General features: G+C 36.9%; 13 protein-coding genes and 1 pseudogene across 25 annotated transcripts in view; 6 read left to right on the plus strand and 8 right to left on the minus strand.

Annotated features, from left to right (window-relative positions):
* Nucleotides 1-3,703: 3,703 nt before the first annotated feature.
* Nucleotides 3,704-4,492, minus strand: LOC139191873 (uncharacterized). The gene has a single exon (XM_070812902.1). It carries the CDS (start codon nt 4,490-4,492, stop codon nt 3,704-3,706), a length of 789 nt encoding a protein of 262 aa, XP_070669003.1.
* Nucleotides 4,493-6,039: 1,547 nt separating this feature from the next.
* On the plus strand, nt 6,040-14,154 carry LOC103418536 (uncharacterized). The gene is made up of 8 exons (XM_029095108.2): nt 6,040-6,858; nt 6,953-7,105; nt 7,216-7,347; nt 7,474-7,584; nt 8,602-8,733; nt 9,448-9,585; nt 10,992-11,225; nt 13,458-14,154. Exons 1-8 carry the CDS (start codon nt 6,361-6,363, stop codon nt 13,863-13,865), a joined length of 1,806 nt encoding a protein of 601 aa, XP_028950941.1. The 5' UTR covers nt 6,040-6,360; the 3' UTR covers nt 13,866-14,154.
* A 1,783-nt stretch (nt 14,155-15,937) lies between these two features.
* LOC103418537 (ethylene-responsive transcription factor WRI1-like) lies at nt 15,938-21,419 on the plus strand. The gene is made up of 8 exons (XM_029095109.2): nt 15,938-16,203; nt 16,281-16,519; nt 16,654-16,736; nt 16,896-16,904; nt 17,498-17,586; nt 17,786-17,910; nt 18,009-18,085; nt 20,434-21,419. The coding sequence occupies exons 1-8, from the start codon at nt 16,168-16,170 to the stop codon at nt 21,078-21,080; spliced, it is 1,305 nt and encodes a 434-aa protein (XP_028950942.1). The 5' UTR covers nt 15,938-16,167; the 3' UTR covers nt 21,081-21,419.
* Nucleotides 21,420-25,161: 3,742 nt separating this feature from the next.
* LOC139191875 (protein FAR1-RELATED SEQUENCE 3-like) lies at nt 25,162-36,175 on the plus strand (annotated as a pseudogene).
* A 5,329-nt stretch (nt 36,176-41,504) lies between these two features.
* Nucleotides 41,505-44,775, plus strand: LOC108173539 (uncharacterized). 3 transcript variants are annotated; one of them, XM_008348349.4, is made up of 3 exons: nt 41,505-41,670; nt 43,161-43,540; nt 44,141-44,775. In XM_008348349.4, the coding sequence occupies exons 2-3, from the start codon at nt 43,220-43,222 to the stop codon at nt 44,612-44,614; spliced, it is 795 nt and encodes a 264-aa protein (XP_008346571.2). In that variant the 5' UTR covers nt 41,505-41,670; nt 43,161-43,219; the 3' UTR covers nt 44,615-44,775. The 3 variants fall into 3 exon arrangements, with proteins under 3 accessions (XP_008346571.2, XP_008346570.2, XP_008346572.2); XM_008348348.4 differs by having other exon boundaries at nt 41,522-41,670; nt 43,137-43,540; XM_008348350.4 differs by having other exon boundaries at nt 41,532-41,670; nt 43,149-43,540.
* Nucleotides 44,776-45,443: 668 nt separating this feature from the next.
* On the minus strand, nt 45,444-49,855 carry LOC103428212 (probable inactive histone-lysine N-methyltransferase SUVR2). Its single transcript, XM_008366309.4, has 8 exons — nt 49,698-49,855; nt 49,094-49,353; nt 48,835-48,879; nt 47,239-48,681; nt 46,896-47,161; nt 46,049-46,115; nt 45,874-45,924; nt 45,444-45,774 (listed from the first exon to the last, which is right to left on the minus strand). The coding sequence occupies exons 2-8, from the start codon at nt 49,325-49,327 to the stop codon at nt 45,628-45,630; spliced, it is 2,253 nt and encodes a 750-aa protein (XP_008364531.3). The 5' UTR covers nt 49,328-49,353; nt 49,698-49,855; the 3' UTR covers nt 45,444-45,627.
* Nucleotides 49,856-54,790: 4,935 nt separating this feature from the next.
* On the plus strand, nt 54,791-64,598 carry LOC103437106 (uncharacterized). Of its 5 annotated transcripts, none has more exons than XM_070809895.1 (9): nt 54,815-55,123; nt 55,681-55,734; nt 56,715-56,791; nt 57,042-58,779; nt 58,861-59,065; nt 60,287-60,522; nt 61,230-62,027; nt 63,477-63,653; nt 63,744-64,598. In XM_070809895.1, exons 3-7 carry the CDS (start codon nt 56,771-56,773, stop codon nt 61,289-61,291), a joined length of 2,262 nt encoding a protein of 753 aa, XP_070665996.1. In that variant the 5' UTR covers nt 54,815-55,123; nt 55,681-55,734; nt 56,715-56,770; the 3' UTR covers nt 61,292-62,027; nt 63,477-63,653; nt 63,744-64,598. The 5 variants fall into 5 exon arrangements, with proteins under 5 accessions (XP_028950974.1, XP_070665996.1, XP_070665988.1 ...); XM_070809887.1 differs by having other exon boundaries at nt 56,747-56,791; XM_070809892.1 differs by having other exon boundaries at nt 61,230-63,653.
* LOC108171647 (calcium/calmodulin-dependent serine/threonine-protein kinase-like) lies at nt 61,066-64,459 on the minus strand. 3 transcript variants are annotated; one of them, XR_011574113.1, is made up of 4 exons: nt 63,772-64,459; nt 63,607-63,661; nt 63,393-63,502; nt 61,066-62,723 (listed from the first exon to the last, which is right to left on the minus strand). XR_011574113.1 is itself a non-coding variant. In XM_029095144.2 (3 exons), exons 1-2 carry the CDS (start codon nt 64,457-64,459, stop codon nt 63,615-63,617), a joined length of 735 nt encoding a protein of 244 aa, XP_028950977.1. In that variant the 3' UTR covers nt 63,361-63,502; nt 63,607-63,614. The 3 variants fall into 3 exon arrangements, 2 of the variants coding, with proteins under 2 accessions (XP_028950977.1, XP_070666003.1); XM_029095144.2 differs by lacking the exon at nt 61,066-62,723 and having other exon boundaries at nt 63,361-63,502; XM_070809902.1 differs by lacking the exons at nt 61,066-62,723; nt 63,393-63,502 and having other exon boundaries at nt 63,518-63,661.
* Nucleotides 64,599-91,857: 27,259 nt separating the features above from the next.
* Nucleotides 91,858-95,829, minus strand: LOC103409091 (ETHYLENE INSENSITIVE 3-like 1 protein). Of its 2 annotated transcripts, none has more exons than XM_008347911.4 (2): nt 95,526-95,829; nt 91,858-94,307 (listed from the first exon to the last, which is right to left on the minus strand). In XM_008347911.4, exon 2 carries the CDS (start codon nt 94,114-94,116, stop codon nt 92,296-92,298), a length of 1,821 nt encoding a protein of 606 aa, XP_008346133.2. In that variant the 5' UTR covers nt 94,117-94,307; nt 95,526-95,829; the 3' UTR covers nt 91,858-92,295. The 2 variants fall into 2 exon arrangements, with proteins under 2 accessions (XP_008346133.2, XP_008346139.2); XM_008347917.4 differs by having other exon boundaries at nt 91,858-94,301; nt 95,526-95,800.
* A 12,885-nt stretch (nt 95,830-108,714) lies between these two features.
* On the minus strand, nt 108,715-112,338 carry LOC103418493 (protein ETHYLENE INSENSITIVE 3-like). The gene is made up of 2 exons (XM_008356616.4): nt 112,188-112,338; nt 108,715-111,042 (listed from the first exon to the last, which is right to left on the minus strand). Exon 2 carries the CDS (start codon nt 110,906-110,908, stop codon nt 109,076-109,078), a length of 1,833 nt encoding a protein of 610 aa, XP_008354838.2. The 5' UTR covers nt 110,909-111,042; nt 112,188-112,338; the 3' UTR covers nt 108,715-109,075.
* A 3,111-nt stretch (nt 112,339-115,449) lies between these two features.
* LOC103409102 (putative pectinesterase/pectinesterase inhibitor 24) lies at nt 115,450-117,484 on the plus strand. The gene is made up of 2 exons (XM_008347924.4): nt 115,450-116,513; nt 116,698-117,484. The coding sequence occupies exons 1-2, from the start codon at nt 115,472-115,474 to the stop codon at nt 117,372-117,374; spliced, it is 1,719 nt and encodes a 572-aa protein (XP_008346146.2). The 5' UTR covers nt 115,450-115,471; the 3' UTR covers nt 117,375-117,484.
* A 266-nt stretch (nt 117,485-117,750) lies between these two features.
* On the minus strand, nt 117,751-123,410 carry LOC103409110 (probable pectinesterase/pectinesterase inhibitor 47). The gene is made up of 3 exons (XM_008347930.3): nt 122,568-123,410; nt 119,030-119,381; nt 117,751-118,559 (listed from the first exon to the last, which is right to left on the minus strand). The coding sequence occupies exons 1-3, from the start codon at nt 123,243-123,245 to the stop codon at nt 117,865-117,867; spliced, it is 1,725 nt and encodes a 574-aa protein (XP_008346152.2). The 5' UTR covers nt 123,246-123,410; the 3' UTR covers nt 117,751-117,864.
* A 6,469-nt stretch (nt 123,411-129,879) lies between these two features.
* Nucleotides 129,880-134,262, minus strand: LOC103407314 (type I inositol polyphosphate 5-phosphatase 10-like). 4 transcript variants are annotated; one of them, XM_008346245.4, is made up of 11 exons: nt 134,128-134,262; nt 133,437-133,519; nt 133,229-133,292; nt 132,556-132,646; nt 132,341-132,445; nt 131,470-131,986; nt 131,183-131,376; nt 130,959-131,067; nt 130,672-130,820; nt 130,381-130,590; nt 129,880-130,298 (listed from the first exon to the last, which is right to left on the minus strand). In XM_008346245.4, the coding sequence occupies exons 2-11, from the start codon at nt 133,467-133,469 to the stop codon at nt 130,292-130,294; spliced, it is 1,479 nt and encodes a 492-aa protein (XP_008344467.2). In that variant the 5' UTR covers nt 133,470-133,519; nt 134,128-134,262; the 3' UTR covers nt 129,880-130,291. The 4 variants fall into 4 exon arrangements, with proteins under 4 accessions (XP_008344467.2, XP_017180180.2, XP_017180181.2 ...); XM_017324691.3 differs by having other exon boundaries at nt 133,945-134,133; XM_017324692.3 differs by lacking the exon at nt 134,128-134,262 and adding an exon at nt 133,825-134,094.
* A 6,928-nt stretch (nt 134,263-141,190) lies between these two features.
* LOC103407313 (SUN domain-containing protein 1) overlaps nt 141,191-142,841 on the minus strand; it is a 4,502-nt gene continuing 2,851 nt past the window's right edge. The window contains exon 2 of the mRNA XM_008346243.4: nt 141,191-141,769. Within this exon, the coding sequence (XP_008344465.2) occupies nt 141,470-141,769 (300 nt within the window). The 3' untranslated portion in view covers nt 141,191-141,469. The remainder of the gene's footprint in view (nt 141,770-142,841) is intronic.

The following is a 142,841-nucleotide window of genomic DNA, read 5'->3' on the forward strand; positions in this document are numbered from 1 at the left end:
TTTTCGAGTGATTGGAAGATGTAACAACTAATGTTTGCTTTGTTGAGCGCCATGAGATTGTTGTATCTCCATTAGTGAACACATATCCAGTTTATGAGTGGGCTTTATGCGGATTAGAGAGGAAACCAGCATCTGCATATCCAGCAAGGATCTGGTCATTTGTGGATTTCTCTAACTAAAAGAGACCCATGTCTGTGGTATCGCAAAACATCTTTGAGTCGTTTCCAATGACAAATTGTTGGAGCAGAGCTATACCTTGCTAACAAGTTAACTGAAAAAATTATATATGGTCTAGTACATTGTGCTAAATACAATAAAGCACATATTGCACTCAGATATGGTACTTCTGGACCAAGGACCATTTCATCATCTTCTTTTGGACGAAAGGGATATTTCTTAATGTCCAAAGAACAAACAACCATTGGCGCGCTGAGTGGATAAGCCTTGTCCATGCCAAATTGCTTCAGGATTTTTTCAATGTAAGTTGATTGGTGGATAAAAAAATTCCACTAGCACAATGCTCGATCTGCAGGCTGAAACAATATTTTGTTTTCCCAAGGTCTTTCATTTCAAATTCGCTTTTCAGATATTCAGCAGTTTTATTAAGCTCTTCAGGAGTTCCAACTAAGTTCATATCATCGATATATACTGCCACTATAGCAAATCCATAATTGGATTTCTTAATAAACACACAAGGGCAAATGACATTGTTGATATATCCTTCTTTGATCAAATACTCACTGAGACAATTATACCACATTTGTCCATATTGTTTTAGCCCATACAATGATCGCCTTAATTTAATTGAGAGCATACCTCGTGGCTTGTTAGTTGCTTCAGGCAACTTAAGTCCTTCTGGGACCTTTATGTATATGTCAGTATCTAATTCTCCATATAGATATGCAGTGATGACATCCATAAGTTGCATGTCAACTTTTTCTGAAATCACTAAACTTATTAAGTAACGAAACGTAATTGCGTCTATTACAGAAGAGTATGTCTCTTCATAATCAATTCCAGGTCTTTGTGAAAAGCCTTGTGCAACGAGTCGTGCTTTGTATATTGCAATCTTGTTTTTCTCATTGCGCTTTCTTGTGAATACCCATTTGTAACCCATGGGATTTACATCAAGCGGAGTTTGGACTACTGGTCCAAAAACACTTCGTATTTCCAAGAAATTTAATTCAGCCTGGATTGCATCTTTCCACTTAGGCCAATCTTGTCTCTGTTTGCATTCATTAACAAAGCAGGGCTCAATATCATCACTTAATATGATTTTAGTGCCTACTACGAATGTGAACAAATCGTCGATGATTATTTCATTCTGATCCCACAGTTTATTAGTACATGCATAATTTATGGAGATTTTTTTGCTTTCATGTACTTCTGTCTCTTCAGGGACATATGTCTCATCAAGGACATTTTCTTTTTCTGGAAGTCCAGAATCATGAATTGTGGATTTGTCATTCATTATTTCTTCCTGAATGATTTCATTTGGATTCAGTTGTGCATTCGTCTTTCTCTTTCGAGGGGCTGAATCTTTTGAACCTGGGGGTCTACCACGCTTCAGGCGTGTACTAGATGATTCATTCGCTACCACTTTATTTTGTCCAAAAGGGACATCAATTATTGCAGGTGCATTTGCAGCTAGTATATGTGATTTTGTCACTTTCATAGCATCATTAAATGCATATGGCATTTGATTGGTAATACTTTGAAGATAAACGATCATTTTCACTTCATTTTCACATTGAGTGCTACGTTAATCAAAATGAGATAAGGTGGGTACAACACATGTCAACTCTTGCCGTTCTTTTGGAACTGTCTTTTCTCCCCTAATGACGGGAAAAATGTCTCATCAAAGTGACAATCAACAAAACGAGCTGTAAACATATCACTTGTCAAAGCTTCCAAATATCTAATGATATATGGTGAATTAAAACCCACATAAATTTCCAGTCTACGCTGAGGTCCCATTTTAGTGTGTTGCGGCGGTGTAATAGGCACATAAACAGCACAACAAAAAACTCATAAATGTGAAATGTTTGGCTGATGCCTAAACACGAGTTGTACGGAGAAGTATTGGTGGTTGGCTATAGGTCTCAATCGAACCAATGATGCAGCATGTAAGATGACATGTCCCCATGCAGAAACTAGCAATCTTATTTTCATGAGCAGAGTGCGAGCTATTAACTGAAGCCGTTTGATCAATGTTTTTGCTAAACCATTTTGAGTATGGACATGAGAAACATGGTGTTCAACATCAATGCCCAATGTCATGCAGTAATCATCAAAGGTTTGGGACGTAAATTCATCAGCGTTATCAAGTCTAATTAACTTAATGGGGTAATCTGAAAAATATGCTCGCAATTTAATTATCTGAGCAAGAAGTCTCACAAAAGCTACATTTTGAGTAGACAATAGACAAACATGTGACCATCGGGTAGATGCATAAACCAAAACCATAAAATATCGAAATGGTCCACAAGATGGTTGAATAGGCCCACAAATATCCCCTTAAATTATTTGCAAAAATGACAGGGATTCAGCATCAACCTTTAGTTATGATGGTCTGATTACCAACTTCCCTTGAGAACAAGCATTGCAAATGTTATCATTTGAGATAACAATGTGTCTGCTCAATAATGGATATCCATTAGAGTTGGTAATGATCCTACACATCATGGTGGATCCTGGATGACCCAGACGATCATGCCAAAACATGTAAACCTTTGCATCAATGAACTTTTAGTTCATGATAGTATGTGATTCAACTGTCTTTATGTATGTATAATATAATCCAATCGACAAACCACGCAACTTCTCCAATATACGTTTCTAGGTATCATTTGAGGTAATGCATAGATACTCCACATTTTCTACACTTTTCGTTTCAATGTGGTATCCATTTAAACGTATGTCTTTGAAACTCAACAAATTTCGAGTAGATCGAGTAGCATACAACACATTTTGTATGGACAATATTGTTCAATTTGGTAACATAATCTGAGCTTTCCCTGAGCCTTCAATTACATCTGATTGGCCTAATATTGTTGTTACTCTTACTTTTGTAAGCATTAAGCTTGAGAAATACTTTAGATCACGAAGTATTGTATGTGTGGTTGCACTGTCTGCAAGACAAATATCTTCGTTATTTCTCATGTTTTGAGAATAACCACATTTTTTATCCATGTTTTCTGAGTAAAGGGGAAGCTTGAGAAATACTTTCGATCGTGAAGTATTGTATGCGTGGTTGCGCTGTCTGTAAGACAAATATCTCTGCCATTTCTCATGTTTTGAGAATAACTACAGTTTTTATCCATACTTTCTGAGTAAAGGGGATCACGGTTAAAAACAATTTATAACAGGAAATTTAAATGCCACTTTTATTTAATTGAAATGCTAGTTTTAAACTACAAGTTCAAAATAATAAAAGTACATCAAACATAAATGATTCCGTCGGACCGATATACTTCATTCCTCATTTCCACAATGAAGTCTTAGGCATTTAGGTGGGTTGTGTTCAACTACCCTGATAAGTTGAGCACTAGATTAGGTATATCCATTGGTCTGACCTGGTTAAGGAAATTGGTCTCGATACCCTTTTCCTTGAGGGAGGGTTGATATAGATCCACCAGATGTTTTGGGGTACGACAGGTACGCACCCAATGCCTATTGCCACCACACATCTGACAGGCTCATTCTAGTTTCTAAGAGCAATGTTCACATGAGCTTTGCCTTTGTGGCGATTTACATTTGTAAAGCTTAGGCCTGAATTTTGCCTTGGAATCTGGTTGCAAAATTGGACACCATGATTTTTGCCTTTCCCGTTCCACCGACCTCGCTTGTGGCCACGTCCTCGTTTATGATTATTGCCACCAAAGGATGTAGCGTTCACTTCTGGGAATGGTGTAGATCTAGTAGATCGGGACTGATGATTTTTCATCAGGAGCTCATTATTTTGTTCAGCTACCAGGAGCACAGATATCAGCTGATTATATTTAGTGAATCCTCGTTCTCTATATTGTTGCTGCAAGAGCAAGTTTGAGGCATGAAAGGTGTTGAAAGTTTTTTCCAGCATATTGTCCTTAGTGATGGTTTCCCCACAAAGCTTCATCTGGAAGTTAATTTTTAACATCTCAGAATTGTACTCAACCACTGACTTGAAATTCTGGATCCTTAGGTAAGTCCACTTATAACGAGCCATTGGAAGAATCATTGGTTTATGGTGATTATATTTGTTTCTTAATGCCTTCCAGAGAGCTAATGGATCTTCAACCGTTAGGTACTCGCTATTTAGTCCTTCATCAAGATGGCGACGAATAAAGATCATGGTCTTCGCCCGATCTTGAGATGATGCGTTGTTTTCCTCCTTAATGGTTTCTCCAAGATTCCCTGCCTCCAGATGGATCTTGATATCCACTACCCAGGTAAGGTAGTTCTTCCCAGTAATGTCCAGGATAACAAAATCAAGTTTTGCCAAGTTTGCCATTTTCTTTTCTAAAAGAAAGATGAGATGTGTAAGAACTTGCAATAATATGTATTTATGGAGGAATATAGTGTTAGAACTTCTAGTTATTACAAATTTTTTATTTTGGTCTTCAAGCCAAAATGATAAGTACTTGAAACTTCAGGCTCAAGATTTACATGATTAATGAGAAAGACGATTGTATCGCACCATTCTCATTGAAGTAAGCATAGGATGGGCGATTATTCTACACCACTTTAAACAGCAGGAAAATTTAAATATGCAATGCAGGGTAGGCGATTATACCGCACCATTTAAAATTACAATAAAATTTAAATATTCAAAACGGGGTAGGTGATTATACCGCACCACCTAAAATTACGATAAAATTTAAATATGCAGCTCAAGATGAGCGATTGCACCGCACCATCTTTGATCGCAGTAAAATTAAATTTGTAATTCAAGATGAGCGATTATATAGCACCATCTTTGATTACAGTAAAATTAACATAAATAAATACTAAGTCAATAATCAGGAACTACACCAAACAAGAAATTAAAGATATAAGTAATTGTTAAATTGAGAACGAGAAGCAGGCATGGTGGTACAGTTCATCGCGAGGGTACACTATGCATGTGAGGCAAAGGAAAAAGAAGAACAGGAAAATCCTTGGAGGGAGCATTTTTTTTGTGTGTGAAGGGAGATGAGAATTGGTTAGGGTTAGAGAGTCGTGTTGATAACGTGTTATAAATAGACAAAAGTTAGAGAGATAACATTTGCTAAAGACATGAGCGAAGCAGGTGCAAAATATCACACTATTACTAAACAAAAATATTGCAGGGGAGGTGAGAGATACTGATATTATTTATCTTGCTTTCTTTCGCAGTGTGTCTCAATAGCATACAGAGTGCTTTATTTATATAGTCACTCCCGTGAAACCTTACTAATGAGGAATGATTACATTTTGAAAGTTTCAAACAAATACTATTCCCAAGTCTCATTTCTTTTGAGTGGGCATTCATTCACCCATTATATCTACAACAATATGCGAATTTTATAAAAATATTACTAACCATCTATTTATTTAATTTTAATTAGTTTTTTTTTTATGAATATGATCGTGGTGTCCTGTCGATGTTAACAACCTCCACACTCTTGAAGATCCATTCATCCATCAACCTTCAAGATTAAGCCCCTTGAAGAAACTTCCAACCGTTCATCCAAGATCAAGCTTCGACGGCCCTTGGATCAACAAAATATCCACAAGTCTACATCTTACGGAGATCAAATCAGAGGATCAAACTATAAAGAGATTGTAACCCCAAAATCATTAGTACAAATATTATTTTGTACACGTGTTCTTGTCTCGTTTCATCGCAGGAAAATTCGTGTTTTACTATAACCTTTGCTAAGGACAGGAGCAAATCAGGTGCAAAATATCACACCATTACTATAACACAAAAGTATTGTAGGGGAGATGAGAGATACTGATATTATTTATCTTACTTTCTTTCTCAGTGTATCTCAATAGCATAGCTCTATTTATAGAGTCATTTCCGTGAAACCTTACAAATGAGAAATGATTACATTTTGAAAGATTCAAACAAACACTATTCCCAAGTATCATTTCTTTGAGTGGGCAATCATTCACCCATTATCTTTACAACAATATGCGAATTTTATAAAAATATTACTAACCCTCTATTTATTTAATTTTAATTAATTTTTTTTATGAATATGATCGTGGTGTCCTGTCGATGTTAACAGCCTCCACACTCCTGAAGTATCAAATCCTTCTGAATTGGACTCCTCCTTTCAAGATTATGTAAATCGGATAACATTCCTCCCTTGATAAGGACAAGAACAGAACGCAGAAGCAGCAGATAGAATTATGGCAGTCTCAGCCTTCAAATCCTCAACCAAAAGAAGCACCACCACCACCACCACCACCTCCAACTTCTCAGCACCGTCGTCATCGTCGTCATCTGCCGGGAGACAAATCACCGACAAAGATAATCCACCGCCAAAGAAAGCCCCAATCAGACGGTCAAGAAGCGTCAGCGCTTTCTCAAGGACCAGCCTTGACGCCTCCGCTGAAAGTTTCTTGAACAAAAGAGACAACCCTCTTTTCTGGTCTACTGACTCCCAAGCCGTTGACTCTCAGAACCTAGTCAAACCCGTCAAATTCGACTCTGTAACTTCGAAAGATTCGAGACCCGCCACTTCCAGTGGCGCTGATACTAGAAGGGGCCGATCCGCTGCGCGGAATGCCGACGCTTTGGGGACCCGGAAGGAGGTGGGTCGGAGCTTATCGAGGGTTGACCCAGGACGCCGGAACCGCTCGGTTTCGCGTGGTCCGGATTCCAGAGGGCGTTTCGTCAATCCCAAGGTTTTGTATTATCTTGATTTCTATTCAATTTATAGTAATTCGGATTTGGGAAACCGAAAAAGATAATGGATTTGCGTTTTTTGTGTATGTATAGAGTGAGGATGAACAAGAATGCGGTTCATTGAGTAAATTGGGCAATGATAGGAAAAAGGGTGGTTTAGTTAGAAGTAGTTCTGCTGTGTTGGATCAGGTGAAAGGCCTGCGGAGGTGGTCGAGTCTGCATTTGCAGGAATCGGATGCAAATTTGGTAAAACTTAAGCTGACCCTTTTTCTGAATTTGTATGATATGACTTGTAGTGTTATTATTAGCATCTTGATTGATGACTTTGGCTCTTGTTGTTTGTGATTGTCTTTCAGTCTTCGTCTCAGTCTCTAAATTGGGAAGATGGAGTTTCGGTTGCAAGTTCTTTGTCTGGAGCTGAAGAGAAGACTGTTAAAGCAGTTTGTGAACAGTTGAATGTGAACTGCAGGCATCCTTTAAATGATTTGGTTTGTATATTTCTTTTGTTTTTGTGAAATGCTTGTCTGCAAGCTAGTTAGGATATAAGTTCGAATGCTGCCTTTGAATATAGGTAGTTGGTTATGATAATAAGATAAGTTGCCTTCTAATTTCAGTCAGTTCAAGAGAATCATTTGGAAGGGGATACCACAGCCAGTAGTATATATGAAACAGTTCGTTCTGAAGTGCGAAGAGCTATATCTGAGATTCAAAACGACCTTGCAAGTGTAAGTTCTTGTGGATTTTATTCAAGGATTCTTATAGGTGTCTAATGTATTATTACCTTGTATTCAACTTAAACATGATCGTTTTGGTTGAATAGCTTTACCTTTTCGTTTTGGTATCTACTCTTAATTTCTTAAACCATACTAATAGGAATTCTTGCTAGCTAAAGTGAGGGGGCCTTTTCAAATTGAGTAGGATGAATTAAAATTTCACATGAATTCCTTAAGAATTAGTTTGTCTCAATTTGCCAAAGATTCAATTTTATTTCTCAAAGTAACAATTAATTTCCCTTATTTGACGAGAAAAATGTTATAGTTGGTTATGCATTTTCAATGGAAAAATATGCCCAGCATCTTAAACTTACAATTTGATGTACTAAATTATATAGACAGTCATAAGCAGTGCATATTTAAATAACCTATATCTATAAACACTATGATATTGGCACCTCTTCAAATGTGAAACTGGAATTTGCAATTCTATGGACTTGGATACGTCAATAGAGATCTCAAGCCATCACAATTTTGGATTAAATTAATTTGATGTGTACGTTTACAATTTGGTGAATGTTTTGGAGGTGTTAAGGTGCTCAATCAAGAGATCTGAATGAATCTATTACGTCTTGAACGGACAGATAACCTCCAGATTTTAGATTGGTAGATTGAGAATTCATCTTTTGGGTTTTGGCATTTGTGGAATATGGATTGTGGCATTATCAACACTACAAGTGACAACTATGTGACAGCCACTTTCTTCAGTTGACTTGTAATTTAAAGTTTTTTTTGGTTGAGTATACGTAATTTAAAGTTTTTTTGGTCAAGTATACCGAAGAATGTATCCATACCATACGTACATAGGTTCCCTAGTTTCTGTAATACTTATTAAATTAGTTTTTGTGCTCTAATGATGGCAAATAGGCAATGCTGAGATGCTGGCATGTGTTTATAATTCTTGCTTATTTGCTTGCAAAATGCTGTCACAGTTATTTGATATTTTCTCTTTCCTTCCTATAATCACAGGCTATGCAAAGAAGTAACACTCCAGCACTTGCAAATACTGACATTTCTGATATCCCTCCTGACCTGGTAAATCCAAGTGCAGTTGAATTAGTTTTGGACATCAGAAGAGAATATGCCAGAAAGCTGGAGCGGGTAATTTTCCATTTCTGTAAACTGACTAGAATTTTGTCACGCTGAGCAATCTATTGTGGGTTAATTGAAAATGCCATTGTTGTAGAACTTACTATATGTTAGCATTTGAGCAGACATATTCATGCCTTGATTTAACTAATAGGAGTAAGTGCAAACAATTTCTTCAAGGTTTAGAGTTTACTTTAGCCATACAGTAGAGTATGTCTCATTGTGTTACCATTGGCATCTTCTTGTGGGTGTGGTTAATGCAGAATGTCCATTCATTGTTGGCCGGCGTACTGTGTGGAAGTACTTATGTAATCTATTTATTTTATGATGATGTTTATTGATGTGCTTTAACAGAAGTGTTTAAATTACTTTTAAATTCTTATAGTATCTCCATATTGCAAGTGCGTAGGTTGAAATCTTTGAAGTGGTTGCTTCATGTTTTCATCATATTTAGTTTCCCCGTTTGGACAGGTCTTTGGGTGATGGTCTTTTCAGTGAATTGCAGTGACTTCTGTTTATCAGCATGATCTGAAACTTTTTATGTTGACATGTTTTACAAGAGAGGTTATTCTACTAGGCATGCTACATCAGATGTGACATTAAGGAAACAATATTGTACTAGGCATGCTAAGATTCCATACTCTTTTTTCTTTTCTGTTGTTACCTCTTCTCCTATTTGTTTCTGGGGAATTAAACTCATAAAGGACCCATGCCTTAAGCTTGCAGTCACAGGAACGCGCTAGAAAACTTCAATCAGATCTGGCTGTTGAGGAGCACCGTGCACAAGAGCTCAGCAGAATTCTGAAGGAAGTTCTTCCAGATCCCAAGACCCCTAGTGTGCCAAAGTCTCGCCCAGGAAGAAAAGTAAGATATTTTTTTTCTTCCCCTGTCTTCCCTCTAAATTTTTACGTGAAGTTCTATGCATATACTTTGATTTATTTTCTTGGGACCATGGTAAGCATGTTTGCTTTTCTTGTGTATGATCTTCATTGCATTTGTACCACTTACTAAATTTGCACATGGTGCTTCTTGAGTTTTAAGTCAACATTTTCTAAAACCAAAATGTATTTGAATGTTCAAGCAATAATTCTCAATGAAAAATAACAGAGTTCACAAAATCTGAGATATAATAAGTGCATTTCTGAATTTATATTCCACGATCTTCATGAAGCTTAAATCTCAATAAGAAAAGATAAACCACACAACTCAACACAAGAATTGTTTGACGTGGAAATCCCAGAAAGGAAAAAACTGCGAGAACTTTGCCAGTTAGAAATCCACTATGAACTCAGTCAATTACATGGTCAATCAGGGGTAATTAAGCTCAATCCTATCTAACCTAGGTAATAGGGCATTAGCATTACCACTGTGTAGCACCAATTCATCATAGGACTCATATGCTTCAGATCTCGATCTATGCAGCCTCTTGAGGTCACATGTATTAATATAAACTCTAGCAGTTTCTTAGTCCAAAGCTGTAAACTAATTAATGATACAGGATTTTGAAATTGATGCTTATTATAAGAGAGCTTATTTAAAATTCAGGGAGAAAAATTAAGAGCAAGCTCAGCAAAACAAGGTATCTGGTTTTCTCATTAAAATGAATATCGATAATCTTAAATCTAGAGAGAAGAAAACCTTCTGTTAAGTATGAAGAAACACGTGTCCACTGCAGGTTTATGATTCACTGGGTAACATGGAAGGTAAGAAAAGAATATTAAGAAAATGATGTGATACATACAGCCTTATTGAGCCAACGTTCATATATGAGTTCTTAATATCCCAAGCACTCATGAGTTAAGTTGTGGAATGAGTCAACATAGAGGCTTCAATCTTGATCATCCTAGAAATTTAGTGTTATCCTGAAATCCTAAAGCCTTAAGCAAGCTTTAAGTGTTTTGCAAGGTCTAGGAAAATGCCAATCACAAAGGTTCACATTTACAATTTCACTTAAAGGTGTGATTCTTTTGCATAATGTCATCCGTTTGTACACAAATGCTTTATATAAGTGAAATGTTTTTCACCCCTTGACCTTCGTCTCTGTTATATTTGTTCATGGATAAATTGTGGAATGTTTTTTACCCCTTGTTCTGCATCTCTGTTATATTTTGGTTATGGATAAATTTGCATTCGTATAAATAAATTATTGGAGAGCAATTCCTTGCATCCATAAATAGTTGAAATTCTTACAACTAGCATCTAAGTAAAGAGCTTAACACTGTTGTTTTTTTAACTTTCCTTCATTTTATTTTATTAAATTGCGAGTACAGGCTAGCATTGAAAGAAGAAAGATGTCCAAACGTCTAACGGATGAAGCCATGGCTTATTTTGATGAGTGTGTATCCCTATCAACTTTTGACAGTTCCGACTTCTCATCCCCAGAGGACCCACCATTCAACTTAACTGGCTTTACTACCCCAGCCGGAAAAGGCTCATCTTTACTCCAAGCAAATTCAGTTGCTTCAGTCACCAATAGCTCAAACTTTTGCCTCAATGATATAAAGGTCCATCTCATACCTTGGTGCTTATTATTCCATTTCCAGACTACTTTTTTGTATGCCTTTTTTCCCCTAAATAGCACAGTTATCAACGAAAAAATTGACTACTTAATATTGGTTACTAACTTGCACGTGTGTCATTATATGGGTACAACTTTTTGCATAATTCTAAAACCATACTGGATATCGATTCAGACAGCTGCTCATTTACATTTTTATGGTCCAACTACTGAAACAAACACCAGTCAAATTGTTTGTTTGTAAATGTAATACAACAACAACAAAGCCTTATCCCACTATGTGGTTAAATTTTGAAAAGTAAATTGTTTGTTTGTAAATGTAATAATTTATAAATATTTTAGATTTGAATCATAAGACTATTGAAAAGTAAATGTCAAATATGTTTTTGTTGCTAGATGTCATATAGTGATAAAAGTATATGGTCTTAATGCATGAATTATGTAGGAAATATGTAGGGCTGCAGATAGGATTTTCTAGGCTTATGGCCTGGTTTGGAAATCTAAAGTTCTTACTAAAGTGAAGGTTTTTACTTGGTAAATGGCTCATGGGAAAGTTAACACTTGTGACCTGCTCCATTCATGCCTACAACCTGATTGGTGCATTTTATGCAACAAAAGTTCAGTCTGTTGATCATTTGTTTCTTCACTGTCCGGTGGCTTTAAATCTATGGTTGATTGTTTAGGGTGTTTGGTATGAGTTGGGTTTTACCTAGGGATTGTTATTATGGTGGAGAAACATAAATTACCAGGAAAGGGGAAGAAAGCCAAGGTCTTATGGGGTTGTTTAGTTTCAGCTATCTTTTGGGCCATTTGGATGGAAAGAAACAGGCTGAATTTTTAGAATTACGCGGTCCATAGAAGGGAGGATCTATGGGATAAAGTTCGGTTATGGTCATCTCTACGGGCATAGGTTACTACAGAATTTAGAGATTTTTCTTTTTCAGAAATTTTGTGTAATTGGAATGCTGCTATTTGTTAGTTTGTGATGTTTTCATAGTTTCTAGTGATGTTACTATTTATCCTTTTTTGTTTGTGCTTCTGTGCACTTCTTGCCCGCTCTTGTATTTTTATTGTTTCTTGCAATAAAAGTTGTTTTCTTCTTCAAAAAATTATGGTGGCTGAGAATAAGTGGCAAGTTTGATTCTAATTACTGGCATATTAGGAGAAACAGAACTCATCAAAGTGAAATATTATATTGTCATAAAGTTTCTTTCTACATTGTTCTCTCTCCTCATTCTTACTAAATTATAATGTAACTCCAAAAACTGTCTGTTCCAAGGAAAAAAAGAAGCAAAAACTGGTCATTTCAACGGTTTTTTAAAACTATTTTGTGGTTGTTTGTCCCAGTCTTAATCATAGTGGTTCAAGTTAATTGTGCACTTCTAGAGTCATTTAGTTATATATGTTTGGCCAAATTGCATTTGTGCTCGATAGTTTGGGTCATTTTATACTTTGGTTTTCATAGTGCAAAGGGTTTAGGTTTAGTTCATGGAGCGCCCAATGGCATGGATGTCGAGGGTGGTATCTCTGTGATCTTGTGCTGCCCCAAAGCAACACCCATACAAGTGCATAACCAAATAACCTTGAAGTACTTTTGATAAAAATCTAATGTGACCACACTTGCAATCCGTATACCACAGGGATATGATTGAAGAAATTGAAACCTACATCAAACAGAGTGGATAAGGACCCAAGTATAAGGACCAATAACCTTTATTTTTTGTTATTAAAGGATTTCTTTACTTTTAGTTTCTCTTGTTCCGTAGTAGTTGAATAAGTACCCATGTGGTTTACATATTTGGTTCGAAGCAGAGACTGCATCTTTTCCTTCAGAATTTCTTCTCCAGTTATGAAACTGCACTATCGTGAGGTAAATAACCAAAGGGCATTATTTCTACCCTGGAAAATCTGATGTTGCCAACTTGTAGACAGTTCCATGAAAGGAATATTAACTTTTACATAGAGAGAATGGAGATAAAAAGATAGAAGAATTCATGACTTGTTTTACTAAAAAGTTGTTTATCCCTTGTTTGATTAGTCATCTTGTTCCCTTGTTTGAAAGACAGAATGCATCTCGACCATAGTCGAATGCATCTCGACGATAGTCGAATGCATCTCAACCATAGTCTTGCCTGTTTGACATTGAAAACCATGAGCTTGCAAAAGCAATTTACTGAAAATATTCTAGTTTCTGAAAACATAATGTCCATTTTTTCAGGAGTTGAACATCGAAAGTCAGTTTTCCAATGAACGGCATGCTTCAGGACTGATGGCCAGCGGTGGTCCTAGGGAGCCAGCTCTGAATCAAATTAGTCCCAACAGTGCCAAGAGAGGCCAGGATTGGAAGTTCTCGTTTGCTCATAAGCCAACAGCAGAAACCCTTGATCTTCAACAGGACATTAGGAAGTACGTCAGACATTTTGAGAAAGGAAATGAGAAAGATGACACGGAATTGCAGATTGTACGATCAAACTATTGTGATTTGGGTGAGTATAAATTGCAGGCTGCAGCACAAAGCTATCTGTTCGACAGGGTCTTGTTTAGAAACAGAATACAGACGGGTGGTATTTTACTCTGCGGTACTGGTATTTCGAACCCCTTTTCCCCTTTTGCTTCATTTGTTTGAGATTGTGGTCTGAGGCAGAGCCATAAATTGAACAATAGGCAGAAATAGAACAATGTCTTCAGAGGTGAAGTTGGGTGTAATTAGTTTTTTTTATCTTCTTTGTTAAATTTTTGTAAAAGGGTGTAATTTGTATTGGAGGCCCGGGAAGGACAAGGGCGATGGTCGGGATCTAGCGCGTGTGTGAAGGTAAAAGAAGGGGTGTAATTTGCGTCCCTGGTCGCTTTGTGGTGTTGATTGTAAACTTGTACCAAAAATGGTTTAGTGAAATGAAGTGTGTGGTTGCATCCTACCGTGGCTTAGAATTTTTATTTGTAATAAACCGTTTTGCTTGCCGGCCCTACTTAGTGGGATAAAATTTGATTGTTGTTATAAAAACCGTCGTGCTAGGGCTAGGATGAAGCCTGCCTTATCCATCATGTGTTCTCTTTTGTTTCGATGCTTGGCTAGCTGTTAGGGATTTTCACCACTCATCTCTTTTGATTAGTTGAATGTCTGCAAATGCATCTTGTGTTTAGGTTTTGCAATTATATCGCGCCAATGTAAGATTCTTGATTCATACTTTCATCACCAAAAAGTAAAGAGTAGTAGTAGTTGATCTTAATTGCATCAACTACTAGATTTAACAAGAAAACCAACAAGAGAGTTACTCTAATGTTCTTCAAGCGGATTGAGAGTAACCAATGAACAAAACCGTCCCAGTGCACCACATAAAAGTCAGTTTTGTGTGGATTATACAGTTTTTGAGTGAAATTTGATTTAAATATATTTTTTATTATTTCAGCTGTTGGATTTAGTTTTGGCCCGTTATATATATATATATATATATATATATATATATATACTGTTAGATTTGTTTGTATTTGATCTCTGTTGTTCAATTTAATGTAGCCACTAAATCAACCAATGATCCAATCATGCAGCCGTCAGATTAAAGAAATGGATACTTTGGATGCGGTCCCTAATTCTTAACATTCTTTGACTAAAACCTTAATGGTATTCAAAGTTTGATCAAAGTCCTTTGACTTTGTACAACTCATTATATTACAATTAATATTTATATTTTTATAGTTTTGTATGATATTTTATGAGATTTATAATCCTATAAATTTAAAATCCCTCATTATAATACTATTAGAAACGGTTACAATAAAAAAATTCAAACATTTTGATTGAATAAATGGATAAAAACTATGTAAAATTAAGAAATAATAAATGGCAAAAGAATGTATCCATAGTGTTAAAAAAATTGGTACATTTTACAAAAAAATTGGTACATTTCACATATAACAAAGTAGTACATTAATAAAGAAGAATGGGTACATTATAAATAAATTAGGGTATAGATAAAAGAATAAACAATTATGAGTACAAATGAATTTTTTAAAAATATAGGCGCTAAAAGAAATTAATACATGGGTACAAAATAAAACTAAAAAGAAAATACTACAAATTTAAAAAATGTTGCAAACTAAAAGTGGGTACAAACTAAAAATATAAATTTATGATACAAAGTTTAGGCATAAAACATAAATATACCATATGTAATTTTTATATCATTGATTAAATATGCAAATATACTAATTGTAACATTTTTAATACTAAAGGAATATATTTAAAAATAAAAATATTTTATTATTCAAATAATTAATGATATTATTAATATCCAATGACCTTGATCAAAAATTGAAAATGAATAGGATTTTAATCAATGAAGTAGCAAAAACAAGGATGTGAACCTAATTTCTCCTTAAAGAAAAGAATCGTTGGCCCAGAAAGGGTGATTGACAAAGTTATTAGGGGCTAACACTTTGTTGCATACGGGGTGTTGCATGCTTCAATGCATTGGTGAGAAGTGAAGTGCATCTACGGATAGTGGTTGGACCCTCGTACATCCTAGGCTTATATTTGTGGCGGAATTGCGCGGAAGACTTTTTTTTTTTCTTCCCATAGCTTATTTTAGCCCATGAAAGCAACAGACGTACACACGGCAGATCCTTCAATTTTTCAAAAGTTTTAAGGATGCACGCATACATACATAAATACACAACCGATGGTGAGAGGGAGAGAGATTGATATTTCAAAGCTTGGAGAGCAAAGTTCGGATTGGTAGCATGGCTGAGTGCAGATGCCAAGTGTAGGGTGTTTAATTAACTCTGAGTTAATTTAACCCACCCCTAACTTTGACCCCCGGTTAACCTCATCGGTCCTGCTTCTTTGCTTCTTTGCTTCTACAGTGGACTGTCTCCTCCCTTCCCCTCACCCACCCTTTCTTGGTAAACCACTTTTGGGCTTTGGCTACCAAATGCCACTCCTCCTTCCTCGTCTTATGCTTCTCCAGGTACTCCTCCTCCTCCATTCAACTATCTCGCCATAAAAGCCTCACATGCATTTATTATTTTTTTTTGGAGTCCACAGAATATCCGGATGAAGAGGTCCTCTAGTTTCTCTTGCTCTTCTCTTACTTCTTCTTCTTCTTCGTCTTCGTGCGCTGGGCCGGAGATTCCGAAACACAACGTCCAGGCAGAGATTCAGAAACCGAAACCAAAACGCGTTCGAAAGAACCGAAAAACCGCAGAAGCAGCAGCAGCAGAAGACAACACCCCAAAGTCAGGATCAGGAGGCAGAAGAAGCTCCATTTACAGAGGGGTCACCAGGTCACCCATTTTTTTTAATTCATTAATTTTACAATTTCTGCACTGAAATTGCATGCCAAATTTGGGGGGAAATTGTAATTTCATTTGCATGTATGAATTATATATCTTACTTTTTTAATTTTGGTTCAGTGCAGGCACAGATGGACCGGCCGGTTTGAAGCTCATCTGTGGGACAAGAGTTCATGGAACAACATCCAGAACAAGAAGGGACGACAAGGTAGTATTTTAATTTCCTTTTTTTTTAATCTAATATTAATATAAATATATTTTTTAATTTTTAATTTTTAATTTTTCCTGTTTCTGACTATGTTTTTGTTCCTGTAAATCCCTGTCAATGCAACGTTCATCTGCACCGCTTTTGCCGCTGCTTAATTAGTTTATTTGGGTAAGTCAGACTCCTTCTTAATTTTATGTTCAATTAGCTTATCTTTCTATTTTTTATTTTAATTTTTCTTATTTAAGAAGGAAAAATCAAAGGCTCTTCTCTTAAGTAACCCTTAATTATGTGGTCATGGTTGCTGCCGTTGGTTATTGTTTTTGACTAAAGTAATAAACTTCCTCTTCCTCTGATTTTTCAATGGGCTGGTCACGACTAACCACGGTCAGGTACATTGTGTGTAAAAGTACATTAGCTGAAAACTTAAAAAAATCTCGATCATTATATTATGACACTTAGTATACCGGATCATGCTTCTGGCACACTAAAAGATTTCTTCTCTGCGTGCCTTTGATGTATCCATTATTTTATATAATATATATTTAAAGTTAAATAGGCATTTTTAGAAATTTATTAAAGGAAAACTAATGAAAAGGATTTGAAAACTTTGAGTTTTAATGATAAGGACAAAATAAAGGGTAAAGTGAATAGTACCAGAATTGACTTTTTAGTGTAAAAATATGGTTTTTCGTTAAAGTGAACAGTACCGGGTGCTTTTCGTTAAAGTTCCCATTTATTAACGTAATTGGTGTTTCATGCAGGGGCCTATGATAGCGAAGAGGATGCTGCTCATACGTACGATCTAGCTGCCCTTAAATATTGGGGGCCTGCTACAATACTCAATTTCCCGGTACATTTATTGTTCCGCCGTCTTTTTTGTTTCCATGTAATGTAACTCTTTTTTTTACATTAACTTACATTAAACTGTTGCTCACGTGATTCGTCTGTATGTTTTTGTGACAGTTTAGTATTAAAGATTGTACTCACTACTACATGTTAACGTAACGTTACTGCACTAATTTATGATTGAATGCAAATTTATGTTGCAGCTAGAAACATACACAAAGGAAATTGAAGAAATGCAAAAGGCTACCAGGGAAGAATACCTAGCATCATTGCGCCGGCTGAGCAATGGATTTTCGAGAGGAGTTTCAAAGTACCGTGGGGTGGCGAGGTAAGTAAATTCGCACTTGCATGCCGAAAATTGGACAAAATGTGGCTACCATTGTTCAAGATCACGCTCTTACTTGCTGAAATCTATGTTTCTCACAGGCATCATCACAATGGGAGATGGGAGGCGAGAATCGGAAGAGTTTTCGGAAACAAGTATTTATACCTCGGAACTTATAGTATGTACTTTAACCCCATCTCTCAACTTTTATCATGTTTTCTCCAATTTTAGATGCATATCATGCATTTTCCAAAAGGAAAACTGACGAAAAGTCCTCAAAAACTCTAATTTTAATGAAAAATGACAAATAAATGTATAAGTGAATAGTACCAAGAAAGGTAAAAATGCCAATTTTCGTTAAAAGTGAACAATACCAGAAATGTTTTGTTAAAACTCAATTTTCTAAAAGCTTCAAATTTCTTTCACTTTCCATGCCTTAGACATTTTGTTTGTCACACACACACACACATATATATATATATGTATATGCCAATTTCATAAGCTTGTGGCTCAGTCAATTTTCACGGACGTGATACGTGGCTTCTAGGTTTTCATTCCGGTCCAAAACTTAACCAAAATTATGGCATTCATGTCAAAAATTAAATTATGATATACATGTCAAATTCATGAGGTTTTCTTTTCTGTACGAATAATAAAATAATTATTAATTAAATTATCTCCTCCTAGCAAAGCCCCACAAGTAAATTCCAGACAAGACCATCAAAAATGTAACAACTATATTTTGTACGAGTAAATGAAAATCATTTTCTCTCTATCAAAATCCCAACAACTATATCTGTGTTTATATTTTCGAAATTAGTAGGGGCATGAAGCCGCTTTCCTTTGTTCGTGCGGTTTTCTAGTTTAATCTGTATTATGGTGAGGAAAATTTGAATTTAAAGTATAGAAATACATGTTAGTAAGTAACAGATTTTAAATTTGATTTTCGCTAAATACGTATTCGAACCAAATTATTATATTTGTGGCTTAGCCCAATCACTTATTTGTGTAAAGGAAAATGTTAGGGAGATCATGTTTTTAGGCCATATATTGGAGACCACACGAAGCCGCAGTTGATGATTAGATTATTTTTTTTACCGCTGCATTATATGTGGTTTACAAAATATAATTTTAGGTAAATGGTCTCGCTAACATTACTAAATAAATATCATTGTATTCAGGAAAATAAAATTACAAAAATGCATGTTGTTTTAGCCAAATTGCGATCTGCCCCTAAATAGTAGTATTTGGTGGGGTTTTGGGTTTAGCACTGGAAAAATCTGGTACAGGCGGAAGTGGCGACACGTAAGCATTTGACTTTATCTGGGTTTAAAGCAGCAAAGAGAGTGTGAGTTTTAATTGCCAGCAGTGGGGGCACGTGACTTTCTTTTATGGGAGAGAAAAATAAATAAATAAAAGTCGGCTGTCATTCTTCTTTTCTTCAAAAGACAGGATCAGATTTTAGACTTTTATTTATTTATTTATTAGTATTTCTTTTCATATTTTATTTTTGGTTTGATCCAAAAAATGGAAATAGATCATCATCGGATTTATTTAATTAAATTCATTAAATTAGGAGATTCGGGTTCTTAAATTTTAATCTAACAATTAAAGTTATTATTATTTTTAAAATGACTTATGTTTTTTATCGTTGGATCAAATTTCAAAGGTGCAGATCTTTTAATTTGATGAATTTAGTGGAAGAAATCAGGAGAGGAGAGAGATCCCTTACCCCAAAAAACCTTTTAAAAAGCGACGGGTATGGGTGCTCGCGTGTCTTATTGCCCGGCTTGTGGCTCTCTCTTGGTGTGCCAAGTCATCCTGGCCCTGGGTTGCTTTCCTGCCAGATCCTGACCGGCCAAATCCTGGCCGTGTTGTGTGCGTCTGCTTCCGATTTCCCATCTTTATTTCTTAGAGAGAAAGAAAACTAGAAACAAGTAGAAACCTAGTGTCCTTTTCATCTGCATGTGGGCGATTTTCAACCGTTGATGGATGTTTCTATCGTTTTGTGGTTATGTCCACCGACGGTTGGCAGTTGTTCACACGCACGTGAATGATTAATACTTGGTTTATCAAAATTTAACTAGGATGGAGATTAAAATGTGGAATTGTATTTTCGTATTAATAAAATAAATAAATAAAGGAGAGGGAATTTGAGAAACGAACATGTGAAAAGGGTCCTAGTTGCTTTCACCTAATTCCTACCTTCTTTTTTGCTTTTTAATGCCTAAAAAAGTAGGCGTTGTGGGTCATTAAAATTCTGATTGATTAACCGCATGTTGCAATTGTACGGATGAATTTTCACTTTTATGTAATTTTACTTAAAATACTGTCGATAAAAAATTATAACGCTACTTGCGTATTGCATTGTATACCACATCACTAATAGAGATGGGTATGTTCCACAAATTTATGGAATTCTGAGTCTCGCCTCTATTCGAATTGCAGTCGACAATGTAGTTCACGGGAATAATCCAAATATTTTTATTAGTCGTTTATTGATCGTTAGCTGTTTGGTTTTTGAAGATACACAAGAGGAGGCAGCAGCTGCATATGATGTGGCGGCAATAGAGTACAGAGGAACAAATGCAGTGACCAATTTTGATATCAGCAACTACATTGACAGAGTCAAGAAGAAAATCCACCCTCTGGATCGTCAGGAATCAGAGGGTCAACCGCCTTCCAAGCGCTCGAACATTGGACCACCCAAACAAGAAGAAGTCGTCGAACGCAAAGTGAACCAATTGCAACCGCAGCAGCAGCAGCAACAAGAACAACAAGAACGAACGATCTCGCCGCAACTTCATTGCCCTCATCTGCTGCATTGCATCGAAAGCAGTACAATGGAGCAAGTAATGGATCCTGGTCATGCGAAGGAGCACCATTTTAGTTGGAACTTTTTGGACACCGAAATGATGACTCAGCAGCTTGCGGTTCCTGATGACATCCCTCTTGACAACAAGTCGTTGGACTTGCCGGACTCGTTCGAGGACTTGGGGTTCGAAGAGAATTTTGACCTGATATTTGGTGCAGCTGGTGATGGCAGTTTAGGTGGCTTGATGGAATCTGCGGGGTGTGGGGTGGATCAGGTGGGTGTAGACGTCCCAAGAAACTTGGAGGACAATGGGTCTACTTTTTCTTCATCATCAACAACTACCTCTCTTTCTTTTTAACTCCTTGTGTTTGAACGTTGAAGGGTGTTAGTCAATGTGGGAGGGTTGGGGGATTGTTGGGGTTGGTCTCAGTTTGTTGTGATTCCATGTTGGTGGGTGGACAGCGAAGATTATAGACCAACAAAAATTATAAAACAAGAGAATGGTTTTGGCTTTTTTGTATCTTTGGTTTTGGGTGAAAGAAAGAAATTTTACTTGCAGCCGTTTGGAAAGTCAACTAGACATTGATTACCCAAAAAAACCGTTGTATGTCGCATTAAGGTTAGCATGGTCTTGTGTTACGCACGTTGGTCACGTGGTAAACATACATGTGATTGTCTATTGAACAAGTTTACTTAACACTGACTACCCAAGAAGCTTAAACTTATGAATTCTCACATGTCAAAAGTTACAAAGCCTCGAGTGGTAGAATGCAAATAGTTCTCAGACTTGAGGCATCATAAATGTCTTATGCTTATAGTTTTATAGATATGGACTTAATGTGATATTTCATATGTATGAGTATGAAGATACATGAATGTGCAATAAGAGTATCTTGATTAGTTCCAGTATTACTTCTACTAATTTGAGTATCTAGGACATAATGTTAAGTGTCATTCATGGTTTGCAGAGTTAAATTAATTCATTATTAATTTAGCTGTCGACTTAACTTAGAACCTAAGAGGTCACACATCTATGATAAGTTATAGTAACATTATATAGACGAAGATATAATTCATTGTTAATTATATTAATTAATTATTTGAACATGTTGAACATGATTTTGATCAAAAAGGCCCTTGACCTTATTTAATTAAAAGGACCAAGTCACAAGCTAAAAATGGACAAATGATTGAGCTTAGCGCCTGGACAAAGCCCATGACGTCAAGCCTAACAAGGTGATGCAAGGGATCTAAAGCCAAATGCAAAAATTATTTAGATTTTTCTTTCCTAACCCTAATGTAAAAATTATTCAGTTTTTTCGTTAAGAGAAAAAAACACTTCATGTGCCGTTTGGAAAGTCAACTAGACATTGATTACCCAAAAAAACCGTTGTATGTCGCATTAAGGTTAGCATGGTCTTGTGTTACGCACGTTGGTCACGTGGTAAAGATACATGTGCTTGTCTATTGAACAAGTTTACTTAACACTGATTGTCCAAGAAGCTTAAACTTATGAATTCTCACATGTCAAAAGTTACAAAGCCTCAAGTGGTAGAATGCAAATAGTTCTCAGACTTGAGGCATTATAGATGTCTTATGCTTATAGTCTTACATATATGGACTTAATGTGATACTTCATATGTATGAGTATGAAGATACATGAATGTGCAATAAGAGTATCTTGATTAGTTCCAATATTACTTCTACTAATTTGAGTAGCTAGGACATGATGTTAGGTGTCTTTCATGGTTTGTCAAGTTAAATTAACCTAAGAGGTCACACATCTATGATAAGTTGTAGTAGCATTATATAGACGATGATAAGATATAATTAATTGTTAATTATATTAATTAATTATTTGAACATATTGAACATGATTTTGATTAAATAGGCCTTGACTTTATTTAATTAAAAGGGGCCAAGTCACAAGCTAAAAATGGACAAGTGATTGAGCTTAGCGCCTAGACAAAGCCCATGACGTCAAGCCTAACAAGGTGATGCAAGGGATCTAAGCCAAATGCAAAAATTATTTAGATTTTTCTTTCCTAACCCTAATGTAAAAATTATTCAGTTTTTTCGTTAAGAGAAAAGCGATAAAAACACTTCATGCGCCACCCAAAAACCGTTGATCTTAGTGATAGATATTGCTCACACATTTAAATCAACACTCCATTATCTGTTGCTAGATGATACTTTTAGAGACTCAACACTTGAAGAACTTCACGTGATCAATGATAAAGAGGTAAATTGCAAGCACAAGGAAAATGAATGAGAGGAGTTGTTAACTTATAGAAGGAACTCTCTCTTCTCTTATCAATGCACCCATCATCCTACGTACATTGTTACAAATATGCTATACAAGTTTTGAGGCTTATAAATTGGGATTTTAAGGTTATCTACGAATCTAAAATGTTAACATGAGCGGTAACATAGCCAATTTACTTAAAATGTCAAAAGTGTCCAATCCATGCACATATTGCCACTTCATATTTCTCTCCAATTTTAATGGGGGAAAGAGATCCTCTCTGAATCTCTTCCACCAAAACTCACGGATCAAGTGATCCGGGCCCTTGAAATTTGATAAAATGGCTAAAAAGAAAGACTCATTTTAAAAGTTACAATAATTTTAACCGTTGAATCAAATTTCAAAAGGAAAACTAATGAAAAGGGCTTGAAAACTTTGAGTTTTAACGATAAGGATAAAATAAAGGGTAAAATGAATAGTACCAGGATTGACTTTTTAGTGTTAAAATGTGGTTTTTCGTTAAAGTAAACAGTACCGGGAGCTTTTCGTTAAAGTTCCCAATTTCAAAAGCCCAAATCACTTGATCTGTGGGATTTGGTGGAAGAGATACAGAGAGGATATATTTCCTTTAATGAGCTTAGAGCATCTCTAATGGTATAGGCAATTAAAGTTTTTACTATAAAAGCTAACGTGATTGTTACCTACTCAATTGTCTGACAAAAAAAGTTTGTCCTCCACATAAAATATTTTACTATAAAAATGATGTGGGGCCTAATTTGCTTGCTCATCGTATTGTAGGCAACATTGCCTACTTTAAGGGAGTAGAAAAAAATTTACAAACTCAATTGTCTATACCATTGAAGCAAGTTTTTACTTACATGACTTATCAAAATGGATTTCAATACTCAATTGCCTACACCATTGGAAATGCTCTTAGAACATTATTAAAATTGCAAAGATAAACTAGTTACAATGAACAGTTCTATCGTTTTTTTTTTTGTCAAGGAAGTTCTTAGTTTGAAGAGTAATTTACAAAGAATAAATTCACTGTCACGTAATATTTCAAGTTAATAATACTTTGTCAAGTGGATAAATTGTTGGTAATAATGCACGTGCACTAAAGAAAAATTTCAGTGTTTCTGTAATTGTATAATGACATGTGTTCGGCTCTGCAGTGTACTAATAATAATTACCAAACGGTAAAAAAAAAAACATTTGGAGAGCGAAAATGTCAAAACCGAAAAAGAAAAAAAAAAAAAAAAACAGGAGGACGACGACACCCTCTTTCTTTTCTGGGTTTTTGGTTTGGGGCTTATCACTCGGCTCACTCCTTTAACACAAACAGTTGGAGCTCTACGCTCTTATACTCTTACAGTTATTTAGCCCCAAATTAACGAACCCTAATTTCCAACACTCTGTGGAAATTGAAGCAAGAATGGCACTTCAATTTCCAATCCCAAAATTGAGCCTCGAAGAAACCAGGTGAGACATTGCTTTTATTTATTTAATTGTTTTTCAGTTCTTTCTTTGCTTTTGATCCCATTTTCCGCTCACAGAAATATCCAATTGAAAACGTTTCTTGTTCCTTGTTTTTGAAATGATATATGAACTGAATGTTATTTTACTTACTGTTTTGTTTGAACTAGAAACGTAATGAATTACTATGAATGATTTGTTTTTTTTTATTGTTAAATTTATCTTTTTTTCTGTAAACACAAGAAATCACTAATCACTGTAACACCGTTACTAGTATTTTCGGTTTTGTTTCAGTTTTAATTGATTAACAAAGATTTTTGCACTTGTAAGCTCATAGAAAGATATGCAATGCTGCACCACAAATTGTTCTCGAAATTGTGTTGTGATCATATCATGGTATATATTTGCAAGAATTCTCATTAAACACGAAGAAACCTAGGACTGGAGTGGGCAACATGAAGTAATTTATCAGGATATGTCCTAAAGTTTGGTTACTTACATGTTTGTTGAGGACCACAACCATTCTATGGTAAGTCCTAGTAAGGTCCATTACCTTGTACCCCGGTGCTACGAAGAATACAACCGAGATTTTGGATGCCACTACTGGTGCATACTTTTCCATGGATGGTAATCTTGTCTCTTATGAACCAAATCGTGGAGGTGGGAGCGTCTCCCCTGCAGAATCAAATCACTCAGCAAGGAATCTTGGGCCTGTTAACTGTATAAGGCTGGGAGGAATGCTCAAAGTCTTCTAAACTATTTCAAGAAGATGCAGGCTGAAAACCCTGGCTTCTTTTATGCTATACAGCTTGATGATGAAAACCGCATGACCAATGTCTTTTGGGTTGATGCAAGATCGAGGACAGCTTATAACCACTTTGGTGATGCTGTAATTTTTGATACAATGTATCGACCCAATCATTACCAAGTCCCCTTTACTCCTTTCACTGGTGTAAATCATCATGGTCAGAAGGTCTTGTTTGGTTGTGCATTACTTCTAGATGAGTCTGAGTATTCATTTACATGGATTTTTAGGACGTGACTTTCTGCCATGAATGATCAGGCTCCTGTCTCTATAACTACAGACCAAGACAGAGCCATACAAGTAGCAGCTGCCCAGGTATTTCCAGAAACGTGGCACTGTATATGCAAGTGGCATATTTTAAGAGAAGATCAAGAAAGACTGGCTCATACATATCTTGCTCATCTTTCCTTCTACGGAGAGATATATAGTTGCATCAACTTTTCAGAGACAATTGAGGATTTCGAATCATCATGGGCATCCCTTCTTGATAGGTATGATCTACTGAGAAATGACTGGCTACAGGCAGTGTATAATGCTCGAAAGCAATGGGCCCCAGTCTATTTTCATGGAACTTTCTTTGCTGCAATTTCCTCACACCAAGGTGTTAGTTTTTTTTTTTTTTTTTTTTTTTTCCGATGTCTATCAACAGACAAGTATACCTCTGTTTTTTAAGCAGTATGAAAGGGCTCTTGAGCATTCATTAGAAAAAAAAATAGAATCAGATTATGATACAATGTGCACTGCTCCTGTACTGAAGACACCTTCACCAATGGAACAGCAGGCAGCTAACTTGTATACCAACAAAGTTTTTGCAAAGTTTCAAGAGGAATTGGTTGAAACTTTTGTTTATACTGCAAATAAGATTGAGGGTGATGGGATAGTCAGTAATTACAGGGTTGCAAAATATGAACATGATGACAAGGCGTATATAGTCATATTAAATGTCACTGAAATAAAAGCAAGCTGCAGCTATCAAATGTTTGAATATTCAGGCATCCTGTGTAGACCTATTTTAACTGTCTTCACAGTAACAAATGTTCTTACCCTTCCATCACATTACATATTGAAGCGATGGACAAGAAATGCTAAATCCTGTGTTGGACTAGAAGAAGAAGAGGGTTTAGATCTGCAAGGTATTGAGACATTGACCATGCGCTTTAACAATTTATGTCAGGAAGCCATTAAGTATGCAGAGGAAGGGGCAGTTGCTGTAGAGACTTACAATGCAGCAATGAGTGCTCTACGAGAGGGTGGGAAAAAGATTGCTGTCGTAAAGAAAAATGTTGCTAAAGTCACGCCTCCTAGCTCTTAGGGTAGTGGAAATATACAGGAAGACAGACAACCCAATTGCCAACTGGTGAAATGGCCCCCTCGTTGTGGCCTTGGCAAGAACCATATCGCTTTAATCTTAATGATGGAGGACTTCCTGTTGCTGATTTGAATCAGCCCAGCATGACTCCCATCTCCATTCACCCTGATGGTGGTAATCCTGATAGCACGGTTTTAATCTAGGAGGTTTTATTGTTATTTAGATGGTTTTCATTCATACATTTTTCTCTGGCTATGTGTTTCCTTTATAGCCGACCCCACTTAGTGGGAAAAGGCTTTGTTGTTGTTGTTGTTGTATGTGTTTCCTTTATACCGGAGGTCTGGAGTCTTATTTTGGAATATGTTCTCTGAAGATATAGGATTTTGACCCATTCGAATTTCTAAAATTGATGTAGGTGGTTGTTACTTGTTTCAACTCCATGACATGGGTCATAGAAAATAAGAATTCAACATCAGCTGGGAAAGTGGCTGTTATCAACTTGAATGTATGCATATCCCTTCTGTATATGTGAATAATGTTTCTTCAATTTCACTCAAGAAGAGTAACAATTTTCATTCTCATGATACCTTAATCGTTAGAAGTGCTCACCTAAGGGATTTTAAGTTGAGGGACAATGCACTAAAGGGCTAGATTATGTCACTTATTTAATTCAATAGTTATGTCAAATCTAACCACTAATACATTGCCCCTCATCATAAGTCATTTTAGGTGATAACTTTTTCCTTAACCAAATGCTACTTTAGTGCGGAAGTGATTTATCATCTTGTGAGAACCATTTAAATATTCATGCGATTTGCGTTGAACCCATGTAATTATTCTTTTCGCTGTATTTTCAAATAACTTATGCTTGCTGAATTTGGTCACTGACGTAGCCTATTTGTGTTGCTAGTTCCTTGTCATGTACCCTACTTGGCTTGTTGTTCTAATTTCTTTTACTTCAACTGTAGCTACAAGATTATGGGAAGAATCCTGCAGGGGAGAAAGAGGTACAATTTAGGCTAACAAGGGTTACACTAGAGCCTATGTTAAGATCGATGGCCTATATCAGTCAGCAGCTCTCTGCACCAGCCAACAGAGTTGCTGTCATCAATTTTGAAGGTATGAAAACTCATAGTTTCAGCCCCTCTCCCATCAAATTTTCTGAGGAAGTTCAGTTTGCTGAGATCTTTTAACAGTTTTATCTGTGTGTTAAGGTAATGACAATTAAATTTCTAGGCTTTCTCCCTAGTTTTACAATTGGATTGATCACAGTTAGGCATGTGACACAGTTGTCAAATGTAAGACGGCTCTGATTTCCAGAGAATTGGGCTATCTGCTGTCAGTATAGGTTGTTGAATGTGGTATAGAACTAAAGATTTCTGGATTAAGCGGCCAATATAAGGTTTATGGTGGGAAAGTATAATAGTGAGTATCCTGCAAAATAATTTGTGGGTTTAGTTCAACAAAGTTAAGTTGTAGGAATTGTGCTGTATTGTAGGTAAGATTTTCGGCTTCCAGAATAAGGATTTCCTGTCGGTAAAAGGTTTGGGAAAGACAGACTTTTGGGTGTAAAAAGATATGCCAATAGGGTGTCAAGGTAGGAAATGCTAAGCTATTTTTTGGCTGGAAGCAGCAGGAGGCGACAACAGTCATCAGGGATTTGATGGCTGAGCTTTGCTGAAGCTGAAAGGGTCATTTTTTTTGGGTCAAAAGCTGATATGTCCACCAAACGGGCCGTATATGGTCAACATTTATGATATTGGTAAGTAATCCAATTTTATACGAAATTATTCTGTTTTCCTTAAATTTGTCAGCCCAAGTGTTCAATGGACATTATTGTGGTTTCTCAGTTTTAAGATACAAAGACAACTTCTGGAGAAACGGAGGTCAAGTTTCAAGTTTCCAAAGATACACTAGGCTCCATTTTGAGATCAGTGGCTTACATCCGTGAGCAGCTATGACAAATGTAAGCATACTGTTTGCTGTACCACTTTGGTCTTAGAATATGAAATTATTGAATGAATTATTTCGATGCATTGTAGTTTCCATTTCTCTTGAAGTGTTGTTCTGTCCCTTTCCCTTTCTGCTATATTGTTACATGTTGATTGGAGAGTACTTTTTATATCTATTTCTTACATCCGTAATACCAAAATATCTAGAAAATTTGACATTTAATCCTTTTTTGTATCTATATACCTAAACCTTTCAAATAGGAGAAGCACACAATATAAGTTAACCTTACAACCGAAACCTAAACATTACAATGTTTCTTTCCAACCTTGCCTGGCCTGTGCAAATCCACAATGTCAAATAGGTTCTTGGTTCACCCAAAACCTTGCAACAAACAACTTGTGATAATCGCATTAGATAAATCTCCATTGGTCATGCATGAACTGCAGAAGTAAATAGACGACACAATACTCTACAAAACTCTACAAAACTTTAAAAAAGTTCCCCAGTATTTTATACATAGGTTCTTTTGTGAATGCCCAAAGATCAACAACAACAACAACAACAACAACAAAGCCTTTTCCCACTAAGTGGGGTCGGCTATATGAATCCTAGAACGCCATTGCGCTCGGTTTTGTGTCATGTCCTCCGTTAGATCCAAGTACTCTAAGTCTTTTCTTAGAGTCTCTTCCAAAGTTTTCCTAGGTCTTCCTCTACCCCTTCGGCCCTGAACCTCTGTCCCGTAGTCACATCTTCGAACCGGAGCGTCAGTCGGCCTTCTTTGCACATGTCCAAATCACCAGAGCCGATTTTCTCTCATCTTTCCTACAATTTCGGCTACTCCTACTTTACCTCGGATATCCTCATTCCCAATCTTATCCTTTCTCGTGTGCCCACACATCCCACAAAGCATCCTCATCTCCGCTACACCCATTTTGTGTACGTGTTGATGCTTCACCGCCCAACATTCTGTGCCATACAACATCGCTGGCCTTATTGCCGTCCTATAAAATTTTCCCTTGAGCTTCAGTGGCCTACGACGGTCACACAACACGCCGGATGCACTCTTACACTTCATCCATCCAGCTCGTATTCTATGGTTGAGATCTCCATCTAATTCTCCGTTCTCTTGCAAGATAGATCCTAGGTAGCGAAAACGGTCGCTTTTTGTGATCTTCGCTAGATTGCTCCGGTCATTAGTGTGGATAAGTATATAAATGGATAGAGATAGGAAAGCAAACATAAGATGTATGTGGTTCACCCAGATTGGCTACGTCCACGGAATAGAAGAGTTCTCATTAATTGTGAAGGGTTTACACAAGTACATAGGTTCAAGCTCTCCTTTAGTGAGTACAAGTGAATGATTTAGTACAAATGACATTAGGAAATATTGTGGGAGAATGATCTCGTAATCACGAAACTTCTAAGTATCGGAGTGTGGTGTCGTCTTGACTTGCCTTATCTGTCTCATAGGTAGATGTGGCATCTTCTCTGGAAGTACTCTTCCTCCATCCAGGGGTGGTATCTTTAACTGGTGGAGATGCACAAGGTAATGTATCAATTTCACTTGAAGCTTACTTGTAGTTTCAGGCTTGGTCAAGCGCGATACAAACCATGTAGTAGGAGTCCCCCAAGTCGCCGAGCTAGGGGGTCTGCTGAAAGAGGTGACAGACAAGGTAAGCAATCAGAGCTCCGACTGATTGTTCACCTTCTCCCCATCTTGCAGCAGCATGAAGGATAAAGAGAAGAAAAATGAGAAGAGATGATATGAGATACTTTTGCTTTTGAAGAAGTAACTTTCCACAGGCTTATTCTTGAACTGAGCTGGAGGGTTTTCTGGTTTCCTCCAGAGTATAAGGCCGACTGAAGAATTTGAGGGTCAAAACAAGTCCATCAAATCTAGAGTACGTTCCACCCTGCTGATATGGGATACTTTTGCTTTTGACAGAGTAATGGATGTATCGGCACGTGTGCTGTTACGCTTGTCTCCACATGCTTCCTTGTATCCTTCGCACTTGCCCTATCTGTTCCTCAAGCAGATGCGGAATCTTCCCTGGAAACATAAGATGTTGAAGATGAGTACCCGAGAGCAATGTCAGGTAAGTAATCAGGTAAGGGGTTTCAGGCAGTCAGTTCCTGGCTGGAAGCTTGATTCCAAGTGCTGACTGATTGCTCTCTTTCTCCTTGTCTTGCAGGTAAAAACAAGGCCAAAGGAAAAGACAGGGAAAAAGCATGATATGGGATACTCTTGCTTTTAACCCTGATGATATGAGATATTCTTGCTCTAGTATAGCTTGTTTGCAGAGGTATTATCGGGGGGAAAGAAAGCTGAATATTTCAAAAGGCTTCGTTGGGAGTGCCCTCTCAGATATGATGAAGTGTTGAGCATTTTTGCAGGTCTGCCTGTCCGTTGGGGATGGAGGTCGACATATATAGGAGTCTCCCTAACAATAAGTAGTAATGCTATTCATTTACCCTGCTTGGTCATAGCACGGTAGTGGGAGCTGCCAGTTTCACATGTTTTAACTCTGTCAGAGCACTTTGAAAAAGTGGTCTGTGGTATCTGGCTCTCGAGATTCGGAGAACGATGCCTCTTCGATTTTTGAGAAAGCAATCATGCTGGGGGTCTGTCTCTTCGATTTTTAAGGAAGTAATCATGTTGGGAGTCTGGCTCTCGAGATTCGGAGGGCGGTGCCTCTTCGATTTTGGAGCAAGCAATCCTGTTGGGAGTGTTGTCTCGAATGTGAGTAAAGGTTGGGCATGTTTGCTAGTCTACCTTGCCCCGAAGCACAAAGGTTGACACACAGGGACTTTCCAATTATCTAGCAATGGTACTGTTCCTTTACCCTCTCTTCGCTTTTGAGAAAGTAGTCATGTTGAGAGTCTGGCTCTCGAGATTCGGAGGACGGTGCCTCTTCGATTTTGGAGCAAGCAATCTTGTTGGGAGTGTTTTTTCGAATGTGAGTAAAGGTTGGGCATGTTTGCTAGTCTACCTTGCCACGAAGCACAGAGGTTGACACACAGGAACTTTCCAATTATCCAGCAATAGTACTGTTCCTTTACCCTTGTGGGAATAATATGGTAGCTAGACCTTCAAAGTTTATGTGTCTAAACTTTGTTAGTGCTGTTTCTTTGCTATTCTTTTACCTTTCTTGGTCAGAGCGATGTAGTGGGAGCTGCAAGCTTCACGTGCTCAACTTTGGCAGAGAACTTTGGCAAAGTTATCTGTGGTACCCATGAGCTATTGTTGCGTGTGGGAAGTGGGTGATTGAACAGTAAGATTCATGTGCTTTCTACTTCACCAGAAGTCTTCGACAGAATGCCCATAATTTCTGCAAAGCTGAGTGTGCGTGTGACAGGTGCTGACAAGGCTAGAATAGTAGGTGCCTCTTCGATTTCTGAGATCGGCCCTCATGGTCTCTGAGCAGCCCAGCTTTTGAGAAAGCGAGCGCCTCTTCGATTGATTTGGAGAACGATGCCTCATCGATTTTTGAGAAAACAATCATGCTGGGGGTCTGGCTCTCGAAGATTCAGGGAGCAGTGTCTCTTCGATTTTTGAGAAAGTAATCATGTTGGGAGTCTGGCTCTCGAGATTCGGAGGGCGGTGCCTCTTCGATTTTGGAGCAAGCAATCTTGTTGGGAGTGTTTTCTCGAATGTGAGTAAAGGTTGGGCATGTTTGCTAGTCTACCTTGCCACGAAGCACAGAGGTTGACACACAGGGACTTTCCAATTATCCAGCAATGGTACTGTTCCTTTACCCTCTCTTCGATTTTTAAGAAAGTAGTCATGTTGGGAGTCTGGCTCTCGAGATTCGTAGGACGGTGCCTCTTCGATTTTGGAGCAAGCAATTTTATTGGGAGTGTTTTCTCGAATGTGAGTAAAGGTTGGGCATGTTTGCTAGTCTACCTTGCCACGAAGCATAGAGGTTGACACACAGGGACTTTCCAATTATCCAGCAGTGGTACTGTTCCTTTACCCTTGTGGGTAATAATATGGTAGCTAGACTTTCAAAATTTATGGGTCTAAACTTTGTTAGTGCTGTTTCTTTGTTATTCTTTTACCCTTCTTGGTCAGAGCGATGTAGTGGGAGCTGCAAGCTTCACGTGCTCAACTTTGGCAGAGAACTTTGGCAAAGTTATCTGTGGTACCTATGAGCTATTGTTGCGTGTGGGAAGTGGGTGATTGAACAGTAAGATTAATGTGTTTTCTACTTCCCCAGAAGTCTTCGACAGAATGCCCATAATTTCCGCAAAGCTGAGTGTGCGTGTGACAGGTGCTGACAAGGCTGGAAAAGTAGGTGCCTCTTCGATTTCTGAGATCGGCCCTCGTGGTCTCTGGGGAGCCCAGCTTTTGAGAAAGCGAGCGCCTCTTCGATTTCTGAGATCGGCCTTCGTGGTCTTTGAGCAGCCCAACTTTTGAGAAAGCAAACGCCTCTTCGATTTCTGAGATCAACCCTCGTGATCTCTAAGCAGCCCAGCTTTTGAGAAAGCAAACGCCTCTTTGATTTCTGAGCAGGCGCCTCTTCGATTTCTGAAGCTCCGTCGAGTGCAGATTTTTATAGGGGCTGGCATTAAGTTCCAAAGCACACTTGAATCTCCACCAGTAGAAGCTTCATTCTTGCACTTCTAAGATCTTGATTTGTCCGACCTCTTCTCTCTTCAACACTTTTGAAAATGTCTGGCCCCTCCGACCGTCGTTTTGACTTGAACCTTGTTGAAGAGGCAGCCCCGCCTTCTCCAGACAACATATGGCGCCCATCCTTCGTCTCCCCTACTGGTCCTCTTACCGTTGGGGATTCCGTGATGAAGAATTATATGACCGCTGCGGTGGTGGCCAGGAACCTTCTCACTCCCAAAGATAACAGACTACTTTCCAAACGGTCTGATGAGTTAGCTGTTAAGGATTCGCTGGCTCTCAGTGTTCAGTGTGCAGGTTCTGTGTCTAATATGGCCCAACGCCTATTTGCTCGAACCCGCCAAGTTGAATCATTGGCGGCTGAAGTGATGAGTCTCAAACAGGAGATTAGAGGGCTCAAGCATGAGAATAAACAGTTGCACCGGCTCGCACATGACTATGCTACAAACATGAAGAGGAAGCTTGACCAGATGAAGGAAACTGATGGTCAGGTTTTACTTGATCATCAGAGATTTGTGGGTTTGTTCCAAAGGCATTTATTGCCTTCGTCTTCTGGGGCTGTACCGCGTAATGAAGCTCCGAATGATCAACCTCTGATGCCTCCTCCTTCTAGGGTTCTGTCCAGTACTGAGGCTCCAAATGATCCCCCTCCGGTGCCTTCTCTTTCTGGGGCTGTACCGACTGCTGAGACTTCTCCTAAGCAACCTTTGTGAAGGCTCCCTCTTGTGTATTTATTTTGACTCATGTATATGTACATATTTGTAGCTTATCGGGGATATCAATAAATAAGCTTTCCTTCATTTCAACGTATTGTGTTAAATACACCAAAACCTTCTTCGCTAAGTTCTTTGAATTTTCTTTTGTTGAAGCTTGTATGTTGAAGCTTTCTGAGTGGAGCATGTAGGTTGGGGTAGTGTTCCCTTAATTTCCCGAGTGAGGAAAACTTCTCGGTTGGAGACTTGGAAAATCCAAGTCACTGAGTGGGATCAGCTATATGAATCTTAGAACGCCATTGTGCTCGATCCTGAGTCATGTCCTTCGTTAGATCCAAGTACTCTAAGTCTTTTCTTAGAGTCTCTTCCAAAGTTTTCCTAGGTCTTCCTCTACCCCTTCGGCCCTGAACCTGTGTCCCATAGTCGCATCTTCTAATCGGAGCGTCAGTAGGCCTTCTTTGCACATGTCCAAACCACCGTAACCGATTTTCTCTCATCTTTCCTTCAATTTCGGCTACTCCTACTTTACCCCGGATATCCTCATTCCTAATCTTATCCTTTCTCGTGTGCCCACACATCCAACGAAGCATCCTCATCTCCGCTACACCCATTTTGTGTACGTGTTGATGTTTCACCGCCCAACATTCTGTGCCATACAGCATCGCCGGCCTTATTGCCGTCCTATAAAATTTTCCCTTGAGCTTCAGTGGCATACGGCGGTCACACAACACGCCGGATGCACTCTTCCACTTCATCCATCCAGCTTGTATTCTGTGGTTGAGATCTCCATCTAATTCTCCGTTCTTTTGCAAGATAGATCCTAGGTAACGAAAACGGTCGCTCTTTGGTATTTCTTGATCTCCGATCCTCACCCCTAACTCGTTTTGGCCTCCATTTGCACTGAACTTGCACTCCATATATTCTGTCTTTGATCGGCTTAGGCGAAGACCTTTAGATTCCAACACTTCTCTCCAAAGGTTAAGCTTTGCATTTACCCCTTCCTGAGTTTCATCTATCAACACTATATCGTCTGCGAAAAGCATACACCAAGGAATATCATCTTGAATATGTCCTGTTAACTCATCCATTACCAACGCAAAAAGGTAAGAACTTAAGGATGAGCCTTGATGTAATCCTACAGTTATGGGAAAGCTTTCGGTTTGTCCTTCAAGATCAAGGAATTCAAAATCAAACTGTCTATAGCTCCCTAGTAACACAGGGATTCCAATCCCATCTCTCGTATTTGCACTCTCTCGGAACTAAGAAGGTGGAGTATTCTGCTATGACATCTAACAGCTGTATAAACTATTATCTGCTCTCAAGCTTCCATCTCTTTCTTTGATGCTGAAATTTTCTGAAGTTTGAAGGGTAAAGATTTCTGTTGAAGCTTGAAGTTCAAAAAATAAAAAATTAAAGTAAAATAAAGGATGTGGTCAACTCTCAGTGTCGAGACCTTGATTGTTGTGGTTCACTTGCCCTTTTGGGCGGTTAACTGGGAAGGCTAAACCAGCAAGAACTTTATCTGAGAATCCAACTTCCCCACAACTTAATTCTGATTCACAACCCAATAATGTGAGAATCAAGGATGGTGGTTTGGTCTTACAACCTACCTAGGCTTAGTCTGGAGTATCATCGCTAGCTAGGTTGGTTGCCGTCATTATTAGTACCTAGGAGCCTCTATGAGTGCTCACCCCTCAACGAGTCTAACCTGAGTGTCTTCATGCTACTGCAGCTCCTCAGCATTTTTGTACCTTTCAGACCATCTTGATATCTTCAAAACCACACTAGGATACTTTAGCAACTTTAGCAACTTAGCATTTACATAATGTTTTGTACTTATTGTACTGATTCTGTATGAAGTAATTTTTGGGAGAAATGGATTTGTTCCTTTTTGGTTCAAGTGTTATAATTGGTGACCATATCATGATTCTGTGTTGAAAACAGAGAGGTTCATTCAGATGCAAAGTATATAATCGAGAGTTATTTCATCTGCTTTGAAGTCGCCTTCGCCAAAGCTTCGAAACCAATAACCGTATCAAAGTTTTCATTGTATGAAAGGTGGCACCAGAGATTGAGGAGCGATGACGTTCGATGAAGAAATTTGGTTTAGTTGTAGTTAGATATTTTATTCATAGGCCTACATCTTGTTTAGTTTTAGGTAGGGGGTATATAGATTGTTTCCATGTAACCATGTTTTGGGTGTATTTATATGTACATTGTTAGTTGTGACTGTCCAGATGCAATTGAGCCACGGCGTATATTTTGTATCTCAAGCTTCAGACTGGTGGTTCAGTTTTATAAGAGCAAATTATAGAATTAGTCTCTAGAGTTTAAACTAGTTTAGATTTTGTCCCTAAACTGAAAATTCGTTAATTTAGAGTTCGTTTGGATGTGCTTTTAAAATGATTGAAAGTGCTTTTGGTGAAAATGTTTTTGGAACCAATTTTTAGTAAAAATGCAAGTAAATTTTGAAGAAGCACTTAAAGTGCTTCCTGGAAGAAGCACATAACTGGTGCTTCTTGCAGAAAACACTTCAAGAAGTGCTTTTGGAACTCAAAAACATTTTCTTTAAAAGCGCTTTCAATTATTTTAAAAGCACATCCAAACGAGCCCTTAGATTCCTGATTTTTATCTAGAGTACAACATGAGTCTGTCTGTTAGATTTTCTGTTGAAATCTTTTTTTTATTATTATTATTATAATAAGAATTCTCCACATTTGGTGAAATTTAAGAACTTTAATTAACGAATTTTTAATTTAGGGAGAAAAATCTAAACTAATGTTAAAAGTGAGGCACTAATTCTATAATTTAGTCTCTAATTCATTGATTGGGCAACTCATTTTATTGTTGTATAAAATTCAATATCTAAGCTACTTGGTATTCCTCTTCACTTGTAAGTGAGAGGTTTTAAGTTCGATTATCGTCAAATTTGAGTTTGAATCACATTATAACTAGCTCATTGTGAGGTTAAGCCGATCTTCTCCTTGCTAGTGTAGAATATCGTTTGTTAAAAATAAAAAAAATATGTGAGAGATTGTTAGTGATATGTGAGTCAGCATTACAAGAAATATTAGATTAAGCCTCATCACTTGCTTTATGGCAAAAAGATTTTTGTCTCTTTTTGTTGCCGATCAACCAATACAATCGAATCGAATCAAATCGAATCGAAAAAAAAAAAAAAAATCAAATCAAATCGAATATGTCAAAATCTAGTTTAAATCATCAAATCAAACAGTTTCAAACTCAGCATCCATTTATTTGAAGATGTGAACGTGCGCCATCGATCGTTTTGGTCGACGCCGAAAGCCTTTCCGTCAAAAAACATGACACGAATTTCGGCATCTTTTTGGAGGTTTATAGGTCAAACAACGACTAAAGACTGAAAATTGAGGTCAGCGATTTCACACACCGTATCAACTACAAGTAGATATCGAACTCCACATAAACATTGAATTCTGCTCGTATTTTATATAAGTCAAACTTCACCCTTTCCACTTACGAGTGAAATGTGACAGATGGGAGTTCAATCCCAAATCGAAACCAAAAACCATGAAAATTTGATCGTTGAAAGGGTCGGGCCACCCCGAAACCAAAGCAACATCACAATCATTCATTACCAAATAATGATGCCGGAGCTATTTTAGTTTACTACCAAATAATGATGTCGAAGCTATTTTAGTTTACTTAGACTTTGACAATGAAGAAACTTGAGGTTCCATCTTCCCATTAAATGTGGAATTGTTCCATCTTTCCATTAATGTGGAATTCATTTTCAACATGCACCCTGACGTAAGGGTAATTCACTTTCAACACGCAACTTCATTTTCAACATGCACCCTCACGTAAGCCTAACACGTGGACAACTTGCTTTGATACCACGTGGAGCGTGTGTGGCTGTTTAGCTTTACACGTAGGACAACTTGCTTTGATACCACGAAGAAAGTTGAGGTTCTACCATAAAACCAATTATCAATTATAGGGAGTAGTCCAACTTACTTATAAGCCCGTGCACGGTCTATCCTCCCATCAATGTGGGATTTATTTTCAAGAGACAAAAAAAAAAAAAAACAATTACATAAACTTCAAAATTCAAATCCCCTGCTGTCTCTAATGTTCTGACTTCTCATTCTGAGTACTGAGAGAGCTTAGCCAGCAACCATAATAACTACAAAGCCAAGTTCCTAGCCCACTATAGCATAGTAAAAGACCATTACTAAATGATAACAGAATTCCTAATTAAAACACCACTTGGAGGAAATCAAGTTAATAGGAAGTATTATATCGAATTTTAACTAGCCACCAGACTACATTAATGGCATTGCATCAATTTTCCATTTTTTTTATGCTTTTTAGCCAAAATGGTTTATGAGGTTTGCAGAACTCATCAATTTGATATTTGAGATTTGAACTCAATAAAAGTGGTCCCTAAATTTGTCCACAATTAATCATTTGGTCCCTGAGATATTCCGTTGTACATACATAGCACAATGCTAGTGAAGTTGTACATTATTACTAATCAAAAACTTAGACTCATCCCATTATAACAATTGCCTAAGACCTCCTCGTATATATGTTCGTGTCATACGACGCTCGATTTGTATAGTTTGTACACATGTAAGAATATAGATAGGGTCAGTCAAAATTATCGACGGACGTGCCTCCCTTTGTGGATACTGTTTCGTGCCTTCTTCTGCATGCAAAGTTTGAAATTTGAGATTTGTATGGTAAGAATGTCCTACTACCAGTCTTGTTCTCTTAGATTTCATGGTCTAAAGAAATTGTGGTCATTCGCTGCTTGATCTTAATGCAATGATAAATGATCATTTAACTTTGTTACTGTACTTTTTTCTTCACCGTTTGATTAAGATTAAACGGTGAGTGATCACAGTTTCTTGGGCCATGGGGTCTAAGAGAACGGCCTCGTCCTTTTGCTGAGGCATTTTTTTCTTGGTTCGGTAATGCAGCAGCCATCCTAATCTAAATTTTCACAGCGGAAACACATGCAGCCTCGTGATATGTATACTTTTCAAAGCTCCGTAAAAAGGAAAATTACTAAACCAGATTGAAAATATTTGACTTATCACTATGGAAGCCAATTCATCTTCCGCAATTATATTAGCTTCTCGATAAATATGCCAAACGTTCGTAAGGATTCTTAATGAAATTCTTAGCATCCGTACGGATGTTCGGCATATTTATCATTATGGATGCCAAGAATTTTATTAAGAATTCTTAATGAAATTCTTAGTAACCTTACGGACGTTCGTCATATTTATTATTATGGATGCCAAGAATTTTATTAAGAATTCTTAATGAAAGTCTTAGCATCCTTGATGAAATTCTTAATGAAATATTTGACTTATGGTGTCCTGTGGAAGCCAATCCTCCAAAGCATCTTAAATGGCTTGTAAAAGTTGCTTTTACATTTCATTTTAGGGAAATTTTATTTGAATCCATATAACTTCTCTCTACATGCAACTTAAATTTTAAATGTGAATTATCTTTTTTATCCTATTATATAATTATCATCAAGTACAAGGTGAAATTAATAATGAAACTAAATTTTATTAATAAACCCATTGTCAATTCTAAGGACAACTGAGGGTCTGAGGCTCCTTCGAATTGAGGAATCTGAAATAAAGAATTGGATTTGAGAATTTGGACAAGCGTAAAACCATCTTCTCCTACTCCCCACAACCTTAAAATCATCAAGCTCTCTCTCTTCTACCCAAACAATGTCAATAAGGTTAAAATCGAGGATAGATCTCAACGGTTAGAGAAATCGTTCTTGCATGTCTTAACCCGCTTCTATCCACTTTCCAGAAGAATAAAAAATAACAATTAACATCTTCATTGAATGTAAAGACCCCGGCGGGGGGGGGGGGGGGAGGCTATCTTTCTTGACGCTCAAGTTTACTCCCTACTTTCAACCTTCCTTCCCCAGCCTAATTTCGAAATACTAAAATTGTTGCTTCCCGTTAAGGTTTAATCTTTTGAAGCAGCCACATGGTGTGTACTGCGAACGCCTACATCAACCGCTGTTTGCTGACCTCAGATTCTTCCTCTGTTGCCTAAGCAATCCCCATGGTCGACAAATAAGGATGACTGGAACAAGAGCACCTCTATAAGCAGAAGTGACGAAGGTCAATTAAATATGTCATTTCATTCGCCCAGTTTTTGCTTCTTGTTTGTGACATTTTCTTTGTTGAGAGGGTCTTTTTCTTCTAGAACCTCTATTCGATTAACTTGATGATGAGCTAATCATCTTATTAGATTAATGTATAGATTCACCAACTAGTTAAAGAGCTTGGTAAGAGGGAACAGGAATTGTGCGAGCAATCATAATGGATATATTCAAGGAAATGCCACTCAACAACAATTATTGTCCACAAGAACCCATGACACTATAGCCCTAATACTGTGGCAATGGGAGTGCGAGCGAGTTTGAATAGGTCTTGTATATGAAGCAGCAATGGGATAAGAGCAATGGAAATCCAATTTAGATAAAAGCACACTTTGAATGAATTGCAGAACAGTGATTTATAGTTTTTGTTTTCTAAATGGGTCTAAAGATAAATTTTCATATTAAATTAGGTTTATGAGGGTAGTTTAAGTATTAAATTTAGGTTTAAAGAGATATTGATAGTTTAATTAACAATTTGTAAACTCAATTGGGCAGGATGTAATTGGAAAAGGATGCGAAACTAAACCCGATCATTTATTGAGTTTGGTTTGGATAGCCACACCTCTAACCCAATCCAATATGAGTTCTAATCTCTGATACCAAACCAACACATCCTGACTCGAAATGTTCACATGAACAACTGAATTAAGAGCATTTTTGTTATGTTAGACTTATTTAATGGAAACTTTTCATGAAATGATGATTGATAATGGATAAACTTATAGGCTAATTCTATTAATTTCAAATCTTAAAGATCAAAATGAGAAATTATGCGAATTTAAAAAACTATTAGCCAAAAAGCCTTTCTTTTATTAGCCGCTCAAACTTACTGTCATGGGTCATGGGTCACGTGTCATTGTTCCTTTGTGTTCCTGGTCTCGCTCTTGGCGTTGTAACAATAGAAGTGGAATCAAATCCTGTCTCCATGTGTCATTGTTCTAAAGAGACTACACGCAGATCTCGAAAGCCACAGTTGCCTGCGTCGGGCAGACCCGCAATGTTTTAAATATTACACGTCTCAGTATTTTATCCCAACCCGAGAGATTTTTAGGTGTGATCATTACACGAAGTGATACATTATGTGTATTTATATATATAGTAGGTTATGTGTGTTAAAAGGTTAATAATTTAAAAATTAAAATTTTCCACCACTTGCATAAAAACACGTGGTGTACCATCTGTGTTTTCGTCACAACTAAAAATTTTCCTAGCGACGCCCACCATGTTGATGGAGAAAGATACGAGCTGACGATCCAGTTGTAAATGACAAATTACGAGATTTTTTTAAAATTAAAAATTGCAGGTCTTGGTTCAAAACTTATTATTGACGTAGAAATCAAACTTATAACCAGAAGAAGATTGAAATGTTTCTGTGAATTTTCTCGATCACCAAAAAAGATAAATAAATATGACTTATAACCAATTGTATCTCTTAAAAAAAAAAAAAAAAAAAAAAAAGACACGAGAGAACACAACACCACGAATCCACGATGTGTACAAAAATTAACAAAAATCATCCGTTTTATTCCAAAACGTCTTTGCCTCCCAATATAGAAACTGTTGTATTGGCGCGCTCTACCACCACCACCACCACCACCACCACAACTCAGACAGTCCTCTGTAGCCATCGGTGCGAACTTCTTCTCTCTCTCTCTCTCTCTCTCTCTCTCTCTCTCTCTCTTACTTTGTGTTTCTCAGTTTCTGAATTTCATTGTATTTATATGTTGATTTTACTGATTCCAGTTCATTGGTTAATTGGAAGGCTTTCACTCCTTTGTGCCTGAATCATTTAATTTCCATCTTCTAATATTCATTTCAAATCATCTTAATTTTCATATTTTGCTCACATCTTCTCTCCTCTCAGAAAAACCCCGCAGCCGCTGTATTGTATTTAGTTTGCAAATATTATTTTTTAGGGTTCCAGAAATTCGAAAAAATTGGTGTTGGTTTATTCTATGGCTAATGATATGCAAATTTTTGGTTTCTGTGAACTTCGGTTTTCTGCACGACTCTAGTGTAAGAGTTCAAAACTTAATTTAGATGTGAACATTACAACATGGCATACTGCGCACGGTCTTTTCGAGTTCAGTTGAGGCATTTCATCACACACTTGGTGGGCCTGTCAGACATTTTCTTAGCCATGCCCTCGATGGCTTGTTGGCACCTCCAGGTCTTTTTTTTTTTTTTTTTTTTTTTCTTAAAGACACCAGCTGTCATCTGTACATAGCTCCGTTGAGTCTCGGTAGGATCTCATAGGATTCTTGTAGGACCATAAGAACCATTTTTTCCAGCTTCCGTAGGGTTCCCGGACCCAATATGTGCATTAATGGATCCTCCGTTACATATATAGATGATTTTTTGTATGCAATGATGAACCTTGAATGAGGACCTAAAGCGTAGACGGTTTTAATTGTTGAAATTCGTTATTCAGACGGTCTTAGAATTAAGGGCATCCTTAAAGTAGAAAGACCATATATTTGCATAGATAAATCTTTTGCAAAAAGTTCAACTTTTTTAACTTTAGAGCGTCTAATTTTCATATTCAAAACGTCTCTAATTAGAAAAATGAGGGACAAGCTAAAGAGGGATGTGTGAGAGGTTAAAAATGGTGTGTGAAAATCAACTCTTTCTTCTAATACACAAAATGCTTATGGTCATTGAATTGTCCAAAAGTAGTAAATCAGGGATGACACAATTCGCATCAAGTGTGGCAGTGTGCTTGTATCTTGTTCTTATAAGGAGAAGTTTCGGTTCCTTCATCTCTTGTTCTCTGGTTATACAGTTTGATATGTTGCATTTACATGCATCCTATGGTTAGTCTATTGGGAGCATTTAGAGGAAATGTTGAATACTCAATACGAAAAGTTTATCGAGGCATAAAATCGGTGCAAAGGAGTTACATGGTAACATAAAGCATAACTATTATTATTATTTTGCAGTAATCAATCAAGTTCTGCTATGCTTTTATGGTTACCCTTCATTTCGGAGTATAGGTTTTGGCTATTGAAATGATGCAGAATAATATCTAGGATATTATTTATGTTCTTATTTATTATGGAATTAAGATTATCTACTGGTGTTGATATTTCCTTACAGCCTATATATCAGTGGTTATTGCAGAAGTCTGAGGCAGAGAGGGAAATAAAGGGAGAAGCAAAAGACTAACCACGGTGGCCACTATGTCAACGACATACATTTTCCCACAACTTTCTTCTCTTTTCGTCACATCAATGTCAGTGATTAGCTTCACAATATTAGCCGTGTATGGGTTCTTGGAGCTAAGAGAAAAGCACTTACACTATTCCAAGTTCTGGAATTCCGGTTCTAAAACCTTTGCTGTAAAGGAAATCAAACTATCTAGTAGAACAGGCATGCTGATAACTTATACTCCGGCATTTCTTGCAGCTGTGGCATCCTTTGTGATTTATCCTCAAGAGGATATCAGAATGCTGTTGTTGTCTTCGGCTCTGACAATTCACTTTTTGAAAAGGATTTTAGAGGTACTAGTACTACTCCCCCCCCCCCCTCTTCCCCTTTATTTTTCTCTTTCCATATATGGCCAAGAAATGCACAAGCTCACTTGATGATTTTTTTAGTATATAGTCTCCTCTAGCTATATTAGTAAAGGTCGTACCCAGTGCACAAGGCTCCCGCTTTACGCAGGGTCTGTATTAGTAAATTAAAAAAAAAACCCCGAGAACTAGAAGGTTTGTAGAAAAACACTTCAACAGCTCAATTGGAGAAATGAAAACCTTCATAAAAAATCACTTTGTCATGCTCTAATTGATTCTTGGTTTTGAAATTCCTTTTGTGTTCCAATGTAAGCTGGATGTAAGTTGGGGTTTTCTCTAAAGTATTGAGTTTGAAGTGTTTTTTTATTTCTAAAGTGTGATGTTATAAAGGACTTATACGTGAAAACCCTACCTAAAATGAGTCTGATATTTTATTGTTGCATGTCAACTAGTAAAACCTGGTAGCTAGGACTATTCAGCTCTATCCTCCAGGGAAGAAGTTTTAGCTTTTAAATATGGTTGGTATCATTAACAATAATTTCAACTATTAATCAAGTCACGGAAAATATGGCCTTTCGTGTTTTCTAGGTTCTTTTTGTTCACAAGTACAGCGGAGGAATGATCCTTGATAGTGCTGTTATCATCTCTCTTAGTTATGGTGTGTGTACTGCAAGCGTGACTTATGCTCAATCCTTAACGAAAGGGCTTCCAGAGCCATCAATCGATTTGAAGTACCTTGGCTGTCTGCTGTTTATACTGGGGATTTCTGGCAATTTCTACCATCACTGCCTTCTTTCGAGAATGAGGAGGTTACAGGGTGACAAGGAATATAAGATTCCCAAGGGTGGTTTGTTTGGAATCATTATATGCCCTCACTATCTCTTTGAAATCATAGGATTTGTAGGGCTTGCTCTTATTTCTCAAACTCTCTATGGATTCTCCTTCACCACAGGTTCAGCGTTATACTTGATCGCAAGGAGCTACGTGACGAGAAGATGGTATGTGTCCAAGTTTGAAGATTTTCCCAAAAATGTTAAGGCTCTCATTCCTTATGTTCTATAGATCAAATGTTTTGAATTTGATTGTAATCGTTTATTTATAAATGATCCGTTTGGCTATTTAGGCCTAGTTCGGTATTGCTGTGCTTTTAGAAAAACTGATTATACTTTGTTATGAGAATAAACAATTGTAAAATGAAGCAGTAAAGTGCTTGGTAAACTCTAGTTGTGTGTGTTAAGTATTCGGTAAATTTTTATATAAAACTGTTGTGAATGTATAAAATGACCAAAATGAGTATGGTGGTGGATGTGATCTTATCATGGTTATCTTTAGTTATTATTTTTTTTTTTCTTAATCTTTTTCTTCGTTGCCTCATTTTCTTCTTTCTTCATTACCTCCACCTTGCATCTCTCCCATTTTTCTTCGTTGCCTCCGCCCTGCTTCTCTCCCACCAATCCATGGCTTCGCCCTCACTCAATGTAACACTATTGCTAATAGGCAAATCCAGTATCTGTTTTATGTTAGCAAAGTGAAGTAACTACCAATATAGCAGTAAAAGCAAGGATTTGGATCCTCTCCTGAGCCAATGGAGAGGTCCTTCTGACCAACAATTGTAGACAGTTGGATTTTCATCCAACGGTTATAATTATTATAACTTTAAAGAGACTCATTGTTTGTAGCCATTGGATAAAAATCCAATAGCCCAAAATGTTTGGTCAGGAGAATCCTCTCCTGCCTCCAAATCCGTAAAAGTAGGACGTAAGGCGGATTGGTGAGTGACGCGTAAGAACCTGCCCCTGGTGGAGAGCCCACGGAATGGTCTCTCCCATCCTTCTCTACCAACCCCCACCCTCAAATACCCTTTTTCCAGATCAAACCAATAACACTTGGCTTTGAGAAAGTCAATTGAAGCACCAAAAAACAAGAATTCAATCTGTTGTCATGTGCGCAAAAGTTAAGACATTCTGCTTGAGGGATTTTTCCATTACAACAGCAGAATTCATTACCAAATTAGTAATTTAATCAAAAAGCATGGTAACTATTCTGTAGTATGAGATGACATATTGTGCTTGAAACTACACTCTGCATCGTCTTCGTCGAGCGTAAGTGTGTAGCTGCACGTCACCCTTGGACTCCTTACGATCACGGCAGAGTGGGCTCCCACAGAGACATTGAAACGCAGTCCTAGGATGATCACGCTCACGAAAGTCAATGCCATAGTCCTGCAACAACAGAGACATATGAAAGCTGGACCTTGATGCCAAACAAACACTAATAACATTTATGTGTATATATATCATATATTGGTGAACCCCTCCTACCCAAGTGAGCTCCTCCATAGCAGCAATGTTTCTTGTTGTGAAAAGGGCAAGCTGCAAGAAGGAAGAAAAAAATAAGCTCGTGTTTACTGTATCCGTATGAAGAAATGCATTGACTAGTTCTAGTCGTAAAAACAAGATTGAAAGGACGAGGTCATTAATTGTTTAGAAATCATACATGATAATAGTGATGATCCGGGGTCTCCACTTCAACAGGAATCTCAACCAAGGTAGCATCAGAACATCTGAACAATATATGTACTATTAATATACAATCAAGATACTGAAGAATAAAAACCGTTCAGGTATATATATACTCGACTGACACAGAGACAGCTTGAATGAGAAACATGGTGTTTCAATAAAGAAATTATAATACATTCTGAGATTGAATGATTCTTGTCCATGATCGTATTAATTACCATTCATTTAGTTTATTGAATGCCACACATTCGTCCAATATTTCAGATATTTATATTGCAGGATAAAGTTTGAATTTGTATTTGTACAACAGATTAGTCACTGGACGATAGCGGAACTTTTAAGTTTGCATGCAATCTACGACAGAATAAAGAAACTGGGCAGTCCACAGAGAAGATTTCATGTTCATGCCCAAGATATTTGTAGGGGAGTCCTGTTATGGAACCGGTTATCTTTGGCAGCGGATAAAGAAACTGAAAACCAGGTAAAGGAACAGCAGCGAGTAAAGAAACTGGAAACAACGTAAAGGAACAGCAACTATTATCATCGTTGTTGATCAAGTGCATCAGATTTTCTTCCTATAAATGTATATAAATGTGTCTATATTAAGCTAACATTACTTCGCCCGTAATAGTGCAAGTAGATATATCCAGTAAGAGGCAGAAATATTTTTACCATCAGCAGAAATAGAATATTGTTTCATCCCCTGCGGCGAAAAGCAAGAAAAGAAACACCAAACAATAATTATTATAACAAAAAAGTTCAACGTTGGCGGAAGGGGGAGGAGGAAGTGTTCTGTGTATATAGAGTATGAATGTTCACACCTGTGATTGATAAATCTTGCAACATTTCCATAAACAGTAGCGTCCAAGCAAAGTGCCTCTTCATCTTTCAAGACACCCTTCACACCCCAGCCCGCATCTAGTGGCACTGCGTAGTATGCATGCTTCTTACCAGTACTTGGCACATTTCGCTCATGTAGTTCTGTGTTGGTTAATATCTCTCCAACATACTCACAAACAAAAGCTCCTCTTGGCAAGTCCTCCAGTGTTCGAAGACCCCATCCTTTCCCTTCAGGTGTCAAAAATACCTGGAACATATAAACAACCACTCAAATGACTCTAGCATTTACAACTTACAACTGAAACTTACAGAGAATAACCTAACCTGCAACTTCCCGCTGATGCCTTGCTGAACAATCCGGTTTCCACAGTTCTTATTGCATCCACATGTATGCCAACACTCCTTAATAAATTTATGTAACAAATGGCCTTTGCATGCCACAGAACTCTTCTCGTACTTAGACTTTTCGAGAGGGCACTCTCTACAATAGAAGCAGTGGTGTTGTATAGGTTCCCGCTTCAAGGCTATACATTTTTCCAGAAACATCTCTTTGACCAATCCTCCTGGTGTGTAAGCAAACTGACCCCCAGTTTCAGAAGCACAGACACAAGGCATGGGTGATGTCAGACAATCCCCATAACAACGTGAATAGCAACCGTCATGAGACATACGACCAAGTGAAAATTTCACAGAGGCATTCTTATAAACTAAACTCTGACGGATGTAAAGAAAGTTTGGCAGATCTTCAACATTTTTTCCATCCTCCAAGGAAATTTTCACTCTCTCCTCACCTCTAGTTATGTCTTCAATATAAACACCGGATTTTATAACTCCAATGGAAGAATGGTAGTCATGAGCAGCCTCCTCCAACTTGCGTAATTTTGGAGATTTCTGGCCTTGGAAGATCACTAATCTCTTTGCCGAATCACCACAGATGCTCTCAATATCCGTACTAGAAAAACCAATTAAGCGGTGAAGATCATTAAAACAACCAAAAGCTATATGCTTGGGTATATGGGGAACGACCTTGATAAGATTCTGAAATACAAATAATTCGCTCGGGGAACTTAGAGTATTGCAATCATTGCCTTGATAATGAGATTCAAGAACATCTTGTGCATCAGAATTCTTTAACTCTGCTACATCTCTGGAAATTGTACTTTCATCAAAAGTGGAATCAAATCCTGTCTCCACCAAGCATTCTCTGACCCCGTACGATTTCATGCATGTTTCTTCCAATAATTCTAGAGCTTCATCAGAATGTGGAAGATCGAAATCAGAATGTAGAGAAGGGTGACAAATCAAAGACATTTCGAGCTCTCCCTTTGGAGGAGATGATTCAACATCAAACAGTGACAAATCTAAAACAGTTCCTCTACTGTCCACAGTGGATGATTTCACTTCCAAGAAATTCAAGCCATCGTCATCAAAGTCTGAACAACTATCTTCACACATCATACTGAGACTTTCTTCCTGCTGTGTGTTGCGATTACATACAGGACTGAAGTTATTCCCACTGTCTAAAACCTCTCCCTCTTGGAGTCTCCGGCGACTTCTTCTCACTAGTGGTTGAGAGTCTTCAGATTCCTCAGAATCCTCATTCTGATGTGCCATTTTTGATGGAGTTTCTGCAAGGCAAGGTGTGGCGCATTTCAAAGGGGACAATGCTTGTTTTGTCTGTTGCCTTGTGCAATATCTCTTGATTGGAATTTGAACATCTTCAGTTTTACCATGAGATGGAGCTGCTTTGTTCTTACGTTTCACAGCCTGGCACAAAATTATATGAAACACGAAAACACTAGAATATAAGAATGCAAGTGGGAAAAGAAAAAGAACTATAATTTCTATAAATGCCGTCTGCGTTGTCAACGAGAGCTCCATGACATGAAACTTCACAACCACCAATCAAAAAGTACTCACCTTTGATTCACATATCGAAACTCCTTTGCCCTTTTGTTCGGCTATCTAAGTAATGAAGCATGAGGACCAAGCATAAGCATAACGTACACGTAGAAATGAAGCGCGAAAAAAGAAACGATTTAGTTGAAACATTTTCATAGTTCCCTCCTATGACATATATACATGATGAGAGTAATTAAAGACGAAATCTAATAATAATAACAAGCATTCAACAAGCCAAACATCCCATGACAAAATTCAATAAGGAAAACAATGCTACCTCTTCGTCTGCCTCTGCCTCTTCCTCTTCCTTGTTGTTGTCAGTGTCACCTTCCAATAAAAACTCAAGCAGCACTCTGTGATTGTCCTCCACAATAAGCTCCCAGTTGTTCTCATACAATTTCAGAAGTTCCTTAACCCCCGCCCTCGTTCGAACTTCCGAAATGCCAAACTCCTTCATTGCACGGCAGGCATCAGCCGCCATCTTTCGATTTTTCTTCGGCATTGGCGGCATGGGTACTGAACTTCTTTAAGCTGTAACTGTCACATCCAAAAGAACCCAAATTAAAATTACTAACCCTCAATGCATTATACTGGAGTGAGTGACTGGCAAATTCAACTAAATCACCATAATTTGATCCAAAAAATGGCAAATAAATTTGTGAAAAATGACCTGAATCACTCTGTAACGCCAACAAATAGAGAGAAAGCAAAAAGATTCAAACTTTGAACCACCAAAAGAGAAACAAATTAAACGATGAAGCAGCAACTGGGAATGAAGAAAGTAGCCATTTTACAAATTAATAACCACACAAATGAATATATATATATGTATGTATGTATGTATATATAATGATGCGGGAAAGGAGAGTTTGTATGTATACCTCTGTTATATATGAAATGAAGAACTCAGTGACTCTCACTGTCAGCAGTGCTTGTAAGCTTGTCTTTCTCTCTCCTCTCTGCTCTCTCGACTATGTCTGAGGAAAGAAGGAAGAAGTTCAAGACTCCAGACTCAGAGAGAGAGAGAGAGAGGTGTTGATGAAATGTGAAATTAGAAAAAAAATTGAAAGTGAACCGATCATACTTTGTAATATATAATTTAATTATTAATAATTAATTATTACTTTAAACATTAATTAATGTATTTATTTTCTATTTACAAACTACTTACGGGTTGATTAAGATATTTACAAAAGGAACTTTAACGAAAAGTTTCCAGTACTGTTTGTTTTAACGAAAAATCACATTTTTACACTAAAAAGTCAATCTTAGTACTATTTATTTTACCCTTTATTTTGTTCTTATCATTAAAACTCAAAGTTTTCAAATCATTTTCATTAGTTTTCTTATTTACAAATGGCTTAAATCTATTCTATTAAAAGAAGAGGGCTTCAACTTTTTGTTCCATTTTCTTCTTATTTTGCCCTCACTTTTGATATGAGGAGGGCAAAATAGTAATTTTGTATCTTTTAAACTTTTCTTTTTTTTTCTTTCTATTTTACCCTCACTTTTGATACATAATATTTACATAAGGAGGACAAAATAGTTTGTATCGAAATATTTACATAAGATAAAAAATATGTACTTATTAAGAAAAATTATCCCACCATTATTTTTTCATACACGTAAGTGAAATCATGATGTTTTTTTGGTAGTTTGAATGAACTGAAGCGGTTGCGCTTGAGGAGAACATATGAGGAGGTGGACGGTTGAAGAGACTTTAATTTTGTACATTTTGATAAAATGACAATTATATTCTTATTTTTCCTATTTTACTCATATTTTTTTTTAGAAATTGATAATCATATACTTATTTTATTCACACACATAAAATGTATGCTCACTGCTAATGTGAAGTAATGGACTGATGGCTGGTGTACTTTGTCCTGCGCTGCCAGAGCCAGTTTATATTTTCTATTTGAAAGTTCATCATTAAGGTGACAGTGATTCTTTTCTATATTAACCGTTAGATGTATTTTAATCTGACGATTAAGAAAGAATTTCTGGGGATTTTAACAACAATCCCGATGGATTGTGGGTGTGGCCCGTGTGGGGTTTCATGCAAACAAACATTCTCACAATTTTAAATGAAGCTAAAGAACAATCTCTATCCTTCATCCTCTTGTCATGAAATTTAAGGTGAATTTTCCACACAATTTTTGTGTTCTTATGTTCATTTTTGTTTATTTTTATTTCTTTTTTTTTATACACAAAGAAGCAGAGAAATAAATTGGTATCGAACTTATTAATTATGAGATTCGAAATTCCAATATAAGAATCAAAGAAAGTTGTGATCTTATCGTAAAATTAATTGACAATATTGAAATATTTCAATTATTTATCAGAACATGCAAGGTCATTTTTTTCCTTGACATGACATCAAGAAACTCTAAGAATATAGGAAACCTATCTAATCCCCATATGGATCAGATTATGCGTCTCGTGGAGTAAGTATGGTCGATTTCAACAAGGTCTATAAACATTGCCTATCATTCTAGAGCTTAATAGGATGTGGTAACATTGTTGATCCGTTTGGATGGCTTAGTTCGATCGGAGCCGTTGACTCCATAACAGGACTTCTGAGATATTTATTTATCAATCTGCCTTACTTCGACCCAATAAAATTCATCATTCACGCGCCTATTAGTTGTCAACGTTTTACACACTCCTAAGACAAACCCCAAATACACAATAGATAACAAAGAATACTCAAGCTTGAACCAAAAACAAAATATGCAAAATTGTTCTTAGTATTTGGTTTTTCAATGAAAAGGGTGGAGATAGTATACTTTGTGGGAATCTTCATCTTCGTTTTCTTTGAGAATTCGTCCTCAATTTATAGATGTTTAAGTGTCTCACAAAAGACATGTCTAATCAATAGAATTTAATTTCAAACTTCTTAAACATTGTTCTAAAATCCATGACTAGAGCCATTTAGGTCTCGTCTAGGTGCTAGGTGGCTAGCTACCATTCCGATTAATCTTTAGGTGTCTAAAAATTAAGAATTCATGCATAGAGCTGCCTACGCGCTCACTTAGGTTGTGACTCTCACTTAGGCAGAAAATGGATAATTTTCATCATACATTTTACATTTAAAAAAAAAATCGTAAGATACTTGTTGAATATTTGAGTGAACACTCATTATATGATTGTTTCTCATGTTTTTATTATATTTTATAATATTTTAATACTTTGTAATTTATATATTATTCTATTTTACAATTTATGTATCCTAATACAATTTTGTATTTTTTAAGTCTTAAGTAACCTTTATTTATATGTTACTAATAATTTTTTTTTTTAAACAAACGATATTATATACATTAGGGGGAGGGGATCACTTAGCCTCACAATATGAGCTAGCAATAATGTAGAATTGAACATACGACCTCTCACTTACAAGTGAAGAGGAATACCACTAGACTGTAATACTAAATGGTGTTACTAATAAATTTAATTAAAATAAAATAAATCGCCTAAGCCCTCATTTAGGCCTGCCTAGACGCCTAGGCTAGCCCTTGCCTACTGCTCGTGTAACATCCCACATCGACCAACGGAGAGGGGGTGATGTATGTACATGCCCACCTTCTATAGCACGAGACATTTTGGGGACTCACGCCACGCCACGCCCTCACGATTTTGTTTTTGGAAACTCATAAGAGAAGTTCCCAGTGGGTCACCAATCCTGGGAATGCTCTCGCCCGAACTCGCTTAACTTCAGAGTTCCAATGGAATCCGAAGTCAGTGAGTTCCCAAAATGTCTCATGCTATAGGAGGTGGGTATGTACATATAAGGCACATCACCCCCTCTCTGTTAGTCGATGTGGGATGTTACAGCTCGACTAACACTAAGCGCCTTTAGAACTTTGCTTAAACATGTATTTATAATGATTTTAATATTACATAGAAGTATCAAAGCTTTAGCCACTCAATATTACAGTCTGGTGGTGTTCCTCTTCACTTGAAAGTAAAAGGTCTTAGGTTCGAATCTCATGGATGACAAATTCGATACCAAAGTAGGTTGCCCATTATGTGGCTTAGTCGAACTCCTCCTCTTTCTAGTGTAAAAATATCGATGTGCTTAAAAAAAAAAAATATCAAAGCTTTAAACCAAATAGACAAGACTCGTCCTCCGAAGGGATGCGACCAGTAGCCCAATTTCTCCTACCGGTAAAATCATTCTAAAAACTTTTATTTCGAAATATTTCTAACAATACTCCACCATTTTCAAAATTAATCAAAATGCTCTAAGAACCTTGAGATTTTCTTGTAAGCATTTGCCAAAGTGTCTTATTGGCTTGAAATCTCCGACCGCATATGCCAAAGTGTCGTATGACTTTGAACTTGGGACCACGTATGATTTAAGGTAAACTGCCGATTTAGTCTCTGAATTATTAATTTAGTAAAAATAAGTCTCTAAATTCATCAAAATTGTCAATTGCATCCCTAATATTATATTGAAAGCTATTTTATCAAATTTATCGTCAACTTAAGTCACATTACACATTTAGAGGGTAATGTCATCATTTTCTTGTTTATGAGACCTTAATATTGCATATATGTTGCGAATTTAGTATCTAATTTATCCTCAAAAATTAATTCCATATTATATTTCTCAGGAAAAAATAGGCCCTTAAACTATGTAAAACTACCAATTTACCTTTCAAAGTGTAGCACATGCAAGACATGTAACTTAAATTGACGAAAAATTAAATAGAATAGCTTTGAAACTGTAGTCAATTTGGATTTCAAAAGATTTTAAAACACTTTTTTAAGTGACAGATTTCAAAGGATTATAGAATCTTTACAACTTTGAAATGGATTTTTAAGGATTCTTATGGACTTTGATTAAAGATTTGAAAGGATTCTTATGGACTTTGATTTATGATTTGAATGGATTTTGAGAGACTCTCTTGTCATTTTAAAATTAATTTTAAATAAAAAATAAGATTAAAATTTGAAAAAATAACGAAGAGTTGTGCTCAATTCTCCCAAGCAACCCCACCCCAATCCTCCATGATCCTCCACCAGCAGGAAAGTTCAAATACAAATTAAGCTTCCCCAAGTCTACCTTCCACCATAATCATTCATGAAAGCCGGATTCAGAAGGATTCCAAGGGTAGATAAAATGGTTGGGTTGAGGGCTTCCCGTGTATATTCAAATCAACATAATGCTCTCGATATACTTGGAATTAAGACCATGATATATCATATAATAATAGTAGAAAGAAGACAAGAGGTCAATTAAATAGTTAAGAAATTGTATAATTGAATCGAATTCTATAAACCAAAATAATAATTTGATTAAAAAACAAAATACACAGCAAACCCAGGTGAGAGATCACATTCAGGACCTTGTTGGGTGGGTGGCCAAGACGCCGGAAGGAAGTATGGAAGGATGGGTTTCCTAGAGAAAATGGAGAGTGTGAAAGAAAGCTCGAGTTGCAGAATTGAGAGAGAGAGAAAGAAAGCGTGGGGATTGAAAAGAAATCTTAGGGATGGTAGTAGGATTTTGTTATGCTTACCATTCCTTCTCAAATCGTACAAATATCTCTTATTGAATGAAATCCTTCAAAATCTATAAATATTTGAATAGCTATAGATTTGCATGGACTCCATAAAAACTTTTTAAAATCTTAGTTTACTACACCGGGATTCTAAAGTCTTTTATAGTCCTTTAATTGACTACCCTGTATTTGAATGGACTCTTTTACTATCCTAATTTTCACTCGGGTAATAATTTAGAGATTATATCAGCAGTTTATATTATTTTAATAAATTAATTTTTTTTTTTGAGAAAAATAAAATTTAATATTTTAAACAATACTGAATTATTATGTGTGAAAGTCTATATTTGTATTTGGGTAAACAAAAAAGAATTATTATTAACACTTCAAAAATCTTATTTGACACTTCAAACATTTTATAATTAGAAAAAAAAATACATGAGAAGCCCAACAAAAAAACAGTCATGTGTGAAAGGCCGCACGTGGGATGCAAAGCGAAACGGCAAAACGATTGGATTGTGCCATTCTGGTGCGAATTATCGACGCCCACACACGAATTTCCATTGTCGCAACCCGAAACACGATTGCCGTCCCGCTTTTCTTTTGGCTCCTTTCTCAACAAACCCACCCGGGTTTCAACTTCCGATCCCGAATTTTACTTTCCGAGTCCGACCCACTTCTATACGTTTCGCTCGTCTTCTTCCCTGCAGTTGTCGTTTTCGGGTCTCGGATCTACTTTCTCGGAAGACCAGTCCGATATTTCGGAGTCGGAAAATCTCGGCGTGTTGGGAAAGCTTCAAGTAAGTGCTTTGTGTTGATTTTCAAGTGAATATGAGATGAATTGATTCGAATGCCAATAGGGAGTTGGGAATTCTCTGAGTTATAGAAAAGTGAAAACCAAATGTTGCTGTTAATTCATATTACTTGTTTGGTTGCTGAGAAAATGTAGGAAAGTTAAAGGAACTTTCTGACTTAAACAGCGCATTACATTGTATTGTTTACTTTCGGAATCCGGAGATTAGTGTTGTCTGTCACTGAAATGACCTGAATTTTCTTGTGAAGCTATTCATTTTACTACATTTTTGTTATGATTTAAAAGCAATGGAAAGGAAAAAATTATGGAATTTTGCAACTTGTATTGCCTGCAACCCTGAGAAAATGACATATGCATTTAGTTATAGTGTTATATCTCGAAAACTTGAAATTTTGGATTCAGCTGTAAAAGTTGCTTGTGTAATTTGTTCTCATGGATGCCGACGATGAATTCGAGGAATTTCTTTTTGCATTGCCTTCTTTTTATTTGATAATTTCTGGATGCTATCCTAACTGCGTTTTCATTTGTTATCAATTGTTCCAGTGGCTATAAACTCATGCCGTTTTCTTGCTCAAAACAGAGGTGTGCTATGCAGCGGTAAGTTCTGGGGCTTGGGGTCGTGGTGCTTGGTTTGTCTGTGTTGGAACATTTTCTTCTTCTGTTTTCTCTACCTTTGCAAACAAAGAAATAATTTTGTTTCTTCTCCCACATTACACGTAGTTGGTACGTATCTTAAGTCAAGATTGCATTACTAGTATCAGTATGATTTCATTTGTTGATTGGAAAGTCTATATAATTAAAAATGATATATTATTTGAAAATAGGCAATAATATAACTTCGGGGAAACTAGTGCGATGGAATAGACTTAATGTTTGTTTCCTTCCAATACGTGACGTGATTTGTGATGTCAGGATATGTAAAGTGATCTGTCCTGTTCAAATAATTTGAAGTCACATGTTGTAACTTTGGCTGGGAGATATTGATAATTTTACCAATATTATGTGAATATTGCTGATAACTTCACATTTGCAAATTGGTTTGATTTCGATAAGTGTGAAACTATTTTTCTTTATTTTCATGAAAGAGACAAAAGAGACTTGGAGTTTAATTTTGAGGTCATATTTCAGATTAATAATGATTAATGACTGAATCTTTTTCTTGTTTATTTTGATTTGCACATCATTTATGAATGAGGCAGTTCATTAGCTTTTTGTTTTTGTAGGTAATTATATCTAAATAAGTTAATGTCGTAGAGGGTTATCACTAAATGCTAGAGTCATAAGTTAACACTGGTAGTAAAACACAACAGAGGTGAAGCATCAATCTTCGTCATGTAGATTGACATGAAAATGGTTATGCCAAGCCATATCGCTTTGGTCAAAGCATGGTTCTGAAACAGTAGTGTGGTTTCTGATAATTCTTTTTTAATTTGTCATTCATAAGTTCCATTTTTCAGAGAGAATTTTAGAGTTTATATGCTTTAATATCAGATGAAGTTTTTAAACCTAGTTTTGGTGTTATTTAATTTATTTTAATTTCTCTAATCATGGTTTTGTGTATTGCGACTTCAATTCAGAGTATTAACAGCTTATTGTGGATTATTCTCAGAAGCTTTTTGACATTTCCCAAGATATGCAGCACAAGGATAATCAAGTGAGCTTTATTTTTCGTGTGTTTTTATCTTTTCTGGTTATCATATTTCAATATAATATTTGAGGTTGGATAACTTGCCTTTCAACGTAATCTTTGAGCTTGGATACTGTATTAGCCGAGCTTAAATACCTTGAAGTTTAACTTATCATCTCAAACTATGGCCAAGACAACAATCTATTTTTCGTTTATCCTATACAAGTGCCTTTGTGTTCTTTCTTTTGACATTTGTCTACGATGCATTAATCATCAGGGTTCAGTTCCACCTCGTGCTTCTGATCCTGGCTGGGCCCATGGCATTATGGTGAATGGAGGTCGTCAGAAGATTAAGTGCAAATACTGCCACAAAGTAATGCTTGGGGGTGGAATTTCCAGACTAAAACAGCATCTGGCTGGGGAAAGGGGGAATGTAGCTCCATGCGAGGAGGTACCTGAAGAAGTTAAAATGAAGATTCAACAACACCTAGGTTTTAAAGTACTTGAGAAGCTTAAAAAGCAGAAAGGATTAAACACTAGCAGGGATTCCGCATCCTACCAGTATAGGGAAGAAGAAGACAATGAAGATGGAATGAGAACTCAAAAGAAAGTTTCCACACGAGGCACGCGAAGGAGAAGGGGAAAAGAGGCTACAGAAGGAATTTCCAATAAGAAACACAAAAAGCATTCTTTTCCTGCTGCAACAGCTAATGTTGCTCAGCCTTTGCATCAGAGTTTTGCTTCTCAAGATATGATAGATCAAGCTGATTTGGCTGTTGCAAGATTTATGTATGAATCTGGTATACCATTCACTGCTGCAAATTCGCATTTTTATCAACAGATGGCTGATGCAATTGCTGCTGTTGGTCCTGGCTATAAGATGCCTTCTTATAATGCTTTGGGGGGAAAATTGTTGAACCACAGCGTTCAGGATGCAGAAGAATATGGAGAGGAACTGAGAAGATCTTGGGATGTGACTGGGTGTTCAGTCATGGTTGATAGGTGGGTGGATAAAGGTGGTCATACAGTTATCAACTTCTTTGTATACTGCCCCAAGGGCACTGTGTTCCTCAAATCTGCAGATGCGTCAGACATCTCAGAATGTCCAGAAGCACTTCTTAATTTATTTGACGGTGTTGTTCAAGAAGTTGGGCCTCAGAGGATTGTCAATTTTGTGACAGATGCTTCTCCCAGTTGTAAAGCTGCTAGAAAGCTTTTAATGGAGAAATATAAGACCTTTTTCTGCAGTACCTGCGGAGCACATGGTGTTGACTTAATGCTTGAGGAAATTGGGAAAATGAATGAAGTTAAAGAGGTCTTGGCAAAGGCAAAAAGAGTAACTCGATTTGTATACAACAGTGCTTGGATGCTTAATCTGGTAAGGAAGAAAACAGGTGGAAGAGAGATTGTCCAGCTTGCAACCACAAGGTTTGCTTCTGTCTTCCTTACGCTGCAGAATATTGTAGCTCTGAAGCACCAGCTCCAACAAATATTTACCACTGCTGCTTGGATGCAGTCAAATTTCTCTAAGCAAAGGGCTGGACTAGAGGTAGCAGAGATTGTTGCAGACCAACTTTTCTGGTCACTGTGTGATCAAACTCTGAAGGTGACAAAGCACCTACTCTCGGTTTTTCATCTTATGGATTGTGAGGAGAAACCATCTATTGGTTACTTATACGATGCAATTGAAAAGGCAAAGAAAAGTGTAATTGTGGCATTTGACAATAATGAACCTGATTACTTGCCATATTTGAAGGTTATTGATCACGTTTGGCAAGAGGAGCTCCATAGCCCACTTCATGCAGCTGCATGCTATCTCAACCCGTCTATATTTTATAGCCCTACCTTTTCTACTAAAAAAGTCATCCAGAAGGGATTGCTTGACTGTATTGAAACCATAGAGCCTAACTTAACAGCTCAAGTTGTGATTACAAGCAACATAAATTTCTATGAGGAAGCTGTAGGGGATTTTGGTCGACCCGTGGCTTTACGATGTCGAGAATCATTGGCCCCAGGTTGAAATAATCTTCACTTGTTCCAGGTTTCTAGCTTGTTTTATGCATTGCAGTATTAAACTATGTTGTCTTGTTTTGCAGCTACTTGGTGGTCCCTGTATGGAGCTGATTACCCTGATCTCCAACGGTTAGCTGTCAGGATACTAAGTCAAACTTGCAGCATTATCCGGTCTAAGAGGAGTGGGAGCATATTTGAACGTATGTATTCAAAGAAAAGGAACCGATTGGAGCAACAGAGGTTGAACGACCTTGTATTTGTTCATCATAACTTGCACCTTCAACATATGTAAGTTTCTCCACCCTCTGTATCTTTTCTCATAGTGTATCCATAAGATTGCTCATAGCAAGGAAATAAATATAATCTGTACTACCATATCATTTGCTTTGATTTGTCTATGTATTTTATACTCCAAGGTTGTACGAGACAGTGAGTCTTTGTGGGACTTAGGTATTTACTTTTTAATCTTGTAATTCACTGATTAATTCTCCACATAAAAATGGACTCATGTCAATTTTATTTTAAAACAACCACCAGAGTTAATCTTTTTCTGTTGTCCACTTTTCTTCCCTCTCGATTAAAGGTCCTTGTGATGCCCTCAAAGGCTTTTGATGTGCATTAATACTCTTTCGATAAAGGACTAAATGCAGTCAAAGTGTCTTCCAGGACAAGCTAGTCATTTACTTCTATGTCTTCATATTTAAGAAAGAACATGACTGGAGAACACATTCTATTTTGTGTGTACAAGAATTACTATATTAAATTGAATGGACCTGTATATGTATCTTTGCTTCTTTTTTTTCTTTTTTTCTGACAGAGGAGACGATTTGGTTTACCTTGACCTTGCCTAAGTAGCATTCTTCTTCTTATTAGTAATTAAAACTGTGCGTCTTTGATTGCTTGTTTAGTATGCGTTTGAAGTCTTCCCTGGTGCCTGTATAAATTTATCCAAATTAATAGAAAATTGGAGTATTGGTCCGTAAACTTTGGCAAAATTGGAGCTTTGGTCCCTGAATTAAAAATTGATCCGAACTCATCATAATGTGAAAATTGGGTAACATGTTAGAACTTCCGTCCAATTTAAAGGGTTTTAAGGGAAAATAAGAGGTCTAACAGAGTTGCCCAAAAGTACCATTGCTCCACACGACAAGTTCATGGACTACTACTGACGGATTTTTAGTTCGGGTACTAATGCTCCAATTGGATTAAAGTTCAGGGACCAATGCTTCAATTGGATCAAAGTTCAGGGACCAATGCTCCAATTTTCTCCCAAATTAACTCAATTAGGCTGAAACACAATTCAGGAATGGGTTATTTGTGAAATATTTCTTTTAATCTAGTATCACAAATTTAAAACTACCTTGTCTCTTTGGATTATTAAGGAAGAAAATTGAATAGGGCAATGCTTGTTGGTAAAGTTTGTGAGCATTGTACTGTTCCAATTCTTTCTTCAGACACAACTCATTTATCTTTTTCCTTTTTCTTCCTTTTTTGGTTTAACGGAAGCAGGCGTTCTGAAGCAAGTAAAGGCGTATATACAAGAGGTACCCTGGATCCAATATGTTTAGAAGCTATGGATTCCAACATTGAAGATTGGGTGGAAGACCTGGGAGATACTGGCAGCGATGAGTTAAGGTGGATGGATGTGATGGTCCCTGGTGAGTGGAAAGTTTTGAATCATAGAGTACAGAGTACCAACGATTGTAATGACAGTACAGATGACAGAGGTAGTGATGATGGGAGAGGTATGGACATAAATGATGATTAATAGTATAGAATATCTCGATGGTTGTAATGACAATGCGTATTAGTCTGGTAGCTGGTGGTTTTAGTTTATTTTCTTATACTCTAGTATGAATTGCTGGATATAAGCGATGTTAATATGAATTAGCTCAATCGTTGAGTTTGATTCAATCATTTGAATGATAAAGCAGTAATACTGTGTTTTGGAATGGAGAACACTGCATTGAAAGGTGTATCCCAAACACTTAAGAACACTTAAAATTTACAGGTTTATGGGGGTCGGTTGTGAGTGGACTATCAGTATAGTCTGTTGGATTAACCATACTCAAAAAGTCTGTATAGTTTTGAGTACAGCTTAGCGAGGTCACGAGCTTGAATGATGTTAAATCTCTTTACTGTTAATATTCTTTAACTCTTTATGCTTATATTGGAACGAAATACTTGAATATTTAGGATCACAATTAACTGCATATTGTCTTCATTACATTCTTGTATATTTGACTGCATATTTAACAGGAACTGTTAATACTCTTTAACTCTAAAACTTGTATTGGAACAAAATTCTTGAATATTTAGGATCCGTTTAAGGACATAATGTCTTCATTACATTCGTAAAATTACAGGATATATACTCAGTCAGAAAATTAAATCTTGTGTACTCATTACGAATCTGTATTTGGTGACCTTTATCTCGTGGTGACTGCAACAGAATATAATTCTGGGGTGAAAAAAGGAGGGAAAGGGGAGTTCTCACTTGGTACAAGAACTTGATGGATCAACCTGGCTTACGAATGTAATGAAGGTCTCCAGCCTCTAGGCAGGAAGAGAGCAAAATCTTCATTTTAAAAAGCTTCCCTTTTCCGTCCTGCCAAACAACTCTTCGGTGGTAAGAGATTAAATTTTAAAGGGAAATTTCAATCTTCCTTGTTTGGTGTGTAGATGCACTTTTTCTTCTTTGGAAGGAAAACACAGCGTAGATTTTTACAGGTTAGATTTGTTCTTCCAGTTTCACTCAATTCTGGTACATGCTTTGATAACATAAAACACCTAAATGCTAAACAAAAAGTCAGCCCTAAACAGAAAGTCTTCTGGGGCTGAAGGTTATCGTTTTCGGTTTTAAAGTAAAAAGTAACTTCTCAGGCAAAAATATCGATTCAAAGATAAAACGTTGGGGCAGGGTTTTCTCATTGCTGCTACTGAAATTTTCCTCAGTTTAGCCAGGCTAAGTAGACTACCTTGGATTTTCTATTTTTTCCTTGTTCTGTAAATTAAAGCAGCGAGGCGCTCCTACTTTCCATGGCAGAAGTTGGCATACAGTTAGTTTCAATTTTCATGTTTATGGTCATTGGTCTTCCAAGGACACAGAGAAATTAACTTCCGCAGTTTACTGAAAAAATTGATGGCCATTGACTGGATAAACGGAAAACTATAATGGTCGAGGATGGGAGAGGACTACATCTTGGAGGGACCTATCTCTCTACACATGGCAGCTTTGAACTCATCAAAGGTAACTTTTCCATCACTGTTTGCATCCATCCGATCAAATATTTCATTCAATTTACCAGGTTCGGTGATATCAGCTGGAAGGCAGTCATCTGGCAAAAGCCTCTTCAATGTAGTTTTATTTGGTCATAATCTTATTTGAAAACAACCAAACAATTAGGATAAACCATGTAAGGTGATAGGGGATGAGACATTACCCTGAGCATCGATGCTAATTCTTCTTTGCTGATGCAACCAGACGGATCCGTATCAAACATATGGGTGTGAAACAAAATAGTGGGACAAATAGAATAGGGATAATGACAGTGAATTAGGAGTAGACATTATGGATGGTAAAAGCTATATGACGTTTGATTAGTAGTAGTTTCTTTAATTTAGTGAGCAAGGTTTGATTTTCTCAGGAATCTTTATAGTCCAAATTAGTTTGGTTAGACTCTTGGAGTGAGTTTTTGTTATGTAGTGGAACTAACTGAAAATACAGGAGAGTGCACTTGGAAGCACAGGCGGAGAGCATCGTCTCCTTGTCAGTTCTTGAGACTAGAGAATCCAGACAGTATCTCTCACATGTCAACGGTGCCATCGCGATTTTTGTCGAATAGGTAAAAGATTCTGGGTATTTTGAGGGATTAGAGACGACATTTTCATTGTTTTCAGCAACTCCTCAAATTCTGAAAAAGTAGCATTGTCACCTTTTACACATCTGCACATTGCCAAATTGGAATTTATAAAACATTGGATTACCAGATAACTTAGCAAAGGGCTCTTGCCAGTGTAATTTTATGATTGCTTAAACAGAATAAGCTTCTCATTAAACTGAATTATGTAGCTATGGGATACATATAACTGCTATATATGCAAGTTTTAACCAGAAACTGGATGCTGAGTACTGATGATTCTCTCTGTCTGACCTACAATTTTACACCACATTCGCAGATAATTAGTTGTGCAAAATGTGCTTAACTAGTCTCATTTTCTTAAAATGTAAACTCAGATTCTTGATTTCGTCTGGTTTAAGGTCATGGGATCCTAGCAATGATTTTTGCTTCTTTGTTCTTAAGAACATCGAGCTTGTCTGCACGTTTTCTATTGCTGCTGCACGGAGTTTGCACCAAGCATTAAACCTCTGCAGTCGTGATACAATCTCAGCATCCATTTGATCCTATCTGGTTGAAAGACTGACAACCCATGGATGGTTCTAAATTAGTTAGGCTAACAAATCTAGGAGACTGCATTTTGGTGCTACCAAGAACTACTCAATAAGAGTTCATTTAGTTGCTATATAGCTCAGACTGATATCAACGTTTTGTCGATATTTTCATTGTGTTTGTTGATGCTTGATCTCTTCTCTTGCTTACAATTACAAGCCTACCTCTTGAGCACTAGGTCTCTTGTCATGGTCGACTTTGAGGAGGTCCGAAATCAATTGTTTGCTGACAAAGAAATAACCTTCCAGGTTTTCTCATGGAAACTGAATGCTCCCTGCAGGACAAGAAGCATTTTCTCGTTATTTGAACAGAACTTTTGACAAAAGCAAATCATTTTAATTTCTGTCTTCTAGTAGAATGTCAATGCTAATTACTTACAGGCATAATCATCTGTTGCTTTTGCTGATTCGACTGGGAAATAAAAGGTGGGTACCTAAAAAGCAAATCATATCATTTCTGTGTTCTAATATGCTTATACACAATTAATGTTACAGTCTTCTGTTTGGTTTGCCCAGAAAATGAAGAAAAAAAATATGAACATACCTGGAGAAAGAGCCCACATGTCGCTCTTAGAAGTGACCAGTCCCTGAGAAAGAGCCTCTGGTGACAGGGAACCAAACAGTCCCACAGCAGGGTCGGTGAACTCCTCCACAGAACTCAGCCTAAAATCCATAATCTTCAGCGGAGAATTGTTGGTGTTGTTCAAGAAGAGGCACATTTCTGGCTTCAAGTCCCGGTGAACAATATTCGAGCTGTGAAGAGCTGCCAAGCCTTGTGCAGTCTGCCTCACCACAGCTGCAGCTCCAGCCTCACAATACCTTTCTTGCTTCACAATCCTATTCCTATCACACAGTTCCCCTCCTGAACAGAGCTCCAGCACAAGGTGGACCCCAGTCTTATCCTCGTACTCATCGGGCAAGTCAATCACATTCTGGTGCGGTGACACATTCTCAACAATCTTCCTCATCATCATGATTTCATTAGTGAGCAGCACATTTGATATGGACACCTGCTTCCATGTTTGGAAAGCGGCAGCAGCAAAGCTTTTCTGGTCATTGCCCCGGGTGTGGGGGCGGAGAAGGAAGGTTTGTGGGTGCAGACAGCCTTTTGAGTGTTTTGGTTGCCACATTGTTCTTGTCACTGCTACTGCCTGACTTTCTGCTGATGCCTTTCCTGACCACAGAATCCTCCTTTGCCTAAAATCTCTGATATTTTTCATGCTTATCTGCATGTCTTCTTGTTTCTTGCCCAATGATTAGGACAACGATTACGATGATGACCAAGACAAACAAACCTTTGATGAGATGGAACTGGCAAAGCACCCAACCAAGAGGGATTAATAGAATTATATGGCTGAATTATTTCTAAAATATTTACATAAACTCTACATCCTTAATTAAAACTCACGTTAACACTCTCCCTTAAGTTGGTGCATAGATATCACATATGCTCAACATGATGAGTGAGTCATCAATCTTCCTACTACACGTCATGAGTAAGAACATTTTCCAATTGCTCCTCATAATTTACAAATGGTATTGACATAATCTTCTTTTCAAGTTTCTCTTTAGTAAAATGCCTATTGACCTCCACATGCTTCGTCCTATTATGTTGCACTGGATTGTCTGCTATATCCTTTGCAGACTTGTTATCACAATATAGTTTCATAGTCTCCTTCGTTTGAACCCAAGTCCCCAAAAAAGTTTGCGTAACCACAGAATCTCACATATCCCTTGTGCCATACCTCGGTACTCACCCTCAGCAGACGACCGTGATACCACTTTATGTTTCTTACTACGCCATGTGACTAAATTCCCTCCAACAAAAGTGAAATAGCCGGATGTAGAACGCATGTCGGCTACATCACCTGCCTAATCCACATCGGTAAATCCTTCAATTCTTAGATGTCCATGTCTTCCATACAAAATGCCCTTACCAGGTGCTTTCAAATATGCTAAAATATGCATGACAACCGCCATGTGATACACTTGGTGGGTGCATAAATTGACTCACAACACTTACTGCATAAGCAATATCAGGAAGATTATGAACCAAATAAATCAATCTCCCTACAAGTCTCTGATATCGCACTTTATCAACCAGTTTCTAATCCAAATACACGACCAAATGATGTTTTTCCACAATAGGAGTATCCACAGGCTTACACCCTAAATACCTGTTTCCCTTAATTTAACAAATCCAAAACATATTTATGCTGAGACAAGAAAATACCTTTGGTTGAACGAGCAACTTCAACCCCAAGGAAATACTTCAAGTCACCAAAGTTCTTCATCTCAAATTCTGCCGCAAGATGCTCTTGTAAATTCACAATTTCGTCGGAATCATTTCCAGTGATAATCATGTCATCTACATAGATAACCAGAGCAGTTACTCTATTCAGTCTCCGCTTCACAAATAACGTGTGATCGGAATGACTTTGACGATATCCCTTCTTCTTCATGACTTGAGTGAACCTATCAAACCATGCATGAGGTGACTGTTTGAGCCCATACAATGATTTCCGCAATCTACATACTCTTGTTTTTCCACCAACATCGTACCGGAGGAAAATCGATGCATACTTCTTCCTCTAGATTTCCATGAAGGAAAACATTTTTCACATCAAACTGTTTTAGTGCCAGTCCATATTTGTAGCTAAAGAAATAAGAACACGTACCGTATTTATCTTGATTACGGGAGAAAACATTTCTTGATAATCCACGCCATACGTCTTAGTATATCCTTTTGCCACCAATCTTGCTTTGTATCAATCAATTGATCTGTCGGCTTTGTATTTAATTGTGAACACCCAACAACATCCAACAATCTTCTTCCCATTGGGCAACTTCATTACTTCCCAGGTCTTATTTTTTTCTGTAATGCTAACATTTCCTCATCCATCGCTTTCACCCACTTTGGATCTTTCAAAGCTTCCTCCACTCGGGTAGGGATTTCAATGGACTCCATATTATTCACCAAGGCTTGATGTTCAAGTGCATGATTCGTGCATGATACGTAGTTAGCTATTGGGTACTCCACTTTCCCTTCCAGAGAAAACATGTTAGGAGGCACACCTCGATTTTGTCTTGGTGGCAACTTATACGTACTTACTATATTATTTAGATTAGTTGCATAATCATCTACAATACTTACCTCAAGTATATTCAGAGAAGATGTATTGGACAACACTGTGAGCTAGAGAGAGGGTAATACACTGCTAGGCTCGTTGTCAGATTCGGTTGCAGCAAACTATTCAGGACTAGGCTCAGCAGGAACTATTAAACCAAACTACCATTGTCGGCAGTTTCTTGCTGTTGCTGGGCACCACTGCTCTCGGTAGCAACTTGTCGAGACTCCTTTGTTCTATTTTAGGCAGAAACCTGCTGGAAATCTTTCATGCTGCTCTCGGCAGCAACTTCATTGACTCTCCATGCATCCATGACTCCCCTATATCCAACCAACAAAGATCACCAATAGTATCACTCTCCCCATGGTGATCTGAAGTCTAGTGGAGTGGAGCATAAAAATATTCAGATTTTGAAAATGTAACATCCATAGTCACATACATATGGTGGGTGTCAGGATGATAACACTTATACCTTTTCTGATGAGTGGAAAAAACCAATAAATACACACCGAAGTGCACACGGATCAAGTTTACTTCGATGATTTTTTTGAATATGAACATACATTACACACCCAAACACGAGGAGTGAGCGTATTCGTTGACACTACTAAAGCATGTCGGGTGAGTTTCTGAAGAGGTTTAAAAACCGACAACTCGGGATGACATACGGTTGATTACATAAACTGCATAAGTGACTGCTTCAAGCCAAAAACACTTAGGAACAGAAGCACCAATGAGCAAGGCACGACAGTTTCAAGAATATGGCGATTCTTCCTCTCAGCCACCCCATTTGTGGAGTGTGAGGACATGTCGTTTCATGAATAGTTCATTGATTACAAAGAAATTTTGACACCTCAAAATTAATATATTCACCGGCTAAATCACGAAAATGGTCCCTGAGATTTGTATTACACATCACTTTGGTCCCTGAGATTTCAAATCAATAGAAGTGGTCCCTGAGATTGTCCACCATCCATCATTTTCGCCATTCCGTTAAAAACTCCGTTAAGTGTCCCGAAGCTTGGCTGGAAGTTTGAGCAATTTTCAAAGCTTCGTAACTCAATCGTTTCTTAACCAAATTCAACCCATAATATATCAAAATGAAGATAGGAAAGTGTAGAATAAGATTATACCTATTTAGAAGTCCAATGGTTGCCGGAGATGGCCGGAAAATAGCCTCAAAATTGACTGGTTCGAGGGAAAACTGGAAACTCGCCGGAAACAGGGTAAACTTTAAACGTTTATAACTTCTTCAATACTCAACGAAATCAAGTGATTCAAAAATGAAAATCATACTTCTTGATGAGACAAAGAGAATGATACCTTTTTCAGTGGCTAACTTGCCTTGTTTTGGCTGGAAAACGGCTCGAAAGTGGCTATATTGGTCTCGAGTTAGCCACTTTCAAGCTGTTTTCGGCCAAAGCAAGGCGAGTTATCCATCAAAAAGGTACCATTCTCTTCATCTCGTCTAGAAGTATGATTTTAGTTTTTGAATTACTTGATTTCGTTGAGTATTGAAGAATTATGAAAGTTTAAAGTTTACCCTGTTTCCGGCGATCTCCGACAATCATTGGGATTCCAAATTGGTATAGTCTTATTCTACACTTTCCTATCTTCATTTTGATATATTATGGGTTGAATTTGGTTAAGAAACGATTGAGTTACGAAGCTTTGAAAATTGCCCAAACTTCCGGCCAAGAGCTCCGGAACACTTAACGGAGTTTTAAACGGAATGACCAAAATGATGGATGGTGGACAATCTCAGGGACCACTTGTATTGATTTCAAAATCTCATAGACCAAAATGAGGAGTTATGCAAATCTCAAGAACCATTTTCGCGATTTAGCCTATATTCATCTTCATTATCAGAGCGAAGTACTTTAATAATGGAGGAATATTGAGTCTAAATCATCTGAGAAAAAGATTGAACCACCATACTAACATCACTCTTATTTTTCATCACATATAACCATGTCATACGAGTGCAATCATCAATGAACGCAACAAACTATTTAATTCTAGAAGAAATACTAACAGGGGATGGTCCCCAGACATCATAATGCATGAGATCAAACGGAAACAATCTTTTATTCATACTTGGAGGAAACGAGGCACGATGGCTTTTAGCAAGAATACATACTTCACATTGTAAGTTTGATTCAATTATTTCACGAAATAAACTAGGCAACATACACTTTAAATAACCAAAAGATACATGGCCCAACCAGCGATACAATAACCAAACTTGTAAATTACTAGCATGAGACGCTTGAACCGCATTAGTTCTTCGAGGAATGACGTCGTCCACATAATACAACCCATCTCTCTTAGTACCATGCCCAATTATCTCCTTGGTATGAATATCCTGAAGTAGACAAAAGGACGAATACATTATACAACACAATCCAATTGCTCAGTAACTTGTGGTATAGATAATAGATGATGAGATAAGGATGGAATGAGTAAACAGTGATGTAACGAAAGAGAGGGTGTAAGACACACTATTCCCACTCCAACAACCGGAGTAGTAGTGCCATTGGCAGTAGCTATGCACTTTCTACGAGATATTGTCATATATTGAAACAAAGTTTTATCGTAAGTTCGTTGCACCAGAGTTGAGAATCAAATCTATATGATGATTAGTATCAGAGGCTAAAAGAACATGTCCCACAATACCTGTAGTAGACGATGATTCACTAGTACAAGTCAACAGAGACTGACTCGAATCACTAGATGGTAGCTCGGCTTCTTTAGTACTGCTCGGTGTGGCAGCGGCTAAGGATGCACGTCTTCCACTTGTTCCATTATTTGCACGCTCATTTACTTACAAGTGTTTCTTCAACTCCGAAAACCATTCAGATACTCCATGCTTCGCAAAACTTATATCCTCAGTGTGGCGGGTTTGACCACAGAAAGTACATTTCAAATCATCTTTGTTTTCTTTAGTAAAGGGACGAGAATTCATAGATCATTTTGAAGACCCATTAGAACGAAAAATGCTCAGATGGTCGAGAAACCATAGCCACCGCAAGTACCCTAATTGGCTAATTGCATTACTCCCACCTATCATGATGGCATGGCGTTGTGCATCACGCCTAACAACAGAGAACACTTATTCGACAAATGGTAAAGGTTGAGTTCGTAGAACATCACTACGAACCTTATCAAACATATCATCTAGACCTGCTAAAAAAGCATAAACCCGGTCCATTGGATCTTGTTTGTACCATATTTAAAGCCTCTGTATTTAGACCTCGTATAAATACTCGGGGGAGTCAAATGTAATTATGTAATAAATGAAGGGGCAAATATGTAATAAGTGAGAAGCCCTTATTCTATAAAATGACTCCTTACTCTTCTCATTAAGGGAGGTGAAAGTTTTACGCTATGGGAAGAGAGAAAACATCTTAGAGATGGCAAATACAGAAAATAGGCTAGAGAGCACACTGCCTCTAGCCTTATTGTATATTCACCATTTAGAGTGAAACAATATCAACATCAATGTGGACGTAGACCAAACATTGGGGTGAACCATAATACATCTTGTGTTCTTTACTTTCTTGCAGATTCACAGTCGGATTTATGTTGTTCCAAGACCCTTCTAGTTTTGTGCATCAACATTTGGTGCAGTCTGTGGGAAACGACACGAAAAGCTATGTCGTTTCTCTTTCATTTTTTCATCTCACCACCGTGAATCTCCATAACCCAAGAACCACGAACCTCCATTCTTGGGCTTTTCCAGAAAACCACAGTTTCTTCTCTCTATCTCTCTCTCTCTCTCTCTCTCTCTCTCCCTCTCTCTTTCTCTTCGAGCTCTGAGATGGTGAAAGAAATGAGGGTTAAATCAAACCCAATATGCTGTAGTCCAACAAGAAACAGAATCCTCCTCCTCTTCTGCTTTTGATTCTTCTTTATTTCCTGTCCAAACTCAAAACTCTACAATTGTTGATTTTTAACTCTCAAACATATGGCAATATTGCAGTAAAGTGCGACCTTTTTACTGGAGATTGGATACCAGACCCATCAGGTCCAAGATACACTAACGAAAGCTGACTAGTCTCCGCACTCCCAGTCTCCGTCTCAACGCTTTAAGAGGTCATCTACCTTCAGATCTATTTGCCTGCGTGACTTTTCGTATCCTTTACTTGCAAGGCAATCTTTTCTCCTGTGAAATCTCAGAGTTTGTCTACAGTCTGCACGACTTGGTCCTGCTGAACTTGGCCTCCAACAACTTTTTCGATGTACCGGTCACTCGGATCCAGCAAAAATGAATATATTCATATTAACAAGCAACATGACCCACCTAGCCAGCGTCCTCATCTTGCTCCTCATGACACCACATCGACCCGACCTGATTCTCCGTCTCCGACGATGCCAGCGCGATCCAAATGTCTTCCCGAACCCGATGTCGACATTCTCACCTACGACGCCCTTCGCATCCCCAAGCACTCTAGCATCCTGGCTTCGGGGTTGTCGGTGCTGGAAAAAGTAATCAACGGCCACGTAAGCACCAGAGCTCCAAGCGGGTCATTCCGATTCTCGACGTTCCCTACGATGCCGTATTGGCTTTCGTCTTCTTCCTATACTATTTCAGATCTTCGATTGCCACCAGCGTCTCAACGCCAAACGCTTCCCTTCCTCGATGATAAAGGTGTGGTCGCCAGAGTCGGAGTTGGCCACAACGCTTCCCTTCCTCTTCCCAACCTGATTGGGTTTGCAATTAAGAAGTAGTAGGAAGTAGCTTGAAGTCGTAAGAGACGATCAACTCTGCGGAAATGGTGTGTTTTATTGAGAAAATATGTGTTCAGAAGATTCATGGCTCAAGGCAACACAAATCCAACAGTGCAGAAGGTCTTTGGTGGTGCATCTTTTTTCAGTCATTTGCTGTTTGGGAATTTTTTTTAATGCCTTCCCACTGTGGGAGTTTGAGTCGGATATCTTGCTGTCTGGTCTCAAAAGCTCTGGCCAAAACTGTATTGATTGGTTTCAAATAGATCAAGACTATGTTGGTCCTAATTCCAAGGCAAGTTCGAGGCTTTGGGTCGAGTCTCGGTGCCGAGAGGCTGAGGCATATGAGGAAACAACGACGAAAGAGGAAGAGGACCGAGGATAGAATGAGCAGGGTAACACCACCGATAATGAAAATGGTGCGAATGTGCTCGAGTCGGAGGACCCCATACTCAAGAAATCAGAGGCGCAATGGAAAAAGAAAAATGATATCTGGAGATGGAGAAAAGCAGAAAGCAAAAGTAGAAAATGGGAGGAAAATAATGAAAAAGGAAAAGATGTCTGGAGATGGAGAAAAGCCGATGAGGAAGTGGAAAGCATGGCACACCCATACCCACTGTCATTGATGAATATTTTATTAAGTTGTCTTCTGCAAACTGGAGCAATTATTATATAGTTATACTGATGTGTAGAGAAGGCAGCATGCCAAAAAGAAAAAAAAAGAAAAAAAAAGTCAGGCCCTATGGCTTCAAACTCCAACCTCCATCCCTCCACTTAAGGTTCACCCTCTATTATCACCAACCAGGTGATCAAAAGTACGTCCAGTACTCCAAAATTATTCGGCAGCCTGCCGCTATTATCACCAGCTAGGTGATCAAAAGTACGTCTAGTACTCCAAAATTATTCAGCAGCCTACTGTTATTATCATCAACCAGGTGATCAAAAGTACAACCTGTCATCCAAAAAATCATACATAAGCATCACTCATAACAATCACCATCATTCATGAGCATCATTCATGTCAATCATACATAAACATTCATGAGTATAACTTATGTCGACATCCATGAGCATCACTCATGTCACTCAACATAAACAGAGCATCACTCATGTCAACCAGCTTCGAAAGCTTCAGAGCTCTAGCTTCGAAAGCTTCATTTACAGAGCTCTAGCTTCGAAAGCTTCATTTATAGAACTCCAGCTTCGAAAACTTCATTTACATAGCTCTAGCTTTAAAAGCTTCATTTACAGAGCTCCAGCTTCGAAAACTTCATTTACAAAAGCTCCAGCTTCGAAAGCTTCATTTACAAAGCTCTGACTTCAAAGCTTCATTTACAAAAGCTCCAGCTTCAAAGTTTCACCTACAAAGCTTCAATGCATGGTATACAAAGACCGCCTCCGAACAACCGCCACTTCGGCCCATAGATGGATTGAATTTGAAGTCTCCAGCCAACATACTCTATTGATTGAAGACTTGGGGGACTACACTATGTACCATATATTGGGCTTCCGCAATTGGGCCTCATGAAAAATACTTGAGGGACTTAGCCCATTATTTATGTACTGAGAAGCGAACCCTTATTCTATAAAAAAACTCCCTCACTTTCATTAGAAAGTACCCATTATTTATGTATTGAGGAGCGAGCCCTTATTCTATAAAAGGGACTCCCTCACCATCATTAGAGAGCATCGCCGCCTACTGAGCAACCGTCTCGCCGCGAGCATCAACTCTAGCCCATCATTTATATATTGAGGTGCCGAGCCCTTATTCTATAAAAGGGACTCCCTCACCTTCATTAGAGAGCATCGTCGCCAACTGAGCAACTGCCTCGCCGCGAGCATCACTCATAACCCATCACTTATGTATTGAGGAGCGAGACTTTATTTTATAAATGGGACTCCCTCACCATCATTAGATAGCACCGCCGCCTGCTAAGTAACCGCCTCGCCGCGAGCATAAACTCTAACCCATTATTTATGTATTAAGGAGCGATCTCTTATTCTATAAAAGGGACTCCCTCACCTTCAACACCACAAGCCGAGCCAACCAAGGCAACATAAGCCACAAGCCGAGCAGCCTCGCAACATGTGCTACTTCTAGTTGAGCATCATTTCACATTGAGCACCACCTCATATCGAGTATCAGTTCTAGATGACATCTAGTTATTTCGGCCCACACATGGACTAAATTTCAAGTCTCCAGCAAAAAAAACTCTCTTAACTGAAGACTTGGGCTTCTACTGTTTGTACCATATTTAGGGCCCCTGTATTTAGACCTTGTATAAATACTCGGAGGACTCAAATGTAATTATGTAATAAATGAAGGGTCAAATATGTAATAAGTGAGGAGCCCTTATTCTGTAAAAGGACTCCTCACTCTCCTCATTAAGGGAGGTGAAAGTTTTAGGCTATGGGAAGAGAGAAAACATCTCAGAGAGGGCAAACACAGAAAACAGGCTAGAGAGCACACTGCCTCTAGCCTTCTTGTATATTCACCAATCAAAGTGAAACAATATCAACATCAGTGTGGACGTAGCCCAAACATTGGGATGAACCACGGTACATCTTGTGTTCTTTACTTTCTTGCAGATTCACGGTCGGATTTATGTTGTTCCAAGACCCCTCTGGTTTTGTGCATCAATAGATCTCTTCTCGAAGTGTCTTCAAATCATGAGCACACTTCATCTTTATTGGTCTGCTTTAATCCAACTTCTGCCATACGGACTTGAGATCAACGTAGTAATGACGTCCTTCCTGACAAAGTCGGAATGACTTAACCTTTAGTTCATAAATCTGGGAGATGTCAGAGCCATCATAATATGTTCGAGCAACCTCTTCCTATACTTCTTTGGCTATGCGAAGGTGAATGAAAAATCCCATGATAGTAGGATCCATAAAATTAATCAACCACCCTTTCACAATTGCATTCTCCGTCTCCCACGTCTCATACTCAACACTGCCTTCATTCGTTCCTTAATATTTCCTGTCACGAATCCCTTCTTACCGCGTCCAATGATATGCATCTCCAACACTTTGGACCAAATGGAATAGTTCGATCCATAGAGTTTGATAACACTCAGCACAACAGAAGCATCATTTTGAATTACCACAGAGTTAAGGACATACTGATTGGTTGAACCAGCGATTCCACCCCCAGATTTATGTTCTAAGCCTCCCTCCTTGTAGTTCAACATTGTTGTATCATAGCACACTCACGGCAGCACAACATCACATTCATGATAACACAGCAGCATACACACACAGCAAGAATAGCGAACACAGTTCTTGAAGACACAGTAACGACACAATGAAATTTTTACAGTTAGAGTTACGGTAAACCAGGCTCGAATGCCAAATAGAATTATATGGCTGAGTTACTTATTTCTTATTATTCACAAGATTAAGAATATATATACACAATCCTTGTTCCATAAGGAAACATAAAAGGACACAAAATATATTCTTCCTAATAAAGGACTCCTAAAATATTTACATAAACTTTACATCCTTAGTTAAGACTCACATTAATAGGATTCATATGGGAAGTGAGGGAACATAGTTGTTGAGGAAAAAAAGAGTCAGTCAATTTGATTTTGTAGCAAGTTTTATGTCTCTTGGGAATTTTCCTCTGCATCAATTTTGAAAGTTTGCAGTTTTTAATGCTTAGCTCTAGTTGCTGAGGAGGAGTTACGTAGCATGGGTACACTGCCAGCAGTGGCGGATCCAGGATTTTAAATTCAGGGGGGGTCCCAATAATAAAGGTCAAAAAATTTATAGACAAAAATAACATTGAAAATTTAAATATAATACATTCATTCAAAAATCATATGCAAAACAATATTACAAATTATAAAATCATAATTCAAGCATCCACGAGGTTTCATAAGTTATTAGGGAGTACCTAAGTTATTGTTTATCTAATATGGATCATTAAATTTAAAACACCGGACAAATAAAACTCTCCCCAAACTCTCACTATCTTTCTAACCAAACACACCATTTTTCTCTTTTGTTAGTTTCCAAACATCCACCTTCTCTCTAACTAAGAACACAACTGCCAAACCTCCACCAACCACCTCCCTCCCCATTCTCCCGAAGCCATGGCAGCTCCACCCCAAAATTTCACCAACCCATGCCAGATCATATCCATCTTACTAACCTTATAAAGGAAATTTCACCCATAAGAAAAATTACTAAGGTGGTTGAAATAATTTGGGGAAATTTGGGCTTATGTACTGCCCCTGCCAGACGATAGAGAAAGGTTGGAGGAGAAGTGGGTGGCACCGACGGATGAGACCATGGTAGAAGCAAGGAGGAGAGAGGTAGGAAGGGTCCCTATTTTCTTTCTTCTCTATGCGCGGTCATCTTCTCCAAGAAGAAGACAGCCACTGCAACCTGCAACCTACAACCTGTACAGACCTCATGCTGGAGTATGAGGGGTCCCCGGAAAATTTCTAGCAGTGATTTAGGATCGCCAACGGGTCCTAGGACCTCCCAGGTCCCTATGTGGATCCGCCACTGACTGCCAGGATGGTGTCTTGTGTCAACGTAAATATAGTTGTGTTTGTATTTCTTCACAGTTTACAAGCAACTCCACGTAGCAGTACAATGCACTCGTGTTATGTAAGTTATTGTTATTCTCCTAGTTACCTATATAATCCATATATATCAAGTGAGCACATAGTAAAGCGGCTGATTCAGGACGATCGAAACAACGATTGATTAAAACAAAAGGAAAAAGAAATAAATTTGGTTCGAATAAGGCATATTTATGGGAAGTCCATCTTGAACATATCTCTTTGGGCTCAAGTAAAAGAGTCAGAGGCCCATTCCAATAAAGGAAACAAGGTGCCTAATTAGAAAAATCTTATCTCACTAAAGGTTATAAGTAGGGGTGAGTTTGATCGGATCAAATTGGAAGCAAGCATTCGTATCATATATTTGTTCTAGTTTCGGAAATTTGGATTATCAGAATTTATTGGAAATTTTGGAATTAGTTTTCTCTCAGAATTTTCGGAACTTGATTCAGATCTCTTATATTTTGCAAGATTGAGAATTTTTTTTTTTTTTTAACTTGTATGATTGCACTATGCAATATTTTTTTTCTTTTTTTTATACCATATTAGATATGATTAAATAGTATGTATGATTATACTCTTTATTTTTAGAATATAATAATATGATTAAATATACAAAAATATGAGATAAAACATACTAAATATAATAACAAACATGATAAAATAAGAATATGCATAAATTTTTTTTAAAGGAACAAGTTTGAGAAATTTCAAATCGGATAGGTACATTCCAATGGCCATCCAATTTTATTGAAAAATTTGGGAATCAATAATGTTTGGACTCAAATTGGAAATTTCCTGTTTAGATTGGAATCTCTAATCCAACTTGCACCTTCTCATTAGAAGGAAAGGAAGGTGACAATGAACCTCGTAGATAAGGAAGCAAAAGCTCATGCTGCCAAGCCACACAATTCTAACGGAGTCATTATGACTAGGCTTGGCAAGTGGGTCGTATCTGTCGTGTTCATGTCTTTTTCGTGTAACACCTGTTATCTTAACGGGTGGTGTCGTGTCACACCCGTTATCTTAACGGGTCCTTAACAACCGTTAAGAAAAATATTTTTTTACTTAAATTTGCACATACCACACATTGCCACATAAATATTACTTCAAAATATTAAAACACATTTGTCGTTTAAGTATTACATCTACACTCGAAAATAAGTGCCTAATAAAAAAAATAAGACATATACTACTAATCTATTACAAATATTAAATGTGCAAGGATATAAAAAATGAAAAAGTTTTTGTTTTCAAGGTTGTGAAGTCTTTCTCAAAAGTTTAAACCTCAATTTACAAAATCCTCAATTTACATCGATCATCATGAAATTGTATTGGAACTTTGGCTTGATCTCAGCTGATCCAATGGTCATCAATTTTTTAAATTTAATTTAATATATATATAATTATATTATATAATTATTATAGTTTTTAGGGGTATAAAATTGTTAAATTAATATATATAATTATTATAGTTTATTCATACTTTTATTAAGTATAACATAAGATTTTGTGATATCCATTAGTGTAAATATTTTAAATTGAAGATCGAATTCGTTCTTTGTATTCATATAGGGTCAAGGAGTGTAGTTGTAAAAAATCATCAAAATCGGAGTTAAAATAACCGTTAAATCGTGATTTTTCGTTTTATAATCGTTGAAAAGTTTTGTCCCGTTACTTGATCTCTGAATGTTTGTTTTTTCAATTTTTGGCGTATGCGATCTCGAAGTATATTTGATAAGCTCATATTTATATATATTTTACATCAAATTCACTTGTCTTTTCTTAGTTAGTTCCTTATATTTTTGAGCTATTTACTTTGTTTTTGTGTTTTCTAGGATTTGTCAAGCAAAGAAAAGAAAAATATCACAAGTTGGATATTAAGTAACAAATTCGTCAAAACTGCCTGTGCAGATCAGCTGACTTTGGAAGCAAGTTTCGAATATCTCAGAATGAATTAGAGAATGAGTCTTATATGCTTGGAAAGCTACGGATGTCTATTTTCTGGAGCATTTCGCAGATTGTTAATATCATTTTTCTAGAAAAAGTTATGGCCATTTTAACACTGAAAGGTTCCCAAGAGGCTGAGCAGTTTGTAACTGCAATGGAAGTAACCCAATAAATCTAGCAGCCAAAACTAATGCAGCCAAGAACAAGTCAGCTGAAACTTATTCAAATATAAAAGGGAATGGAAATAAGAATGAGGATTAAGAGGGAGTAATTGGCATAAAGGCTACCTAAAGTGTTACAATTGTTTTACCACATTTCCTCTCACTTATTGTCATCACTAAATGGCTATTAGTGGGTGAGTTAAGGAGAAGAAAATGATGCAGCAAGAATGGGTTTAAAAGCAGCATTGGGGAAGGAAGGAAGGGGGGAGGAGGCCTCGGTCGATTTCTTTCGGTTCTATCTTCTCAAACTCATGTCTATCTTTTGTTTTAACTTAAGGATTGTGTGTAACTAAATTTTTAGTAGTTAGGGGCTGTTTTGAAGCCCCGAATATGATTGCAAGTTTGTTATGACATTTCGTTTGAATTACTTTTATGAATGGATGAAAATTGGTTCACTACTTGTCTCATTGATGAATTCTTTATTTGTTTTCTATGGATGCATACGTAGTAAGCATATCTAGGATTCTAATGCTATGAATATGTGTGTGCCTGCCCTTGTCGAATGAGGACCTACATATATTCTAGAGTAGTACTTGTTAATTGCGATTAACATGTGAACCAATTTCTAGGATAAGTAAGACAACGCCAGTACTTACGATGCATTGTGATGACTCAAACTCTTTTCGTTCTTAATGATTTCTACTTGTTAAATCTATGAACACGCCATTCTAGATTGCATGCTAGGGACTAAGTTAAGTTGAAAATGTCATTCTCTTGACATACTACGTAAGAAAGAGTAATAGGTTGAGTTCTAACATTGAGCCAACTTGAGCATCTTCATCCGGAAATAAAAGGAATTTGAATGAAACATAACATGTTTGCATGATTATTTGGTGGTGGATAGCAATTCCCCTAACTCGTTTTTCTTAATTTATGAACTATTTAAAATTTGTTTCTGTCCTGTTTTTGTTCGATTTAATTTAAATAGCAAATCAACTCCAAAAATCCCAAACATTTGTGTGAGTGTAGCTCTTTGTGTCTAGTATCTGTATATAAAATTTCGTAGAATTTGGATAAGTGTAAGTCGGTCTAATAATTATTTTTCGGTGACTGGTCAGTAGGGACAGCAACCAGTTTTTGTGACATTTTAAGTAGTTAGATAAAACAATCTTCTACGGGAAAAACCCTTATTTTCATATGCTACAATTGACAAATCTTATTGTTAATAAGGAAAATCAATAGGACATTTGTGTGCTACTTTGTAGTGTGCTTTTAATCCTATCAATATACAAACATGTTTGATGGTTGGATCGTTGAAAATAGTTTCGTAGAATGCGTGTATCTCATCAAAACAATAGATTCACTAAGACTTAAAAGTTTATTCATACTTTCATTAAGTATAGCATAAGATTTTTTTTGTATGCACTAGTTGTGGAGCCAAAAATAATCACAAGGCGACACGTGGATTTTTGACAAAAAAAGACAAAACTACCCTTGAGGTATACCGGGATTCCTACGTGCAATCAGCAGACAATTATCCTTCAACCAAGTCAAAAGTACCCAAAATAGGTATCAACTTAAAACCTAATTTATTCATATATTTCCCATTTCATTATTTAGCTAATCAATTAGCTAAATAATATACTTATTCCTTTCATATTTCCTAAAATTGACTAATTAAGGGATTAATTACCTAATCAATCCCTTAATTATCAACTAAACCTCCAAATTATAACCAAAACCCCACTAGGGCCGGCCATGCCCTTTATTTTCTGTTTGTTGCTGCCATTTTCTCCCCCTTTTTATGACATTCAAATAGCTAGTTAATTAGGTTATTACTATTTGCTAATTAACTAGCCAATTATTTCCATAACTCCCCAAAATAACTAGCCCATTATCTCCATAACCCCCCAAAATAAATCACCATTTCCTCTCCTATAAATTGGGTCCCATTTTCACAAAACACTGGTTCCAATTCTCTTACAAAAAATCTCAAATATTCTAAACACTATTTCTCTCTAAAATTCTAACTTTGGCATCGGAGGTTCTTCGGCCAAAGCCCCCCCCATTCATCGTGGGCGCGTGAGGCTCTTGACCTTAACCTAAGGTGCTAGTTGTTTTGTAGGTGCAAAATCGTCCAAGATCGAAGCGGAGAAAATTTGCATCCACACTAGTGTAAATATTTTAAATTGAAGATCAAATTCAATCATTGTATTCATATAGGGTCAAGGAGAGTAGCTGCAAAAAATCATCAAAATCGGAGTTAAAATGACCGTTAAATCGTGATTTTTCGTTTTATAACCGTCGAAAAGTTTTGTCCCGTTCCTTGATCTCTGAATGTTTGTTTTTTGCAATTTTTGGCGTATGTGATCTCGAAGTATATACAAACATGTTTGACAGTTGGATCATTGAAACTAGTTTCCTAGAATGAGTATCTCATCAAAACAATAGATTCACTAATACTTAAGAGTTTATTCATACTTTCATTAAGTATAACATAAGATTTTGTGGTATCCACTAGTGTAAATATTTTAAATTAAAGATCAAATTCATTCATTGTATTTATATAGGGTCAAGGAGTGTAGCTATAAAAAATCATTAAAATCAGAGTTAAAATAACCGTTAAATCGTGATTTTTCGTTTATAATCGTCGAAAAGTTTGTTCTGTTATTTTATCTCTGAATGTTTGTTTTTTGCAATTTTTGGCGTATGCGATCTCGAAGTATATACAAACATGTTTGACGGTTGGATCATTGAAACTAGTTTCGTAGAATGAGTATCCCATCAAAACAATAGATTCACTAATACTTAAGAGTTTATTCATACTTTCATTAAGTATAACATAAGATTTTGTGGTATCCACTAGTGTAAATATTTTAAATTGAAGATCAAATTCATTCATTGTAGTGTAACTGTAAAAAATCATCAAAATTGGAGTTAAAATAACCGTTAAATCGTGATTTTTCGTTTATAACCGTCGAAAAGTTTTGTCATGTTACTTTATCTCTGAATGTTTGTTTTTTGCAATTTTTGGCGTATGCGATCTCGAAGTATATACAAACATGTTTGACGGTTGGATCATTGAAACTAGCTTCGTAGAATGAGTATCCCATCAAAACAATAGATTCACTAATACTTAAGAGTTTATTCATACTTTCATTAAGTATAACATAAGATTTGTGGTATCCACTAGTGTAAATATTTTAAATTGAAGATCAAATTCATTCATTGTATTCATATAGGATTAAGGAGTGTAGCTATAAAAAATAATCAAAATCGGAGTTAAAATAATCGTTAAATCGTGATTTTTTGTTTTATAACCATCGAAAAGTTTTGTTCGGTTACTTAATCTCTGAATGTTTGTTTTTTGCGATTTTTTGCTGATACGATCTCCAAGCATATACAAACAAGTTTGACGGTTGGATTGTTGAAATTAGTTTTGTATAATTCGTATCCCATCAAGTTCAATGGTGTGTGTGTATATATATATATTTATTTATTAAGTAGATTTAAATCTATTTATGTTGTACGTGTAATTGACCAGTACACGGAGTAGTACATCACGTGTCATTATAAAAATAGTGGGATATGTCATATGTGTGATAAAAAGTTAATAACTTAAAAAAAAAAAAAAAAAAATTTCTCACCACTTTTATTAATTTTCATTTTCCCCTCTCTTTTTTGTTTCATTTTCAGCTTTTCTTATAATTTCATTTTTCCCTTCCTTCTTTTTCTTCAAAGGGCAGCAGCCTACCCATCTTTCCCTCTCTTTTTTTGTTTCATTTTCAGCTTTTCTTATAATTTTCATTTTCCCTCCCTTTTTCTTCAAATGGTGTGGCAGGAATGGAATGGAATTATGGATCAATGGATGCATATTAATTAATAATTATTATAGTTTTTATAAAATTTAATTTAAAATTTAATATATATATATATATTTATAGTTAATATTTTGGGGGTATAATTATTATAGTATATATAATTATTATAATTATTATAGTTAATTAATATATATATATGTATATATTTATTATAGTTTTTAGGGGTATAAAATTGTTAAATTAATATATATATATATAATTATTATAGTATTTTTTTAGGGTTATAAAATTATAAAATTAATATTCTGCTTATCGTGTATTGTGTTACCCACGTGTATACCCGAATCAACCCGTTATCTTAACAGATGCTTATCGGGTTACCCGATAATGACCCGATTCGTTATCGTGTCGACTCAAACACCTGTTAATTTCGTGACATATCGTGTCGGGTTATCGGGTCGTGTCAGGAATTGTCAGGCCTAATTATGACTCAGAGGCTTGTGTGAATGTCATGAATTGGGTAAATTAGAGATTGTAAGAGCCCGAAATTTTTATTTTCCGCTTGTCCATTTAAAATACAAGAGAAATCAGTAATCGGAATAATTTTAGAACTCGTTTCAACCCATTCTAAGTTAGCATGCCATAAAGTTGAAATAACGCAATTAGTCCTCATTATACTTGACGCGCCACAGTTATCTTATGGGAAAGCTTTTGATCCAATTTGACACTTCATCTATTCCAATTTATTCAATGCATACCATCAGGTTGCCTACATGTATGTTGCGATAATGTCAATAAGTTAATGGAAATTTTGTGAGTCTTTTCGATCATCGGAAGGGGTGGATAACCGTGGCTTACTACCAGTTATTCCTCTTTTAAAATTTAAAAAAAAAATTAATAGAAACTTGGCCTCCTAAGACCATCTCCAACCCTTGGTTAAAACCTAAAATGTTTAAGCCCCAAAATTTAGGTTTTAAAAATATTCAGATTCCGAAAATATAACATCCATAGTCACTTACATATGGTGGGTGTCAAGATGATAACACTTATACCCCTTCTAATGAGTGGAAAAACCAACAAATACACACCGAAGTGCACACTGAACAAGTTTACTTCAATGAATCTTTTGAATATGAACATACATTACACACCTAAACACTCGAGGAATGAGCGTATTTGTTGACACTGCCAAAGCATGTTGGGTGAGTTTTTGAAGAGGTCTGAAAACCGACAACTCGGGATGGCATACGGTTGATTACATAAACTGCATAAGTGGCTGCTTCAGGCAAAAAACGCTTAGGAACAAAAGGACCAATGAGCAAGGCACGGGCAGTTTCAAGAATATGGAGATTTTTCCTCTCAGCCACCCCATTTGTGGAGTGTGAGGACATGTCGTTTCATGAATAGTTCATTGATTACGAAGAAATTTGGACACCTCAAAATTAATATATTCACCTCCATTATCAGAGCGAAGAACTTTAATAATGAAGGAATATTGAGTCTGAATAATCTGAGAAAAAGACTGAACCACCATACTAACATCACTCTTATTTTTCATCACATACAAACAAGTCATATGAGTGCAATCATCAACGAACGTAACAAACTATTTAAGTCTAGAAGAAATACTAATAGGGGATGGTCCCCAAACATCAGAATGCACAAGATCAAACGGAAACATTCTTTTATTCATACTTGGAGTAAACAAAGCACGATGGCTTTTAACAAGAATACATATTTCACATTGTAAGTCTGATTCAATTATTTCACGAAATAAACTAGGCAACATACGCTTTAAATAACCAAAAGACACATGGCCCAACTGGCGATACAATAACCAAACTTCTTGTAAATTACTAGCACGAGATGCTCAAACCGCATTAGCTCTTCGAGGAACGATGTCATCCACATAATACAACCTCTCTCTCTTAGTACCACACCTAATTATCTCCTTGGTCTGAATATCCTGAGGTACAAAGGGACGGATACATTATACAACACAATCCAACTGCTCAGTAACTTGTGGTATAGATAATAGATGATGTAACGAAAGAGAGGGTGTAAGACACACTATTCCTGCTCCAATAACCAGAGCAGTAGTGCCATTGGCAGTAGCTATGCGCTTTTTACGAGATATTGTCATATATTGAAACAAAGTTTTATTGTAAGTCATATAATTCGTTGCATTAGAGTCGAGAATCCAACCTAAATGATGATCAGTATCAGAGGCTAAAAGAACATGTCCCACAATACCTGTATTAAACGATGATTCACCAGTACAAGTCAACAGAGACTGACTCAAATCACTAAAAGGTAACTAGGTTTCCTTAATACTGCTCAGTGTGGTTGTGGCTAAGGATGACGTCCTCCACTTGTTCCATTATTTGCACACTCATTTTCTCGCAAACGTTTCTTCAACTCTGAAAACCATTCGGGTACTCTATGCTTCGCAAAACTTGTATCCTCAGTGTGGCAGGTTTGACCACAGAAAGCACACTTTAAATCATCTTTGTTTTCTTTTCTCTCTTCGTTTGCCACGTGGCATCACCCCAACTCATCCTCTATCTCTCTCTCTTGCCCCGAGACTCACTCATCTCACTTTTTTCTCTCACTCTATCACTCTCCCCATTTCTCATAGATCAAAGCCGCACCCATTCACACCCTTATAAGCACCCCGATGACGGCGCATCACCACCACCACCCTCGTAGACCTCTCATTCCTCTCCACCTTCTTCGTGAAGCTTTGGAGTACCCAGAGAACACCAAACCCAAGTCCCATGAATTGTGGGTGTGCAAGTCCAAATCCGGCCATCTTTGGCAGTTTCACGGTAAACCTCAGGTACCAACTTCTCCCTCTCACCTCTACCTTTAATTTTATTGGTAGATCGTAAGTTATGGTGACCAAATGATGACGATCGGAGCCCGAGAAGCTCTAGCTTCCTTCCCCAACGAGTAACGGGTCGAATGACCCAAGCTTAGTGAACAAGGTCCTTTGGGCCGTTTAGGAGTCGGGACTTAAGCCCGTTAGCCATTATGCCTAAACCCAAAATCCTTTTACCTATTTATTTTTATTTAAACCCAAAACCCTTTTGTTGGGCCAGGCCTTCAGCCCAAGACCAAAGGGTTTCGGCTCATAAGCTCTTAAGCCCAAAACCCAAAACCCTTTGCTTTGGGCCGGGCTTTCAAGCACAGGCCCCTTGAACCAAAACCCATCAGATAAGGCCTTTGGGCCTTGGAACCCAAGCCCACTCCTTTAGGCCTAGCCCTGTCCAACCCTAAGCCTAAACCGGTTGACTCGGTTTGACCCGACCTGGTTGACCCGTTAACTTTGACCCTGTTGACCAGGTCTGGCCGTTGACTTTAACTTTGACCCGGTCAACCATCCGCGTTGACTTTGACTTTAACCGGTCAACCATCCGCGTTAACTTTGACTTTAACCGGTCAACAGTCAATGTTGACTTTTTGGTAGTTTTTCAGGTTTTCGTTTGGGACCCCTCATAGGCTAATTTCGACGTCTTAGACCCTTTTATGACATCTGTTTTCCCAAATTCATTCGTTTAAGTATAGTTTTATTAATTGGACCCTTTATATGCTTAGGTGCATAAATTATAGCAAATCCGTCTTCGCTAGTTTGCGTGGCTCTTCGGCAACAATGTATCTGTGAGTGGACCCCTTCTAAAATGCATGTTTTAATAGTAGAAATGCATACATGAAAAACACGATTTAATGATTACATTTTATGAAATGTTTTATGAGATATTATGCTTACTTAGAATATTTTGGAATACCATATTTTCTATCGAACCTATGTCCTTTGTAGGGTATCTGATGGATGACAATATAATATTGTTTGGACCCAAATTTTTACCATCAACCCATGCAATCATGGCCGTTGAGTGAGCATAGCTCTCAATCGTTGGATGGAAAAGTGGAGATAATTTTGGTCATTATTAAAGGATAATATTATGATTTTTTTATCATAATAATTATCTTTTAATATGCATTATCCTAGCGTTTTCTTCAACCAGATAAATATGATGTGAATTATATCCCAAGCGAGCAGTATAGTTTAAGTTGATTTGGGATATCTGACGGTACATGGAAGCTAAAAATGAATTTGAAATGCATTCAGATAGGGTCAGGATGCATGCCACAATAAAGGTGATGGCTTTGCGTGATGATGAGACAAGCCTAGAAAGGCTAGTTTTGTAATGATGACATAGGAAACCTAGGAGTCTTGGATGATGGGATGGCGTGATCAGATGGGTTTTGAAGGGATAATGAAAGAATATTTTTTTATTTTCCAATATGGTCAAAACAAATGTATCAGATAAGAGGATTAGGAAGTAAAGATGAGAATGATTAGTCAAAGAATGGGGTTGCATGCAGACTGCAGGTCTGGGTCTGTGATGATGCGATTTCGTTGGTGCATAAGGCTCCAGGAAAGCTTTGAAGTTTTGGTCACGTGGAAGGTGTTATAGTTTGTAAGTTTTCAACATTATCTTTAAGAAATTGGGATATATGTGTAATGAATTATCATGGAGAAAGTGAACGGCAAAGGGATATGGCGCGTATAACTTGGGATAGAGTTTTATTGGACTCTACAGACACTCTGGCCATGCCAAGGAAATACCCAACCCTATAAATACAAGACTCGGTGCAACGGAAGAGCCTCCTTTAACTCAACACACAAATTGCCCTGCGCAAACCCTCGCTCTATGCGAAACCTCTCAAACATCTTGAGATTTTTATTTTCTTTTTCGCCAACACATCTTTAGTTTGGATAAACAACACTGTGAAGGTAACCGGCCAACATCTTCAGTTTGGATAAACAACACTGTTGCCGTAGAATTAGCCAACCACGGAGCACCTTCAATTTGGATAAACAACACTGCGTCGAGGCCGACTGGTTATCTATCCAAGTCTCGGTCGAGAAGGATTTTTGAATCTTTATTGGCAGATGTCATCTCATTAGCCTTCTCGACGAAGTGAGGTGTTACAAATTATTACATTCGGCACATTGAAAGCCTAATTTGATATTGAACTTCGCAGAACTAGTAGCCTTGTCTTCAGGCTCTAAAACCCGAAGGTCGATAAGTGTTCGCTCATCGGTCGCAATCGAGATTCAGAAGTCAGCAGCACACCCAACGCAACATCAACAAATTTTACTCACTGGCCAAGCTCGGCCGTCTAGTTGGCATGCCCTGCACATAACCGAATGATGTAGTTAGCTTATTAATTACTCGGCCTGCGCACCGCGTAGGCTTAGTAGTTTTTAGGGTCAACAACTATTTAGAACATGTTTTTAAACACTTCTTTATAGTATAGATGATGGATGACTTTATACTATGAATATGTTTTTGAGATATATGTACTTGTGTTTGGAAAAACTATGTTAAATGGTTTTGTGCTTATCTAGTGGTCACTATTTAGCTATGGGTGAGGTTTATGATGTTGGCATGTGGGCCGGGAGAAATAATCCCTAGCTTCAGGTAAAAGGACATGGAGCTGCCAAGGGGCCTGAAGAAATAATCTCTGGCTTCGGGTCGAGAGACATGGAGCTGGCAATGGGCTAGGAGATATTATTATTTGATACCACTATTTATCACACTATATACGAGATGTGTTTTATGTGATGTTTTATTGCATGATAGGGTTTTCGAAAAAACCTACCACTTATTATGCTATTAGTTTTCATAAAGCTTTGGGGGTTAGTATGTTGATAACTGTTTTATTATATATGTATATCAACTTGGTCCACTCATGTTTGTTTTGCACCGCTTCAGGATTTAGATTCAAGGCATATGATCCCGGCGTCAAGGCACATCCATATCGGCATCTTCGAGTCCTCTCGGTGTAGGACCCATTCTTTTATTCATTCAATTTTATATTATTTCTTTTAGTGTTCTTGTTAGTTGTATGCTCTGAACACGTTCCTCATTTGCATATTAATTATATTTAAATTTCTTTTATCTTATTCATATTTTAGTTCTCATATTTTCAATAAATGGTTTTCATCACCCTCGGGTGTCGGCCAGCATGTGACCATTCCGATGTCCCACGAACATCAGGATCGGGACGTGTCAACTACAAACCTTATCAAACATATCATCTAGATCTACTAAAAAGCATAAACTCGGTCCAGTTGGATTTCTTCTCAAAGTGTCTTCAAATCATGAGCACACTTCTTCTTTATTGGTCTGCTTTAATCCAACTCCTGCCACATTGACTTGAGATCAATGTTGTAAACACCAATAGGACATCCTTCCTGACGAAGTCGGAACGACTTAACCTTCAGTTCCTAAATCTGGGAGATGTCAGAGCCATCGTAATATGTTCGAGCAACCTCTTCCCATACTTTGGTTGTGCAAAGGTGAATGAAAAATCCCATGACAGTAGGATCCATAAAATTAATCAACCACCCTTTCACAATTACATTCCCTGTCTCCCACGTCTCATACTCAGCACTGCCTTAATTCAGTTCCTTGATACTTCCTGTCACGAATCCCTTCTTACCGTGTCCACTGATATGCATCTCCAACACTTTGGATCAAAGGGGATAGTTCGATCCATTGAGTTTGATAACACTCAGCACAGCAGAAGCATCATTCTGAATTACCACAAAGTTAAGGACATACTAACTAGTTGAACCAACGATTCCACCCCCAGATTTCTGTTCTGAGCCTCTCTCCTTATCGTTTAGCATTGTTGTATCGTAGCATAGTCACGGAAGCACAACATCACACTCACGATAGCACAACAGCACACACACAGAGCAAGAACAGCGAACATAGTTCTTGCAGACACAATAGCGGCACGATAAAAAAAATTTATAGTTAAAGTTACGACAAACCAAGGTCGAATGCCAAATGGAATTATATGGCTGAATTACTAATTTCTTATTATTCACAAGATTAAGAATATATATACACAATCCTTGTTCCACAAGGAAACATAAAAGGACACAAAATATATTCTTCCTAATAAAGGACTCCTAAAATATTTACATAAACTTTACATCCTTAATTAAGACTCATGTTAACAGGATTCATATGGGAAGTGAGGGAATATATTGTCCAAGTTAGTTGCTGAGGAAAAAAAGAGTCAGTCAATTTGATTTTGTAGCAAGTTTTATAGGTCTCTTGGGAATTCGCCTATGCATCAATTTTGAAGTTTGCAATTTTTAATGCTTATCTCTAGTTGCCGAGGAGGAGTTACATAGTATGAGTATACTGCCAGGATGGTCCTGTGTCAACGTAAATAAAGTTGTGTCCATATTTATTCACAGTTTACATGCAACTCCACGCAATAGTGCAATGCACTCGTGTTATGTAAGTTATTGTTATTATCCTAGTTACCTATATAATCCATATATATCATGTGAGCACATAGTAAAGCGGCTGATTTAGAACGATTGGGACAACGATTGAGAAAAACAAAGGGAAGTTTAATGAAAAGCACCTGGTACTGTTCACTTTAATGAAAAACCACATTTTTACACTAAAAAGTCAATCCTGGTACTATTCACTTTACCCTTTATTTTGTCCTTATTATTAAAACTCAAAATTTTCAAACCATTTTCATTAGTTTTCCTAAAAACAAAAGGAAAAAGAAATAAATTTGGTTCGAACAAGGCAGATTTATGGGAAGTCCATCTTGAACATATCTTTTTGGGCTCCAAGTAAAAGAGTCAGAGGCCCAATTCCAATAAAGGAAACAAACTCCCTAATTAGAAAAATCTTATCATCTCACTAAAGGTTAGAAGTAGGGGTGAGTTTGGTCGGATCAGATTGGAAGCAAGCATTCGTATCATATATTTGTTCCAGTTTCGGAAATTTGGATTATCAGAATTTATTGGAAATTTTGGAATTAGTTTTCTCTCAGAATTTTCGGAACTTGATTTAGATCTCTTATATTTTGCAAGACTGAGATTTTTTTTTTAACTTGTATGATTGCACTATGCAATATTTTCTTTTTTATGACATAAGACCATATTAGATACGATTAAATAGTATGTATGATTATACTCTTTATTTTTAGAATATAATAATATGATTAAATATACAAAATATGAGATAAAACATACTAAATATAATAACAAACATGATAAAATAAGAATATGCATAATTTTTTTTTAAAGGAACAAGTTTGAGAAATTTGAAATCGGATAGGTACATTCCAATGGCCATTCAATTTTGTTGAAAATTTTGGGAATCAATAATGTTTGGACTCAGAATGGAAATTTTCTGTTTAGATTGGAATCTCTAATCCAACTTTCACCTCCTAGTTAGAAGGAAAGGAAGGAGACAATGAATCTCGTAGATAAGGAAGCAAAAGCTCACGCTGCCAAACCACAATTCTAACGGAGTCATTATGACTCTGAGGCTTGTGTGAATGTCATGAATTGGGAAGAGATTTCTCTCTAACTTAATTTAGTTCAGTAGTAAATTAGAGATTGTAACGTGGGAGCTCGAAATTTTTATTTTTCGCTTGTCCATTTAAAATACAAGAGAAATCAGTAATCAGAATAATTTTAGTACTCGTCTGAACCCATTCTAAGCTAGCATGCCATAAAGTTGAAATAACGCAACTAGTCCTCCTTATACTTGACCCGCCACGGTTATCATATGGAAAGGTTTTTGATCCCATTTGACACTTCATCTATTCCAATTTATTCTATGCATACCATCAGGTTGCCTACATGTATGTTGTGATAATGTCAATAAGATTAATAGAAACTTTGTGAGTCTTTCTCGTTCCCGGAATAGGTGGATAATCGTGGCTTGCTACCAGTTATTTCTCTTTTAAAATTAAAATAAAAAAGATTAATAGAAACTTGGCCTCCCATGACCATCTCCAACCCTTGGTTAAAACCTAAAATGTTTAAGCCCGAAAATTTAGGTTTTGAACCCAAACAGTTTTTCTGCTCCAACCTTGCTAGTTAAATTTTTAACCCGAAATTAGGATAATGTTTTTAGTAAAGTAACTTTAAAAAAAATTATGTAGGCTATTGTAATTTATTTTTATGAATATTTTAACCTAAAAATATTTAGATTCTGATCAATATTGAAAAATTACTAAACCGACACCAAAAAACTCGTGGAACACTATGAAAGAATATGAAACACATGAAAAATTAAATTAAATTAAATTATTTTAGTTGTTGAATTTAAATTTGGACAGTTAGATTTTTTTTTTTTTTTTTTTACCGTTGGATTTAATCATAATAAATTTTAGCCATCAATGAATTTATAAATATAAAACTATGCCCACTAACCCAGGGGAATACTGGGCTAAATTTTCCCCCAAAATGAGTCTTGGTTAAAAAACATATCACGCTCAAGGGTTGAAACAAGTTGGGGTAGGTTTAGAACCTAAAATTTGTGTTTTACACAAAGAGTTGGAGTAAGTCTAAGAGCAAAAGGGATCTTGATGATGAGAAATTCCTGTGTTTTGGAGCCGTTGAATCACATTTATCGTCAATGGAGCGGAACGGAATGGAACAGTGTTGCGGGCGGAAGCCCTGGGTGCTTGGGGTGATGGATGATGTTTTATAGCAGCAGCAATAGTAGCAGTAGCAGCAGCAGCCGCAGTAACTGCTTGCTTTATTTCGTTCTGTCTTGTTTTCTATGCGTACACGATTTGAACTAGACCCAAATAAGAATAGGGAGACTAGGAGTCAATGAGAAGAGAATTCATCTCTCTCCCTTTCCGGTTGTTACCATTTACTTGGTTGAGAATCTAATGACTCAATAAATACAAGAAAACTTGCCTAACTTTGACCGCAAAACCAACTCTTCTTTCAAACTCTTTGACCCAAAAGAAAAACTTGGACTCACTGATGTGACAAATAAAGAAAAATAATACGTCCCCTTTGAAAGGTGGACGTATCTCTTGCAGAGGATAATGATTCGAAGCCAATCACGCGAAACTGTGTGAACAAGTCAAAGCAAATCACGACGAGATGCGTGGAGCGTAAGATATTATGGTTGCATGTAAGTTCTTCTCTCGTGCATCGTGTATGTGATGTACAACAGTACAAGATTTAAGAAAGAGGAATTTTAGATTAAAGCATGCAAAGCCAGCCATCCAGCATCAACTAAAGCGGGGGAATCCCATACATCGATGCACTGTAGAATTTTTGACAATAAAGATTCCTTCAGTGTATCGGTGTACGTAATGCAATGTATAGGAAGAATAGTTGATGGCAGGCAAATCTAGCACTTTGAATATTGGTGTTGATAGCATAAGGAACAAGCAAAGGGTACATAAAAACCATCACATATATAGATGTCTTCTGTGTACACATTACATAACTACACATGCCAACATCGACTTCAGCAACCGGAAAAATGTTTCCGGCATTTCAACAAAAGTACGGAACAACGGATTGGGTTTTCCAGTCCTTTATTGGCTCTACTCAATACCGCAACTAGATAACCTATATACTTGGATGAGGAAGTTACAGTTCAAGTTTCGAGGGTTATAAACATCTAACAAGTTCGACAGATATAAGCAACTAAACGTAATCCATAACACACCCCCCCCCCTCCCACCAACACATAGGTTGGAGCAGTCATCTAAACACCAAACAAGTCCGACTGATAAAAAGAGCAACTAAACTTAAAAAGAAGCTTCACCTATTCGGTCCGCAACTGTGTAACTCCAACACATTGGAGCAGTCAATATAAGAAAACCCCACTTCATTGGAACCAAGGGGGTGCATCTTGCTTCAGCGGAGCGTCCATAACATTATAATCAGCTGGTGCCAAGTGCAAGGGGGAGTCGAATCTCATGTCGACGTTTTCAATGGGATTGTTTCCAAATGGAGAATCAAATGCGATGCACTGATCAAACTGAACTTCCTGGGATGCGAAACCTGGATGAAGCATAGGCATGGGGGCCGGTTCAGACATGTTGATGTTGCATCCTGTATCCACCCCTTGACCAAAAAAGTTATCATTCATTGGCAATTGATATTTCGACTGCTGCTGGTTGCGGTTATCTACGATATGGAGGTTTCCAGGATTGCAGTTCTTGTTCTGCTGAACATTACTATCATAGAATGACATAAGCTCAGATATCATTTTCTGCCCATCATCAACTCCCGAAGCATTAAACCTACTGGCCTGGTTCACTGATTGTTGAATTGTGGGTGCAGGTGGTTGAGCAATGGGTAGAGAGTAGCCCACAGATTTCTCATTGTGAAGCTGAAAGCTTGACATTCCAAACACTTGAGAAGAATTACTGCGGTATTGACAGTTCATCTGGTGATTGTTTCTTGCAGTTATGTTGAGAAAGCCTAGGCGATAATCATGATACGGGCACTGTGGATATTCACAGGTGTAAATTTTCTGATTTAACATCATTTGTGGCTCTTCAGACAGCTGCTTCCTCTTTTGACCAAAATCTGAGTTGATCTCAATCAGCTCTCCCTTAATCTGAGGTACCAGCATCTCTCTTTGACCAGTGGTTCCAATGTTGAAGTGATTTACAAGAGGTTTGCAATCCTCTGTTTCAACATTTTCGTCATCATCAACACCTTCGACATCATAATCACTGGTACCACTGATGGTGAGAGACCCACCACCAGCAGCCAGTGGAGGTGGACATCTATCAGGATATAACCTTCGGGCCAAAGCTTCCTCCTGGTTTATAATAGCTAGCCAAGTGGCGCTCTCCTTAGCAGTCATTTTGTCTTGCAAACACTTGGACTGACGAACTAGCTTGCGGATCTTGGCAATATCTGGTGACATGTGCTTTATCACAGCTGTGAGGACGCCAACCTTCCAAGCCTTCTTCAGATCATGAGGCTTCTTGTATGGGGGAGGACCCTGATCCTTGGGCAGATTTAATTGAGGCCACCAATCCTCATTACCAGTAGGCCACCAAGGTGGGGCAACACCTTTCTCCAATGGGAAACGTCTTTGGGGTGGATCACAGTGCTGCATCAAAGCCGACAAAAGTGAACCAAGAGTGGTGTCTTGCAGCTCCTGTAAAGTGTGAGGAGTGGATGCCACTACACTGCAGTCTTCATTCTTCCCAGGGATTGAATGATCTGCCTGATACTTGGAAATTGCAGCCGGGCCATTACGATCAAATCTTACTTTTTCCTTCCACCATGCTCGCAGATTGTCTGAGGCGCCACTCACTGGTTTTCCTTTTTCTGGGATAATTCCATAAACAAAACCCTGAGCTTTGCAAACTTCCATCATTTTCAGCATATATTTCAGGATCCCATCTTGTGCCCGTGACATCTTCTTCCTCCGAGCTTGTTCCTGTGATTGACGCTGTCTCGCATTGTCAACTCTTTCCTTTCCCTTAGTTTGTTCCTTCAGCCTCTTCAATAGCATTCGGTATCTCCACATCCTCCTCTCCAGCTCATCAACATCCATTTCTTCATCACTATAATCCTCCTCCACAGTTGCCTCAGGTTCATGCTCTGGAGCTGCTTCGCCTTCCCCAGATGGAGCCGAAAGAAAGTCAAGATTACCACAGAAACCCATTTCTTCAAAGATCCCCATTAGCACCAACACAAAAAACAACCCTGATTATATAAACGGGTAATCAAATGCACACCACGTCAACTTCTCTGCCCTTTTCTCACTCTTTAAAAGATTTCCAATCTTGCGCACAGTTATTAGCTTTAAAATCTCTGAAAGCCAAGGTCCACCGATAAAGGATACTCAACCCAACGAAATCAAATCTTCTGCAACTACAATAAATTACAATAACTCAGTTAACCACACAATTGTCGCAAATCATAAATCAGGTACATTGAACTAGCAGTAATGATAATTCAATTAAGTAAATAATTTTATAAATACAATTAATCACAAACAAGTAACACAATAAACAATTCGGATTCACTTACACAAACATACCATAAATTATATGGGCAACAAACCAAACAAATAATGCATGCAAGCAAACAAAGTAACGTGACGGATCTCCTGTTTTCACATTCAAAACGTAAACAAAAAAAGAACCAAAAGATAATCCCAACACATGGCCCTTGTCACTACAAGCAACAAAAGAAGTGACTCTCAAATAACCGAGCAAAAAGAGAAAACAATAAAAAAAGGAAAATAAAATATCCATCATCATCCCGAAAATCAAGAGGTAGTCACAAAAAAAACCAAATTTAAGTTACACGTAACACCCTGCAACTTCGAACACCGCTACCATGTAGAGAACCAGGCACCTCCAGATCTACTATCATCCAGATTCATTTTCCTTACAGTAACACGTTATTGATGAGTATTGAGAGGACTAAGTTTTGGGTTTTTAATTTTTGTTTACACAAACTGATATAGCTTATAGCACAGGTTTACAGCAAATTTATCACATATCTAAGCAACATAATTCACTTATTAATCCTTTTTATCATCATTTAATATAAATCCGAAAATTCAGGGTAGCCGACTTTCGGATCAAAATTTCCAGGTGCTCCTAAGTACGGGATACTCCGGGTGTTTTAATCATTAGATCTTGGTTTTTGTATTTTTAAGCAAAGATCAAAGGCTGTTCATTCGCATCCCTCCGTCCAGATTCAAACTACTCACATCAAAATTTTGTGAAAAAAACAGATTAAAACAAAACAAAGCAGAAAAAACCCTGCAACTAAAAAGATCAAACAGAAAATACAAAAAACAATATATATATTTATATGGTAAACAACAAAAACAAAACCCAGATAAACATGTAGATGCAAGTGAATAAGAGAAGAACCCTAGAGTTTCTACAAATCAGATGCAGTAGGAGCAATCAGATCAACCATCAAAACCCTTGAAAAGTCACAAGATTTAACAACAAATATATCTATTTATTAATTAATATGCAGATAAGAACATGTTAACATAAACCCAATATACACAGAACAATCACAAACAAAACAATCTAAGAAAAAAAGAAAAGCAGAAAATGAAGGTACCTGATTGATGGATATCAAGCGGTGGTATAAGGCATTGAAGCTCCTCAAGCACTCTCTGATTACTCAGAGAGGGGGAGAGAGAGGGAGAGAGAGAGAGAGAAAGACACAGAATTTTTATCCTTACTGGTCAGAGGAGAGATAGAGTTTAGTGGGTTTTCTTTTCCTATGTTAATGGCAGAAGAAAATGAGAGAAAGATAGAAAGATGGCTGGGTGGGTGGGTGTGTTGGGGAGGGACAAGGATATGAACAAGCAAAGCAACGGTAACAGTAACTTTTCTTTTTGGAAGGTGAACTATCTAACTAGGGTTAGGTTATCTTTTAACCGTGGTTAATACGTGGGAAGGAACCACGTGGGGAGACTTTATTTTTCTTGTCGTTCTTTTTGTTTGTACACTTTTCCCTTCCCTCAAGTCACTTGCTACCTTACGAAACGTGCGCAAATACTATTCAATTCAAATAGTCAAGTCATTGATGTTTACGTTTGGTCAAACCAAATTTTACCTAATGTTCTGTATATCCAATTTTAGCTTGTAATTATAGAAAAGGATCTGATCCGATCTGATCCTTTTCTTAGAGATCTAAAGAATTCCGTAATCGTAATCATTCATCGTACATTGTGCAACTGATAGCAAAATTTAAATTTTCTAATTAAATATAAATAGTACCCCAAATCCTTTTCTAGTAATTATGTTGTGAAACTCATCACAAAAGACTAGACTTTATATTATTTTTAAAGGAGAAGTTAAATACGTCAATTAAGACTAAAAGACATTAAGATTTTTAAAGTGAGATGTCATAACTGGCGGATAGCTGAGTTTTTTTTTTTAATCAAACGATTATCTACACTAAAGGGTCGAGAGAATAGGTTAAGTCTCAAAATGAGCTAGCAATAATATAGTTCAACTTCGCATTTAGCAAAAATCAAACTTAAAATCTCTCACTTATAAGTGAAAATGAATACTACTAAATAATAATAATAAGTGGGGACAATTGAGTTATCTGATTTCTTACTTTCAAACTGTCTTTATTGATAACAAACAAAAATAGAGTTAAACGCCTTTAATTTATTTTTACATAAATCACATTGACAACCAATGATTATGATAACTGAAATCAATTTTAGTTATATTTTAATAGTTAATGTGACCATTGGCCCAATGTATTAATAAAAAAGTATTTGACACATTCATTCGAGGAAGAAGATTTAACATATATATTTAAGATAATTTTAACGAAAATATCCTGGTACTGTTTATTTTAACAAAAAATCACATTTTTATACTAAAAAGTCAATCATGGTACTATTCACTTTACCCTTTATTTTGTCCTTATCGTTAAAACTCAAAGTTTTCAAATATTTTTCATTAGTTTTCCTTATATTTAAGGGATGTGCTATCCACACACCCTTTTTTATTTTTCACACACCCCTTTCAAAAACCAAAAAGGTGTGAGAGAAGTAAAAAAGAGTGTGGATATCACACCCCATATTTAATTGGCTACATTAATCATTAAATAAAATTTTGACATATTATATTTAACATCAATTTTTTTTAATATAATGATATACTAAATTGTAGTATTGAACAGTAATCCACACATTATGAGTAATACTACAGTTATCGCATATTTTTATCATCTCTCTAATAGAGATAGGGTCCACAAATACATGTGAGTCGCATCTCTATTAGATAGTACCAATGATTTTATAAATATGTGGTAAGAGTAGCATTTTTGAAATATTATTATTAGACCTACTACAACCCTTGGAGTAAAATTCAAATTTTAAGTCCTAAACCTACCCAACTTGCTCCAACCCTTGGGCCAAATATGAGTTTTAATCCAAAATTCATTATTTGGGCAAATTAGATCAAAATATCATCGGGTCATTGGCCTGGCGCACCATATATATGTTTTTATTTTAATATTTATAAATTCATTGAATTCAATGGCTAAGATATAATATAATCAAATTTAATGGTAAAAAAAGAGCTAAATGTCCAAATTTAAATCCAATGGCTAAAATATTTAAAAATATTCTTTTAGAGCAACTCTAGCGTTGCAAATGCCCTAGGGCTATTCACTATTGAATCCACCCAGTAAACAGTAACTGCCCTTAGTGAACAGTAACTGTCTTGCATCTCCACCCATACACTGAATAACACTGGCAATAGGCAATAAAATATTAGTATTTTTTTATTTATAAAATAATACAAAATAATTTTATTTGTAATTTCGGATAAGGTATCATGATCGTCATTGGTAAGAATACACACAGATTCCACACCCATCCATAACCACCTACTCGAAGTCTCCACTGATTCTGGCCAATATTCTATTGTCGGCGCCATTTTTAATTCCAATCTCCGTTTACCTCTCTGTCCTCCATTCTCTCTCATCGTCTTCCTTTTTTGTCTCTCTTGTTTGTTTCTCCATCTCCCACCATATCCACCGCACGGGTGGTCGAAATCTTGCAGGCCTTCGAATCAGAGTCGGTGTCGTCGATTTTAGTTAGAGAGAGAGCGATTGTTTGAGGCAAAATAGAGGAGGATGGAGAAACAAACAGAGACAAAGAAAGAGGAGATGGAGGGATGCCAACGTCGGTGAGAAGATCGGAAGTAGTGGCGTCAAGGTCGATGGGTGCCTTAATAACATGGATGATGTTGCCTTGACGTCAGCCTTGCATCATCTCCACCTTGGGCTCTCAAGCCAGCGATTCCTGCCAGGCCTCTCCCTTGGGCCCCCTTTCATCCACACGCCTTGCATGGGTAGGAGCTTGTAGCTCTGGCTATTGGGTTGGTGGAATGGCTAGTCCATCGGGCTAAAGAGCACGGTGGAGTTGCTCTTAGTGTTCCACCAATTTCATTGTGTCAGTTTAGCTATTTTTTTAATATTTATCAGAATCTAAATATTTAGGTTAAAATGTTCATAAAGTTAATAGACATTGAAGAGCCTTTGACTCACACCACACGGTGTGACAACGTCTCACTAATTTTTCCTTTGTGGTTGCAAGAACATCAGAATGATTCTATGCTTGTGGAATTCGTTCTCCACATTGTAAAGAAAGAAACTCCGATTAACTTCATAGCTAGACTAATGCAGGTGAGCATGGGGCAATTTGATTTTTTATTTTATATACTAAATTATATGTTTGGCTTTTTTTTTATATAAAATACAGAAAATGAAATGACATGAACTTGGGTTTTACTTTTAATTGTAAAAGCTTATTCAAATGTGCGAAATTACTATTTGAACTACATTATTATTATCTCATTATGATACTTAGCTCATTTTTTTATTCTCTTAATATAGATAATATTGTTCATTCAAAAGAAGAAGAAAAAATGCTTATTCAAATGTGTGAAATTACTATTTCATCCTTTAAATTGTTTTATTCTAGAAACTAGAGACAAAGTTTGCCTCTCCCCTTATACGTAGAGAAGACGCCCTCATCTATAGTGGTAAGCAATGCAGTTGACTCAACCATGTTATTCAAATTTAATAAAAATGCGTAAATAATCACATGTCAACAACTACATTAGATATGGACAATAAACCTACCTCATTATTTGGCTTCTTCTTTTTATAAAAGGTGACAAACAATATGAACATTTAGTAATGTAAATAAAGTGAATTACCAATTTAGTCCTTGAATTATTACCTTAATGAAAATGAGATCTCTAAACTATTTTTTTAGAAAAATCAATCTTGAAATTTTAACGATCTGCCAATTCATCCCTAATATTATATTCAAACCTACTATGTTCAATTTTCCATCAATTTAAGTCACATTACTTGCATGTGATACACATTGGAGGGTAAATTGGTAGTTTTACATAAAGAAATAGTGTATGAAGTTAACTTTGGAGGGTAAATTGGTAGTTTTTCATACAAAATAGTGTAAGTTAACTTCAGAGAGTAATTTATTAGACATTAGATTCGCAACCTATATGAAGTGTTAAGGGCTTGTAGCCGAGAAAATAACGATATTACACTTTAAAGTGTGCAAGTGACTTAAGTTGATGAAAAATTGGATAAAATAGCTTTGAATATAATAGTAGGGATGAAATTAGCAACTTTTAATGAAGTTAGGGATGTATTTTACCAAAAAATAATTTAAGGACTTAATTTTCATTGAGGTGATAGTTCAATGACTAAATCGACACTTCACCCATGTAAATAAGGTATAAGTGGTAATTTGTCAAAATGGTTGACGATATATCTAAAGGGGTGTGATATCTACACACCCCTTTTTAGTTTTCGGCCGTCGGATCGGATGAATTGAAGAAGATCAACAGACATAAATTAGTAAGGGGTGTGTGAGAAGTAAAAAGGGCTGTGTGGTAAATTAGTAAGGGGTGTGTGAGAAGTAAAAATGGGTGTGTGGATAGCACACCCCTATCTAAATTATCCATTAACAAAACTAAAGGAAAAAAAAAACTAAAATAAAAATTATGGCCAATATGGTAAATTAAACACAACATTTTTTTTAGAAAGCCTCACAATCAGGTAATCATATCAGTTGCCTCATTTTCTCTTCCACATTATTCTTCCAAATAAAATAAACTTTTAGCGATGAAATAGTTATTTCGAAATAGTCACTAAAGATATGAACAACCTCCTCATCGATAAAATCGTTTGAAGGTCATACCAAAAAAACTTTATCGACTATTATATATATATATATATATATATTTGTAAATTTTATTTTTAAAAATTTTAAAATCACATGCTTCGTCACTATTCTAAAAAGCGGTCTAGACACCCGCTTAGGCGATGGCCATTGGGCCGCCACCGCGATTATCCTAAAAACGTTCAATAAATCGGCAAGGGTATTAGGCGGTCCCTAGGTGGTCGACTTGGCATGCTAGGCGGCCGTGGTGGCGGACTAGGCAGTTTTGTTCTGTCTCGCCATTTCACTACATGTCGTAGAAAAGGAATATACATCATAAGATTTGAAGAGAGAGCAAGATAGTGTGAGGGAAGAGATAGAGAATTGTAGAAGAAATTAAAAAATAGATATGTAATATCATGAAAAAAACGAGAATTTGATTTGGACGCTTGAGGTTTCTTTGCCTGGACATGCAACGTTTGGGGAGTTTTTTTGCTGCTTAGGAAATTTTGCAGAGCAAAATAAATGGAGAATTAGGTGGAGCGATCGAACAAAACGAGGAAGAGGACACGGAACAAAACCCAAAATCAAAAACTTTCGGCTTTTCAAGTCTCAAAAACCAACTCTCCGGTTTCCAAGGCCTTATCTACACCACATATTAATAAAACCCTGGTTGTCAACCAAAACTTCATGAAATTACCATTTTAACCCCCTCACTAAGACTGAACTCAATTAAAAAATTAGGTAATTTAGTAATTACATGAACATAAATTTTACTGTTTTTTACAGCAACCTCACAACCAAGTTAGTATAACATGCCCTATTTAAAAATTTAAAATAAAATAAAAAGTATTCACATGTTAGAAGAAACCACTCATCATTATCCCAATTTTCATAATAGAATTTTTTTTTTTAGAATTTTAAAAACTAATTCCTCTTCATAATAAAAAAAAAGGAAATGAAATTGTTCGCACACAGTGTCACAGCTCGTCCCAAATTTCTATTATCGGTGATGTAAATGACGGTTTTAACCTTGGACGTTGAACCTTGTAGTGTGTGTGTGACTTATTTTGGAGACTTAAATGTTAATTTTTGTGGTTTTGGATTGGTGACCCACGTGGACCACACACACATACATATTATCCCTATCTATTTCCTCCCGTGCTCTCTCTCTCTTTCAGACTTTCTCTCTCTTCTCTCTTGTACGAACGACACCCTAGACCTTTCAAACGTGACAGATCGGGGGACTTAAGCACACCATTGTGTTCGTGAAGCTCAGACGAATCGATTGGTACCATTTTTAGGTAAGGAAACCTTCGATTTCACGTGGAAACCCTAGCTCCAATTTTGGTCACTGTTCATGTGGACGTAAAATCTTATGTTTCAGGGAATTTTAAGGACATAGGAAGCTTTAGGACGTCCTTGTGAGGCTCGGAGATGAAAAATGGAGTGAATTGGACGTCGGAGGACTGTGATCGAAACACTACAAGTTTGGCCGAAATTATCGAGCTTGCTCAGGCGTGATTCAGTGGTTTTCGAGGCTTCAAACAGGTATAATGTCGTTCTTCTCATCTCCAGCTTTCCAATGGTTCAAGTTTCATGAAAAATGGTGAAGAAACGAAGAAGAATAAGCTTTTTAAAGATTTACCCAGAAACTGGTGAAGTCGCCGGCGTCTGGTGACTCGTTGGAGAAGAAGGTGGCATATTCCGTCAAAACTGACGGAATATGCTAACAGCGTTAGCTGATGCCGTTAAGATTCTAACGGAATATGCTAGAAGTTAAAAGAATATTCCTGACGGCGTTAACTGACGCCATCAGCGTGCCTGGCATGTGCCCGCGCGTGGGCGGCGCGTCTAGCTGTGCCTTGGTCGACGCGTGGCCTGTCATACAGACCTTTATTATGATTCCGACTCCTAGATGACTAGCGATTTATCGCCCAACTATTATGTGTGAGTAGTATTGAGCATGATTATATTACACCCATTATTGTCGTACAAACCTTTTCATTTGGTTCCGACTATTGTGCAGTATAATGCCGTATAGGTCATTGTAGTGACTCCGACTAGATTGACTTTTGAGCTATGAATTCAGCCGTACAGACTACCACAGGGGTTCCGGCTAACATGTTATATTTATATGAAATTATTCTCACCTGAATTGCTTACTCTGTTATATCTTGACATGGCATACATATGAATATGATATTGTGAAGCATGATTTGAATTAATATATATATATATATATATATGTATATGCTTATATTCTGATTCTGGGAAAAATTATACAAGTTTTACAGCGAGGGGTTAGAAATGTTGATAAATGAAATGGTTTTGTAAAACATTTGTTTTTGCCCACTCATGCTTTCTGTTTTGCGCCCCTCCAGGTTTTAGGTAAGCTTGCTGTCGGTGGCCTTGAGGATTTCGGCGGCTCTGATTAGGAGTACTTACTTTTGTATCTTACTCCTATCACTTCTTGTTTAGAAGTGCACTCTAGTAGATTCGGTTCTAAATATTCGTATATTTCTTATCCTTAATGCTTCCTCACTTTGCACATGGCTACGTCACCCTCACGTGACGACCAACATGCCTTGATCTCGGTCGGGGTATGTCAGTTTGGTATCAGAGCCTAGGTTTAACAGTCCTGTATAGTTCTTGAAATTCTTAGGAGAATGTTTTATTATTTTCTTTTTCTTTTTTAGATCACACCATACCTAAAACTTTCACATTACATATATATATTCTTCACATAAAAATAACATATTATTCATGTTTATTTATATATTATAAGATAAATTTAGTTTATTTATACGATATATGATATATTTACTTAAATCCGTATAGACCGTCTAGTCGTTAGGCGCTAGACCCCATTTCGCCTCCTGACTAGCGCCTAACGTCTTTTAAAACCTTGTTTATAGTATGTGTACAATTACTAGTTATTACTTCAATTATCTATTAATTAGAGTTTTTTTGTGTATCCTTCATCTTTCAAATTGAGAGAGTTTGTATTTTTTTTTTCACAAGCGACATTAGAAAATATGAAAAATCAAACACAAGACTTTGAGTGCAAAACCAAATGCAGATGCGTCGAAAAATGGGTCAATGAGCTCACATGACTCAAATAACTCTATATTACTCCTTGTAATTCCTACCAGTGATGTAAATTTGCCACTAAATCATATTTTTAAGGGCAAAATTTTTACCTCCAAAGCTTTATTTAACCTTTCATTTCATGACTTTTCAATCATGAAATCAGCTTGAGCTATAAGTCTCTTGCATTTGAAAGTGTAGGCAATTAGTGGAACTGTAAAAAAAATAAAATAAAAAATGCAATGGTGAAGGGACGCGTCGAAACGTGCGAGAGAGAGAATTGTCAAAACGTGGAACAACCAATTACATAGATTACTTTAAATAATAACTAGTATGGGCACACACAAAGGGCTCCAGATCCGCTGTCCCGAAAATGATGTCTCCTTCATGTCTCTTTCTTTATTTTTTGACATGTGTACTACCACCTAACTCTAATTTAACTCTGTTAAGTTTTACTAAATTAAAAAAAAAAAATTAGCAGAAGCAACTCCTAGTTTCCAGTCCCTCTGTCCACACACACGCCCACCCCTCCCCCTCCCTTACGCCAGCCCACAGCCAAAACCCCTCCCTTTCCCCCTCCCCTTCCCTTACTCATCGCAGCCTGACCGTCGTGGACTTGAAACCTGGTACGAACGACGTCAAGGCGGCGAGTCCAGCGATGGCACCGGCACCAACGGTTTCGCATTGCCACTACGATGTCGACGAAATTTGTATTTCACGACAGATCTAGAAGATTTCAGTGAGATTGGTGTTTGAAAATTCTAGAGAGATTTGTCCCAAACCTTTTGACTTTTCGACCAATATGATTAAAAAAGCTATGTGAATCTTAAGCCAAGTGAGAAAGGGGTTTGGCTGTGGGCTGGCAACGAGTAAGGGAAGGGGAGGGGGACGGGCTTTGGCTGTGGGTTGGCGTAAGGGAGGGGGAGGGGTGGGTGTGGGCAGGGACTGGAAACTGGGGAGTTGCTTCTGCTAATATTTTTTTTTTTTTACTTTAATTTTTTTTAATTCAGTAAAAGTTAACAGAGTTAAATTAGAGTTAGTGGTAGTACATGTGTTAAACAAATAAAGAATGAGACATGAATGAGACACCACTTTCGGGACAGCACATCCGAAGCCCACACAAAGTGTGTGAGAAATTTTTTTTTATTTTTGTTTTTGAAATAGAAGGAGATAGGAAGAGAGTGATAAAGAACGTGGGAGTGAGAATTTTTTTTTTTAATTAGAGATATGTTAGGATTACATGTAAGTGAGACTTTGAAAAGAAAAAAAACAGCAAAATTTGGTTTTGTGAAATTACATTTCTGCCCCATATTTCTTATTCATGTTCTGTTTTAATTAGAAGGTTAAACTGGGGGTTAAACTGGTAATTTCATAGAGTTTTGGATGACAATGAGTGTTTTATTAATTAGTAAATATAAGAGTACTATTAAGTCCACTCCAGTGTCTTATTTCCCCACCTACTTTGAAATAATAATTTTATTCATCTATCCTAATGTTGCTAATTGCTTAATTTGTTTATGACTTTAGGTACTAGACTGGGATGAAGACAATTTGATGTATGAAATGTTGAAAACAAAAAAACTTCAGGGTAGTAAACTGAGATCAACCCTAAAAAATAATTAAATAAAGAAATATTGCCGCTTAGCACTATGGTATAGTATTATTCCTCACTAGTAAGTGAGAGGTCTTATGTTCGAATCTCTTTAATACCAATTTATCTCCCCACCTCCCTAGTGTAAATATAAAATGAGTTATATATAAGTAAAGGGAGTGTGCGTGCTATGATTTTAATTAGAGAATTGCTTAGTATGCACCAATGTATATTATTTATCAAAATCTGTGACCGTTGAATCGTTGATGTGGATCTGTTAGTGCACATTAATGCTTCATTTACCTCATACATATTATACAACAAAACATAGTAAAATTTCGATTAATTAGACTAAAAAGTTTGAAATATCTCATAAAAAAAAGATTAAAAAAAAAGAGACAAATATACGTAAAAAATGACCCATTTTCTTAATCTTTAGACTAAAATAAGACAAACCAATTATGCACACCATACCATACACATCAAATTTTATTCATTTATCCTAATATTGCTAATTGCTTAATTTGTTTATTGTACAAACCTCTTGTGTGGAGCTTGGGCTGGAAACATTTTCTGCTTGGTGCCATGGCTGAGGATTTGAGGGTGTTGGTAGTTACAATTATGGGATTTTATAGGGAGGGAGCTGCTGCTTGCTGGTGATATTTGAAGTTCTTTTTTTTAGTACATCGATATTTTTATATTATGGGAAAGGAGAGTTTTTTAGTAATGATGATTTTTTTTTAAAATTATAATAAATTTTCAAAGCAAGGAAAAATTGAGGAAAAAATATGCAAGGTTATTTTGGAAATAATGGTAGGTGGGAAAAGAGTTTATGTATTTTTCAACTTTTTATGGTGAATATAAATAAAGGGTAAAAGACTGTTTACTATCCTCATGTTTCGTGGTTTTCAACATTTAGTACATCAAGTTTTTTTCGTCTCAGATTCATACCTAAAGTGTAAATTTTGGGATAGTCTCATACATCCGTTAGTCAGACTGTTAAGTCTCCCGTTAACTGTGACGTGGCGCTCATGTAGACACTAACTGAGCGCCACGTGTCATCCACGTTTTTTTTTCCTTCTTCTTCTTCTTCTTCCTCCGACTGCAACTTTTTTTTTTGTTTTTTTTTCCTTCCTCCTCCTTCCTTCCTCCTTCTTCCTTCCCTTTCTTCCCCTTCTTCCTTCTTCTTCCTTCTCCTTCTTCTTCTTCTTCTTCTTCCTCCGAATCTGGGGAAGGTTTTTTTTTTTTTCTTCTTCTTCTTCTTCTTCCTCCTTCTTCCTCCTTCTTCATTCTCCTTCCTCCTTCTTCCTTCCTCTTCTTCTTATTCTTCTTCTACTTATTCCTCCGAATCTGCCCAGATTCAGTTTTTTTTTTGTTTTTTCTTCAGTTTTTTTTTTGTTTTTTCTTCTTTCTTCTTGCTTCTTCTTCTTCTTCCTTCTTCTTCTTCCTTCTCCTTCTCCTTCTTCTTCCTCCGAATCTAGGGAAGTTTTTTTTTTCTTCTTCTTCTTCCTCCTTCTTCCTTCTCCTTCCTCATTCTTCCTTCCTCATTCTTCCTTCCTCTTCTTCTTCTTCTTCGTCCTTCGAATTTGCCCAAATTCAGTTTCTTTTTTCTTCTTTCTTCTTTCTTCTTCTTCTTCTTCTTCCTCCGACTACAACCTTTTTTGTTTTTTTGTTTCCTTCCTCCTTCTCCTTCTTCCTTTCTCCTTCTTCCTTCCCCTTCTTCCCCATCTTCCTTCTTCTTCCTTCTCCTTCTCCTTCTTCTACTTCTTCCTCCGAATCTGGGGAATTTTTTTTTTCTTCTTCTTCCTCCTTCTTCCTTCCTTCCCTTCTTCTTCTTCTTCTTCTTCCTCCGAATCTGCCCAGATTCAATTTTTTTTCTCTTTTTTCTTCTTTCTTCTTCTTCCTCCTTCTTCCTCCTCCAACTACAACTTTTTTTTTCCTTTCTCCTTCTTCTCCTTCTTCCTTCCTCCTTCTTCCTTCTTCTTCTTCTTCTTCCTCCGAATCTGGGGAAGATGAAGGTTTTTTTTTTTTTTGAAGAAGATGAAGAAGAAGAAGAAGGAGAAGAAGAGGAAGGAAGAAGGAGGAAGGAAGAAGGAGAAGAAGGAGGAAGAAAAAAAAAAGTTGCAGTCGGAGGAAGAAGAAGAAGAAGAAGGAGGAAGAAGGAGGAAGAAGAAAAAAGAAAAAAAAAATAGAATCTGGGTAGATTCGGAGGAAGAAGAAAAAGAGGAAGGAGGAAGGATGAAGGAGAAGGAAGAAGGAGGAAGAAGAAGAAAAAAAAAAAACTTCCCCAAATTCGGAGGAAGAAGAAGGAGAAGGAGAAGGAGAAGGAGAAGGATGAAGGGGAAGAAGGGGAAGAAGGAGGAAGGAAGAAGGAGAATGAGGAAAAAAAAAGTTTATGTCGAAGGAATGAGAAGAATAAGAAGAAGGAAGAAGGAGAAGAAGAAAAAAAAAACGTGGATGACACGTGGCGCCCAGTCAGTGTCCACATGGGCGCCACATCACAGTTAATTGGAAACTTAACAGTTTGACTAACGGATGTATGAGACTGTCTCAAAATTTACACTTTAAATATGAATCTGAGACGAAAAAAACTTGATGTATTAAAATGTTAAAAACCACGAAATATGAGAGTAGTAAACAGTCTTTTACCCATAAATAAAAATAGGTGGAAAAATAAGACATTAGGATGGATATAACACCACTCGATAGTAATCATAATCAGTGGATTGACTTTATCATAATAGCCTTGATGACTTTTTTAATTCCTAATTTGGGTGAATCAATCCCACCCACCCACGTATATACGAGACAACCAAGCAGTCATCAGCCACGTTAGCACCCATTAAATATTCGAAAACTACAAACCACGTGCTTAACTGTTCATCGCACTACGGTATCAAATTATTATAATTATATTATTGAGAAGAGCTTAGCTCCTTAAGGTTGGAAACAAGCCACTTTAAAATATTTTGCGACCTATTTATATAATTTCTTGTTATAATCAAAATTGTTCGTCTTTATAAAAAATAAAAAATAATATTAGAATAATATTAGGATGTTCAAAATTTCAAACTAAATGATAGGTCACTAATTGAAAATAAGCGTGTTGATCAACATTCAGTAATAATATAATAATCAACATCCACATCATTTGATTTACAAAATTTAATTTATAAATTTGATTTCTCTAACATTACCCTTAAAAGTAATATCGTTAGGTGATTTATAAAATAAACAATTTTGATCATACAGTCCAAGTCATGTGAAGGCCACGAAACATTTTGAAGAGGAACCCGTTCTCAAACCTTAAAAACTGAGCGGTGGAAAATTCTGTAAATAAGTCACGGAACATTTTGAATAGGAACTCTTCCACAACTTAAGAAGCCAGGCTCTCTGTATTGTTTAGCTCAGTCGGAATCATTATTCCTTGGTGCAAATTATCATTATATTGTGACATATATAATAGTTTGATTTCACTTAACATTTTGAAGAGGATCTTTACCTAACTTTGACCCCTTTTCAGTCTCTGCCTGATTTTTCCCGGTCCTAAGATTCCTAACACGGAAGACCAATCTGATTCACATGATACCAGTATCATGGCTTCGAGGGACCGAATTCAGTTGTCTCGTAGAATAATACGACTCGATGAGAACCACTTACAAGGCACAGTGCACCGTCACGGAGCACTATCATAAGGCGTCTCATATCAATAAAACAATACTACACAAACAGAATCTTATACATGCATGTTTTTATTTTATTGACATAAAACTCCACCATGATGGTACGCTTGTGTCATGTAAGTCCTCAAAAAACTGTGTGCTTGTATCATGTAAGTCCTAAAAAACTGTGTGTTTGTGCCATGCAAGTCCTCCAGCGACCAAAAACTGTCCAAAACATTTCAACAGAAGTACTGTGTCTGTGTATAAGATTGGGTTCTTTCCAGGCCCTTATAGGCCCTGCTCAATACTGCACTGAGAACAACTATGAAACCTAGACTTGGATGACAAAATTGCAGTACTAGAAACTCCCCAAAATTTGTCAAGGGTTTAAAACATCTAAAAAGTCCAACCGATAAAAATAAACCACTAACTTGAGAAGTTTCACCGAATCGGGTCCAAAACTGTGTCTAAAAAACCTAAAGAAAACTGAACTATCACGAGACAACCTGAACTGTGTCGAGAAAACATCCCTCCCCCGCTCACGAACATATGAACATCCTTATTCATATATTGGAGCGCAATGCAAGAAAACCCAGCTTCAACGACACATCCAGAATGGATCTTGCTCCAGCATCGAGTCAAGACTATAGTCATCTCGCGGCAAGTTGGTGCCAAATCCTAAGTTGTCAGTATTATTGGGATGATTACCAAATGGAGAATCAAACAAGGTGCACGGATCAAACTGAAATTCTGTGGATGGGAGAGATGGAGGAGCTGGAGTAGCTGGAGGAAGCATAGGCATAGGCATAGGCGATGCTTGAGACATGTTGGATCCTATAACCAACCTTTCATCAAAGAAGTTATCACCCATGGGAAATTGATAATTCACCTGATGCTGGTTGTGGTTTTCTACAACATCGAGGCTTCCAGGATCCGAGTTCTTGTTCTGCTGAATATTACCATCACAGAATGACATAAACTCAGATATCATATTCTGCTCATCCCCAGCAAGTTCAAGTCCGGAAGCATTAAAACTACTTGTCTGGTTCACTGGTTGTTGAATAGCTGGATTAGGTTGAGGACTGGATAAGGACCCCACAAGTTTGTCACTGTTAGGATGAACGCTTGACATTCCAACTTGTGAAGAATTATTCCTGTAAGAACACGTCAACTGGTGATTATTCCTTGCAGTTATGTTGCGAAAGCCTAGGTGGTAATCATGATACGGGCAATCCAGATATTCGCAGGTGTAACCCTGATGATTTAGCATCATTTGTGGCTCTTCAGGCAGCTGCTTCCTCTTTTGACCAGAGTCTGAATCGGTCTCAGTCAGCTCTGCCATAAAATGATGCATCAGTCCATCTCTGTGTCCAGATGTTCCAATATTTAAGTGATTAAAAAGAGGTTGGCAGTCCTCTTCTTCATAATTATCTTCATCATCAACCACTTCAACATCATAATCACTGGTACCGCTGATTGCAAAATTAGACCCACTCCCAGAAGATGATGGAGGTGTACATCCATCAGGATATAACCTCTGGGCCAAATTTTCCTCCTGGTTAAGGATGGCTAGCCAAATGGTGGTCTCCTTAGCAGACATTTTGTCCTGCAAATATTTAGACCGATGAACAAGCTTCCGGATCCTGGCAATATCGGGTGACATGTGCTTTATCACAGCCGCGAGAACACTCACCTTCCAAGCCTTCTTCAGATCATGAGGCTTCCTGTATGGGGGAGGACCCTGATCCTTGCGCAGATTCAATTGAGTCCACCATTCTTCATTGCCAGTGGGCCACCAAGGTGGGGCAACACCCTTCTCCAACGGGAAACGTCTTTGGGGTGGATGGCAGTGCTGCATCAAAGCCGACAAAAGTGAACCAAGAGTGGCATCATGGAGCTCCTGTAAGTTATGAGGAGTGGATGGTACTGCATTGGAGTCTTCATTCTTCCCAGGGATTGGATGTTCAGCCAGATACTTAGAAATTGCAGCAGGGCCATTATGGTCAAATCTTACTTTTTCCTTCCACCATTCGCGAAGACTGTCAGACGCACCAGTCACTGGTTTACCATTTTCGGGGATAATCCCATAAACAAAACCCTTGGCTTTACAAACTTCCATCATTTTTAACATATATTTCAGGATTCCATCTTGTGCCCGTGACATCCTCTTCCTCCGAGCTTGTTCCTGTGGCTGACACTGCCTAGCATTGTCAGCTGCTTCTGTTCCCTCATTTTGCTCTTTAAGCCGCTTCAGTCGCATTCTATATTTCCACACCCTCCTCTCAAGCTCATTAACATCCAATTCGTCGTCACTATCATCCTCCTCCACTGTTGCCTCTGGGTCATTCTCTGGGGCTGCCTCACCTTCCTCAGGGAAAGCCAAAAGAAAGTCAAGGTCGTCACTGAACTCCAACTCCTCAATGATCGCCATCCACCACCAACACAAAGAACAAGGTTGATTGTATACAAATATATAACAATTGGGTAATTAAATACAGTCCACGCCAACTTCACCACCCTTCTACTCTTTATATGATTAGCAAACCCAAAAACAAATGAAATCTTCTGCAAATGATAATTACGAATAACTCAGTTAAAGCCACAATTGTCGCATACGGGAGATCAGGAACATGGAACTAGTAACAACAACGTTACTTCAATGAAAATAAAAAGGAAAATTACATACTTTCACGGATACGATTAATTGAAAACATAAAAAGTAATACATTAAAGAAGTCAGAACCATGTAGACAAGCAAAGTTATATATATTAATTGATCATGAATCAAACAAGTAAGATTAACAAACAAAGAAACGCAACGGATTTCCGCGGTTTTGCATTCAAAACAAAAAAGATGAAAAAAACCAAAGCAAAACCCTAATACAAAAACCTTATGCACAAAAGCAACAACATCAGTTACAAACCAAAAACAAAATGAAAAATGAAAAAAAAACAAATCAGCAACATGAGGAACATGAGATCATTAGAACAAAAACCAAATGTTACAAGTGCATACCCTGTAACTGCAAAAAACTTCCAAAAGACAAAGAACAGAACTGGGTGACAACAGGTTCATCACACAACTAATCAGTTTCATATTTTTTCACAAAACCATGTTACTGATTTTCATGATTTAACTCAAAATGTTATAGCTTGATATAATGCAGGTATGCAGCACATATTCCACCTACCTAAGCAATATAATTCACCTATTAATTTGTTTGTTCATTGTTTAACATAGATACGGAAATTCGGGGTAGCCACCTTTCGGATCATAAGATGTTCGAACTACAAAACTATACCATCAGCAAGTGGTGGATTGCCCCGGTGGTCAGGGCCTTCCTATTCAACCCATTGCCCTTAGTGTGGTTTACTCTTGTACTAAAAAAACCACGCTATCAAATCCAAAGTTCTAGAAGATTAAAAATCAAAGAAAAACACGAAAAATAAAAAAGATCAAACAGAAACAAGAAAGGGTAAATTCTCACACCAGGACCTGCAACTAAAGGAAGTAGAATATAAAATACACACCAAGAGAATAACCAGATAGCATAAACACAGAGATCAACCATAAAAATACATGAAAATTCACACGATGAATAAGATAAAAATATTCCTTTGACTATTATTATTTTTTTAGTTGACAAGAAGACTGAGAAATGAAACAAGTAGTTTAAGTAAACAAATAAAAAGCAGAAAAATGAAGGTACCTATTTGATGGGTTGGTAGGGGCCGAGGGATGGAAGCTCCTCCCTCCTCAACACCCTCTGGTTCCTCAGAGAGAGGCAGAGAGGTTGTGTCCTGCTCAGGAGACAGAAATGGAAGAAGAAAAAGACAGACAAAAGAATTGGAAGCAAAAGTGAAATTTTTGTCGGAGGGCGTGCTATTTAACTAGACTCGGCTACGTTTTAACCGCGGTTTGAGACGTGGGTGGGTAACTTCTCCTTTTTCTTTTTTACTTTTGGTAAGCGGTACCTTTTGGTTTTTGGTTTTTTACTATTTAGAGTAACTTGTATAGCACGCATACTACCGTTCCGCGTTGATAATTCAAAATATTAATTTTTCAATATGGTTACATTATTGATTTTCAATGTACTATGTACGTTCTTTCATTTCTTTAAACTAAAACTCGTACTAAAGATCAAACATCCATGTTAATTTATGTTCCATCATGTGCGACAATATTATTATTATGTCACTTTTGTCAACTCAACAAAGTGTGACAATTTCATTATATTGCAAACTCAATGTATACATCTCCCATCAGGTGTGCTCGCTCGCCTCTTTTAACTCGAGCTCAAAAATCCTCTTAGTAGTAGTTTATTAAACTGTATTATAAAAAATCAATAAGTAATTTTGACAAAAATTCTTAAATTTATGTTAATGTGGTAGAATTTGGGTTTAATTACTGCTCTGGGTGTTCCTTTTTTTACCATTTACTCATCTCACTATTTTGAAGGAAGAGAAAAGTTGAATGTTTAAGCTAAAGGATACTTTTGTATTTTCACTTCATCTTTTAATTATAATTTTTTTAAATAAGCAATATTATCTACACTAAATAGATAAGGACGTAGACTAATATAGAAGTTCAAAACGTTGTCCAAAATTCTAAATCGGGCACAAAACATTGATACCAAATATAGCGAATAATAATATGGCTGTTATGGATACCTAATTAGCTTATTTCATTAAAGACAATTTATATTCAACTATCCAGATGTATTACTTAATTAGCTATTATATTTTAATCTTATCTAAGCTTTTAATCTCAGCCGTTGATAAATATTTAACAGATAGAATTGAATGTTACCCCTACTGGTTTTTCTTTTCCTCTCTCCATTAACATAGGCAAGAACTTTTGGCTATAGTGATCTCTTCTTTTTTAGGAAATAAACTTTATTAAAAAAAGAAAAAAAGAATTCTCGGGAACAATAGGAGCTCATAAAGTTAAATAAAAACTGGAGTGCTTCACGAGGAAGCACTGAAGAAGCACCCGATCTCAAATACAAATGTTGTCAATATTGTTACTAATGAGTGTGATAGCATCAGTTAGGAAGTTTGCTTCTTTATAAGTAGCAACTGAATAGAATTAAAAGAGATCGTCAGATATTTGATGTCCTCGAAAATAGTATTGAGCCTCCAAGAGATCTTACATCAGTCAAGAATCTCATCTATAACTATATTGGAGTCACCTTCAATTACCACATCCTTGATATTTCTCTGTTTTGCAAAAAGAAGAGAATCCCGAAGAGAGTCTCAGCTACAGTAATAGTATTTGATCTTAGATTGTGAGCTCCAACAACAATTGGCCTTCAAACAGAATCTCGAATGAAAATTCTCCAGCAGCTGAACCTCTACCCACTGGGCCATCCAAGTTGATTTTCATAGTGTCTTCTCTTGGAGCTTTCCATTTAGAAGTCTTCCCTTCGAAACACAATCTCTTTTTTCGTGTCATATAGGAGGAAATTTCATCGTTTTGTTGTACTAAATAGATCCGTTGCTTTGTTACAACTTACAATGTACATAAATGTTGTCGTATTTCAAACTGCATGTCACTTGCGTGTGGTTCAAGTTCGTAAAAGATAGAGCGTTAAACTTTAAGGAAAATTAACGAAAAGTTCAAAAAAACATCTCTTTTAACGAAAAGTTATTTTTAAATGTATAGTGAATAGTGCCAGTTAAAGGTAAAAATGTGGTTTTTCGTTAAAAGTGAACAGTACCGGAAGTGTTTTGTTAAAACTCCCTAAACTTTACCCATGTAATCCGGTACATGCAACTATGATCCCTCAACTAAAATTCTATTACCCTTGGTCCCTCAACTTTAATACAACTAGATAAATGGTTTCTCAACTTTAACCCAATTGTAGCAATAGTCCTTCTAACATAACTCATTTTGACAAAATTCTGACAAAGTTAACGAAAATGACTATAGCTACACATTTTGATGAGTTGAGGGACCCTAATTGTAGCAATGATCCTTCCAACATAACTCATTTTGACAAAATTCTAATAAAGTTGACGAAAATGACCATAGCTACACATTTTGATGAGTTGAGGGACTAATGGTAATGAATTTTTAGTTGAGGAACCATTACTCCAATTTGATTAAAGTTAAGGGACCATTAATACAATTTACTAATAAAAGTATAGTGGAAAATCTTGAGACATTGTTTTGTCCGCAAAATACTACATAGTTATAGGTTTTTGTTTTTCATTTCATATGAGATTTTAGCAACATTATTAGTATTACCAGGTGTATGGTCGTTGCAATCAAGATTAGTAAATTGTTTAGAGTGATACAATGATTAGTCCCTAATTAATCAGGGAGGCAAGATCACTATACTTGTATTACATATGTGATATTAATAGTGAGTTCATGAATAACACTTACATGTATATGTTCTAAACTAAATTTTATAAACCAAATGATATGAATGTTAATGATTAGATTATTACTTAAGTGTTGATTAACGTGCTTATTTCCTATTGGTGGTGAAATTTTTAGTTGTGACAGGAATACAAGTGGTACACCAAGTGTTTTAATAGAAGTGGTGAAATTTTTTATTTTTTAAGTTATTAACTTTTTAGCACACATATCCCACCATTTGTATAGTGACACGTGATGTACTACCCCGTGTACCGATCATATTGAAAAATCTCTCCTATTGGTGACACATTATTTGATTTCTAAATTTGATTTAAAATTTTGATCAGCTTAGCATTATCCTGAAGTTAAATACACCATATTCATATAATAATCTTGGATGTATGTGGGGGAAGAAATCGGAGTGCACGAATAATACTTATAACATGTGAAGCACTCCAGTCTCCAGCAGTTGAATGTTACCAAAAATAGTAAAGTGCAAAGCACGTAGTACCGCGTTAGGCTACCAATATGTTTATCCAAACCCTCCATGTATATATATATATAAACACACACCCAACCACCATCCCTTATGCAATCCTCGACCACATAGGAAAATCATTTAGCATTATGTCTTCCATCAAATCCTATGGCAAGATTGATGAATCCGACCAAGCCCGGCTCGACGCTCGTAGGGAAACTCGAAAGAGAGTTGCCATCATAAGCCTTTCGTCCATAGTTCTTGTCTGTGTCATTGTTGCTGCTGTGGTTGGAACCACCGTTCATAATAAATCTGGTGGGAACTCTAAAGGCTCGGCCATCTCCACTTCTGTCAAGGCTGTTTGTGATGTGACCTTGTACCAGGATTCGTGTTACAGCAGTCTTGGTCCTCTGGTTAACTCCAACAATGTTAAGCCTGAGGAGATTTTCAAGTTGGCAATTCAGGTGGCGATCAATGAATTGTCGAAAGCCGCTACTCATTTTTCGGCTGATGGTGTTCTTAATGCGACTGCCAAGGACACACAGTCTGTGGCAGCTTTGAAAGATTGTCAAGACCTTTTGAGTCTGGCATTGGATCATCTCAACGACTCATTGTCTGACACTAAGTCGTTGGTTGATGTGTTTGATGATCTCAAGACTTGGCTGAGCTCTTCAGGCACATATCAGCAGACTTGCATTGAAGGTTTTGACGATGTAAAAGGAGAACTCAAGGATAAAGTTGTCGGCTACTTGAAGAACTCCAATGAGTTAACTAGCAACAGCCTCGCCATTGTCTCTTGGATTTCCAAAGTCCTTAACTTAGTGAACCTAAGGCGACTTCTGACACACCCTGATCCCACCGATACGTACAGCCAGGGAGTACCAGAGTGGCTGCATCGGAAGGATCGCAAGCTGCTTCAGAGTTCGGATTTGAGGAAGAAGGCAGACATTGTCGTGGCAAGCAATGGCAGTAGCAAATACAAAACAATTCAGGATGCACTCAATGCTGTTCCGGATAAGAGCAAGAAGAGAACAGTCATCTACGTCAAGAAGGGGGTTTATTATGGGAATGTGAGGGTTGAGAAATCCAAGTGGAATGTTTTGGTGGTCGGTGATGGTTCGAATGCAACTATTGTAACTGCCAAACTCAACGTTGTGGATGGAACTCCCACATTTTCCACTGCCACAGTCGGTAATAGTTCGATAAAACTCTGTATAGCTAGCATATTTACTGATCACATTACTGCCGTCCTTTTGAAAGGGGATTCTTCTCATGCAAATGAGTCTCCTTTCAGTGAGAGATCTGATCAGCAATGTTTGCTGGTAAATGTTTCATATCATAATAGTAATAGAAACAATTATTTCTTTGTATGCAGCCGTTTTTGGAAAGGGATTCATTGCCCGGGACATTGGATTTCGCAACACTGCAGGGCCAGCCAAGCACCAGGCAGTGGCCTTGTTGTCAACTGCTGATCAGTCAGTCTTCTATAGGTGCGACATTGATGCATTCCAGGACACTCTCTATGCTCACTCCAATCGCCAATTCTACCGCGAATGCAACATTTATGGAACAGTGGATTTCATTTTCGGGAACTCAGCAGTTGTGCTCCAAAACTGCAACATAATGCCTAAGGTTCCCATGCGAGGCCAGCAGAACACCATCACAGCTCAAGGGAAGTTTGATCCCAATCAAAATACAGGAATTTCGATTCACAATTGCAGCATATCGCCCTTTGGAGACTTGTCCTCGGTCAAAACTTTCCTCGGGAGGCCATGGAAGAATTACTCCACAACTGTGTACATGCAAACATACATGGGAAATCTCATCAGCACTGATGGATGGTTGCCATGGGTAGGCAATAGCGCTCCCGACACCGTATTTTACTCGGAATTTCAAAATTTTGGACCTGGTGCTTCCACAAAGAATAGGGTTAAATGGAAGGGGTTGAGAACCATCAACCAAAAAGCAGCCAGCAAATTTACAGTGCATTCATTTCTCCAAGGAACTAAGTGGATCTCTGATGCTGGTGTTACCTACACATCAAGCCTCTGACCAATATATTTGATAGTTTCATGAACAAAAATTGATTTTCTTTTCCCAATTTATTATTTTCCATTTCACACTTTTTGATCATGATTGTTTTGTGTGCCTTCTTATACTTTCTGATTGCTTTTGCACAGCAAATTGTGATATATTTTTCTGGCTTTGATGTAATTGTTGAAAAATAGTATATACAAAGTCCAACATGTCTGACATTTCATAATTCATATTTCCAATTAAATTAATTTTCAGATCATTCATGTGTAATACTGGAAATTCAAATATTACGAATTAAGTTAATTCTATTACCATCTGTTTGTAAATTTACACTAGCTACTTAGAGGACGGAATTATAAACCGAGGATATATATGATGAACATGAATGAAGTTGGAATGAAATTAAGCCAATGAATAATTAAAAAGTTTTTAACAGTACTAAATACAATAATCAGTAGAAATAGTATTAATTTTCACTTGGAAGTTGAGAAGTTTTAATAATTCTCTAATTCAGCAACCCTCCATAGAAGGGTATATCGGTGTCGGGCAACCAAGTATCACCCAATGTGAAATTACTGACAGTGAAATTCAAGGCTTGAGTAGCATTCATCAGACTATAACCAGGCCATTGTACTCTCTTCGTCGTGTTTGCCCCCGGCCCGTGATTCTGAAACTCACCGTAAAACAGTGTGTCCAATCCAACCGTCCCATTCCATTCCAACCATCCAACTGAGCTGATCAGAGAGCCAATATAAGACTGCATGATGACAGTCCTAGAAAACACCTTCCAAGGCCTTCCCAGAAAATTTAACGTGGAGTTGAGGTCCGCTGCCAAGTCTGGCGCAGCTTCAATTGTGCAGTTGTGGATGGAGATTCCGGTGTTCTGATTCGGGTCAGTTCGTCCTTGGGCTGTGAAGGCGTTTTTCTGGTTGGGCATCGGTTTTCGAGCGTATAAATTGCAACTCTGGAAGACAGCAGCAGCATTTCCAAAAATGAAATCTACAGTTCCATATATGTCACATTCCTTATAGAACTGCCTCAGGGAATGTACGTATAGAGTGTCCTGATAGCCTTCGAAGCTGCACCTGTAAAATGTGGAGAGGTCAGCATTGTTTCTTACAGCTACCGCTTGGTGCTTTTCTGGACCTGCAGTGTTCCTGAATGTAATATCTACGGCCACAAATCGTTCCGCAGAAACAGCTGCAACACAACAAATCATTGAGTTTCAGACTAATTAAGCATGTAAAACATAAATAATTAATACTCAATTCACAGGTGTTCAAACTAATTTTCACTATGTTACACAAGTTTGACGATATTTAGTCGTCAATGAAGTAGAAGTCGACAGGTACTTACTACCTGAAGGCGATAAGGATTATGAAAATTATGAACCATGCATGTAGAGTTTTTCTCTAGTACATTGGCCAAATAATCAAGTTTAAAAATGACGTGTTAAAGAAACAAAACTTATCATCAAATTTGGATACATGTCATGTTTCAATTGAAACTATTTTGTCACTCAGCACTGTCACGTGACAAGGCACAACAGTTTTTTTGAGCCCCTACTAGGGTTTTGGTGGGATGAATGTGATTCAAATAATTTTTATACGCACTTTAATTTCAAGAGGGCCAGAAGAGAAAGAGGTAGCTAGCAGAAATGTAATTCTTACCAAAGGTTGAGGAGTTGAAGGTAGTCCAATCATCGACGAAACTATGGTTTCCGGTAATGACAGTGCTATTAATACCATCTCCGAGCAGCATTATGTTAGTCTTGTGTTTGGCGATGACAATGTACTCATGATAGCATCCTCCTCTAACATAGATCACAAAGTAGCCATCTTCAGGCTTCAACTTCTCGGGAGCAGAAGTAATAGCATCTCCGATCGATGTAAAGTTGTCCGTCCCATATGGACCCACAATCACTGTGTCGTTAACCAGAATGCCACTGCTCTCCATTTCTTCAAGAATCCTCTCACCTCTTTCGGAAGTCGTCGAGTTTTTGCCAGAACTTTTCCGAAGTGCCTGCAATTTATTTTTTATTCAAATGAATTCTTAGATACTCACGAATCTCTACGTAATCACTTGTTCTTTTATCAATTATGGTTCATGAAATTTAAGCTCACAAGTCAGGTCTCCTCCATTAAAGTGATTAGCCACTAGACTAAATGATCATATACTTAATTATATATCTAAAGTTGATCAAACGATATTACACGTATGGTTTGGATTTGTAGTCAATGTGATTAAGCTTGTTCTATACATTGTAGCCGTACTGTACACATTTGTTAAATTTTAATTTGTGCAAGTATATTGAGTATTTTAGTCATATTTACAGATTACTTTATTGTTTTAGTACACTGCATAATATACTAGTATTGGCACATGACCTAAATTCAATACGGATTTTCACTCATCAATTTACGTTGAGTTTTGTTTACACCCAACATGCCACCTTTGGACAGTAAAATTTTTTAACACCCATCTCAAAATTTAAGTTTTTTTGGACACCAAACATAATTAACACTAATTAAAACCAACCTTTGAAATATCTTTTGTATTTAAAATTTGGTTGTAAACAGAATCGCTCTTTAATACTGTGTAAGACATACAAAAGTCACTTATTAAGATACTTATTACCCTGATAACATGTTAAGAATCTTTTTATGTCGTATGATCGGATGATGAGTTGACCAGAAAAATAAAAGGATGGGTGGTGGTGGTGGCGGCGTGCTGCATTTGATGGGGGAGGCCATTGACGGTGCAAATGCATCGCGATCGATATGCAGAAACCATGTGACGTACGTTACTTACAAGTTATGCACGTACAATAATTGACATCGGTTGGCAGGGCCTCTTATTTTGACTCCATTACTCCAGATCTAGCTACTTCTATCACACAGAGACCCACTTGGACTTGAATAAACAATTGAACCATAAATTGAGATCTTTGTGTCGATAAACAATATTTCGTAACTATTTAAAAAAACAAATTGTAGCTCAGTTGACTTAGAACATTTTGTTCTGCACCTACTTGAGTTTTCTAATTCGAGCAAAAAAAAAAAAAAAATCACAAAAATGTTGAATAAAAAAAATAATAGTAGAGAAGGTATCTTTATGATGTACTATCTACTATGTGATTGTTCCTCTCAAATTAAGTCTCTATGAACTCCATATCTTACACTAATTTAAGGTTTTATAAAAATAAAACTCACAATTTGAAGGGTAAGATTGTGAGAAAAAAAATATACAAGTTAATTACAAATAGTGACTCTAATTATGATTCTTTTTATTAAGAAGCTCTAATTCATAGAGTAACCATGGGTTTACAACCTCATTATCATCAATTAAATGAAAAATTGGAAATTTTTGCATAATAACATGAGAAGTTGGAAATTTAAGTGAAGCTACTATTACATTTCACGGTATTAAGATGAGATGTTACTCTTACTCTTAAAATGTCATCGTGCACTCTTTCTATGTGTATTTCAATTATACAATATTCAATTTTGTGTATTAAATGACATTATAAAAGTTTTATGTAAACAATATCAATTGATACTAACATACGATTCACCAAACCACATAATATAAAAATTCAAGTATTTTTCCCAATTGTAAGTCAAAAACCTACTTCACTCTATAATTTTTTGGGAAATGATAAAAACGCCTTTTTAACTTCTTACACATTCCTATTTAATTCTAGTGGTTAATTACGTTGATTTTTTTTAAACAAATGGTTAAAACTAAAAATAAAAATATATGGAAAGCTAAAGTGGTGTGTGAAAATTATTTTTCTAATTCTTTTCTCAACTGCCACAATATTTATTGGACCATCTTCAAATGAGATGTCAAATATGCCAAATAGTAGCTGAGTCATTTGACTTCTTACTTTTTAGCTATCTTTTTTACAGCATACAAAGAAGAAGTTAAATATATTTAATTTAATTTGTTAAAGCATGGGTCCATTAACAACCAAAAGAATAAAAAAATAAAATCAATTTTAATTATTTTTAATAGTTAATGTAACTATGAGGCTCAATATAATAATAAAATAAAGATTTGATGGATCATTGAAAAAGAAGAAATTTTAACATTTGTATACAATTGGCCACATTAGTCATTAAATAAAATTTTGACATATTATATTTGATATCTAAAGATGCTATTAGAAAGTCTTGCTATTTGTTTGTGAACATTACTCAACTGTTACAAATTCAATAGCAGTTACAAATTCAATAGCAGCTCCTGCTTCTAATCAATCATAAATAACACACGTGTCCAATCTATATTTAGAATTTTAATTATTTAAACATATATATCTGTAATTAGATACAAGTAGGAGTTGCTGCTAAATTTGTAACAGCCTAAGTAGTGTGCTTTGTTTGTTGAAATCTAGTGTCACATCCCCAGATGCTCTATTGTATCTGCCATTTTGGTACCTTTTATATATAATCTAATGACACTTGTTATCTTTCTTGGGTTCCGAATTACACTAGTATATAGTTTCATTCCATGCATTGTTATTCAACAATATTTTTTATTAGGTAATGCAATAGAGGATTTTTTTTTATATTATATATTGTAGACTATATGATGTAGTGGTTAATCATTGAATTTATTTTTTAAATTATTATAAACAGAGTCAAATTATCAACCATTACATTATATGATTTACAAATATATTCTAATATTCTTCCCAACAATTTCCCTTTTTATTACCCAATAGTCCAACAAAGCTATAAGCATGTAGCCTCTGACTATCAGATATACTACAAGATTTTATCCAATTAAAATCTTAACTAGGATACTGACATATATATTCAAATTATCACAGAAAAAAAAAGTAAAAAAATGGGTAATACTTCATTTACTATCTATTTATACTATCATTTGTACTATCTTTTTAATCAAGGTAGGCCCATCAATACATGTGAGTCTCATATATATTAAAATCTTAACTAGGATACTGACATATATATCAAAATTATCACAGAAAAAAAAAGTAAAAAAATGGGTAATACTTCATTTACTATCTATTTATACTATCATTTGTACTATCTTTTTAATCAAGGTAGGTCCGTCAATACATGTGAGTCTCATTTTTATTAGAAAAATAATACAAATAATAGTACAAATAAATGGTAAAATTAACATTTTTGTAAAAACAAAAAAAAGAAATGTCTAGAAAAATGAACTCAAAAGCTTTACCTTAATGAAAGTTTCAAGTGATACCCGGAATTTGTGCACATTTTTGGTGCCGGAGCCCTCACTGCCTTTCTTATGCTTTTTGAGATTACGAGCCAAGGAATGCGTGACCAACCCAAGCGACACACTATAGAGCTGCGTAACATTAGAGAAGGCCACGGCCAGAGCCGTGGTGTTTCCCAAAACGCTGCTCTTAGACACCACAAGCCCATCGTAACAAGTCTGCTGGTTGGTCACAATGCCGCTCAGCAACGTCTGCACCTTGTCCACCAGTTCCTCGTTCAGCGTCTCGGCGGACTTGAGCTCTGTCGAGATCGCCTCCAAGTGCTCCACGTTCAGCTCCGAGAAATGCTGGCAGTCCTCCAGCGCGTTTGACTCGCTGTCGCTTATGAAATACGACTTGTGCTTGGTTTTTCCAAGGAAGTGGTTAATTGTTGTGGAGGTTTTGCGTGCCTGTTTCAGGCATTGTTTGATGGAGAACTTGCCGTAGCTGTAGGGATCGGACGGTGAGGAGCGAATGGTGGAGAGCATCGAACGGCAGAGCTTTGGGTAGAGGGTGGACTTGCATGCTGAAGAGGATGATGAGGAGGATGATGCAGCAGCACCAGAGGTTAGCAGAAGTAGTGAAAAGAGGGATAGAGAAAGGAGGTGGAAGAAAGGAGAGGAGCGTAGCCGTGGCATTTTGAGTGTGAAAATGTATTGTTTTTCCCGCCGGGGGGGTGTGGGGGGCGGGGGCCGCTCTAGGTTGAGTTGAGTGTTTGAAAATGTGTGTTGGGGATCTCTTATATATATATATATATATATAGAGAGAGAGAGAGAGAGAGAGAGAGAGAGAGAGAGAGAGATGCAGATATGCAGGGATGCGCGTGTACATTATTAGTAGGGGAATGGGGTTGTCGGTTTTGACAATTTAGAGGTCAGCAATTTTAATGCAGAGGTAGGTAATGCGGTTGTGTTGGCATCTGAGAACGTGCAAGGTAGCACATACTCCTAATCTAGCTCCATCGTATTTTTAGGGCTAACTACATTTCACACCTCAAGGGGATGAAGTAATTTTTTATGGGATATTGATGATAGAAGTGATTTTTTATTTGGAGTGAATTAGACGAGGATTAGAGATATTGTTTTAGAGACCATTAGAATGGATAAGTTTCTTTTATAAGCAATTCATTTTCTACTCTCTAGTGTAGCATAAATTTTCTCTTTCTCCCCTCAATCTACCTTGAAATTAAAGAGTTATCTATTCCTTTCCAATCCTTGGTGGCGGCTTTTGGAGAGAGCGAAAGGTGTCATCGTATAGGGTCCAAAATTTAAAAGGGTTCTCCTCATAGTCACTTCTCATGATAGCAATGTTGGAGTAAGATTAACTATGTGGTTTATTAAAATTACACATGGTTATTTTTTCTCATTTTTATTCTTGCGTATAATAACCATATTTTTCCTCTGTTTTAGTTTAAACTCACTGACTAAGATCCAATTAAATAAATTTGTAGTGTAAAAGTAAAATGTTAAAGTTTCACCATAAATCAATTGACCATATAAAAACTTAACTTATTTATACGCGCATACAAGATCTCTTCTCTTATTAATGTGTGATTCATTATCAATAATAGGTATTGTGAAACTTGAAAGAATTGTGATGACCCACATAGTAAAAGATGGTGGATGAAATAGCAATGTTGGTGAGATATTTGTTATAATTACTACATGGCTTATTGGCTTTTGACCAATACGATAGTCAAGACTTTTGATCAGGCATGTAATGCTTTGTGTTAAAGCATACTTTGTAAACTTTCATATCTATACATAGGGACTCTTGTAAACGTTAGAACACACCAATTCATTTTGGTAAAGGCATTCTCACTCTCACTACAATAAAAATGAGCAACAGTCGCTATTTTTTGTCACAATTATCACATTGATTGGGATTGCTTCTTAAAAAAGTTTACGCAATTGTAGAAATATGACTCCTTGAATTAATAATTCATAATGGAACTTACAATATATATAAGGTTTGACATAACCCATATGTGAAAGAAATTCTAAAAATTAATACAATTATATAAGTACATTCATATAATTATGAAGAGGGTTATGGTTTAATTAATTCTATTCTAAGACTGCGCCCCATCCCCTGCAAATTGAACGAGGCTAATCAAACAAGTTGATTAGTGGACGAAATACAACAAACTTGATGACTTCCAAGAGTGACCTTTTCACGAACAAAGTGATAATGAGTTCAATATAATGTGTGCGAGCATGTTGAACAGGATCAGAAGCGAGGCCAGTGGCACTAAGATTGTCTCAATATAGAAGGACAAGGATAGGCGAACACCTAGCTCGTAAAGTATAAAAATAATCTAAGTGGTTTCAGCACATGCATGAGAAAGAGCATAGTATTCTGACTCAGCACTGGAATGTGACCTACTTTTTAGAGCACCAAGAGATAAATTTGAGCCAAGATAAACAAGGTAGTCAGTGGTGAAATGAACGATGTCAAAAAAACCGGCCCAATCAACATCAGAATATGCAGATAGGGTAGCGGAAGCAACCTGATGAGTCAAGGTGATACCAAAATCTAAAGTACCTTTTATGTAATTGAGAATCCATTTGGCAGCAATCATATAAGTAGTGTGAGGCGAGCTCATAAATTGGGCAATATTATTGACGACAAAGAAATATCAGGACGAGTGAGAGTGAGATACTAGAGCGAGCTAACTAGCTCACGAAACAAAGTAAGAGAAGCCAGGGTGACCTATCAGAAGCCGTGAGAGAAATCTTAGCGGCAAGGGGCGTGGATGTGGGCTTGAACGTAAGTATATCAAATTTTTTAAGGAGGTCATGAGCATACTTTAGTTGATTAATATGGAGATATAAGTGGAGTCAAGAGTAACTTGTATACCCAAAAAATAACTGAGAGGACCCAAATCTTTGATGTTAAACTATTTACCAAGGAGAGTAGTAAATTGGCTAAGAAGATCATATGAGCTGCCAGTAATAATGATGTCATCCAGATATAGTAGCAAGTAAATAGTAGAGGAGGCATGTCGAAAAATAAACAGTGAAGAATATCCTTCACTCCACCGAAAACCGAGGCGAAACAAGAAAGAACTGATTTTGTGAAACCATGCACGAGGTGCTTCTTTAAGACCCATGTAATGATTTCTGAAGGTGACAGACATAATGCGAACAAGCAGGATCCGCAAAACTCGGTGGTTGAGCAATGTAAACATCTTCCTGAATGCATTCATGCATTAACATTCAATTGACGAAGTGGCCAAGCATGAGAAATAGCAAGACTCAAGACAGTGCAAATAGTAGCTGGTTTGACAACGAGATTGAACTTTTCAAAATAATTAATGCCACGACACTGATGGAAACCCTTAACCACAAGACGAGCTTTATAGCGCTCAATAGAGCCCTCAAGATTCCACTTGATACAAAAAGCTCATTTGCAACGAACAATATTCTGGCCAGGTCGGGGCAGAACAAGAGACCATGTCTGATTGCGAAGCAATACATTAATTTGCTCAATCATGGCACTGCACCATTCCGGATGCTTAGGGGCATGAGAAAAACAAGTAGGTTCACCATAATTAATAGACGCTAAGAAAGCATAAGGAAGAACAGTGCCTCAGTACGAGTCTTCGGTTTGGAGATTCCATCACGAAGACAAGTCGCCATTGGATGAGTACGGACTGCACGGTGGAGGGGGTAGCATCAGGGAGAGTCGGTTGGACCATGTCAGAGGGCATAGGCAGAGGGACACGCGCGCTAGGGCACGTTAAAGGCAACATGCTTGGGCCGACAAGATCACGTAAGGTGGGGTGCATGGGTGTGTTCAACTGGAGTGGCGCTCAATTGGGTTATAAGAGGCAGCTATAACAGTGACTTCTTGAGTTTGCAACGAATGTAACTTAGAAACTAACACCAATAAAGTGGCATTGCTAGTTGCTTCTTGAGTTTATCTTAAAAAGAAAGGGAGACACTGTTAATATCTATTTCGCAACAGTTCTTTGATTTGAGAGAGTTTGAGAGACTCTCTCTCGAGAGCCCGTTTGAGAGAGAGAGAGAGAAGGCTTCCCTCTCTAAACTTCTCTCCTTCCCTACGCTTGTTTTGTACTGCTGGTCGATTTCTATGCCACCCTTCGGGGCGGCTCTTCCTCCGTCGGTCGTGGCTGCTTCTTCACCCTTGGTGGTGAGCTTGTTCTGTGTTTTTCTTTTGGAACTTCATATTTTGTATTTGGGCCAAGTGTTGGCTGCCTAGTTGGGTCTTTTAATGAATTTCTGTCTCACTACCAGATAAAAAAAAAAAATTCTTTGATTTTGATCGTATAGGATTCGATACCGTTAATTGTACAAAATCGGATATAAGTTTAGTTGTATAGGATCCGTCGAATTATCGGATCAAATTGAGTTGCAATATTTTTCGTATCGGATCGGATCAAAGATAAGACGATTCAGCCAATATCCATCCGTTTACAACTCTAAAGCCAAGGTCAATATTGTAGTTAGAATTGCAACGACAATGACACCCTACTATACTGCAAAATATACGACGTGGGTGTCACTGTACTAGAAAAGTTTATGACTACGAAGTAATGTTATGACAGAAAAATGCATTGACAAAGGAGTTGTCTTTGTAGAGAAAAAAACAATTGAAACAGTGACACGGACCACTTGCACCACTACGTTGCAACATAGTGACCTCCTTGTCCAAACAATTGTGATTAAAGAATTGTAATGCAGATGGCGCTTTATCAGGGTGGTGAAAAGCATCAGGTTTATGCACTTTAGTGCAAATTTGATCTCCACTAACTCTCTTTCCTCTAATAATTAACTTCTAACCTACTAACGTTATCGTTCAACTAAAAAAAATAAAGATAAAAAGAATTGTGATCCTTTGGTTGGAAGTTTATGAGTGGTGGTGAAATAATACGAAGGGAAACAATTGTATGTCTTGTTTGGTTGGAAAGTTCCAAGTTATGTGCACAAAACTTTGCCATTTTTTTTTTTTTTTTGATCGAAAAACTTTGCCAATTGAAACTAGGGCTTTAAATCCTTAGATCCATTTTTGAAACTAAGTTTGTTCAGATGCTTCTGCGTCTGCCACTATTTCTTTGGATCAGTTAGACTTGGACTTCTGATTGTTTTAGGGCCAAACTAAAAGTGCACAAGATTATGGAGCTTTTCAGGATGGACAATGCTTGTGTTTCTTATATGAAAACCTACTTATCCCTGAACTTATAATTAATGTCTTTTCACTGTTTACTTAATGCATATGAATGGTTTAACGATTTTCAAATTGAATGACTTCTTGCAGATATGATCTTTAGAAAATGATAAAGAGAATGAACTATTCTGGTTATGATGTTCATTATTTGATGTATATGAATAGCTAAATGGTCTCTAAATTTAATAAATTTGTTTGTATATATGATCTTTAGATAATGATAAAGATAATGAATTTTCATCAAAAAAAAAAGTTAAAGAGAATGAATATTTTCAATTATGATATTCATACAGTAAAGAAACATTAATCAGTCAACCACATAAATTAAACATGGAACAAAACCAAAACATCAATTACATTGATCCGAAAGGGGTGAATAGGGTCAAAATTTTCAACATATTACGTCACATGTTCAAACCCTCCATTTCTCTATCTAGATTATAAAAAAAAAGGTTTTTAAGCCAAAATAATCCCTGAAAATTGCATAACATATCACTTTGGTCCTTGAGATTGTCCACCATCCATTATTTTGGTCATTCCGTTAAAAACTCCGTTAAGTGTCCTGGAGCTCTTGGTCGGAAGTTTGGGCAATTTTCAAAGTTTCATAACTCAATTGTTTCATAACCAAATTCGACCCATAATATATCAAAATGAAGATAGGAAAGTTTAGAACAAGATTATACCTATTTTGAAGCCCAGTGGTTGCTGAAGATGGCCGGAAATAGCCTGAAAGGTGACTGGTCCCCGGGAAAATTGGAAAACTTGCCAGAAACTGGGTAAAATTTAAACATTCATAACTTCTTCAATACTTAATGAAATCGAGTGATTCAAAAATGAAAATCATACTTCTCGATGAGACGAAGAGAATGGCATCTTTCTTGACAGCTAACTCATCTTGATTTGGCCAAAAATTGCTCGAAAGTAGAGAATGGTACATTTCTTGACAGCTAACTCGTCGTGATTTGGCCGGAAAACGGCTCAAAAGTACCATTCTCTTTGTCTTGTCGAGAAGTATGATTTTCGTTTTTGAATCACTCGATTTTGTTGACTATTGAAGAAGTTATGAACGTTTAAAATTTACCCAGTTTTTGGCAAGTTTTCCAGTCACCTTTCAGGCTATTTTCCGTCTATATCTGGCAACTATTGGGCTTTCAAATAGGTATAATCTTTTTCTACACTTTTCTATCTTCATTTTGATATATTATGGGTCGAATTTGATTAAGAAATGATTGAGTTACAAAGCTTTGAAAATTGTTCAAACTTCCGGCCAAGAGCTTTGGGACACTTAACGGAGTTTTGAATGGAATGACGAAAATAATGAATGGTGGACAGGGACCATTTCTATTGATTTTATAGGTCAAATTTGATTAAGAAACTATTGAGTTACGAAGCTTTGAAAATTGTCCAAACTTCTGGCTAAGAGCTCCTCCAGGACACTTAACGGAATGACCAAAATAATGGACGGTGGACAATCTCATGAATCATTTCTATTGATTTTCAATTTCAGGAATCAAAGTGATGTATTATGCAAATCTCAGAGACCATTTTGGCTAAAAAACCTAAAAATAAATATAAAATAAAATAAAATAAAACTTGTAAAACATATTAACTTCCAAATAATGTTTCGAAATTTCCCAAATTACTCTAACTCCAAAGTTTATAAAAATTCTGAATTTAAAAATTATGTTCCAACCTAGTCCTAGTCCGAAACTTGGGATTGGATATTGGTAACACATGGTTTCCGATTCTGAAAAACACCCGTACATTGGCCTTAAAATTTGACACTCAACTTATAACTAAAAGGGTTCGATTACGAATGCAATGCCAATTTGCATACAAAGTTTGAAACTGAATGTGCTGCTTAATACTATAATCCTGTACTTAAACTACCATATGGTGTATTCTCACCTTCACCACCACCGACCTAAAATGTTTCGCCCAGTTAAACACGTTGAGATCATGCAAAGGGTTGTAGCTTAAGTGTTTAGAGCCCTTTTTTGTGTATCTGAAGTTTCGTGATCGATTCCACGCTCTCCTAGTATCACTCGCATTAAACACAATGAGATCATAGATAAGACCAGGTGGCTTGTGAATCAAGCAATTTTATATCATCAGCTCCATTCTCTTTTGACCCAAATTTAGGCAAGAGAAATGGGAATGTCTACAAATAAATATTGTAACCAACACTTTGATATATGACAAGAACAAAGACAGCCGAAATTCACACAATAATCTGTCACCTATGAATATCTCCCCTTCAACTTGTTAGGAAATCCGAATATATCCAAAGCCGAGCATCTTTGCCGTGAGAGAACATACTTCATATTGCCTGCAGGAGAGGTCAACTATTTCGGTACAGTACATCTCTCACTTGTTGGAGAATTATTCTGCACCTCAGTGCTGCAATAAACTCTGCATCATTAAACCTACGTCATCTCATTAGATAAGCAAAACTGGGTATTTCTTCAAACTTTCAGTGGTTACGGTTAGCTGTTTAGTACCTGACAATACAAAAGGACGATCAGGGAAAGGACCTTTAACGGTAGGTAATCAAAGAACTAACCAAATTTAGCTATAACTTACATGTTTCTCTGGTATCTAGCAGTTGGTAAAAGCTCTTCAATTTCGATTTTCATATTAGAGCTAGGTGATCCCCTCTTATTTTCATTCTCATTAACTACAACATCCACAAAAAATGCTGCACACACTGGCCGATGGTCAGAGAACCGAGACTCTCCACGTATGTAAGAAAGTTGTCTGATCCCATTTCCATGCCATAGTATTCTATCACACCTGCAATTTTAAACGAGTCAAATAAACTTCTTTGTTAAATGTCAATTGGGTTCCGTAAGTACAATCTTCCAGTCGACCTACCAAGCTGGTGTTCTTCTTTTCTTTTTCGATGTTTTTATCTCTCCAAAATATGTGTCTGAGTTATAAAAGTATTTGTAAGTAGGTGCAAAGTAGATTTTCCCCTCTTTCCATCCTTTGAATACTCGCCCTGCTTCTCTTTCGATCTTGAGCTATATATGCAACCAAAAACAAACAAAAATTATTAGTACACCATGAAAGATTGAAATGTGATCTGATATGATTGTACTTATGTTGTACCTGCAGTTCCCAACATAAATTTCTTATTCTTTCATGGCAAAATCAGTTACCTGATCTTTGTCAAGAAGTGCATCCCAGTTGTTGTCCATCAATAGCTTTTGGGTTTCAGAGTAGCTCAAAGCAATGCGGTAATTCAAGTCCCCTAACCATATGACCACACTAGATCCATTTGCAAAGAGATTAATCAGATAATTAGTGTCAATAAATGTGAGAAAATAGTGTTGGATTATAAAAAGGGTTCAGTACTTTAATAACAAGGTTGAAATATGCTTACTCATGTCCTAGAATTTTATCCGGCATCCTACTACGAGCTGTTTTGCAAATCTTCGGAAACTGAGTGCTTTTAAGAATCTCTAAAACATCCAGATTTCTCCTAAGCTCATCGCCCTCTTTCTCCCCAGATGCCAAGTGACTGCAGACAAAGCAAAAGCTTGTCTGATGGAATAAGAAGCTCACAGATATACATCCCTGCAACCAGTATACAAAATCATCTATGTACTGTAAAAGGTTTTTTTTATGTATAACCGACATCTGGTGCTTGTAAAAGTTTTAACAAAATACCTTGTTTCCAAGTCCCATTATCCCGCGACTGATGCAAGAGATCCTCAAGTGGCTAACATATTGTATATACTCTTTCCTCGCCCAAATAGTAACAAAAATTCCTACCATTTGCTTACTTGCTATAAGGCCGTACTTCATCTGGTTGGTAGTAGAGGCCATGGAAATTTCCGATATATCAAAGGCATTAGATCCATCCTCATCTGGATCTGAAGAAAGGTCGTCTTCATTTATGTTTGGTTGTTGGCACCGAAAACAAAAATCTTTACTATGTTTCCTTTCTAGTTCAAAAGGGCAGTTGCAACTCTTCAACCTCCGTTTGCTCTCTGTCCTAAAAGTCTTACTGACCTTTTTAAGGGAAGGCTTCGGGGAAAATCGTGAACCACCTGCTTTGCTTCTTGAACACCCATCAGGTGATTTGTTTAGCGACTGATTGATTAAAGCGAGCCATTTTGCTGCAGGTTCATTATCTTCCAGAACTAGTACATTTCCTGCATTTAGCGGAACAATTTCCTGGAAACTGATGGTAAAAAGCAGAAAAATTAATTAGATGAACAATCAATATCTTCTTCAGAAGCACAAACAATATGGAATTACATTTTCATTTTAAAGGCTGTACCAAACTGATATGACAAAACAAAAAATACACGCAGAAGATAAAAATTCACTAGTTTCTTTCTACAGCGAGTGTGCCTGTCCTTTTGACACATTATCATACACTGTGACTCATATCAGTCCGATGGTTTCAAAAACGAGTACCCAAATGTACAATTTCATTTGAAAAAATTGTCAAAATAATTTATCCGTTTGAAACTATAAAAATCAAAGGCAAACACAAAGAAAATGAAAAAAAGAAAAAAAAAAGAGACCATACCCCAAGACATATATGTCTGATTCATTATCAACCTGCAGAAAATCATCCAGATTAAGGCCACTATGAGGAGATTTCCCTCCTGCATTCCATGTCGCCACAAAAACCCTGAAACAAAAAAACCGAGAAAGCAAAAGCCAAAAGTTAGCGCATATGCATTCTTGTGAGCGGATAGAAAGACGGAAACAAGAACCAGTTGTAGAAGATATTCCAATTACCGAAAGGACTGAACATATTGACCGGCAGGCATTTGAGATCCTGTGTCACTTATAGATTGAATGTCAACTGATGGGTTAGACTGCCGTGCTTCTGAAATAGGATACAATTACGTAAAGACTTCATGGTAAGATGTCAAATTTATAAGAATTGTAGGCTAAGCAAGACAGAAATTTTCTTTGGAAGTTAAAAAGGAAGCAGAGAGAGAGAGAGAGAGAGAGAGAGGTGGGGATGAGAGGGACATTTTTTATGCTTGCTAGTTGCTACCTTTCTTGCAGTAGCTTAGATTTGAAACATGAATATATTCTAAGATTACATTTCCATGGTGCTCTCCCTCTCTCTGTAGCAATCGATATCTTTCTTACCAAAAACGCCATTTTAAGACCCCAAATGTCTTATATGGTAGGACCAATGTCCCTATCTTACCAAACAGTTAAAGAAGAACAAATCCATTCAAAAAAAGAAGAGTAAATCACATCCTTCAAAAAGCAGATGGGATTCTATTCTGCGGTTCCAAAAAGAAAGATAACATCAACTATAATATAAGTCCCCAATTGCAAGGAATATCCTCTCTCTCTCTCTCTCTCTCTCTCTCTCTCTCTCTAGATTTTCTCCATTGGAAAACAATGGTGATAAGTGATTGAATTGAAACCAGAAAGAAACACATTTACTCACCTGAGAAATCCGAAGAGCCGCTTCCTTCTTTCTCCTTTGTGGTGAAGATTTTATGAATAAAAGACTGAAACAAAAGGGTAAACACAAAATCCAATTAATTAACAAAATCTGATAAAAAATCACCATTCTGTTTGCCGAAAGATCCATTTTTTTTATCTACAAAATTGAAAAGAAGAAGAATTTGGAAACAAAAATAAGAAAAAGGAACCTTCTTTTTCACGTCTTGATTGCTGACAGGCATTCCGAAGGTGCAACTTTTTCATCAACTGTTATTCACAGACCTTCACAAACCTACAGATAACAGATTTATACTGCAATTAGATCAAAACCTTCCAAACCGGATAATTAAATTGCTCCTATTTCTTTTAAATCGTCAAAAAAAAAAAGAAGGAAATTTCATGAATTGGACAAAATAAATTATAGATTAAAAACAAAGAGGACAACGTGAGAATATTTGTAAAATATTGAGATTGAACAAACGAATACAATTCTCAGAGAATAAGACTCTAGTTACCTACATCCAAAAAATAGCATCAAATACAAACACCCAAATGCAATTCAGTTTCAGATGACAGAATAAATAGAACATAAATTACCAGAACTTGGTGAAGGATGAGATCTCTGTAAACTTATATAAATATAATATATATGTATATATGTATATATTTATATATTATTATAAAGAAAGAGTGGCAATGGCAACAAGAACAACCAACCCATGAAACAAGTTGACAGGCAACATGGGTTTTCTCGAGAAAGTCAACTGGACAAAGCGATTCCCTGTTCCTTGCCTTGATAAAATATTTGGATTTGTTTGTTTAATTTATTTTTTATTCCAGAAAAAAAAAAAAAAAAAAAAGGAGATGGAGAATTGAACGTGATAAGACTGGTAAGGAGACCTGCATATTCCATATGGATGGCTTCAAACTTCCACCTCTTGTTCTTCCATAGATGGTGTTTCAAGAAAAGTCCTCTCCCTTTGTTTTTTGTTGATGGACAATACAAACAAAGACAAATGCAATAAATAATTTCACGAGCGAAACTTATTAGTGTTTTTAATATATTTTTATTGATTTTAATATATATAGGTTACGATCCGGAGACATATCGTTTTTCACACATTTTAACACTCATTTGATAGGGCTCACTTCTCAATGTATTTTAACGATCCAAATCGTCGGTATTTAGTACATCATTCATAGATCATCCTTGCTAAAAATTTAGACAAATCCAAAATAATTATGAAATTCATTTATAGTGAAAAATGGTCGAATACGGTTCTACAAAGAAACACTAAATTTAATCCAACCGTATAGTTTTGGATTTGAGTGATTTTTAGTGTACATAATTTTTTAGGTAAGACATAAAAAATAGACAATTAGGTCTTTGAGATACACCATTAGATGAATTCCACAAAAACTTGTGTCAAAATATATGTTAAAAACGTGACCTTATATATATTATTTATTATTTTTAACATGTTTCTTCAAAAAATTTATATATCTTTTGATATTTAAAGCGTTATTTGGCTTTGCAATTTTTATTTTTGTTTAGAATTACTTTATTGAAACGAAAAAGAAAATAACAATTCTCAAGTATTACAATTTCTTTTTCAACTAATTTTTGGTGACATTTAATATGTTCTTAAGAAAGCAAATTTTCTATCAGAAAGTGATTTTACACACTTTTTAGCTTTTCACTTTACTCTTTATTTTTGGCAATTGAATTGAGTAAATCAACGGATATGATTAAACATATGTGTTAGAGGTTTAAAAGAGTATACTTATATTCCCTTTTTTAGCCGATGCTAGCACTAGTATTGGTCTTCATGTAAAGACACTTGCATTTGAGATATGTGTGTCAAACTAAGGCGAGATTTGTTTTTCTATTTGATTCTGGTTATACTTGTGGTTCTTTTTATGGAAGCTTTCACTTTTTGATAAAATAAAAAATATAAAAATATAAAATAAAAACAGTTTATAACAAAATTAAGTATAACAATCTGAAGAAATAGAAAGGTTCTGCAACTCAACTTAAAAAAAAATGATAGCAAAAAAAACACGACGTTAAATATATGTAAATCTTATCAGTCACTAATTCCGACATAACTCTTCATATAAATTTAAACACAAAAATATACCAAATATAATTATATAATGATGAGGGGGGTCAAAAGAAAGAGGGGGAAGAGAAGATTGTGAAATGTCCCATCAAATAAAGTCCAGACACAATTGGAAATTGGGATTGGGATTTGGGAAGTAATCGTTGTTTTATGTCAGTTTGTACTTTGTTTTCTTCTCCGGAAGAAAGTTGGTTTTGAAAATCCCGGATCTCTTTCTTCTAATTTATCAAATTAGAGATTCTGTATTACTAAAATTTGATCAAACAGTTGAAATCATTATAATTTCTAAAGTAGATTCATGTTTATAACAGTTAAATCAAATTTCAATGACACGAATTTTCTAATTTAGGAAATTAGAGGAAGGAAACGGATCCCTTTTCTCGAAAATCTACATGCTACTTGTCTCTTCATCTCTCGAATAGTTGAACTGTTATAACGAAATCATCAACGGATCTATTTTTAAATGAGAAAAAATCTATTTGGTACTTTGTTCTTAAATTTTAGCAGATTATGGTCATGGTTTTCGTGCGTCCCACTTTCTAGTTCATTAAAACTTGATGGGTGAGAGAAACGAGGGGGAGGGGTTTATTTAATGTCTTTTTTATTTTTAATTTTGTGTGACAGAGGAAAAAGAGGCCCCACGTGTGTATGTGTGTGTCTCCGTCAAACAGTCAAACTTGGGAGGCTTTGTTTGTGGGTTATGGTTTCCTGGCTGTACGGCAGGCGTTGCCACCGCTGCCGCCAATATAATAACCTTAATATTCCCTTGGCCGGTCCCAGGTTTGGGCTTTTGGGGCTCATCGTGCACTTTGCCAATTGTCAATCTTTCTTTCTTCACGGTTAAACTACATTTTACATAACGTGGAAAATGTTATGGAGATTTTTATAAAAGTAGGACTCTCCATAGATACTTTGGCGCCTCATTGTTTACACAATTTTAGTGTTGACAATATAAAGTTTTATGCTTTAAATATGAGGTGACGGAAAGTTTTATTTTAAGAGAGTCTTGCATTTCTCTTTATCAAAATTTAAGGTCAATCTCACGATGGACTATGAGGTTTTGATTTTCATATAGCACCATGATAATTTTGAATAACTTGAGCCACTTTACACCTTTTTGTTAGGTTGACTGTTGGAGGGTGAGTCTTAGCTCGGATTCATGAGCAGTTAATGGTTGACCATACAATCAACTTAAATTGATGTAAGTTGGAGGAATGTCAAAAGTCTAGTTGTAATGTGAAAATTTTGATATTATGTGATCTGATTTGTATTAAAACTCACACCAAACCTCAGTTGGTTAAGATGCATTTAGCCCTTTTATGGTTGTGGAGACCGATTTACACTTGCGGACAAAAGGAGGACCGCACTATTGGCGTTTTCTAGTGTTGGAATTTCAAATAAAAAATAGTCTAAAAGGACAAACCAACTAACTTGATTTGTCAATAACTAACTAATCTCGATCGATATTGTACTGAAATCGATCTGGTCAAACGTCGAACAGGTTCTCAAATCATGAATAGTCAGTAAAGTAGAACCAATTTTAAACTGTCAGTAAAATTGAACCAACTGACTCAATTTTAAAATGTTCATATTTTAATGTAGAACTAGAACCTTTTGGACTGAAATTGAGCAGAACAAAAACTTCCAATACAACTTTTGCATTCTTATATGGAACCAAACTAGTTCTATTTGCTCCACATTTCTAGTCTTTTGTTTTCGTTCCCTAGTTCTATTGGTCTTGGGTTTGTCAAGGGCAAAGCCTTTGGACCACGTAACACAGCTTACAAGAAATGGTTGTCGACTGTTTAACCATAAAATGCTAAGTATTGGTTTTAGGAAGAAGCTAATTAAGCATACAACAAATGTGTAAATTTGATGGTACCAAAAACAATGTCGAAAAAAGGAAGATCAATTTCTTCAAGGCTGGCAAAGCGAGGGAGGGGGCTCCCAGACAACATGTTTTGGACTCAACATTTTTGTACTTCAAACTTGAAGCTGCTGGATCCCATTCCCCACACACACTTCTCAATATTTGAATATAATGTTTAATCTGCACTTTTGACTGTGTTTGGATCTAATATCTTGACTAATTGTGCCTTATGTTAAGTTTGTGATGGATTATGGGTGTGATGAGGATTTTCAGTTATATAATTATTTAAAAAGAGGTTATTCAATAAATTTATATAATGTTTTCTGAGTATGCAAATATGATGGTCGTGATGAGACTGAATAGTAATATTGTCCCACATTATAAATTTGGATCATATCAAGGACATATACTTTTAACACGTCATTCTATAATGTATTTCAACGATTCAAACATCTATTTTTAGGTCTTCTAAAAGAATAATATGATTTCTCTTTGAAAGTGGATAAATCGATAACATTAGATAAATGAGCTTGTTGTCTCCAAGTCCCAAACTTAGGACCCAATTCCGAAAAACACCATACCTTGAAATGGTTTGATAACTCTTAAAGCACCATATTCTCTTACAAGTCGAATTTTAGGGACAAGTTCTACTCATGAACTCTAAATTATATCCACTCCGCCGGTTCTCTAGTCCTCTCTTTGCCGTTTTGTTGCTACCCTATTCCAAACCTTTTGGACCACAATATTGGCAACAAGAAAAAAGGGTGGTCAAAATATAGTTCAATCAATCATATTATTAAGACTTGCTTTCTATTTACAGCGGAAAGGTGCAGATTCTTTGAAAAAAACCAGTGAGTGAGAAGACCCTTCTGGTCCCAAAGCATCAAACATACTATATATATATATATATATATATATAGTGTGTGTGTACAGACACATATAATATACACATATAATATATTCGTAACCTGTAACACCAATAATATTCTTACTTTTTGGTTTTACATTCTAGCTTATTAAGCAATACTTGCAAAAAAATTATGTGGTTTGCGATTCAATTTAAAGCTTCAGCCTTGTAGAAGGTACGTGTTATGATTTATTTCTTCATTTGCATTGTCCACGATATTGAGAGTGCTGTTAAGAATAAACCTTCATTGTGACAGGCTCGCCTCATGACTCAAATGGTTAAGGACGTTGACTCTTGTATTCGAGCTCATGTGTTTGAACTCTGTCATCCGAAAATATCACTTGTATATAAACAAAACAAAGAACCTTTTGACTACGTACCATGCAACATAGAAAGTAGAAAAACCCTTCATTCTTTTTCCCACGTCGAGAAACCATTCTTTCTATCATCTTTAAACATGTTTTTGGGGGCTAGCATTTTAATTAATTCAGTCAAACCCAAAACCAAAGCATCAAAGACCAAAATATGCTTAAAGGTTAAATCTTGAAACTAAGACTAGGTTTCCGTTTCAAGCGGAAAGGTGCGAAGTTTTTTGGAAGGAGCCGAGCCAGTCATCGCTCATCAGCTAGTGAGATTTATAGTCTTCTCTTCTGGTCCCAAAGCATCCAAGATATCATTACGTTCCAAATAGTAGGGATTACTTTAGGCATTTAGGGGGAAGGCTAAGCATACAAAACGTATGGGCATTTGATATAAAAGGAAGAGCATGTTTCCTGGGTTGTTACTTTAGGCCTTAAGAGGCAATGCACGCACCAAGAAAATTATAGTTTCTGGAAGATAAAAGGAAGAACATTTTCGATTCTTTTGGTTACAGTAATGGATGGGCCGAAACATTATAACAAATAAAATGATCTACACAAGAGGTAGGCTTTCAAAAGCATGATAACATACCCAGCTACTCTAGATTAAAGTCCAAATAAAGCAAGATTATCGGCTAGAAAAATCTCGTTCACAATCCAAGACATATAGTCATCCATCAAAGCTATTCTGGTATGCGTAATAAACAAATTAGCAAAACTTCTCACATTTGTGCTTTTGAATTGAAGCATTCGAGGTTTATGATTCAGTTCAAAACTTCATCTACATAAAAAATGTTCTAAAATATGATATAAAACAGTTATAGTCATTAGAGGGATCTAGATATTATACTTCAAAGGTTGGAACCCATTAACCACGAAGGTTTTTCTAAGTCCAATCTGATGAATCTTGAGGCAAAACTTAAGATTTGGATTTTGTTGGTGGATTACCAGACTCTTTTGGTCATTTACTCACACCCCTTCTTTTAGAATCTTAAAGGAAAAGAAGAAAAAGGAAGAAGATGCAAGGATTTGACGTTGATGTGTGAAACAAGGGAAAGAGGATTTGTTTTGTTTTGTCCCACATCGACCAGCTGAGCATGAGCACCATTCTTTATATACCTGACACGTGTAGACTTGATCGCCGAGTTCAGTCGCGTGAACTTGTGACCCAAGTGGGGGCACTAAGGATGGTTTGGAAACGATTGAGAGGTGGACAACCTACGGTACGTGTGGATCCATTTGAGGGGCTTAGTGGGCCCTTGTCGGCGTGCCGATGTGGACCCAGGTGACACAGGTGTTCGCGCGCGTGGTATGTAAGAGAAGCGGCCGCCCTGAAGCGTAGGCCGGAGCCGCTGGCCAGAAGCACAGCGGATACAGTTGTTTCCGGCCACTGTCGATAAGCACAGCGGCGGCGATACAGTCCTTCCGCCTTGTAAAAGAGTAGCTGGAAGATTTCTTTACCTCAGTGTTGAGTAAAGCCCGTTGGCTTATCAGAGCAACGGGGGCTCTTACTGCTGAACTCCTCCCTCCGCAATGGATCACACGCCGGCACCCCTCATCTGTCCCACACCACCGTAGGACCCGCTCCTCAATTCCGACCTCCATCTTTTTTAAATCAATTATTTACCCAACATTTCCTATTTATTTAACGTTTAATTTTGTTTTCTACATACTTTTTTATGACAAAATACATAAAATTAATTGACAAACTAACTATTCGAGAGAAAGTTTAAAGGGCTAAAAACAAAATTCAGGTCACTTATTACAAATGGTCTTAATAACATTAAAAAAGTCTACACTAAAAATTGTCATAAAAACTGATCTACCTTTTCAGAATAATGCATAAGTTAAAAAATCGATCAACATCGTCTCTGAATATAAATCGATAAATCAATGTTGTTTTTTCAAAATTTCGTAAAAACTTCTATTACTAATCGAAAATGACATACTCACCCATACACGACTACATAATTACTAATTAACACTAAAATCAAAGATGTAGTTGAAGGCTTATTTAGGCCTCTCATTTTTAATGGTCTAAAACAAGCCCGCTCATAAAACGCAACCATTTTATCCAGTTGCTAAATAAATCAATGTTTGATATAGTTTGGGATCAGTGCTAATAGTCCAATCCTAGTCCTAATCCAGCCAATCAAACGTGCCATAAAAAGTATAATCACAAATATCACTCTGTGTCCTGGTCCCTGGAAAACAAGATGTTGAAGTCTTTACGACCAAAAGCCGGCCGGAGGGAGCATGGCGCTTCTCAGAACCACCAAAAGCCGCGGCCTCCCGCTACCTCCATCTTTTTGCATCATCGCCTTCAGCTTCATCTGGCTATAGAGGCTCGATGGTCACTGGCTCTCTGGTCTTTACAATGGCTATAAGCATATTAATCCACCAACTCCACACTCCCTTTCAACTTTACAATTGCCCCTTGAACTTCAAACCTTGTTCCTCTTTGCCCACCGAACTTTCAATTTGGTTCAAAGCCCTTCTAAACTTTGCGTTCATGACAATCTCTCTTCCTAATCGTCAATTTTGTCGCAAGTTCGAAGAAGCGGCCAACCCTGGAAGTGAAGTACAGGAGGAACTACCTTCGTGAGGTCCAAGGTCAAGTACTCTTTCACATCAATGGAACAAGAAGCATGCAGAAACAAACACAAAAACGAAAATTGACAAATCACAATAATACTCCGGAATATACAAGAAAATTCTCTGTTTCTATACCTGTAACCCGTGCCTGATTTCATTACTTGGTGCATAGAGAGGAAAACACAGAGAAAATACCATACACCTACCAATACATGAATCCAAACTAAAAATATCAAAGAGACAATACGCGATATCAACAACTCTAGAAACATACCGCAAATTTCTACCTACCAAGTTATAAATTAAACGAAAAAAGTATTGAGTCTTCATATTCAATACAGAAGTGGCCTAAGAATGCTGCTCCGCGAACATGGTAATGGCATTAACGCTACTGCTGCATGGCCATCATGGACAAAACGTCTGGTTCATGTCCGTGCACTCTCAATCGATATATGCAAGTATGAGAAGGGCTTCCATGGTTGGATGTGAAGTCTAACCTCACTGTGTCAATGAGGCCAGACAGTGCCGAGTCCATGGTATTGAATGTCTGGGCATTGCTTTTCTCAAGGTCATAAGTAAATTCAGCCAGGCGAAACATCTCTGTATAGACTTCTGGATCATCCCCTCCTCGCAGCCACCCAGAGATCCTGCAGTCCTTGGGAGCACTCGATCTGTCATAAGCGACGCTCTGTTCAAATATAAAAACAAATATGTTAGCATATTTTTTAAGGACGCTATCAATGAACACAATAGAAAAGAAAATCAAGGACAAAGAGGTCGGCTAATGAACACAATGGTGGTGAACTGAAGTCAGAATGCTTGTGGAGACGAGAAAATGCTTTTACATGTTAGTTGGTTTACATGCCATGGTACTCCAACATTGCAATAGATGTTAAAGCTTCCCCGTAGCCAAAGAATATAGAAATCAACAAAGTAACCAAAACCATAAAAGGAATTCAAACTAATCCTACAGAGTGGCAATGTAAAGGAATTATATATAAGCAGGTTCAAAATTTATTGTAAACAAAGTTAATTACAGAGTACAGTTATAGAATCAGTAATATTCAGTTTCATTTCTTGCTTAAATGCTTAATGGATGTCTACGCTCAAAGCTTTCAAGTAACCAAATAATACAGAAATCCCCACATGTTTAACTAAAGATATTTGGAAGGATTAACTACAAGATCTGCAACCAATTTTGTTATGCCGAACCATACGACAAAGGGAATATGTAAATTTGTTTATATAACTAATCAGAAAGGCAATTATTTGGTCCAGTAAGGACAGGAAAAATAAGTTTACAATCAAAATACATCCCAATATGGGTAAAAGAAATAATCAGAAACGCGTTCCCACAGACTATCATTATCATGTTTTAATATTAATTATCGCATATATTTAATATTAATTTCTCGCATACAAAAAGAAAAACATTCTTGCAACTAATTTTGATTCCTAACACCTTATTCTTAATTTAATCCACAGTTAAACCAAAATATCATGCCCAAAAGAATTTGGGTTCAGTTTACAACACGAGCACATAAGATAACCATTCTTAATTGACCATTTTGTATACACTGGTACATTACAAGTTCCAGTTCATAGTAGGCCTATGCACTGGTACATTACAAGTTCCAGTTCATAGTAGACCTCATGAACCGCATCATTTGAGTTTCTGTAACTAGATGATTCTGCTTTTCAATACTTTACTATTTGCTTGCTGCTTTAGCCTACATTTTACAACCCAAGCCTTCCTACGA

Source organism: Malus domestica, chromosome 02, assembly GCF_042453785.1.
Source record: "Malus domestica chromosome 02, GDT2T_hap1".
Lineage (NCBI taxonomy): Eukaryota > Viridiplantae > Streptophyta > Magnoliopsida > Rosales > Rosaceae > Malus > Malus domestica.

Excerpts from the sequence above, each read along its gene's own strand:
- LOC139191873 (XM_070812902.1), bottom strand. The coding sequence starts at position 4,492 with ATGGCAAACTTGGCAAAACTTGATTTTGTTATCCTGGACATTACTGGG.
- LOC103418536 (XM_029095108.2), top strand. The coding sequence starts at position 6,361 with ATGGCAGTCTCAGCCTTCAAATCCTCAACCAAAAGAAGCACCACCACC. Across the intron at positions 8,734-9,447 it reads ATGCCAGAAAGCTGGAGCGG|TCACAGGAACGCGCTAGAAA; the intron begins GTAATTTTCCAT and ends TTAAGCTTGCAG. Across the intron at positions 9,586-10,991 it reads AGTCTCGCCCAGGAAGAAAA|GCTAGCATTGAAAGAAGAAA; the intron begins GTAAGATATTTT and ends TTGCGAGTACAG.
- LOC103418537 (XM_029095109.2), top strand. The coding sequence starts at position 16,168 with ATGCCACTCCTCCTTCCTCGTCTTATGCTTCTCCAG. Across the intron at positions 17,911-18,008 it reads AAGTACCGTGGGGTGGCGAG|GCATCATCACAATGGGAGAT; the intron begins GTAAGTAAATTC and ends TGTTTCTCACAG. Across the intron at positions 18,086-20,433 it reads TTTATACCTCGGAACTTATA|ATACACAAGAGGAGGCAGCA; the intron begins GTATGTACTTTA and ends TGGTTTTTGAAG.
- LOC108173539 (XM_008348349.4), top strand. The coding sequence starts at position 43,220 with ATGTCAACGACATACATTTTCCCACAACTTTCTTCTCTTTTCGTCACA. Across the intron at positions 43,541-44,140 it reads TTTTGAAAAGGATTTTAGAG|GTTCTTTTTGTTCACAAGTA; the intron begins GTACTAGTACTA and ends CGTGTTTTCTAG.
- LOC103428212 (XM_008366309.4), bottom strand. The coding sequence starts at position 49,327 with ATGCCGCCAATGCCGAAGAAAAATCGAAAGATGGCGGCTGATGCCTGC. Across the intron at positions 47,162-47,238 it reads GCATCAGCGGGAAGTTGCAG|GTATTTTTGACACCTGAAGG; the intron begins GTTAGGTTATTC and ends TATATGTTCCAG. Across the intron at positions 45,775-45,873 it reads CTATGGAGGAGCTCACTTGG|GACTATGGCATTGACTTTCG; the intron begins GTAGGAGGGGTT and ends CTGTTGTTGCAG.
- LOC103437106 (XM_070809892.1), top strand. The coding sequence starts at position 56,771 with ATGCAGCACAAGGATAATCAA. Across the intron at positions 56,792-57,041 it reads TGCAGCACAAGGATAATCAA|GGTTCAGTTCCACCTCGTGC; the intron begins GTGAGCTTTATT and ends ATTAATCATCAG. Across the intron at positions 60,523-61,229 it reads AGGTAGTGATGATGGGAGAG|AATATAATTCTGGGGTGAAA; the intron begins GTATGGACATAA and ends TGACTGCAACAG.
- LOC108171647 (XM_029095144.2), bottom strand. The coding sequence starts at position 64,459 with ATGCAGATAAGCATGAAAAATATCAGAGATTTTAGGCAAAGGAGGATT. Across the intron at positions 63,662-63,771 it reads CATGTGGGCTCTTTCTCCAG|GTACCCACCTTTTATTTCCC; the intron begins GTATGTTCATAT and ends TTTGCTTTTTAG.
- LOC103409091 (XM_008347911.4), bottom strand. The coding sequence starts at position 94,116 with ATGGGGATCTTTGAAGAAATGGGTTTCTGTGGTAATCTTGACTTTCTT.
- LOC103418493 (XM_008356616.4), bottom strand. The coding sequence starts at position 110,908 with ATGGCGATCATTGAGGAGTTGGAGTTCAGTGACGACCTTGACTTTCTT.
- LOC103409102 (XM_008347924.4), top strand. The coding sequence starts at position 115,472 with ATGTCTTCCATCAAATCCTATGGCAAGATTGATGAATCCGACCAAGCC. Across the intron at positions 116,514-116,697 it reads ATTTTCCACTGCCACAGTCG|CCGTTTTTGGAAAGGGATTC; the intron begins GTAATAGTTCGA and ends CTTTGTATGCAG.
- LOC103409110 (XM_008347930.3), bottom strand. The coding sequence starts at position 123,245 with ATGCCACGGCTACGCTCCTCTCCTTTCTTCCACCTCCTTTCTCTATCC. Across the intron at positions 119,382-122,567 it reads CACTTGAAACTTTCATTAAG|GCACTTCGGAAAAGTTCTGG; the intron begins GTAAAGCTTTTG and ends AATAAATTGCAG. Across the intron at positions 118,560-119,029 it reads CTTCAACTCCTCAACCTTTG|CTGTTTCTGCGGAACGATTT; the intron begins GTAAGAATTACA and ends GTTGTGTTGCAG.
- LOC103407314 (XM_008346245.4), bottom strand. The coding sequence starts at position 133,469 with ATGCCTGTCAGCAATCAAGACGTGAAAAAGAAG. Across the intron at positions 132,647-133,228 it reads CGGCTCTTCGGATTTCTCAG|AAGCACGGCAGTCTAACCCA; the intron begins GTGAGTAAATGT and ends ATCCTATTTCAG. Across the intron at positions 130,821-130,958 it reads CACTTCTTGACAAAGATCAG|CTCAAGATCGAAAGAGAAGC; the intron begins GTAACTGATTTT and ends TTGCATATATAG.